Here is a 114,030-nt window from a genome sequence, read left to right on the forward strand (position 1 = left end):
CCAATTTTTCACCTCTTATCCCCCACCCCCTCCCCCAGATGGCAGGATGACCAATAGATGTTAAATATATTAAAATATAAATTAGATACACAATAAGTATAATGACCAAACCGTTATTTTGCTGTACAAAAAGAATCAGACTCTCAAATATTGCACAATTAGCTTGTGAAGGAAATCAAAAATGCAGGTAGGCATAAATATAGGGATTGGGAATTCAATGTAATGGTTTTTAGTCATCACCCAGAGTTCTTTCTCTGGGCGTAGCTGGTTCAGTTCATTACTGCTCCATTGGAAATGATTTGGTTGATCTCATTGCTGAGGATGGCCAGGTCCATCAGAACTGGTCATCATATAGTATTATTGTTGAAGTATATATAATGATCTCCTGGTCCTGCTCATTTCACTCAGCATCAGTTCGTGTAAGTATGACTTCCATTCTAATATTTAGTGTTTATGTCCTTTATAACTATAGTGAGGTGTCAATGATGTCAGTGATGATGCTGTGGTTGCAGAGCTGGATTATTTTAAGGATAGAGGTGCACTCAATAGAATTAACAAAATTCAGAAGGGTGGTTGATTTAGAGAAGGAGAGGAAAGGTAATGAGATTTTGGTTTTTTTTAATGGCTGCATTTGAAATGTCTCTAAGATACCCAGCTGAAAATATTCAATAAGACACAGGAAAGGATCTTGAGAGAAAGAGGATTGAATACAGGGATATGGAAATCATTTGAACTGAGTTTATAATTAATCCCATTGAATCTGATTAGATCATCTAATAAGAGTGTACAGAGAAGAGATAAAGGCTAAAAGAAAAGCAATGTGATGTAATGGAATGGAACATTTCTGTATTCAAATTTCTACATTCAAATCCAGCTTCAGACCTTTATTAGCTACATGACCCTGAAAATTTCCCCTCTTCTTTTTTTAACTCCTTTCCCTCCTACTTTCCCTGTTGAATAAGATGAATTTCTGTATTCAACTGTGTTCATATGTTTATTTTCCCCTCCTTGAACCATTTCATATTAAAATTCAGGTTTTGCCTACTCTTTCATCTCACTTCCTCCTATATCGCATAAACTCTTCCTTGTGCACCCAATATATATGAGGTAATAGTTTCTTTCGTTTCCCTCTTCCAGTATATTTCTCTTCCCCACTCTTTCCATACTTCTTCTTTTGACAACATCCCAAGATAATAGAAGTATATCCAGTCTAATACATTTGGACTTTAAAACAGTAATGTGCAACACCTAATTTAATTAGGTTCCCTCTAGGAGCTCAATTAATGATAAAGTTCTTAGGGGTAATATATCCTCTTCCTATATAAAAATGTTATTGTTTGAAGTTTGTTTTAACTCTTATGATTGCTTACTAATGATTATATTTTTAAAAGAAATTATTTTTATAATAGCTTTTTATTTTTCCAAAAACATGCAAAGATAGTTTTCAATATTCACCTAAACAAAACCTTATATTCCAAATTTTTCTTCCTCCCTGTCTTTCTCCTCCTGTAGACAGCAAGCAATCCAATTTAGGTTAAACATGTGCAATTCTAAACATATTTCCATATTCATCATTCTGCACAAGAAAAAAACAAATCAAAAGAAAAAAATGAAAAAGAAAAAAAACAAGCAAACAAGCAACAAGCAACAACAACAACAACAACAACAAAGGTGAAAATGCTATACTTCGATCCACATTCAGGCTCCATAGTTCTCTCTCTGGATGCAGATGACTCTTTCCATTACAAGTCTGTTGCAATTGCCATTGTTGAAAAGATCCAAGTCTATCACACTTGATTATATGATTACCTTTTTATGCTTCTCTTGGGTCCTCTGTCTGAATGTCAAATATTCTATTTAGTTATTTTTTAAAATTAAGAACATTTGAAAGACTTTTATTGCATTGTGTCCATTTCTCCTCTCTATAACTATACTCAGTTTTGCTGACTAGGTTCTTCTTGGCTGTAGGTCTAGATCCTTTGACTCCTAGAATATCATATTCTAAGTCCTCTGTTCCTTTATAATGGTAGCTGCTAAATCTTGTGTAACTCCAACTATAGTTCCCTGGTACTTGAATTCTTTCTTTCTTTCTTTCTTTTTTTTTTTTTTTTTTTTTTTTTTTTTTTTTGTTCCTTGCAGTATTTTCTCTTTTTTGATTTTGGCTATATTATTCCAAGATTCCAACTTCATTTTGAAGTTTCTTTTTAAGAAGTGGATTCTTTTGATTTCTACTTTCTCTTCTGATTCTAAAATATCTGGGCAGTTTCCTTTATAATTTCTTGAATATGATGTTTAGCATCTTTTTTTGTTGTTGTTCATGGCTTTTAGGTAATCTACTAAATCTAAATCACACTCTCAAGAACTAAATTCAACTTTTTGATTTAGATAATTCTTAAATCGTCACTTCTCAATCTATTTTCTGAGTCACTTTATTTCTATGAGATAGTTTATACTTTCATTTTTTCAAACTTTTTACTTTAAAAAACATTATTTCTCGATGTCTCATGGAGTCAGTAACTTCCATTTGACCAATTCTAATTTTTAAGGACTTCTTTTCTTTAATAATGTTCTATATCTTTTTTGTCTATCTTTTAATTTAAAAAATAACTTTCTTGAATAGCTCTTATTTCCACCTTTCTTCTCTACTACTTTTATTTTGATTTTTAAGCCATTTCTTTACTTTTAAAAAATCTTCAACTTTTCTAAGAATTATTGTTGAGTTTATTTTTGATGCTTTGCTTGTAGATATTTTCAACTTACTCTTTTACGTATATGAATTGGGCTTCCTTGTTACCACAGAGGATCTTTAAGATTGTGTTTCTTTTTTGTTTGCTATTTTTTCTAGGCTACTTTTTGACTTTGGTTTTCATGCTAGTGTTGGGCTCTGCTCAATTGTGGAAGGGATGTCTGGTATGGGTTTCTATCTTTTTATGTCCTTCTGATATTTTCACAGCACATTCTGGTGGAGTTTCAAGTATTCATTGTTTCCAAAGTTGTATGAACTGGGGAGAAGCTTGTTCATTGCTCTCCTGGTCTGTGATCTACCAGTTCCTGACCTAGGTTTGGGAAAGAATTTTGAGTGACTCATTTACTATTAGTCCCCTAGGAAATTCTGCAGGTTCAAAGTGAGTGAACTATATGATTCCCATTTGGTTTTGGTTTTTTATACTAGTTATATAAGCTACTGCAAGCTTATGTGCAGATCAAAAAGCTAGAACTGAGTTTGGCCCTTTCCCCCCACTTTTTGTGCTCAGCACAGAGCTAAGTTTTTGGAATTTATTCCTTATTCTGCATACAGCTAAAGCCTTTCTTGCTCAAAATTGTTCCTTTCTGCCCTAGAACTGGGTCCTAGAACTAGATAATGGGTAACAGAGCTACCAATTCTATTTGTCCTGTTCCTAATATAGGTAACAGGATGCCCGGAATCTCTTTGCACAGGTGCTTCCAAGCATAGTGTTCAATCTTAATTCTCTTACTGTGTGACATAATGCTCTTCAAATGCCCCCGAGCACTGCTACTACTGTGGTGCTGCCTCCACATCTACTCTGTTGTGTTCCTAGTCAGTCCCAGCATCCAAAGATTTTCATCCTTTCCTAAGAGCTTTGGATTGTAAAATGACTCCTTTAACTTGACTTTTCCAATCAGAATTCAGTCTGGTTCATTTTCTAGGTTTCTGTGGAAGTTGTTGGGTGAGCTTGGCAAAAATTCTGGCTTTTATTCTGATGTCTTCATTCTGCCTCTAGTTGTTAGGTTTTTAAGAACACAAGTGGCCTTGTCATGTATTCGTATGAAATATTATTTATTTGTAGGAGCTTTAAAAAACACATCATTTGGAGGGGGAACCTAACTGAAGAAGAAAACCCTTTGGTTTATTGAGCAGTGACTTCATCAATCCAAGAATATATGGCAATGATTTTAAAAAATATAAATTAATATTGGAAATAAAGTTAGATGTAATTTCTTCAAGTGAGGTACCATTTTTGTTTTTGTTTTTGTGGCACCATAGTGCCTAACCCATAGGAAGCATATAAATGCTGTAGTGTATAAAAAGTTAGAGAAACATAATTTCTGGATAATTAATCATTTTGTTAATCATGCTAACAGACAGTTAATAAAAGGGATCAATGAAATTCTTTTTTTCAATAAAAGAATTTCATTTTATATTTTTCCTGTGAAAATAAATACATTTTTTTTTGCCTAGAAGCAACATATTTGTATTATAAAAAAAAAAAGTTATATGTAAAAGCACCAGGTAAATTTAAAGGCATAACACTTAAAAGTGAAAAACAGATAACAGAAATGTTTTATATAATTTGAGTATGTTGACTTGAATTATATCTATATTAACTAAACCTAATGCAAACAAAGCTCCACTCAAAAAGAGTTCAGTTCTTAGGAATTCTTGAGTTGATAGCAAAAGCTTGCAAAACAAGTTCTCTTTTAAAGAATTGCCCCCTCTCCCTTTTTTGGTTACTCACTTTCCCTTATTTTTCTTGTTCACATGGCCTAGCTAGTTCCTTTTTTTGTTTGTTAGTTTTAATATAGAGCTTTTTATTTTCAAAACATATGCATAGTTTTCAACATTCACCCTTGTAAAATCTTGTAGTTCCAAATTTTTTTTCTCTCTCCTTTCCCCTCACCCCCTCCTATAGATGGCAAATAATCCATTATATGTTAAACATGTGCAATTATTTTATACATATTCCCACAATTATCATGTTCCACAAGAAAATCAGATCAAATGTGGCTCTCTTTAACAATGAGATAATTAAGACCAGTTCAAATTGTTCAGTCATGAAGAGAGTCACCTACACCCAGAAAGAGGACTATGGGAACTGAGTATGGTTCACAACATAGCATTTTCACTCTTTTTGTTGTTGTATGGTTGCATTTTACTTTGCTTCTCTTTTTTTTTTTTTTTTTTTTTTACTGGTTTGATTTTTTTCTTGTGCAGCATGATAATTGTATAAATATGTATGCATATATTGGATTTAACATATTTCTACCATATTTAACATATATTGTAATGCAGGAGAAAGTGAGGCAAAACAGAGATTAGAGAGTTTTTAATATTTTATTTGAGAGGGAGAGATTGTCTGGGACCAAAACAGGATCCACATTGTTCTCAGCAGACTGAATGGAACTCGAGTCTCAAAGCATTCAGTATCAAATGTGAAATTCCCATGATTTTTTATAGGGTCCTAATGATCAGGGGAGACAAAGGCAGAGGGGGTGGAGTCCAAACACTGGTGAATGAGAATTATCAGGGATAGACCACAAATTTGGTTCTGACAGGTTGGGGGTGAGAGCTATAAATTCTTACAAATTGGGAGTGAAGGAGGTATTCAGCTAGAAACAAAAAGTCTGGAGAGAGAGAAGTACAGAATGTCAATTAGGTATCTGAGATAGGACATTTAGAGTTTTATGACTCTTTTGGAATGCTAGAGTGGCTAGATCTCCACAGCCCTAATTATCTCAGTCCTAATGATCAGGAAAGGGGAGGGTTGCAACCAGGGGATTGAGCCAGAACAATTTAGGGAAACTGAGACAGAACAATTTAGGGAAACTGAGGAACAACAATGAAAGGAAACTGAAGCAGAACAATAAAAGCAAACTGCGGCACAACAACATTAGACTACTTGTCATGTAGGGGAGGGCATGAGGGAAGGGGAGGGGAAATTGGAACAAGAAGTTTTGCAATGGCTGATGTTGAAGAATTGTCCACGCATATGTTTTGAAAAATAAAAACTTTAATTAAAAATAAAAGAAAAATCAGATCAAAAATGAAAAAAAAAATGAGAAAGAAAACAAAATGTAAGTAAACAACAACAAAAAAGTGAAAATACTATATCGTGATGCACACTCAGTTCCCACAGCCCTCTCTCTGAATGCAGATGGCTCTTTTCATCACAAGATCATTGGAACTGGCTTGAATTACCTCATTGTTGAAAAGAGATGGTCAATGGCTCTCTTGAAAGCCAAAGACCCCTTATGGAACTCTCTCAAAGTTTATATGCTCTTGGAAAAGTGGGTGTTTCTAATGGTGGTAATCAGCTCTATTTAGTTAACATTTAATAAGAAGAATGAATATTATAATGACAGGTGGACTATTCTAATGAAGGGTTTGGGGGATTTTACTTTTATCCTTCTTGTTTCCACATCACACACAGTCTTAGGCAATATAAACAAAAGATCTACCTCACTGCCCAAACCTGCCTGAGTATTAAATTAGATTAAAATTTTTGTAGGGTGAAGCAACAACTCCACCCAGATAAGATAGTCTAGGTAGGGTAAATTTTGGGGAAAGGTCAGAGATCTCCCCAATAATTTTTTATTTAATAATAATTTTTCTCAATACTTAGGATTCAATGGAATTATATACTTTTGCTAAACAGACTTTTAATTAATAGTCAGATTCTTTCTAAAACAGATGAAACCACGTTTTTAAAAATCTCATTTGTTTCAAATTTTAGCTGTTCATCCTGCACCTAAAACACACCAAACAAAAATGATGACCATTTCCAAGAATTTTCATCTACAGAACTAAAAGATCAAAGAGAATTGTACCCCAAATCACAAACATACACCATATATAACTTGCTTTCCTCCAAGTAAATAACAAACTTAATCTGTAGTTTTCAAAGTTTTCTTGCCTCCCTATGTTTCTTTCTGTCCTTCCTTTTTTTCTTTTGTACATTTTTGGGAAATGCTTCAATAACTCTTTTTCCCTTCTTTTATTTTTCTTCCTCTCATTTATTTTTGTTGTCTCCATTTCTCCTTTTCCCAGCTCTGCTCATCCCAAATTATTTATAACACAACGTGTGTGTCTTAATGGTTTATTAAGAGACATCAGACTCCAGTTATAATTGTGTACAGAATGTTTGTTTGGAGGAGGGAATATTGGTAGTTTGCTGTGAAATTAACACTCACAATTGTTGAAATTGGGATGTAGGAAAAAGTATGGTTAAATTGCATTATCCAAGAATCTTAAAACCTTGAGAAATATTACAAAGAGGTTATGTTGCACCATTTCCTCTCATAATTTGATGGAATGGTCACTTACTTATTCTGATATATTCACAAGTGGTTAAGGCAGTTTGCTTGAATACTTAGCCGATAGCCAAAGTCATTTGACTAAATTACTTGGGACAAGCAGATAATATCACATACTTTATGTATGGGATAAACTGAGTGAAGACTCCCTCATAAGGATGTGGCTTCCACCTGTGCCCTAATTATGACTTGAGATTTTGCAATAACAAGTTAAGATAAAGCTAAAAAGCTGCAGATGTTCCATTGTCTTGGATGAATATTCCCCTCCTGTTTCCTAACACCTCTCAATTAGCATTTAAGTATTTTTTTTAAAGGCAGTTTATTCTTTTGCTTCTGAGACAGATTTCTTCTTTTAGATTGTAAGCCTGGACTTCCCCAGACAAAAGGAGAAAAAGAAAAAGACAGGGGGTGGGAGCTTCTGTTCTGTTTAATTTTGTGTTCTGCAGTTTGTGCTTTGAACTTTTCTGGCAAACACCTTGTCAGATGGGAATTGCCCTTTTTTTGAGAGATGTAGTAAACTCCCTTTTTGACTTCCTTACTCTGAGAGTGTCTGATTATTTTTTATGGTGTCCCATACAATCTATTATATAAAATGTTCAATGTAAGTTAAAGGAAGAAATCCATTTCTGAAAAGTGTCATTAGAAAGCATGTGATTGAAGACTGAGATGTCAAACTTTCTATAACATGTATGGCACTGACAGCATAGTTATTGGATCTTTAAGAACAGGTGTTGGAAAGAAATACAATTCCTGCTTTAAAAACATGCAATCTATTGTAGAAAAGTAGATAAGTGCTAATTAAGGCAAGCTGTCCAATATTTTAAAACATGAACTTAACAATTCTCAACAAACCCAAAGATTACAATATAAAAAAGAATAGAAGAGAGAATTGTATAACACTGGACTTATATTCATTTGGTCTTTAAGTTATACATTAAATTTGACAGATTAGTAGTAAACTTGTCTTGGTTTTCTATTCTACATGAATTTCTTTCTATGATTTTTGTTGTATTTTTCATTTAATTACTAATTTCTTCTCTTCTTCTTGAATGGGACTGCTTGGATGAAGTTTTCTCAAGAAGTCTGAGATTAGACCTAAATCACATAATCTTTATTCCCAGAGTTGTAAAGTCAGAATCTCAGTCAGTGAAGTTAGAGGAAGTGATATAACCAAGAAGGCATGATATAAACAGAGACTAGAACATAGTAGGTGCTTAATTATAAAGATTTAAAAAGTTGTTTTGGTTACATTATTGCAGTTATTTTGTAAATTAGTTCTTCTGGATCTACTTGCTTTGGTCTTTATCAATTCATATAATTCTTTCCAAATTTCTCTGAGCCTATTGTATATTTCTTATATAGTATTCTGTAAATAGAAATGTGAGATATGGACTTTGAGAAGTTTGTTTTGACATGATACCTTTCCAGGAGCAGTGAGATGGCTTAGTGGATAGAGCACCAGCCCTGAAGTCAGAAGGACCCAAGTTCAAATCTGACCTCAGATACTTAACATGTTCTAGCTGTGTGACCCTGGGCAAGTCACTTAATCCCCAGTTGCCTCAGAAGGAAAAAAAAAAGAAATACCAAAGCTTATGATGAAATACCAAAGCTTACCATCAAGCTTATGATGAAGCCTGGAATATGAATAGCAGTTGTTAGTATATCAAGGGATGAATTTAACCCCAGGAGATATTTTAGCCAAGCCAACCAGTTACAGAATTCTGAATAAATTACCATTTATTAAACATCATTTAAATAGAAAGGAGCAACAGCTTCCTGGAATTCACTGGAAGGAAGAAACCATTCCCTTTGAGGTCTGTTCAGAATGTTTTATCTGGGACTTCCAGGAATTCTTATTTAGGGCATCTAGAATCTTTTATCAGCTGGAGTTTGAATAAAAGCCTTCTTTGAGAAGACAGATACCTAGTCTGAATTTGTTTAAACAGAAGAAATTGAAAGTTTAGAGATATTTAGACCCCAGCTTTTCTCATCTAAAAACTCCCCAAAACAATAGACTGAATGATGACTTTAAAGGCTTTGGCCAAGGACAACTTGGAGGCAGAAAGGTAATAAATCCCACTGATTCTGTGTATATCTGATGCTGAAGACAATTACTTTTACAATGCTGGCATTATGCCACCTGCTGGTCAGAGATTTTTAGAGAAAGTGTGATGTGTTCTCTACTAGCACCATTTCCCTTCTTTGCCAACCAAAGATCAAAAATTTTAAATGTTTTATAGAAATTATTGGTATTTCTTTTGGTTCATCTTATTTGAGGGAGAGTCTTAATGAAAATAGATTACCATTTATCAGTTAGACCTTGTAGAATGCCTGTATAAAGTGAAAATTAGCAGAGCAACCTGTCAATGACATTCACCTATATCCTAGCTACCAAATCCCCTTTCTAGAGTAATAACATTGCAGAGATTCAAATGGTATTATTTATTATAGGATGAAAATGGCTTTGACTAATATTTCATTAGTATTTGTTAATGATAAAATATTATTTCCCTCTAAGTAATGCATATAATAACCTATTGAATTAGGGAAATAGAGACTACAGCAGCTATGTATCTTTGACTTTCTAGTCTTCTGGTCAGACTTGATAAGAAAAGGAGGGTCAGGAGAGATGGGTCTGCTGAATCACATCAAAGTGAGGATGGTTACCAATTGTAGTGTCATTAGAATATGCTAAATAGAGATAGAATAGTATTGAACTCAAGTAGCAGACATGGAGATTCAGATAGGCAAATCAGGAGTGGCTGTGCTGAGATCTATATGAGAATTTTATTTATTCTCAAGATATTATAGGATACATATAGTAGCATTTGAAAATGATGTTGTATAGGCTTCTATGCAGAACAAATGAATTTGAAGGAGAGTATGTTTCATGTTCCAGCAAAATTTCAATTACCTATAATTCCTGATAAGGAGGAACTTCAGGAAATAGTTCAAAATGCTTGTGTAGTGCTTCTGCTTTCAGATGTTTCCTTAGTAGTGTTCTTAATATATAGACATGAAGATAATATCTCTTTTCTTCAAAATATTTTAGTCAAAAAGTCAAGGTATAGGATTTGATTATGATAGTAGTTAAAGTATATTTTCTGTTTTTCCTTGCCTTTGGCAAACAAAACTAATTATATTTTGAATCCTCTTAATCTGTGTATAGTCTAATATTCATATTGATTTATAAATATTGATTTATATTGATTGATTAATAAATCTAAATTTATAGATTAATTTGCATTTCAGTTATCCACTATTTTCAGTTATCAATTATCATTACCATTACTGTTAGTCATAGTTGTTATAGGGTAATTAGTCATGGAACATTATTGTTTCTAAAGAACTGAAAGAGATAATCTTAACAGGGAGAAGTTACATAGTAGATATGAACAGGTGAGTGTGACTGGGAGTCCTAGGCCAGTCTCTAAAATCATCTTTGACTCTCCTTTCTCCTCTTGTCATAATATCTTTAAATCTTTAAATGTTTAATCTACAGGCTAAACAGTTTAACCAAAATATATTGAGTCTCCAGTATAACCATTTGGCAAACAACTCAGATAAAATAAGACTGTTCTTTCCCTCAAAAACCTTATAATCGAAGAGATGACATGGTATCTGTTTGAACCATAATAAAGGCAAAATGAGGTTTAGATAAGATAGTAAGGGAAATGTACAAAAGCTTAGAGTTAGTAGGGACCCTAAGACCTCTACCCCAGTCTGTATTAGAACAAATTTCTTCTTTCCAATATGTCAAAGTGGTCATTCAGTCTTTGTTGTCCACCTCACCTAAAAAATAGGGAGTTAGCTCCACTTTTAGATATTCATAATTATTCACAAATTTTCTATTAAAACAAGTTTAAATTTGCCTTTTTGCCACTTCAACCCATTGCTTATAGTTCTGTCTGGTGTGACTAAGTAGAATAAATTTGCTCTCTTCCATATCCTTTCAAATACTTGGAAATACCTATCTTCACTTCTCTCTGCCTCTACCAACTATTCCTTTCCTTTAGCCTAAATATCCTCAGTTTCTTCAGTAAATCTTCCGAAAGGCAAAAACCTAGCACCCTACCATCTTAATCATTCTTTTTTGAATAGTGTGTGGGAGAATTTATTTCCTCTTCCTCACCAGCTTGTTGATATAATTATAGAAAATGTAAGGGACAGATCACAGAAGTGTTAATATGCTAATTAAGTGATTTAAAAAAAGTGTATTCCCTGATATCTTTAAGAAGGAGTTCTTTATTGAACAGGAAGAACTGCTTGTCACTGGCTGAGTGAAGTTTGCCAAATAGATGCTTTAAAAATCTAAGCCAATTAAGATCTGAAGATAATTGAACAAAACGTTTGAAGCAGGAAGCAGCTCTAGAATATGATTGTGTGAATTCACCAGAGGCCAGAAGGAGAAAGGGGAATTTTTATTCTTCTTTCTGTTGACTATGGTGCCAAGGAGTAGAGCTACTCTTTGGTTAGGACACAATTAATATAGGTGTCAAACAGTTCAGAGAGTTAGGTAATTCAGAGGAAGGAGCCAAGGAAGACACTCTCCAGATAAATACAATCAAGGCACAAAACAGCTTCAAGGAATAATAGCTCTGGCAGTCCAGAAGAAGACAGTTGGGTTGTGCAGTGGATAGTGTGCTGAGCCTGAACACAGGAAGACTCATCTTCATGATTTCATATTTGATCTTAGACACTGGGTATGTGACTCTGGGTAAGTCACTTAATTTTGTTTGTTTCAGGTTCCTCACCTATACGATGAGTTGGAGAAGGAAATAGCAAACTACTCCATAATTTTGCCAAGAATACTATAAATGGGGCCACAAGAAGACAAATACAATTGAAATGAGTGAACAGCAGCAGAGAAGAGAAGTGACTACAGATTCAAGAGAGAACTAGTCCTTGTAGAGCTGTGGGGAAGAGAAGAGCTGTGTAAGGGAGCTTATCTAAGTGAATCCCTCCCCTGGCAATGACTTATACCTATTGGGGAGCATAAGGGAGCTCTTTCATCAGAAGAGAAAAGGCAAACACACTTTCCGTTCCTATGTCTGTGAAGCTAATTTTTTTTTTTTTATCTTTAAAGGCAAGATATTACTTTTATCCCTATCTATCCCATTTATACCTACTTTTATTTTACTCAATCTTTTATATCCTGACTGATGTCCACTGTGTCAGTTATCCCTTCCATCTGCAAATTTGATGAGTATATTTTATACTTTCATCCAAGATATTGTTAAAAATATTAAGCATCACAGGGTCAAGAACAGAGCACAGTGAATAGATCCATTGTCATTTTCTGGTCTGTTGACACTGAACCATTAGTACTACTCTTTGAGTCTAGCCATCAAATTAGTCCTGGTTTCTTCTGATTGTTTTAGTCTAATCAGTATCTTTTTATGTCCTTCTCGACAATAGCATGAGATACTTTTATTAAAAGCTTTGATGAAATCTAGGGAAATTAAATCCATTTAATTTAGCAATCTATTTAAAAAAAATGAGGCTAATCTCTGATGACCTTGTTTAGATGAAGGAGTTGTACTAGCTTTTTATAATCATTGCTTCTCTTTCTAAATGTTTGCCAATCATTTCTTTAATGATCAACTTTAGAATTTCCCCAGAAATTGAGCTTATGATAAAACCTGAACCATATTTGCCTTTCTCCAATCTTCCATATTTCAAGATCTTTCAAATATCACTGATAATAGGATAGCAATCAAATCTGTCAGTTCTTTCAAGACCCAAAGATGTAATTCCTTTGGGTCAAATGACTAGAATTTATCAAGAGCAGCAAGATGTCCTCTTTAATCTTTTAATTATATTAGATATCAACTCCCTATTAGTAATTTTTGTTGTCATATCCAATGTCAAGGTCATTCTCCTTTGCAGAGAAAACAGAAGCAAAATTAAAATCAAACAATTGTATCTTATTTCACTTGTCAGTTATCATCCTATCCACTCCAAGTGAAGGTCTTATTTTTTTCTTTTATTATCATTTTTCTCCCAAAATAATTTTTAAAAACCCTTTTTGTTGTCTTTAGTTTCTTTTATCAACATCAACTTACTCCGGGTTTTCACATTTTTGACAATATCTTTATAAGACTGTGCCACACATATTCATCGGTTCTTGCTTTGATATTTTACACATTAAAAAAATAAGTTGTTTAGAGTTCCCTGTGCACCCATATTCATTTCACCACACAAATCCCATTTTTTCCTCTTTATTTGAATTGTTTGTTTTTATTCTCTCAAAATTTTATTCTTGAGTATCTCCCATTCCTTCTGGGGTGACTTTTCTTTGAACCATTTTAGTCCACAGGACTAACCCTATTCTTCTTTCCTCTGAATTCTGAATTCTGCTTTCCCAAAATCTAGTCATTTGTGCCCACATGAATCACCACAATGGTTATTTGTCATCTATTTTGAGAAGTCTTGAGAGGTTTTCCTTTAATATTTTGACTACAAGGCCCAAGAAAACAAGACTTCTTTTGCTTGTCATGACATCAATAACTAGCTGTCTCTGTAACTCTAACCAGGGAATTACTGATAATTATATACTACTTTTTCTTGGTCCCATACTATATGATCTTTTACCTGAATTTAATATAGGTTCTTCTGCTTTAGGAGGACAAACAGCCTCTTTTTCTTCCTTTCCCTATTTTCTATTTAGGAAGAACATCAAATCTATTTTTAAACTCAAATTATTTAGCTGTCCTTTTCCTTTGGTTTCTCTTCAGTGTAACCACTTCCATTCTTTATCATCCTAACAAGGATCAAGTGCCCCCTCTTCTACCTTAAAACTTTTTTTCTCTTATTGTTTCTGTTTCCTTTGGAAACTTTTTTTCCTTCTTAACAACCCAGAGTGTAGGCAGGTATTTTATTTACTTCATTGTAATGTTCTTCTCTAAATTATAATGTTCTCTGAGAGCAGGCTTCTTGGAGGGCTTCTGGGAGCAGCCTTCCTTTCAGTTCAGTAAAATCAGCTCAAATGCAGCCAAGAGTTAAAAGTCCAAATCCTTTATTGTTTCAGTCAAAATCTTATCTCCCTCACTTGGGGCTTGGCTAGTTTTCATAGAGGTCTTCTGTAGTCTTGACTCCAAGAGCTTAAGTTGCCTTCTCTGGCTTGTGAATCTGCTCAACTGAATCCTGGCTCGTGAATCTCCAGAAGTCAATGCTGGTTGAGACGTGCATTTATGCTCGCCTTATATATGCTCTCTTAAAGGTGTGAATCTTGTGGAATTGTAGTAAGTACTAAGTACATCTAGAGAACTGTCTTGTGGAATTGTAGTAAGTACTAAGTACATCTAGAGAATTGTTAAGCACCCTGCTAAACAACCATTGTCTCTATCAATTCCACTGACTTAGCACCTTGTAAGAATTCTAACATTTCATCTTCTCTTTCAGTTCAGCCTACACTTGGAACTTAACTGTAGCAGAAATACAAATACCATACAATCCTAGCAAGTAATTATATAATTTCTCTTATCCATAACATTTGAGGTTTTCACCTTTGTTTCTTAAAGCTACATATCAACCTTGAATACTTGCTAAAACTTTTTACAGCCAATTATTAATTTAAAAGTAAAAACTTTATTTATTTATTTTCATTTATTTATTTATTTATTTTATTTAATAGCCTTTTATTTACAGAATATATGCATGGGTAACTTTACAGCATTAACAATTGCCAAACCTCTTGTTCCAATTTTTCACCTCTTACTCCCCCACCCCCTCCCCTAGATGGCAGGATGACCAGTAGATGTTAAATATATTAAAATATAAATTAGATACACAATAAGTATACATGACCAAAACGTTATTTTGCTGTACAAAAAGAATCAGACTGAAATATTGTACAATTAGCTTGTGAAGGAAATCAAAAATGCAGGTGGGCATAAATAAAGGGATTGGGAATTCAATGTAATGGTTTTTAGTCATCTCCCAAAGTTCTTTTTCTGGGCATAGCTGGTTCAGTTCATTACTGCTCCATTGGAAATGATTTGGTTGATCTCGTTGCTGAGGATGGCCTGGTCCATCAGAACTGGTCATCATATAGTATTGTTGTTGAAATATATAATGATCTCCTGGTCCTGCTCATTTCACTCAGCATCAGTTCGTGTAAGTCTCTCCAAGTCTTTCTGAAATCATCCTGTTGGTCATTTCTTACAGAACAGTAATATTCCATAATATTCATATACCACAATTTATTCAGCCATTCTCCAACTGATGGACATCCATTCAGTTTCCAGTTTTTAGCCACTACAAAAAGGGCTGCCACAAACATTCGTGCACATACAGGTCCCTTTCCCTTCTTTATAATCTCTTTGGGATATAAGCCCAGTAGTAACACCGCTGGATCAAAGGGTATGCACAATTTGATACCTTTTTGAGCATAGTTCCAAACTAATCTCCAAAATGGTTGGATTCGTTCACAACTCCACCAACAATGCATCAATGTCCCAAAAACTTTTAAATAAACAATTGGCTCTACCCACAATTCACGATGTCAATTTAATCAACCTCCTGTTTGTTCTACTTGCCTTTTCTTATTTACCTTAATAAGGAAAATGACAGATCTGGAGAACAGATCTAGAAGAGAAAATATAAGGATAATTGAACTGTCAGAAAGATCTGACCAAAAAAGAAAACCTGACACAATAATGCAATAATCCAAGAAAATTGCCCTGGAGTGATAGAAGATGAAGAGAAAGTAGAAATAGAAAAAAAATCCACCTATCATCACCTCAAAGAGATCCTTTATGGAAATACTATTACTAAATTTTGAAACCCCCAAATTAATGAGAAAGTTTTGCCAGAAACAAGAAAAAAAAACCAATTCAAATATGCTGGAGCTACAATTAGAACTGTACAAGACTTAGCAGCTACAATAAAAGACCACAGGTTCTGGAATCATATCTACCAACAATCAAAAGAATTATAGCCTTGTGGCCAAAAATATCATATCCAGCAAAATTATTTATAATTTTAAATGAGAAAAAATGGATATTCAATGAGCTTGCAGATTTTCAGGACTTTCTATCAAATAAACCAAATGTAACAGAAAATTTAACATATAAGAGCCAATATGAAAGATCAGTTTTAAGGAATTTAATATGGTCAAACTGTTTAAACCTGGACTAATTTTTTATGTTTTTATATATGTATATACGTTTAAGATTCACATCAACAATAGGATAGCTCAAAAGAAAGATGGGAAGAATTAAGGTAAATAGTAATCCTGTTATACAAATGAGGTATAGAGGAAAAATAGACAAAGGCATTGAAGGGGGAGAAGGCTCATAGTTTTGAGGACCCTCTCACATCAGGAATGGATTCAATAGGAAATACTAAATATATGCCACGAAGAACCCTCCAAAATCTATAAAGAAGTATGGGACAGAAGAATGGGCAGATGGCAAGCAAAGGCTGAGGAAGAAGACAAATGAGGGTTCTTTGGGTGAGGGAAGATTAAGTAATAATAAGGCAATTTAGGGAGCAGAATTTAATTTAAAAAATCAGCAGGGATAAGAAAGACCTGTGTGTATTTAGGGTGTATGTGTGTGTATATGTGTATTCATATATGTATATATCTACATATGTATACATAAATATATCTTTTCTTAATTGTAGCTTATTTGGAGGTAGTGGGGATGAAAGGGGGGAAAAAAGAATAAAGTAAATCAAGTGTGCAGCAGAGAACCAAAGAACAATCTACAAGAAAGTAAAGAAAAAATGAATATAATTTCTTCTAATATGTATATACTTTCTTGATCTGGTAATTTGTTGTTATATATTTTGAATCCTCCCTGATGTTCTGCTGGGCACATGATAATGCTTTCTTTTGTTTTGCTTCATTTAGTTTTGTATTTCTTTTCTGTTTTTCTTTTTTTTTTTCTTACTGCATTTTTTCCAACTAAAATAAAAAAACTGAAAGAGACTGGTAACAAAGATATTAATATGATAACCAAGTACAAAGATTTACCTATACCCTGTTATCCTTTTGCTAAATATGAAAGAGTTCTCTGAATTATAAAGGGAACTGGCTTTTGGTTGGGTGACAGTCTTCAGTACTCTGGGTGATCCCAACTTGCTATTCTTTTGGGGCTTTGAGAAGACACCGCCCTAGTGAGACAATGTAACATGGAATTGGAGGAAGAGATACTATGATGGAACTAGAAAAATGGGAGTTATTTTAGAGGCAACTACCATGAGTATCAGATGCAGACATTTGGGAGGAAGACTGTGTGGGCCAGTGACACTAGGTACACATATAGATAGATGCTTTGTTGCTAAAAAGTCTTCCCTCCTTCCCCATGTAATTCTCTATTTTTCTTTTTCTTCTTAGATGCCCTCAGGGGAAACCTAAAGCCTTTCCTCTAGATAAGGGAAAGTATGTCTTGAAAATATATTTAGCTTTCTTTGTTTTAAAATTTTGCTTTGTGAAGAGAACTCAGCTAGTAATTTCCAGAGCTAATAATATTTGAACATTCTTCTAATTTTCAATCTAGTAATTTTTCCACTATTCCACATTGGTGCCATACAAATGAATGTTATGATCACGTAATTCTATATAAATAATAAACTTCTACCCAAAGTGGGGGTGTGAGTGGGTGGAGTGGATCACTGCTTTTTAAACTCATAAATATAACCAGTCAGTCATTAATGAACAAACATTTATTGAATAGTAACAATACTCTAGGAAACACATTATTAGATACGGTTATTGTCCCAAAAGAGTTTATAACTTATTTGGGGGAAAGATGAAGAAAACTTAGATGCATTAGAGACAACAACTGTATGTAATGTATGGTTTTGATCTGATGCAGTCTTTTTTCATCTTCAATTTACTGGGTATTTAGGTACTGTATAAGACACTGGTCAGAAAAATGAGCTTTGATTTATATAACTAATGTAAAAATCTTGGGGGAAAAATCTTTGAAGTATTTGGGTGAAAAGAACCTAAATTTAATTGCCTTAGTACATAATAGAAATTATTCTGTAAAGAACATCTTCCTGATAATATTCTTCCTGTTATCCTTTGAAATGTAAAAAAAAGTTAGTTGGAAAGTTTATTGTTGGTGGATAGATTTTGACTGTAGATAGAACATTCCTCTGGTAAGGGGTGGTCCAGAGTGCAAACATCAAGTACTATTCTGGGAATAATTAATTTTATTTAATTTAATAATTAATAATAACTATAACAATAGGCAGATTTAGAACTAATTTAATGAAATGTTCCTTAAAAAGCCAAATATGAAGAGGTATTGGGGATACAAAAACTAAAACAAAAAATAGTCCTTGTCCACAAGGAGCTTACATTTTGCTGGACGTACAACATGTATATAGTCAAGTGTATGAATTATATAACTCTCAGTTCATAGTTTCTCCAAACCAGATTGGCTTAGAAGCTTCAAGCAGACTCTATGGCAGAATTGACCAGTTTAATAATCTCTTTGAACTTCTAGAAGAAGCAGAAGAGTAAGAGCATCAGAATGCATTCTATATTACAAAGAAAATCAAAGAGCCACCACATCCTTTTTTGGTGTGATTATGGATGGTGGCTGGCATAGACTCAGGAAGAGGTTTGTTTTTTTTTAATATAGCTTTTTATTTTTAAAACAGATGTATAGATAGTGTTTAAACATTTTTTCTCCCTCTTTTCTCCCATACTCTCCCCTAGATGTTAAACATGTGCAATTTCTATGCAGATTTACACGATTATCATGCTGCACAAGAAAAATCAGATCAAACAGGAAAAAAATGAGAGAAAACAAAATACAAGCAAACAACAAAGTGAAAATATTATGTTGTGATCTACACTAAGCCCCCACTTGCTGAGAAAGGTAGCACCAACACCATTGGGATACTTCAAGTTTAAATGGAATCACATTACATGTTCCTGCTGTTGCTTCTCTTTGTGTTGTGTCTATTCCTTGGTGAAGGAATTTTGGAGCTGGAATGAACTAGCCTGTGACCTTATGAGCTTGAAAGCTTTGAGCCATTAAGAGAGTCCATGATAAAATTTTCAGATAGAGCCCATACCACTATAACCATTTAGTCCAGCAGTGGATTGACTCCCTAAACCAAGATGCTAGGTCCCATAAGCAAGGAATAGACTCTGTCTACCAAGTGAAGTTACATTTTAGAAATGAACCTGGTTGGGGTAAATACTTTGTAACAACTTCTTTAAGTTTGAACTTATTCTTTCCCCAAGTGGAGGTAGCATAAGGAAGAGTAGGTTCCTTAATATTAGGGGGAGGTGTTTGTACTTCTGTTCTTGTTATATCATCTTTAAATATCCCTTTGCTATGGTCAACATTTTGCTAATAGTTTTCCTAAATATTGAATCATCCCTATATCCCTGGGATAAATCCCTTTTGGTCATAGTGTATAAACCTTGTGATATATTGCTATAATCACCTTGTGAATATTTTGTTCAAACTTTTGTTCAAAAATTTTGTACTGAAAAAAAAATTGCACTGATATTCATTAGGGAAATTGCCTTTTTTCTGTGGCTATACTAAAGCATGTGGAAATCTAGCTTCTTCAGGTTGCTTATTTGTTCAGGCTTATACTGTAGTATGAGGAGACCTGGCCACTGGAGGTTGCTGAGGCACATGGAGTGTCCTGGTTTTGGTGTTTGCCTACTCCACTGAACTGGGGCCCAGGATCCAATGAGGGTTTGCTGATGTAGCACTTTCTGCTGGCTTGCTGGGATACTTTCTGTACTGGGCTGGTCTCCCCCTGAAGTAAAATGGACCTTTCCCACTATTTTGGGGGCTCAAATATTGTTTCACTCTGTCTTTTTGCAGGTTCTGCTCTTCTAGGATTTGGTTTGGATACTATTTGTCACTAGGTGAATATGGGAGAATTATAGTTCCTGTAAGTCTTGGCTCCATCTTGGCTCCTGTAAGTTAAGCCAAAAAACATCTATTTTATTTTATTTTATACACCAAATTAGAAATTTATTTTTAAAATTTATATATTTTTTAAATTAAAGCTTTTTATTTTCAAAACATATGCATGGAAAAATTTCACCATTCACCCTTGTAAAACCTTGTGTTCCAATTTTTTTTCCTTCCCTTCCTTTCTTCCCCAGCTGTAAGTAATCCAATATATGTTAAACATGTGCAATTCTTCCATACATATTTCCACAAATATCATGCTGCACAAGAAATATCACATCAAAAAGAAAAAAAATGAGAAAGAAAACAAAATGCAAGCAAACAACAACAAAAAAGTGAAAATACTATGATGTAGTCCACAGTCCTTACTCTGGGTAAAGCATTTATTTTAAAAAGTAATATTAGGCACTTTTATTTTATACTTGAGGAATTAGGGAACTGTTGAGGATTTTTGAATAGGATTGTAGATTTACAGCAAGAAGAGACTTTAGGGTCATTTGATCCAAGGCTTCATAAATTTTTTTCATGTATGATCCCTTTTCCCCTAAGAAATTTTTACATGGCTCAAGGCATAGCGTACAAATCAAACATTTACTGATAATAAATCATAATTTCATGATCCCCATATTCAATTACAAGACCAAATATGGCTGCTAGACCCACAGTTCAAGAAACTGATCTAATTAGGTGTGATGTGATCAGATCTGCATTTTAGGACAATTAATTTGGCAACCATTTGGAAGATGAATTTAATAGATTGGAAATGGAGAACCAATTAGGAAACTGTTAACTATAGTTTCAGATAGAATGGATGAGTACCTGAATAATGATAGACCTATGATTACTGTAAAAAGGGTGAATATAGAGTGTTGTAGATAAAACAATCTGTGGGATTTTTATCTTTCTAACAAAGGAAAATGAAGAGTTGAATGTGAGTCCAAGATTGCAAATGTGAGTTACTAGAACGACCCTGATATGCTTAATGAAAATTGAATTTTGGTAAAGCTGTCAACATCATCATCATCATCACTATTATCCCCCCCAATATCCTCACACAAATTGGCTTATTTTTATATCAAAAACAGCTCAGCTCACCTTTCTAAAGCAATCCTATCCTGAACCCTCACTTACTACTGTCCTTTCTAAGAAGATGATTTTCTTATGTATTGTGTATTTGATTTTCCTCATATATCCCAAGCTCTGGGAACTGTTTAATTTTTGTTATTGTGTTCCTCAATGTGTTCCTCAAGTTAGGCACTTAATATTTATCTAATGAATATCATTTTAATTTTTTGGTATTAATTTTATAAGCAAAGTATTATTAAAAAGAAACAGCCATAATTTACTTTTAAATTTTGAAAGACGAATATAAAAAACGGATTTGGAAACTCTCGAAAAAAATGAATATGGAAGCAGTGTCCGCATTACACTAAGGGGTGAAAGGGGTTTCTCTCTGATATTTCAGTTTCTTAGCAAATCACACTATGAGATTTACTAGGCGAGGCTCCACCCAAGCCAGTCAACACCCTCCTTCTCCTCCCCATATGACGTCACGACCACGCCCCCTTCTTCCGCTGGCCCTTGCAGAACACCTGCCCCTCCCCCTTCTGCACGCATTTCCGAGCTCGTTGGCGACCGCTCTGGCTTCCTGGAAAACCGCTCTAGGTGACTTGGAGGACCGGACTTCTCTATCGCCCCAGCCTGTGCCTTACGCTTCTCCAGAACCTCGGGTAAACGTGATCTTTTAGCCTTCCGGACTCAGTCCCGGTAACTGTCCTCAGCATGGGGCTTTCCGAGGTGCTCAGGCCTATGTCCAGGTGAGTGGCCGAGCCACCGACAGCTGAAATTTGCCTGAGGAAGGGCCGGACACTTGACTGCCTTCCGCCTGATTCCTGCACCGCTTTATTCCCCAAACTCCCGTCCTCTCCCTCCTTTCCTCCACCCCCTTCCCCCCCGGCTTGTTTTCCCCATCCCTTTCTCCCTTCCTCCTCCTCCTCCCCTTTTCTCCCTGTTTTCCTCCCCTCCTTCTCCCTTCCTTCATCCCCTTCTTCCTCCTCCCCCTTCCTCTTCTGCATCTCCTTCCTCCCGTCTCCTCTTCCCACCCCTGCCTTTCCTCCCTCTCTTATTTTTTCTTTTTCCTCTCCTGTCCCCCCTCCTCCTCAGCCCCTCCGCCTTTTCCAAGCCCCTTAATTTTCAGCGTTTTAATCACTATTATTCCTTAGCACCCAGACCTTCTCTCCCTTTCCTTCTAGAAAGTTAAGCATAATTTGAGAGCCAAGTGAAGACAAACAGACAAATCAAGAAAAACCAAAACGAACACTAACGTAAATGATTGAATTCAACAAGCATTTAAATACCCAAAGTCACCCCGCCAGGTGGGGAGATGGGGTCGTGGGAGGGGGGACGGGAGTGCAGAGTTTAGATAAGACATTGCCCCTGCAGTTTTAAATCGCTGCCTTTCTGAAGGAACTTTGGTAACTGGTTCCAGTTATATGCACTCCATATGCCATTGGAGATCCTCTCAAATGTTTGTAGTTATTTGCCAGACATTAACTAACTATGATGTATTCCTTTCTGGGGATGCAAAGATTAGAAGTTTACAATCTAAGCGGGGAGTTTAAAATTTTCATGGGAGAAGTTTAGAATCTAATGTGATTAAGTGGATTAGGTTAGGGAAGTCTAGACAAAGTAGAATGTCAGGATAATGATTTAATGTACATACAGTGGGGAAGCCCCGTAAGGTCTCTGACTTGGGGGATGGCATTATTATGCCGCTTTTGTATTGGGGGAGAGGGGAGGGAGCAAGCTGTGTGAAGGATGAATTGGAAAAGAGGAGACCAGTTAGGGGACTATTACAGAATTCTTGATTAAGGACGTTTAGAGCGGTGGCAATAAGAATGTAGAGGAAAGAGTGCATAAAGGTATGAGCAGACCTGGACGGACAAGTGATTAAGATGTTGGGGAAATTATATTTTTATATTTGCCGGCTTGAGAAATGGCATTACCCTTAATAAAATAGGGAAGATAGGAGGATGGACAGTTGGCAAGGAAAATGATCATTTTGGAACTTGTTGAATTTGAGAAGTTGTTTTGACACTCAGATGGAGATTTTTCCCAGGAAGTTGAAAATGCAGGACTGGAACTCACAGTTTGGTGGAGATGAAGGTTTGGAAGCTATTTGCTCAGAAGTAATAATTAAAGCCATGGGAATAAATGAAATTAACAAAGGAAAGTGATGGATGAAAGGGACATTTAGAGATCATTTCCAAACTGTTTAGATTGTAGAACTAGTTTGGCAAGATGATTGTATCAGTCAGTAAAATAAATTTATCTGTTGCTTGTTCTAGCAAGATTATAGATCTTGGATACAGACCTCCAAGAGACCTAATGGTATATCTAGACCAATTCCCTCCCTTTTTTATGGGGAGACTTGCAAAGGCTACTTCACTTGCTCAAGGTCACACAAGTAAGTGGCAGAGCTGGGGTTTGAATCAAGGTTATTATACTTGAAATCCAGCTTTCTCTTCACTGTTACAGTGAACTGCAGTTACTAGTTTGCTACCTTCAGGTGAATAGTGTGAAATTTAATGGGGATTAGTAAATAACAAAACAGCTTTGAGATGTAGAAGAAATGGGGAAGAATCTTAACACTATTTTGACTATTTAAAAATACTTTAAAAATGCCTTGCATTTTTTTTTTTTAATGAAAAAATTGTGAGTTCTTTAGAGGAAGGGATTTTTATAAAGATGTCTTCCTTCCGGCTCTAGTAGGCTGAACTGAATGTCTGGATTGTATTATTTTTCAGTCTTTTCTGGAAAATTTATACATTACAGCTATGTATGAACATTTAAAATGAGAAACAGTAGTCAGCAAGACTTTGAGAGGCTAATTGAGTCATAAGAAATGGTGAGATTCTATTTTTTATGGGTGGAGAGGTAGCATTTTTTTGGTTAGAGGGCCAGTTTGGAGGGTTAGTGTTGTATTTTTGACAGGACCTCTTTATTTTTCCAAGTTAATTGGGTTATCCCTTTATTTGAACTAACTCAAATTTAATGAATTATGAAAGTGAAATACTTGTTCTAATTGATGGGGTTCTAGTGGGAATCAGAGAGTTGTGAGAATCCCCTTTTAGTCGCACAGGTCTTTCATGAAAGAATTCACCAACCCAAAGAGGTTGGCAAAAAGGGAAGTTTATTGTTGGATGAGAAGCCATCTTTGTTAGAAAGACTGACTTCGTCATTGGCAAAGTCCTGGCAGAGAAATAACAAAAAATTTTTTGCTGGGAAGAAATGTCTTCTCAGCGGGCAGGGTCCTAGTGGCTATACCAAAGTGGCAAAGCATGCTACTTTGGACATTCTTTAAAGAAGTGAGTTTAGAAATATCTTTTATAGAAAATCTGAGACTCAGGTTTCAAGTTGAAAAGAAAGCCAAAGTCCCCAGGCCTAGATCTCCAATTGAATGGAAATCACTTTTTGAAGGCTTTTGGAATTTGGGATTTCATGAAAAGGGTCTGCACCAATGGAGTGATTTGCTTTAGAAAAGCCCAGCCAGGAGGATATGTTCTCATAGACTCTCTGGAGTCTGGGGGGTCAGGAATCAAAAGGGACATATTTCAGAGTGTTAATTTTACAGATCAAAAGGGAACACAGTTTCACACCCCTGTCATAATCATCTGCTGCGTCAAATGCTTTTTAAAATTGTGAGGAGATAATCCAACTAAGCAAGCAACATAATGTAAAAACTGATTATGAGTCAGTAGAGGTAGTTTGTGATTTGGAGAAGAATTAACTACTATATAGCCCAGATGCTTTGATGTCAATTCCATTGTCTAGAAGGAAATTCCCTGGTAAGGTGCAATTTGAGAGGCAGAAAGAGAGACCTGGCTTCAAGTTAAAGAAAACCTGGCTTAAGACCTGCAAGTAATTCATACTGACTTTGTGCCTCTGGGCAAATCACTTAATCTCTAGGTGTACTAGGAAACTTTTAAAACTCCAAGTTCAGAGAAGGTAGTCATCTGCATTGGTAAAGAATTTGGATTTGGAATCATAAATATCTTCCCATTCGTTGGGCCTTGGGAAGGATACTTTATATTTAATTCTGAACAGTAACCTGGGGTAGCAGAAGTATTAGGTCAAGGTTACCTCTTCAGTCATAGCCTAATCCTTAGAAATTGGGTTCAGCAAAATAAAAAAAAAATTACAAATATATTTTTCATCATTATGTTGTTACATAAGTATAGCTTATTAGAAACATTGCTAGTAATCTTTTTATTTAAAAAAAATTAAGGTAATGATCTAAATCAGGTCATAAGATAAAAGGTTTGTTCCTTCAGGACAGAATGGGTTTGTTTCCTCAACTAGAATGTAATTCGAGGGCAGGAGCTATGTCTTATATTTCATTATCTCTATAGTGTTGAACACATAGTAGTTGTGTTTTGTTTTAAGACAGAAAAAAAAATGCAGTGATATTTGTTATTTAAGTGTTTGTGGTTTCAGGACAAGCCCCAGAATGATCTTTAAACACTGCCCAAGTAGTTTGCTATCACTCTAGTGGTTGTTGCCAGGTGAACAATCTTTACTTGATCTTTCCAGTTCTGCCAGCTAGACATCCTTTATCTTTTTTATCTTCTGTTACTGAAGTCCTTCAGAAGACCCTTTGTAACTAGTTCCTATCTTCCTTTCCCTCCCACTTTCTTCTTAGTTCTCTGCACTTAAGCTTCTGACCTTATAGAGCTGAAACTTCTCTCTAAAGTTACTGTGATCTCTTAATTGACATATGTAATGGCCTTTTCCCAGTCCTCAATTTTTTTGATTTCTTTGTACTCTTTGATACTGTTAACAATTATCTTTTTGATACTCTCTTCTCTCTAGATTTCTGAGACACTACTTTATCCTTGTCTTCCCACCTGACTGACTCATTTTCATTCTCCTTTGCTAGAGATGACATCTGGTCATGGCAGGTGTCTCCCAAGGTTCAGTCATGCGTCCTCTTCTCCCTCTATACCATTTTGCTTGTTAATGACATCATCTCCTGTGGATTCAATTATGATCTTTAGGCTGAACATTCTCAGATCTTCTTCTCCAGCTCTAATTTTTTTTCTTGACTTCCAGACTCAAATTTCCAACTACTTTTTGGATGTGTTGAATTGGACGTCCCACAGACAATTTAAACTCAACATGCCAACAACTTAAATTTGAACTCATTATCATTTCCTCCAAACTGTCCCCTTTTTCTGAATTTCCTATTATTGCACAGAGCATCCCCTCCCCGTTTCTGTCATCCAGTCTCAAGATCCAGGGTTAAACTTGACTTCTTCACTCTTTCTCATTTCCTATATCCAATTAATTGTGATTTCTTCTTTTGTAACATCTTTTATATACAGCTTCTTCTCTTTTTTAGGCATGTGGTATAGGCCCTCATATTAAACTACTGCAGTAGACTTTTGTTTGGTCTTCCTTTCTCAAGGCTCTTCCCATTCCAGTTTATCCTCTACTTAACAGTCAAATTAATCTTCTTAAAGCAGAGGTTTATATTTTATAAATTCTAATGGTTCTGTATCACATCCAGAATCAAATATGAAATGCTCTGTTTGGCATTCAGAGCTTTCATAACCTGGACTCCTCTTACCTTTCTAATCTTCTTGAACATTAGCCCTCTCCATGTATTTTGTGATCCAGTGACACTAGCTTCCTGCTGTTCCTCACACAAGATACTCCATCTCCTTATTCTGTACATTTTCCTTAGCTTTTTCTAATACTTAGAATTAAGTATTAGAATTCTCTCCTTACTCATCTTTAACTTCTGATTCCTTTCTTAGCTAAAATCTTATCTTTTACAAAAAGCTTTTCCTGATTCCCTTTAATTCTAGCATCTTCCCTCTGTTGATCATAACTAATTTGTTTTGTTTATATCTTGTTTGTAAATGGTTATGTGTGCACTCCTTTAGATCAGAGAATGTGCCTGATACATAGTGGGTACTTTACAATAGACTTGAGTTCTTTAGTGCTACAACTTCAGTAGATGATTAAATGAGGAAACTACCTATATCTCATTTATTATAGTAATTTGTCCTTTTTCTTTTAATTAAAATCAAAATATAATTGTTGAACAGTAAAATTTAGGGCACTTCAATTCATTTTCTATTTACCAAGAAATATAAACCTAATGAACAAGAATTAGGAAACAATCTCTAGGTTTATTGTACCTGTGAACATGAAGGAATTTATTTCAACTTAAGAGAGTATCAGGAAAAGATTTTGGCTTTTTTCTGTTGCTTCAAGACAAGTTATTACTCCTTCCTCAAATAATTCCCAAACCTTTAAATTTTATTGGCATAAACTCTTCTCTAGTCTTTCTTTTCTAAATACCTTATATATATTGCTGCTTTTAGGCTCTAAGCTTGGCCAGCCTTGGCATGTTTCCTAAGGGTCTAATGTTGCTGAACTGCTTTTAAAATAGGAATTACATAACTTCTGGCAGTTTCCTATTCTGGACTATTGGTCCCATAAGCCATCAAAATGCCCAATAAATTTAATATTTTAGCAAAAAATAATGGAACAAGTCAAGTCAATAAATACATATGTTATAAAATATTTAGGGACCATTGAATGGAGAAGTGATTGAAGAAACAAGAAAATTACTCACAAAAACTCTTGCAGATATGCTTGGATTAGGTGTCTTTACTAGTATATGTCCATAAATACTGCTATATATGCCCTGATATGAAAGACTGAACAATTGTAGCCATGGGCTCAAATAATGAAATTATCTGTCAAAAATTTTTTTTTGGTTTGGAAAAATAGGCACTATTTTCTATGGCACTATCTATTCTAGTAATTCCATTTACCCCACTGAGATCTATCCCCCCACCCCAATCATGCTATGAATCAACTTTTATAGACTCATTTCAATACAGTTTGAAATAAAACATGGATTAAGATAGCTAAACAAGTTTCTTCAAAAAAGTGTTATATTGTTGATATTTAATATACTGGTAGGATAGCTAGTGGATAGGGTACTGGATGTGGAGTCAAAAAGACTCATCTTTCTGAGGTCACATGTGACTCAGACCATCAAAGAAGGTGCTGTGCTCTATAAGCAAAGCAGAAGTGAATTAGGCAAGAATAAACATGCGATGTACAAAGTTAGAGAAGCCACCCCCAAATGTCCATGGAGCCTATTTGTGTTCAACGCGAGACAGAGCATTCTGAGCTCATCCTGGTCTGACCAGCCATAGTTACACAATAACTACAATCCGACTTACTGATGTCATTTTGGTCCATTTCTAAGAATGAACCAACTAAATGCTTTACAAATATCTCATTTTAACTTTACAACACTCCTGTGAAATAGGTGCTATATTTGTTTCAATTTTACAGTTGAAAACATTGAAAGAGATAATGGATAAGTAGCTTGCTCAGAGTTACAAAGCTAATAGGCTTTGAGGCTACTTTTGTTTTTTTATTTTTTTTATTTATTTAATAGCCTTTTATTTACAAGTTATATGCATGGGTAACTTTACAGCGTTAACAATTGCCAAACCTCTTGTTCCAATTTTTCACCTCTTACCCCCCACCCCCTCCCCTAGATGGCAGGATGACCAGGGATGTTAAATACATTAAAATATAAATTAGATACACAATAAATATACATGACCAAAACATTATTTTGCTGTATAAAAAGAATCAGACTCTGAAATATTGTACAATTAGCTTGTGAAGGAAATCAAAAATGCAGGTAGGCATAAATATAGGGATTGGGAATTCAATGTAATGGTTTTTAGTCATCTCCCAGAGTTCTTTCTCTGGGCGTAGCTGGTTCAGTTCATTACTGCTCCATTGGAAATGATTTGGTTGATCTTGTTGCTGAGGATGGCCAGGTCCATCAGAACTGGTCATCATATAGTATTGTTGTTGAAGTATATAATGATCTCCTGGTCCTACTCATTTCACTCAGCATCAGTTCGTGTAAGTCATTGAGGCTACTTTTGAACTCAGATCTTCTTAACTCCAGTTTTAGCTCTCTATCCAATACACCGTCTAGTTGGAAGAGAAAGTGAGTCTGATGACTTTATGCAGCTCTGCTTCATTTAAATCCAATTTGTGCTTGTCAGAACATCACCCTGTGATGTCACTGATTCTCTTTGAAAATGGAGAACAAACAACAACAAATAGACATCTAGCGAAAAAGATACATAGACATCAATAGCTCTTGCATTAAGTTACGGTACGGATCAACATGGCTGGTTTATTTGTCTTAGTATCATAGATCTAATGCCAAAACGACTTTCAATGCCATCTTGTTGAGGCATTCCTCAATTGAGGAAACTGAGACTCTTGGAGGTTTTCTACTTTCCCAAGGTCAGACTAGTAATAAGCATCAGAAGTGATTTTGAACTCATATCTTCTGACTGTAAAGCCAGTGTTTTTTCTACTGTTCTGCATTGTACAAATAGTAAGGCTGTTAATTATTTCCCCATATAGTCCTCAGATCCAGGATTGTTTCATGAATGTAATTTTTTTTATTAAAGCTTTTTATTTAGAAAACATGCATGGGTAATTTTTTTTTTTTTTAACATTGACCCTTGAAAAACCTCCTGTTCCAAATTTTTCCCTCCTTCCCCCTCCCCCCCGCAGATGGCAGGTAGTCCAATACATGTTAAATATGCTAAAATATATATTAAATCTGATATAGGTATACATATTTATACAGTTATCTTGTTGCACAAGAAAAATCAGATCTAGAAAGGAAAAAAAACCTGAGAAGGAAAACAAATTGCAAGCAAACATCAACAGAAATCATGAAAATGCTATGTTGTGAACCACACATAGTTCCCACAGTCCTCTCTTTGAATGTAGATGGCTTTCTTCATGACTGAACAATTGGAACTGGTTTGAATCATCTCATTCCTGAAGAGAGCCATGTCCATCAGAATTGATCATCATATAGTCTTGTTGCTGTGTGTAATGATTTCCTGGTTCTGCTCATTTCACTTAGCATCAGTTGATGAAAGTCTCTCCAGGCATCTCTGAAATCATTCTGCTGGTCATTTCTTACAAAACAATAATATTCCATAACATTCATATACCAAAATTTATTCAGCCATTCTCCAATTTATGGGCATCCATTCAGTTTCCAGTTTCTAGACCCTACAAAAAGGGCCACAAACATTTTTGCACATGTGGGTCCCTTTCCCTTAAGATCTCTTTGGGATATAATCCCAGTAGAAACACTGCTAGGTCAAAGGAATATACAGTTTGATAACTTTTTGAGCATAGATGAACATAATTTTTTTATTACAGCTTTTTATTATTATATTTATATATATCATATATAAATATGTTATATTATTATTATTATTATTATTATAGCTTTTTATTATTTATTTTATTATAGCTATTTATTTTTGCATTGATTGCAAAACCTTTTGTTCCAGTTTTTTCCCTCCTTCCCCAGATGGCAGGTTGACCAATACAGAACATAATGTTTTAATAAATATTTTGTAAGGAAATTTTTATTACAAAGTTTAGTTTGAGAGCTAGATATATTTTTTCCAACCACAGCATTTTATTACTTTTTTTTGGACATTAAAATCCTTGAACACAAAATGGTTATCAAAATGATAGACATTCCATGTATACTTATTGTGTATCTAATTTATATTTTAATATATTTAACATCTATTGGTCATCCTGCCATCTAGGGGAGGGGGTGGGGGGGTAAGAGGTGAAAAATTGGAACAAGAGGTTTGGCAATTGTTAATGCTGTAAAGTTACCCATGTATATATCCTGTAAATAAAAGGCTATTAAAAAAAATGATAGACATTCTCCCCCCCTTCCTCCTAGCTTCCTCTTAATGCATCGTCCTCACCCCAACCCCCTCCATTAAAGCAGCCCAAGTCACAATTTAATAAAAATAACAATCTGAAACCTAATTGCAGAAAACCTTAGGAAAAAGTGCCAAGCCCCCAACTCAATGAGCATAGATGAAATGCTTGCCCTGGATGTGGAGTGCTGGGGATCCCTGGCCAAGAAAGCAGGTGTGTTCTGGCCGTTGTGAGGGTGTGCTGTATCATGGGGAAACTCAAGCACATGAGATGTGTCAATTTTCAACCAACACTGAAGCAAACACAGGATTATGCCGTACTAATTGGAGGCCCGAGTGCTGAGCTTATTGATTTTTATTTAACACAAGATGATGGAAGGAAACCTCCCAGACCATTCAGTCTAACCTATACCTGACCAAAAACCCCCTCTGTGATGTACCCAATATGTGGTCACAGTGGAGTGGATAGGGGCCTGGACTTGGAGTTAGATGTAAATTCTGATTGAAGCACTTAAAGGATGTATAAACCTAGGTAGGTCACTTAACTTTACTCTAAGATCCTCTTCGGCTTTAAATCTATGATCCTATGTCTTCAGGCAGCCCATTTCACCTTGGCGTAGTCATTGTTGGATATTCTTATTTAAACTGAGCTAAAATATGCCTTTCTGATGATATAACCAATCATTCTTGCTTCTGCCTTCAGAGTACAAGCAGAGAAAAATCTGATTTCTTTTTCCAAGGAAAAGCTCTTTAAAGTATTTCAAGAAAACCATGCTTTTCCCTGTAAGTTTTGCTTCTCTAGATTAAACATTCCCAATTTCAAAAATAGATTCTTCTGTGACATAGACTTGAGACTTCTTCCTATCCCCATTCATCTCGATGTATTTTTAAAACAAAGTTATATTCTGTGTTGGAGACAAGAAAAAGGGACTTGTAGGATAAAGTAACCATCGACTAAATGAAAGTAACGAATAGTATATATAATTAATGATATTTTGTGTTTCAGGTTCAATTCTTTCAAGAGGACACAGGTTATACTGCAACATTTAGTAAGTACTGACTTAAAAAAAATTTATCATAATATGTGCTGTTTTTAGGATTAGTCTATCTTAGAGAGGGAAAATAGAAGAATGGTGACCAGATAGATCCAGTTATCTTTTATCCTAGTTAAAGCTTGTGACCTCAATTTTTCCTTTATTTTCTGTCATGTGGTGTGTTTTGCATTAAAGCATATCTGTTGAAGTACTCTTATTAAGCAAAACCAACCAATTTGTAGGCAGCTTGATATAGTAACAAGTATTTTGATTGGTAGTTTTTGCTTGCCAACATAGTGGTTAATTCACAAAATTTAGAATTTTCAATGATTTCTTTAAGAAGTACATAAGTAACATTTATTGAATGTCTTGTGGTTGCTAAATGGTCTAATTATGCTATCAGAATTTTTGGTGAAGTGTTCACCTTTGGTGCTATTTATACTTTAGAATTTAAAAAAAAAATTTGATCTCAAATTCAGTCTCAGAATTACCCCCTTAGCAAGATGGTAAAGAATAGATATAGCAGAAAAGAAGGTATGTAAAGCACCTTGCATACTTTACTGCATTAAAGATTAGCTGTTGTGATTGTTATGATTTATAATTATATACTATATCTTATATCTTTAAAAAAAATCTAAAATTGGTTACTGTAGCTGCATTTATCTCATTCTCTTCAGATAAACGCCTTCTTTCCTTTCAGAATTGTTTGTGTTTATGTCATCCAAAATACTGTTCTTGGAAGACTTTTAAAACTCCTAGAAACCATCCTACCTATCTTTTTTATGAATTCTTTGTAATCTTGTCTTCTACCTATTATATTATGTGATAGCATGGCTACTTCCTCTTAACAGTCTTTCTTCTCTCTATCTACTTTTGTGATTCCTCTTATCAGTCCTCTCCCTAAATACTTTAGTGACCATTTGTCCTCAGTAGAATTAATTCAGAGAAGCAATTACCGTCATTATTCCATATTTTGAAGAATGAAATTATTATTGAGGCAAGTAAGAAATTTATTAGCTGAGGAGTTTTTAACAGGGCTTCAACAGATAGATTGTTGAAATTTCTAATCACTGCTATATCATGCTTCCATACAATGTTTATGATGTATTTTTTTGAAATAAACTCCATTGACTCCCCAATGTCTCCAAGATGAAATGTCAAATATTCTTTTAGACATTCATAGCCTTTTATAACTTACATCTTCAGTTTTCCAGTTTTTTTATATCTTTATTCCTCTCCACATAATCTTTGATCCAATAACACTGGCACTTTCTTCACACAAGACACTCTACCTCCTGATAGTGTATTGTTTTCCATGGCTGGAACTTTCTCTTCCTAGCTTCTTCAGGAATTAATTAAAATTCTGTCTTTTGCCAAAAGTCTTCTTTAGTTCCCCTTAATGCTAATGCCTTCCCTCCCACAATATATCCTGTATATTTCTTATTTGTATATAGCTGTTTGCTTGTTACCTCTCCATTAGAATGTGAGCTCCTTGAGAGGAAGAACTTATTTTGCCTTTCTTTGTATTTTCAGAGTTTATCATGATGCTTGGAACATAGTAGGTACTTAATAAATGTTTGGTGACTTGACTAAGCATCTTGGGATGATCAAGTATAAGATCAGCTTCCTTGGATTTTAGGAAAAGATTAGCCTAATTTATATGGTGGGTGAGGATGGAAGTGGGGAAAGAAATGATTAATCCTGACCTATCACAATATCCTAACTATTTTTAGGTTGCTTTTGTTTTCTCTTTTCTTTTTTTCTCATTTTGTCTCATCTTTTCTTATCTATTTTCTTCCTTCTCTCTCTTTTTTCTTTTCTCTTTCTTTTGAGAATAGCATCCAGAACACAGAGTCAGGAAGACCTGACATCAGAATCCATCTCTGACACTTAATGCCTTTGTGACCATTGGAAAGTCATTTAATTTGCCTGAACCTCAGTATTATCATCTGGAAAAAGAAGATAATAAAAGTTAGAATAATTAACTCAGATTGTTTGGTCAAGTGTTTTATTGTACATGTAAAGTACTTTGTGATATTTAAAGAGATAAATTCCAATTGTTATTTTTTTCCTTTCAGATTATAGTTCAGAGTTCCACAGAGGAATTTTCAATTGAGAACCTAAAAACAGATATGAGATAAATTCTTATTTTTCTTTCTCTCTGTATCATTGTCAATTGGCTTTGTCAGTTGACTTTGGGTTAGCAAGTTATGGTTTTAATTGTTATTCTGTTGTTGTCTAGATATGTATTAATTAACAACTTAGTTATCCAATGACAAGTGAATAGAAATGCTGCCTGCATTGCTTTACCCCCTCCCTATTAGTGATTCAACACCAGGAAAATGTCTAGTCCATACTATGAAGTGGTAAAGTGTCTGCTACTGTTCTAGAAATCTTTTTCAGAGTCTTGATGACACATAGAAGCTAAGAGATAAATGGCTATTTTGAGACGAGATTGTATAGTATTGCAGATACTATATACAGTGTTTTCTTTGTTTTTCTCACTTCAGTTTGCATCAATTCATATAGATCTTCCCAAGTTTTCTGAAACCATGCTCCTTATAATTTCTTATATGGTATAATATTATTCCATTACAATTTGTATATCACAACTTGTTCAACCATTTCCCAATTGATAGGCATCCCCTCAACTTCTAATTCTTTGCCACCACAAAAAGAACTGATATAAATATTTTTGTACAGGTAGTAGTTTTTCCTTTTGGGGGATCTTTTTGGGATACAAACCTAGTAGTGCTATTTTTGAGTCAAAAATTTTGCATGTTTGGGCATAGATACATATTACTTTCCATTAGGCAGAAACTCACTAGAGTATATCTTGATTGGAAAATCTAAGAAAAAAATCACAAAAATTGACTTATTTTTTCCAGCCCAAATCAGCTTCAGGTGAGAGAAATGTCTGTAGCCCCCAGGGATAACTATAGCCAGGAATTCTCACATGGAACATTCAGTTTGGAGTCTTAATGAAGACTTGCCCAAGGTTGTGCACCAGAACCAGGAGAAATCAGAGCCTTATAAGGGACTTGACCCAACAAGGAGAAGGAACAGATGTCATCCTCCAGCTCAGTAGCTCACAGCTTAGTGTTGAGGAAAGGACTTGTGCCTAAGAGTAATGGTCCAGTTTAGGAACTGGTCAGCCTTTTGGCTCTGAATCAGTGAGAAGCAAGTATAGAAGCAAAAATAGCTGTGTGCCTTTGAGTCTGGGAGTAGATCTGTATCTCAGGCCTGGAAGCAAAGTAGTCAGGGCAGGAAGCCCAGACTAGGAGTCCACTGTTCTACCACTTCATTCTGAACCTGCAGAAATTTCTGTCTGGCTGTTGATGTTCCCAGTTCCCAGTCAGTGGCAAGCCCACAATTGTATTGCTCAAATCTAACCAAACCTGCTTCAAGAACTTGCACAGACTCGGATCAAGAGGGCAATGCTCAGATTTCACCATGTGTCAGATCATTTTGTGCACACTGAAACCTTTCAAGTCTCTTGCCTAAACTGACACTGAGATCCTGGGATAATACCCAAGAAAACAGTAGCAGTATACAAGAAGCCACAAAATAGGACCAAATGTGACCCAACTATTCTTTCCAGAATTGTGTATCATCTGGTCCTTATGCAAAGTCCAACATCAGCAAGACAGACTGGAAGTTGAGCAAAAAAGGAAAGGAAAAAAAAAAGAATCCCATCATCAAAGTTATGGTGACAGAGACCCAAATCTGTATTAATTTTCTGTATCTTCTTGAATTATTAAATAAAAGACATATTGATCCCTTTAAGCTATTATTAGTTATATTTTCCCTGAATTTTTTTTTTGGGGGGGAAGAGGTAGTTTTTAAGATGAGTGTTTTTTGGCCTTGTGATTTAATCATCTACCTTCCATCTCCTCTTACAGTTCTCTTCATAAAATGGATTTAAACAGCTCTTCAATATTTAAAGTATCTCAGCCACATTTGAAAGAAATTATTAGTCCCTTTTTTAGTTTTATATAATTTTGGCCTTTTGTCTAGGTTTCTTAGTGGCTTTGTTATTCTCTCTGTAGTTCTCATTAGCATTCCAGTATTGAATTTTAAGAGCATATTTCAGTTATGTGCTGTAATTTTTTCCATGTAATATTGGTAATCCTTCAGTTACAAAAAGGCATGTGTTTAGTGTTGAAATTTCCCATGAATCCTATAATAGAGCATAACAAAGTTCTGGATTTATAGTTTCAGACATTGTAATCCTAACAAGTGCTGGTGTGTTTAATGTCATACTCTTGCTGAACAATGAATCAAATTATAAAACTTTAAGGCAGTAAACAATTGCATTAATATTTCCTTATGTATCTGAATCCAAGGAACAAATACTATCCTAATTGCATATAATACAGTAAATCAATGGACTCATTCTATTGAAATTTTAAAAATATTACACCATATATAGCTTATTTTAGAAAAGAAATTTATTTGTAGAATGTAAATATTCAGAAGATTTCAGGAAAGATTTATGAATATACTTAAGTCTATTTATTTATAAGTACCAGAAAAGTTATAAGAAAGAAAATATTATAATATATATCTAAACTAAAAATCAAAGCTAATTTTTTTCTTTTGTCTATAAAGGGAATGTCTAAGCACACAGACTCAGAACCAGAAGTGTTCTTGGAAAGAACAGGTTGTGCAGGAGTAATAACATTAAACAGACCAAAGGTTCTGAACTCATTGAATCTGTCCATGATACGACGGATTTATTCACAGTTAAAGGTTTGTGCCTCTTTTATTTAAAAAAAAGTATTAATTTTAAAAAATTTAAATATATCCCTCCTATAATACCTTTCCTTGTAATAAAGAAAATCAAATAGATTTTGCTTATAAAAATTTTATACTCTGCTCGGAAAATTAAACTTATACACAACAAAAAGAAACTTTAAAGTATTAAATGAATGTTAGTTGCTATTCTTAGCTTCTTCTTTTGTGTTTGAATAGAAGTGGGAACAAGAACCAGAAACTTCTTTGATTATCATAAAAGGAGCTGGAGGAAAGGCTTTCTGTGCTGGAGGTGATATCAAAGGTAAAAAATTTATTCTTTGCTTCAAAATATTTTTCAATGTAACTAAGACATTTTTACATATTAATGAATATGATTATATTTTATAGTTAAGTTTTAATCATATATTTAATATTTAAGCTGAAACACCTTTAAAAGTGTGTGCCTTTTTATTTTAAAGTCTCAGTTTTCTAGTTCAATGTTTTTATGTATTTAGTGCTATGAGAAGATAGGGAAGAGAATAATAGAAGCAGAGCTAATAGAAAAGATATTTTAGATATAATTCTTGACTCTGTGGACCTGACATTTAGGTAGTATTGTTAATTTTTTTTTGTCATTTTTTCAGATGATGGGAAAGAAATACTGTTACGAATATGTTGCTTTTTCTCAATAAATTAGATTTAAAATAATTTGGAAGCCAATTCAAAGTAATTTTGGTTATAATCTTGAATTAATATATGTTTATGTACTTCTGTATATTGAGTATATGTAAATTCCTCTAGTTAAAGTCTACAAAACTGAACTAATATCTTTTTTAAATTTATTATTAATTTTTATGAAAATGAAACTAATTGGTCATTTAAAAGCGTCTGAAATATTATATTATATAATTATAAATATGATTTTAGGATTTGAAAAATTAATAATAGCCAGAGATTCCTAAACTTTTCATGATGTCTTTTCATTTCAGTAATTTTTTCATAGTAACCCTAGGCTAAAAGAAATACCTAAAAATTCTACTTATTAAATAGTCAGAGCCTGATAATTTAATATGTCCAAAGAACTTACTGGCTGTTTGAAAAAATAATATATATAAGTTGAAAGAAAAAAAATGATATTTTTGTTTCACTCTTTAAATAATCACGATTGCTTATGAATGGGACATCATGTGCACCATTGAACATTGAACAAATTCTCAGACTTTCTAATCAGATGTAAGACTGCCTTCCTTATTTTCATAGAGATTTCCATGAGGTACATTTTTTTCCCTTAATGGCAACAGATGGAAATTCAGCTTTGCAGAACCTGAGAAGTTACTGTCATAGCTGAAAGTACAAGTAAACAGCAATGTATATTAAATATTTGAGAATGTCATCAAAAGCAATGTAGCTTGATCTAATGTTGGATCTGTGAACTACCTCACAGTATTAGTTCTTAAGGTATCTGACCAATGTTGAGTATCACTCTATATCCCTTGAAAATTTAAAATAACTTGTGCCACCCTTGGGCACATAGTTTGGGAACCATAGGGTAAAGATTTAATATTTGCTTATTGAAATTGAATCATGTGGTTTCTTTTTTGGTTAAATAAGGTAATATTTGGTATGGACAGGTATAGCTGAACATAAACTTGATCATAGAAAATAGATCACAAATGAAACTTATACATAACTTATACTGGAAAGTGAAATATTTAAAACCATCTATACCTTTTTGATTCAAGATATAATGCCATAAATTATTTTGAAATTACTAAAGTGATTGTACATATATAAGTATGTCCCTCCACTGTCATTAATTCCCATTGTTAAGAAATTTCAGATTTAGTTAACTTTTAAGATATTACAAAAATATGAAAAAAATAATTGCCCCTTACCTTTTATGGTCTTCAGAAAGGCCTATTTATTTATTTATTCATGCATTCATTCACTTATTTTTGTCTATTTATTTATATTATTTTTTGTCACAATTACATATAAAGACAATTTTTAGCATTCATTTAAAAAAAATTGAGTTCCAATGTATGTCCTTCCCTTCCTTACCACTTGTTCCTTAAGACTGGAAGAAATTTGATATAGATTATATGTTGCAAGTATATAAAACATATTTCCATATTTGCTGTGTTATGAAAAAAGAAACAGGCCAAAAGAAAAGGACCTCAAAAATTAAAGTGAAAGTAGTGTGCTCTAATCCATATTCTGACTCCATTAGTCCATTTTCTAGATGTGGATAGCATTTCCATTAAGTGTGCTTTGGAATTGTCTTGGATCATCGTATTGCTGAGAAGTTCTAAGTTGTTCATAGTTGATCAGCATACAATGTTTCTGATTCTGAGTATGATGTTTTCTGGATTCTGTTCATTTCACTTTCCATTAGTTTGTGTAAGCCCTTCCAGGTTTTTCTGAAATCTACGGGCTCAGCATTTCTTATAGCACCATAGAATTCGCACATAGAATTCCATTACATTCATATACCACAACTTGTTCAGCCATTCCCTGACAGTTTCTCAGTTTCCAATTCTTTACCACCACAAAAAGATCTACTATAAATATATTTTTACAAATAGATCCTTCTCTCTGTTTCTCTGACTCTGTCTCTGTCTGTCTCTCTTTATCTCTGTATCTCTTTCTCTCATTTCTTTGGAATATAGACTTAGTAGCAGCATTGTTGAATCACAGTTTTATAGTCCATTGGGCAATTGCTCTCCAGAGTGGTTGGATCAATTTACAATGCAGTATTATTCCAGTTATCCCAATTTCCCCACATCCTCTTGAACATTTATCATTTTCCTTTTCTGTGATATTAGCTAATCTGATAGATATGAAGTAGTACCTCAGGGTTGTTTTAATTTGGATTTCTCTAATCAGTAGGGATCTAGAAAATTTTATCATATGAATATAGATAGATTTTATCTGAAAACTGCCTAGTAATATCCTTTGACCATTTATCAACTGAGGAATGCCTTGTATTTTTATAAATTTGATTCTGTTTTCTTTATGTTAGAGCAATGAGGCCTTTATCATAAACATTTGTTGTAAAAAATATCTCCCAGCTTTCTGCTTGCCTTCTAATCTTGGTTGCGTTGGTTTTGTTTGTGCAAAATCTTTTAAATTTAATATAATCAAAGTAATCCATTTTACATTTCGTAATGCTCTCTGTTATTTGGTTATACATTCTTTGCTTCTCCATAGATCTGACAGTTAAAAAACTGTTCTTTACTCTCATGGTTTGCTTATGGTATCACTATTAATGTTTAAATTGTGTATCCATTTTGACCTTATTTTGGTATATGGTGTAAGGTGTTGGTCTTAGTTTCTGCCACATTTTCCATTTTTCCCAGAAGTTTTTGTCAAACTTGGGTTTGGGCAGGTATAGCTGAACATAAACTTGATCATAGAAAATAGAATCACAACTGAAACTTGTGGGATCGCTGGATTTATCAAACATTGATTATTATGGTCATTGACTACTGTGTCTTATGTGCCTAATCTCTTCTATGTGGGATCCCTGGGTTTATCAAACATTGATTATTATGGTCATTGACTACTGTGTCTTGTGTGCCTAATCTCTTCTACTGATTCACCACTCTGTTTCTTTGTACCAGATACTTTTATGGTTAACATTTTATAATATAGTTAGATATCTGATATTGCTAGGCCACATTCCTTTGATATTTCCTCCATTAATTCCTTTGATATTCTTGATCTTTTGTTCTTCCAGATGAATTTTGTTGTTGTTCTAACTCTATCAAATAATTTTTGGTAGTTTCATTGATATGGCACTGAATAAGGAAATGATTTTAGGCAGAATTGTCATATTAATTATATTATCTTGGCCTACCCATGAGTACTTGATATTTTTACCATCATTTAAATGTGACTTTATTTGAAAAGTGTTTTATAATAGTGTTTTAATTGTGTTTGTATAGTTCCTGAGTTTGTCTTGGCATGTAGATAACTCAAGTATTTTATATCATCTACAATTATTTTAAATGGAGTTTGTTTCCAAGTTTTCCTGCTGTTGATTTATGTGGATTTATTTTATATCCTGCAACTTTGCTAAAGTTGTTAATTATTTCAAGTAATTTTTATTTGATTCTCTAGGTTTTTATTAGGATGTCATCCTATTATGTTCAAAAAGTTTCTTCATTGCCTATCCAAATTCCTTCAATTTCTTTTTCTTCTCTTATTGCTGTAGCTAACATTCCTAGTACTGTATTGAATAATAGTGGTGATAATGGATGTCCTTGCTTCAGTCTTGGTTTTATTGGGAAGTCCTCTGGCTTATTCCCATTATAAATAATGATAGTTTTAGATGACTATTGGTGGTTTTAGATCGATACTCTTTATTTTAAGGAAAACTTCATATATTTCTTTGCTCTATAATATTTTCAAAAGGAATGGGGGTTGTGTTTTGTCAAAAGTTTTACATTTATTGGTTTTCTGTTTGGTTTTGTTATTGTTATGGTTAAACTTATGGTGATAGTTTTCCTGCATTCCTGGGATAAATCCCATCTGAATCGCAATGTATGATCCTTGTGATATATTGCTATAATCTCTAATATTTTATTTAACATTTTTGTATCAGCATTTGTAAAGAGCAGAACGCTGGAGAAGTATACTTGAAACAAGGTGTTAACTCAGAGGAACTGATAAGACAATGGTTATCTAGTTTAGCATGGTGATTAATAGTTCTCTAGTTCAGTATGATTGATTTAATCTTATATACTCTATTACAAGTACATCATCATAGGTGTCAATCTTGTAGAATAGATGTCAAACTTGTAGAACTATACTAAGTACTAAATACATGTAAACTAGAGAATCATTATATTAATTCCACTGAATTAACACCTTGTTGTAAGATTAAATCAACCACACTGAACTAGAGAACTATTAATCACCATGCTAAACTAGATAACCATTGTCTTATCAGTTCCTCTGAGTTAACACCTTGTTTCAAGTATACTTCTCCAGAGTCTTTTACAAGCATTCATTAGGGAAATTGCTCTATAATTTTCTATAGTTTTGGCTCTTCCTGGTTAGATATCACCACCATATTTATGCCATAAAATGAGTTTGGTAGGACTCATTCTTCACCTCTTCTTTATTGAATTAAATTTTTATTGCATTATTATTTGAAAATGATTCACTTAATATTTCTTTCTTTCTACATTTAATTTTGAAGTTTTTGTACCCTAATATATCATAAGTTTTTGGATAGGTGCCATGTATAACTGAGAAAAAGGAATGTTCTTTTCTGTTCTCAGTTTTTTCCAGAGGTCTGTCATTTCTAACTTTTCAAAATTTTTTTTCCTCCTTAACTTCTTTCTTACTTATTTTGTGGTTGAAATTTTCTGTTTATGAGAGGAGAAAGGTGAGATCTTCCATGAATACAGTTTTGCTCTGTATTTCTGCCTATTACTTATTTAACTTCTCCTTTAAGAATTTGTATGCTCTGTTATTTAGTACCCATATATTTAATATTGTATGCTATAGTATTTAGTACCCATATATTAGTATAGTATAGTACCATAGTATCTATGGTATTTTTTAGCAAGTGTTAGTTTCCTTCCTTGTCTTTTTTACTTAGATCTATTTTTGCTTTTGCTTTGTCTGAATTTTTTTATTGCTACTTCTCCCTTTTATTATTATTATTATTATTATTATTATTACTTCAGTTAAAGCATGATAGATTCTGTCTGCTCTAGTCCTTGCCTTTACTCTGTGTGTCTTTCTCTTTCAGGTGTGGTGTTTCTTGTAAATAATATATATAGGATTTTGGTTTTTAAACCACTTTGCTGTCTATTTTTATTGTATGGGAGAGTTCATCCCGTTCATGTTATAATTACTATGTATTTCTTTTCATCCCATTTTTCTTCCTGTTTATCCTCTCTCCTCTTTCATCCTTTCCCTTTTTTACCAGTGTTTTACTTCTGATCACCACTTCACCCAATCTGCCCTTACTTTTTGCCAGTCCTCTCATCCCTTTTTTTTGGAAATAATTTATGTTTATTTTAAAAATATTTTCAATAGTATTTTATTTTCCATATATATATATATATATTCAACATTAACTTTTTAGCTTTTAAAAAATATATATATATATGCATAGTTTTCAACATTTATCCCTACAAAACCTTGTATTCCAAATTTTTTCTCCCTTCCTTCACCCTACCCCCTCTCTAAGACAGCAAGTAATCCAATGTGTTAAACACGTGCAATTCTTCTATACACTTTTCCACAATTGTCATGTAGAAGAAAAATCAGATCAAAAAAGAAAGAAAATGAAAAAAAAAAAACCCAAAAAGCAAGCAAATAACAACAAAGATGAAAATACTGCGTGATGATCCACATTCAGTCTTCAAGGTTCTCTTTCTGGATGCAGATGGCTCTCTCCATCACAAGTCTATTGAAATTGGCAGAATCACCTCCTTGTGAAAAGAGCCACATCCATCAGAATTGATCATCATATAATTCTGTTGTTGCCAAGTTCAATGATTTCTTGATTCTAGCCACTTAGCATCAGGTCATATAAGTTTCTCCAGACCTTTCTGAAATCATCTTGTTGATCTTTTTTTTTTTTTTTTTTTTTAACAGAACAATAACATTTCATTTTATTCACACACAGTAACTTATCCAGCCATTCCCCAACTGATAAGCATCCACTTAGTTTTCAGTTCCTTGCCACTATAAAAAGGGCTGCTACAAACATTTTTTTGCACATGTGGGTCCTTTTTCCTTTTTTATGATCTCTTTGGGATACAGAACCAGTAAAGACACTGCTAGAACAAAGGGTATGCACAGTTTCACCATTAGTTTTTGTAAGACTTTTTATTCCAAATTTTCTCCCCTCCCTTCCTTACCTCCCTTCTCCCCAAGAACACATATAATCTGATATAGTCCACCCCCCCTTTTTATTTTACCCCTTCCCTTTCTACTTCACTGTAGGGTAAAATAGATTTCTATATCCAACTGATTGTGTGTGATACTTCCTCTTAGAGGTAGTTCTGATGAGAGTAAGATTTAAATGATATCCCATCACTCACCCTGTTACCTTCCCCTCCCCCTCCACTGTAATAGGTCTTTCAAGCCTCTTTATGTGATAATTTACCCCAATCTATCTCTCCCTTTCTTTTGCTTCCAGTATAATATTCTTTCTTACCCCTTGATTTTTCAAGTAATTTATGTTTATTTTTAAAAAAATTCAATAGTATTTCATTTTCCAAATATGTGTGTGTATTGGTTTGTACTCTAACTGTAATGATATTGATACAGGTTTTTTTTTTTTTTTTTCAATTCCAAGTATTATCTTCACATGTAGGGTTGTAAACATTTTAGCCAGAAAGAGTTATTTTGTTCAATGTAAGTTTTCTGAGATTAGAGAAGTTAATGTAGTGCAACATTGCCAGCTAGTGGTGATAGATTCTAATAATAATTGCTTGTAAGCTTTCTGGTTTGGACTTTGCAGGATCCTCCAGTAGAAAAGAATAATTGAATAATTTATATGTTGAAATATTCTCTATATAATACTATATGAAATCTATATTTATTAAACTGGATTTTGTTTTTCCTTTTAATGTTCTTGACATTATTACATCCTACCAGGAGAGGGCTTTGCTAATGATTAGGACAAACAACAGGCCTGTGGAGGAGTAAACTATTCCTGGGACAGAGTAGTAGAATCAGGACCCAAGTACTTCTTTTTTTTTTTTTTTTTTCATTTTACTTAATCATCCAAAATTGCTTATTTCTTCTCCTTTTCTTAGTCAAACTCTTAAGAAGAGGAGAACATTTAGAATAGTTACTTTTTATTTTTATTTTTTAAAATTTTATTTAATAGCCTTTTATTTACAAGTTATATATATGGGTAACTTTATAGCATTGACAATTGCCAAACCTCTTGTTCCAATTTTTCCCCTCTTACCCCCCATCCCCTCCCCCAGATGGCAGGATGATCACTAGATGTTAAATATATTAAAATATAAATTAGATACACAATAAGTATATATAACCAAACCGTTATTTTGCTGTACAAATAGAATCAGACTCTGAAATATTGTACAATTAGCTTGTAAAGGAAATCAAATGCAGGTGGGCAAAAATATAGGGATTGGGAATTCAATGTAATGGTTTTTAGTCATCTCCCAGAGTTCTTTTTCTGGGCATAGCTAGTTCAGTTCATTACTGCTCCATTGGAGATGATTTGGTTGATCTCATTGCTGAGGATGGCCAGGTCCATCAGAACTGGTCATCATCTAGTATTGTTGTTGAAGTATATAATGATCTCTTGGACCTGCTCGTTTCACTCAGCATCAGTTCGTGTAAGTCTCTCCAGGCCTTTCTGAAATCATCCTGTTAGTCATTTCTAACAGAATAATAATATTCCATAATATTCATATACCACAATTTATTCAGCCATTCTCCAACTGATGGGCATCCACTCAGTTTCCAGTTTCTGGCCACTACAAAAAGGGCTGCCACAAACATTCGTGCACATATAGGTCCCTTTCCCTTCTTTATGATCTATTTGGGATATAAGCCCAGTAGTAACACTGCTGGATCAAAGGGTATGCACACTTTGATAACTTTTTGAGCATAGTTCCAAACTGCTCTCCACAATGGTTGGATGTATTCACAGCTCCACCAACAATGTATCAGTGTCCCTGTTTTCCCACATCCCCTCCAACATTCCGCATTATCTTTCCCTGTCATTCTAGCCAATCTGACAGGTGTGTAGTGGTATCTCAGAGTTGTCTTAATTTGCATTTCTCTAATTAATAATGACTTGGAGCATCTTTTCATATGGTTGGAAATAGTTTCAATTTCTTCATCTGAGAATTGTCTGTTCATATCCTTTGACCATTTATCAATTGGAGAATGGCTTGATTTTTTATAAATTAGAGTTAATTCTCTATATATTTTGGCCCAAGTACTTCTAAATTAGGAGGCTAGGCTATCAATAAGTACTAGTTTTCTTTGGGAATTCAAAAATGCAAGAAATTGAACTGAGGCAAGAAACTAGTTGTTGTGATAGCAAGAAATTCAGGGTAAATGAATGAGTAACTGAATCAAATAGAAAATTAAGGCAGTGCCCTCTCTCAAAGAATTCAAACTTAAATGGGGAGAAAATACATATGCATATTTCAGCTTCAAATCAAGAAAACATCTCAAGGTTCTTAATTGTACTTTTGAGAAAGCAGATGGTATTTAGCTGCTTTCCACTGATAAAATCATATCTATTGGCTCAGCAATATATATTGACCTCTTTTCTGGGAGCCTTCATATATAATGTATAGTTCAAAAAACCATCAAATTTCAGAATAAGATTCCTTGTAAAACTTTTTATTATTATATGCAGATTAGTCAGGAAGTTTTTTAGGAGCTCAGAGTCTAGTAGAGAAGACAGCAAGAAACAAATGTATACAATTTCACATACACATATATAAACATACATATATTTGGGTGTGAATATATGTATAATATAAATGGTAAACTGGAAATAATCAACAGAGGGAAGGCAGTAACATTTAGGGGGATCAGGAAAAGCTTTTGGTAAAAGGTGAGATTTTAATTAGGACTCAAGGAAAGCCAGAAAAACAAGGAGTGAAGATGAAGAGGCAGAGAATTACAGGAATGGGGGACAATAGGAGAAAATGCAGAGTTGAGAGGTGGAACATCTTATAGAAAGAACTGCAAGGAGGGCATTGCTAGTAGATTATTTACAACATGGGATGAGAATAATGTGTAAGGAGACTGGAAGATAAGAGGGGGATAGTTATGAAGAGCTTAAAACACTAAACAGAGGTTTTTTTTTGTTTTTTTTTTTTGGAAGTGATGGTGCCATTTGAGTTTATTGAAGTCAGATTTAGGAAGATAAAATTTGACAGTTGAGTGAAGGATGGACTGGAGTGGGGAGAGACTCATGGCAGAGAGACCAGCTAGGAAGTTACTATGGTAGTGCCGACACAAAGGGTCTGGGCTATGTTGGTGGCAGTGCCAGAAGTCACTGCTCTTATTGAGAATTGGGAGATATATTGCAATAGCCCATTGAAGTCACAACTGGTCCCAGCACCGATGAGTGTGATATTTTCCAGTATTCTTTTCTTTAATGTTATTGTGCTTACCATATAAGTAGTCGTCCTGTTCTATTTTGTTAAGACTGTTCATCAGTCTTACCAAGTTTTTCTGAATTCTTACTATAGTTTCTTAAAACACAATGATACTGCTCATATAGGGTAATTTTTTCAGCCTTTCCTTAGTTGACACTTACCCATTTTGCTTCTAGTTCTTTGCTACTACAAAATACAAATAAATACTATGAATAAATTTGTATGTTTTGAATTTTGCCCTATGTTTTTGCCCTTGGATTATGTGCCTCATAATAAGATATTGATATATTTCAAGAACTTCTTCAAAGGAGAATGGATATATATACACACACATATGTGTCTGTGTGTATGTCTACATATATATATATATATATATATATATATAACATTAACATTGTTAATACATATATTTCTTAGAAATTCTGCTTTTTATCATATATGTATCCTAAATATATTCTGTTTTTTATTCTGGGTACATTGTTGTTTTCTTGTACTGTTTTTTAAAAAAAATTTAGAAGAATCCATTTTGTTACTAGTGATGTATTATTTGCTTGATAAAAATTGTTATTTATCTTCATTTGGTAGAAATAAGGAGTAATGGTGTCATCTCAGATTTTGTATGTTAAAAATATTGGATTATTAATCAGTTAGATTTATTTAAAAATAATATGTGGTTAGAGGAATGGATCTCAATTCATTTTTCATCTTACTGTTACTTAGTTTTCTTTAAAATTTTTAAAATTAAAATATGATTCTTTTCTCCAGAAGTTTATAAAGTGTCTTGGGGAAGCATTGTAATGTGATAAAATCAGGAGGACTGAAGTTCATGTCTTGAATGGGCAATGATTCTAGGAGTGTCGTTTAACTTTCTTCAGGTACAGAATGGTTACGATAAAAAATTTCATGTCCTTCACAGGACTTTTGTTGGAAAAGGACTTTGTAAACCCTGGCATATTTTATATATATATATATATATATATATATATATATATATATATATATATATATATATATATATGTCATTATCTTAGTCTTTGGTTTTTTATTCACAAACTATATCCTTTTGATTCTATTTCTGTATCTTCATATTTTAAAATCTGATAAGGAAAATTCCTTTTTTTCCCCCTTAATGTTTTTGACCCACTTATTCTTCCTAATTCATTGAAAAAAAAATCTATGTGTATGAACTTCCCTATTTGTGTTTTGATGTTACATTATGTTTATATATTAATTGGGGAAAGATGATGATGAGGCTCAAACCTTCCTTAGAGTACAAAAATGGCTTGTCTCAAAAGTACTTTTATTCAGGATCAGAATTATTTTTTAATATTAATAAGGAAAGCAGCAGTAAGGCTGATTCAAAAAGGATCAGATGGATAAAATGCTTTTAAATTGATCAAAGAAAGATAAGATGAAAAAAGTAGATGTCAAATTTCATTTTAAAGCTCAGAATGAATCAAGAGTTGGAATATTTTGAAAGAAGATAGGGATAAATTATAGAGGATTAACCAGAGACTGGCATAACCAATATTACTTTTCAAAATGATGAATTTTGTTCTCACAAAACAAATAAAATATAATCAAACAGTTAAAGACAGTGCATAAAACTGATTGTAAATTGTATTTGTGATGATTCATTTTCATTATTTTCTGATAAAAGAATGAAAAACGACATAATAATCCTAAAAGGAAGTACCATTTGTGTCCACTGCATTAAATAATAGTTTTATTGATGTTTTAATGCTTTAATTACCTATTTGTAAGGTGCTTTTTTGGCTTTTGCTTTCTTTACTCTGATTATTTTGTATGTCTTCCCAAAATTCTTTGAATTCTTCTTTCCTTATATACATTAATATTCTTATTATAGTTACATTCCATAACCTAGTTAAGCATTCTGCAATAATTGGGTACATAATGTTTCTATCTTTTTTCTATCATAGATAATGCTGCTAGATGAATATTTTTATATATATACTAGTTCTTATTTCTTGCCTATAGCCTTCTGAGGTTATAAACATAATACCAACAATTACACAGATAATTTTTCCTCATAGTTGAAATTTTGGAATTGTAAAATGTGTTTAGTTTCAGATATCTGTTAGGATTTAAAGAGGGGGTTGGCATGGTCAAAATCATGGATAAAGGTTGCATAGAGATAAGATCATGTAGGAAATAGGTGGTTTTTGGAGAAATAACAAATTTAAAAGAAAAACGACAGAATCTAAATAAGACAGTAGATTCAGGGGTGAAAACTGCATGATAACTGAAAGACCACTAGATAGGAGGCTCAGAGATCTGGGTTTAGGTCTGGCTTTACTACTCATTATGTTGTAACTTTGAGCAAGTGATTTACTCTAACTAGCCCTATATTTCTGGAAGTGGCTTGGTATGGTAGTCAGTAGTATTGAATTTTGTTTAAATCAGGCCTTTTATAACTTACTATCTGTGAACTTAGGAAATTCATTTTCAAAAATGTTCAGTTTTTTCATCTCTGAAATAAAATATGATTAAAGATACCATTTCCAAATTCTATTATCCTTTATATTTTCTTTATAAAATGATGAGGCACAACTAGATGACATCTAAGAGAGTATGTGGATAGCCGTCTTTTAGAATTTTTTTATTTGTGATTATACAAAATCATATATATTTGGTGTCAACTTTCACCTTGTTCTTTTTGAGATTTTATTGTTGTTATTTTCCAGCCATATCAGAAGCAGGGAAGGCAAAACAGAAATTGGCTCAAGACTTCTTTAAAGAAGAATATACTTTGAACTCTGCCATTGGTATGTATATGTACATTGTCATAAAGCAGAATTGAGAAATAAGATGCATATCTAACTTTAAAAATTAAATTATGATGCCATACTTTATAAATCCTAGAATTTTATTTAAAAAAGTAGCTTGTTCACTTGGAAGTATCTGGCTTAATATACTGCACTGAGAATTTTTAATAACTATGTGTTCAATTGGATAGTGGAAAGAACAAGTAAAATCTGAGGTCTCTTTTTATGGTACGTAGAGATAATTTTATATTCCTATAGTGCTTTAAGTTTTATTAAGTACAAGCATCATTATTCTTATTTTGACATAATGAGGAAGTTGTATACATGAATACATAGTTTCACTGACACACATATTCAGGTAAAATGTGTTTTAGAAATCAATTCAAAAAGCATAAATAGAACATTGTTAACCTACAGAAAAAGTGAATGGTAGTCATGATTCTCCAGTCCTTCCTTATAAAGTTTCTATTGTATGTTGATCTTACAGTGATTAGTAGATGTTAACAAAAAGAGTAATAAGTAGTATACTGCTAATTTTTTTTGTGAAATAATATGGATTGATTAATAATATCCATTTTAAAAAATCATTCTTGTTGACTGCTCCTTTAATTTTCTTCATTTATATTGTAAATATTTGTGCTTTGAATTTGTTTCCATGTGTTTTTGCCAAAAATCTGAAGCTTTTAAATATTGAAATTAATTATAACTATATTTCTTATAGGTACTTGTAAGAAGCCTTTTGTTTCACTTATTCATGGAGTTACAATGGGTGGAGTAAGTAAAATGTTTTATTGCATTAATTGAGTCATAGGTTTCTGTTATATACCAAAGCCAATACAAAAGTTCTTTTTTTTCTTTTTTAACTTAATATTTTATTTTTTTCTCAATTACATATAAAATAGTTTTAACATTCTTTTTTTCAAATTTTGAGTTTTCAAATTTATTTTGTTTTTTAATCTCTTTGGGATAAAGACCTAATAGTAATATTGCTTGTTCCAAGTGTATGCATGGTTTTATAGCTCAAGGCTTCTTAAATTCTTTCCTTTTTGCCAAAGAATTTTTTATATTACCCCAGGTATATAGGTATATAAGTTAGGTGTATAAATCAAACACTTAGTGGAAATAAATCATAATTTTACAACCTCCACATTCATTTCTAAGATCCTATATGGAGTCATGAATGACTATTTAAGAAGATAGGCTATAGTCTTTTGGGCATAGTTCCACATTGGTCTCTGGAATGATTCAATCAGTATATAATTTAATCAACAGTGCATTAATGTATTAATTTTCCCACATCTTCCCCAATATTTGTTGTTTTTCTTTTTTTTCTCATATTAGCTAATCAGAAAGATGTGTGGTTGTAGCTCATAGTTGCTTTAATTTGCATTTCTCTTTTTTAAAAAAAAATAATTATAACTTTTTATTGACAGAACCCATGCCTGGGTAATTTTTTACATTATCCCTTATACTCACTTCTGTTCCGACTTTTCCCCTCCCTCCCTCCACCCCCTCCCCCAGATGGCAAGCAGTCCTATACATGTTAAATATGTCACAGTATAGCCTAGATACAATATATGTGTGCAGAACCAAACAGTTCTCTTGTTGCACAGGAAGAATTGGATTCAGAAGGTAAAAATAACCCATGAAGAAAAACAAAAATGCAAACAGTTTACATTCATTTCCCAGTGTTCTTTCTTTGGGTGCAGCTGCTTCTGTCCATCATTGATCAATTGAAAATGAGTTAGATCTTCTCTTTGTCGAAGAAATCCACTTCCATCAGAATACATCCTCATACAGTGTTGTTGTTGAAGTATATAATGGTCTCCTAGTTCTGCTCATTTCACTTAGCATCAGTTCATGTAAGTCTCGCCAATCCTCTCTGCATTCATTCTGCTGGTCATTTCTTACAGAACAATAATGTTCCATAACATTTATATACAATAATTTACCCAACCATTCTCCAGTTGATGGGAATCCATTCATTTTCCAGTTTCTAGCCACTACAAACAGGGCTGCCACAAACATTTTGGCACATACAGGTCCCTTTCCCTTCTTTAGTATTTCTTTGGGATATAAGCCCAGTAGCAGCACTGTTGGATCAAAGGGATTGCACAGTTTGATAACTTTATTTCATCATTATTTTTTCCTGTCATCTTAGCCAATCTGATAGGTATGTAATGCTTCCAGAGCAAAGGGAGCACCATCCCAATGCTCAGGGTTTTTGTGCAGCTGTTTTCAGAGGTAATTCTGGGAACCTGTAAGTTTTTGCTTCTTCTAAGGTGGTATGATCTAGGAAGAGGTGTATTCACTACTCTCCTGGCCTGTGCTCTGGTCTCATTATAGAGCTGAGACTGGGGGGCCCACTCCCCTGCAGCCACAAGCTCTGCTGGTACTCCTTCTTGCCCTGGCATCTGAGCCCTGTCCTGCAATCCCAGTCCAAGTGTGGGCAATGTAATAGAGTCCTGTCCTTGGTACCGGCAAAGGGATCCTTGTAATATCCTTCTCACTTGCTCTCTGGCCCCCTATGGAATGGGAGGTCCAGAAACTAGTGCTGCCACTGATTCCATCACCCCAGGGACTCCTTCTGGTTTGCAAGAACTGGTTTATGCTGGTGTGACCTTGCTGAACTGTGCTTCATTCTCACCTGGTTCCTTCTGACCTTAGTTGTCTTGGGCTGGAAAATTGTTTCACTTTATCCTTTTGTGAATTCTGCCACTCTAGAATTTGTTTTGAGATATTATTATTTAGAGGGGTTTGGGGGAGAGCTCGGGCATGTCTCTGGAGAAAAGGCAAAGAATCTTTCTTGGTTCTGTCTTCCCAAAGATTCTTTTAAAAGAAAAATGTGATAATAATTCAAATACAATAGAGTATTGGATATTTATACTATATGAAGCCCAGCCAAAAAAGGTGACTTTTGGGTAGAATTTAGATACAGCAAATGGATCACAGACATAGCTTAGCAGACTGCTTTGTATATCAAATGTAGGCTCCTAGTTTCATATGTCTTCTACATTCTGAGACTTTAGCCATGGTCCTGTTATTCAGAAGTATTCATTGAATATTATATGTAGAACACTTGTTTTATTTGATTCCTAGGACTTTTCCCTCTCAATTCCCAGTCTCTGATTGTTGCACTTTCTTACTTTTTTGTCTTCCTATTGTTGGCCTTGTGTTGATCACTTTATATACTGTTTTCCTCTCTTACTATCTTATTTTCTTAGTTTATTCTTATTCATGTCTTGTCAAACTCCAAACTTGAGTTATACTCACCATACACCATTTCTAGTATGCTGAAGGAAGCCTTAATTGTATTTATGAAATCCACCTCTAAATTATGTTTTTTAATCTTAACCAGGCTGTTGCATAACAATCCTTTTTAATCTTGGCTAATTAGTACTACATCTCCACTATGGCTATCTAAAACCTCTTTTCCCTAACTCCCTACATCCTTTCCTTCCATTCATTTAGTTGAGGAACTCTCCTATTTATTGATAAAATAAAGGCTGTCTATTCCCTCTGCTGAACATAGTATATTCAGCACTACTTCCTTTATCTTCCCTTTCAGCCACTTATGATTGTGCAGTCAGTATCTGTCATTGCTTGAGGTGTGGGGGAGGGAGAGTATTCCAGCAGTCTCTGCAAAAATGTTATCTCCTGAGGGACCCTTGCATAAACCTTCAATATATCTTTGCTCATTGAGGGCAGAGGTTGGTAGGGGAGAGATACTGAGTGAGCATTTTTTTGATCAGCATTTTCTGATATTAATTTTATTAAGGATTTTTTAGCCCACACAAGTTTTTTTGTGGATCAAACTGTAAGTATTCTGCATCTCTTGTTTAATTCCCCTTTTTTTTGAGAGATGAAATGGTTTAGAGAAAATGACTAATTTGCCATCTTGCTTGTTATCCATGTTTCTATAGTTCTTAATGTCTGTATTTAAAACTTAGTCTTATATTATTTATACATCTACATATTTATACAAGCAAGCCCTTTTTAGGTTGAATATTTTTTAGAAAGAAATTTATAATAATACTGACATTTCAAATAATTCATGTTGATGGTCAATCAGTTGATTGATATGGGTATTTCTTCCTTTTGAATTGACCATCATTCCTCCCTGACTTCTTATTTTGGACAGTTCTTCTTTTTCCAGAAATCTCCCATAGAAGCTAAAGCAAACAAACTACATACCTTCTTTTAGGTATTTTAATATTTAATATGTAGCAACATATTTCTGAAGAACTGTTGTTATTTCATTATCTTTGATGTCTTTTATGCCATTTCATGAAAGCAAATCATTTTTACATTTATGTCCTTTGGATCACATGTACTTTTAATTCTTTTTTTTTTTTTTTTTAATTTAATAGCCTTTTATTTACAGGATATATACATGGGTAACTTTACCGCATTAACAATTGCCAAACCTCTTGTTCCAATTTTTCACCTCTTACCCCCCCACCCCCTCCCCTAAATGTCAGGATGACCAGTAGATGTTAAATATATTAAAATATAACTTAGATACACAATGTATACATGACCAAAACATTATTTTGCTGACATGTACTTTTAATTCTTCTGAAATTGAGGTAGTAATGCTTCAGTTCTTCAAGGATCTGTGATTTAGTCAAAGCAGGTACTCCTTTTACTGATGCAAATAGCAACCTCTCCATAACTTAGCAGTCAGTCTTTGAGACTGTCTACTCATTGTGTTAATAATAATAGTAAATAGCATGAATTAATGAAAAAAGAAAAGCAGTTATTGAGAATTTACTGTGTTTAAAGCACATACTGATGAGATAGATAAAAACAAAAGATCAGTCAGGATTGGAAATTTAGCTATAAGTTAGATGGGAGGCTTCCATGTTCCTTAGGATACAGGAGTAAAATAAATGGTAATGTAGCTTCTTTAATGTTATTTCCATTGATTAGATCATATTTTGATGAACTATTTGATATGGTGAACTATTTGAATACTTACTTTGGTGATTAATACTTAGGTGGCAAGAATTTTATTTTTTTTTGGTCTTTAGAAGCTGTAGCTGCAGTTACTAGGCTACATCTGCATCTGAGTTGAGTCCTGGCATGATGACTGTTGGGGCTAAGTTGGAAGCAGGACTGGTTGTCTGGGGCCAAGGTACCACTCCCAAGACTCATAGGTCTTAACCATGAAGTAATTGATCAGCTGGTAATGGTAGTGATGAGGAACTTGTTAAGCTCCTTCTCCACAATCATTGCATTCCTCATAATGATGGCTGTAAGGCCTGGGCTGGAAGCTGGATGAGTGGTCAGGGCAGTAGAGGTCAAGGTGGAAATGGTGGTTCAGCTTGCCCAGTACTTAGCCCATCCTGTCTCTTCCTTAGGTTGCCTTCCTGCTTACAAAGTACCTAAGAGTTAGTAACCTTATTAAAAATTTGGAATTATCTTTTTTACATGTAATTTAAATATGTATTTTGGGAGACTTTATCATATTTTACTTGAGAGTCTATTTCAAGGAGTTTTAGTGCTTTTAATCAACATTTAATGAGTCCATACTATAAGCCAGACACTGTGTGAGACATTGGAGATACAAAGATGAAAGAAAGCAGCCCTTGCTCCTGAAGAGTTAGGATGTAAAATATAGTTTTGACTTATGGATTAACATTCTGTTATTCAATGTCTGTGTGTTTTTTTTCCCCAGGTAGGATTTTTGAACTATAAATAATAGTTTTGTATAAATTTTTTATATATTTCCTCTGAAGAAGGAAGACTGGTGATATGAGTGAGGGCTAATCTTTCCAAAGAAAAAGCATTCTGGACCTAGGTCAGAATTTACTGGAGAAGTAATTCTTTTTTTATCTTAATCTGGCTTTGAATCAATAAGACAAAACAAAGGTCCTTTTAAAAACCTAATAAAAATTAGATATAGGTTTATTATTAGGAAAATGTGAATGAACCAGTAGATGGGGCCATAGAGCTTAATTTTGGCCGTGCATGATTTTATTTCATTTTCCAGAATTGAGATTGATTTGTAAAATTGATTTTGGTTTGTAATTTCTCATCCTGTTACGTTTTATGTAATATGTTGAGATGTCTGAAAGGCATCTGGAGATGGGAGATTGGAGAGCAGCAGAGAGATTGGGGCAGGATAAGTGGATTTGAGAATCATCAGCATCAAGAAAGGGTATGTGATATGCTCAGGGAGCACGAGTGCCTCTGGTTTAAGGGCCAGCTGAGCTCTTTTCAGGGCTGCTTATCTACCTTTGGAGTCTACTTAGCATTCAGGTCTCACTTGTGGCTCCAAGGAGCTGTAGCATGTAAACCATCTCTGCAGATGGGCCAGACCAGGTTGATTGTTACTGTTCCAGGAGGTGTTTGCTCCAAGTGTGGGGTAGATATGTGGTAGGGGTAGACTTCCCCTAGTGGAACAGGGGGATGGCTGAGAACAATTTGTTCCAGTGGCCATGAAGGTGGCCAAAGCAGGCTTTGTGGAGCTGCATCTTGGACTGTGTCTTGGCTTCTGCCTTGCCATTGGACTTTGATAACTTTGATAACTTGAAGATTTTGTGCAGCTCTATCTCACTTAACTCTAATTCACCGAGAAGTCAAGACATCACCTCTTGATATCATTGGCTCTCTTCAAAATCAAAAGACAAACATCAATAACATGAGAAATTAAATCCAAGGCAGCTCAGTGGTGCAGTGGATAGAGCATGAGCCTTGAAGTCAAGAGGATCTGAGTTCAAATGTGATCTCAGATACTTAACTACTTTTCTAGGTGTGTGACCCTGGGCAAGTCATTTAACCCCAATTGCCTCGGGGAGGAGGAGGGGGGAAGGAAATTAAATCCTTGGGAACTGATGAGATCACCAAGTAGTAGAGAAGGAGAAAAGGCATGGGACAAAACCTTGAATGACTTTTGCAGTTAGAAGCTATATTCTTTCGGTAAGAGGATCCCACATAAGAGACAGAGAGGAAGGGGTCTGATGGAGAAGCAGGAGAGAATAGTGTCCTGAAAACCTAGAGAGAATCAAGGAGAAGACTGACACCAATGTCAGAGGTTATAAAGAGGTTCCAGTTAATGTTCCATTATTTTCATGTACCCCATTTTGTTTATCCATTCCCCAACTGATGGGCATCTATTTTATTTCCAATTCTTTGCTATAACAAAAAGTGCAACTCTGAATATTTTGGAGTACATGAGGCCTTTCTTCTTATCAATGGCTTTCTTAGATTATAAGCCCAGTAAAGGAATGTTGGGTAATAAGGCCAGTAAGATGCTATAGCTGCTGCCCTTCCTTCCTGACTCCCTCCTTTTTCCAATGGCACCCCGAGATTCTTTTGCTTGTTTTTTTTTGTTTCATTTCTCTCTAGTCTCCTTGCTCTCTTTGCTACCTCTCGCCCTTTGCTCTTTTCCCTTTCTTTTTTTGGGAGCAAATGGTATGTACATTTTACTCCTTTTATTTACATAGTTAAATATTGTTTTCCAAAATGGATGTGCCAATTCATAGTTACACTAATAATAGTATCAATAACAATGGGAAAAGCAATAATAGTAGTATTTATATAGTCCAAAATGTGGCCGGTACTGTGCTAAACACTTTATAAATATTACTTCAGGGATAGCTGGTTGGTACAGGGAATAGAGCACCAGCTCTGAAATCAGGAGGATCTGAGTTCAAATGTGACGTCAGACACTTAACTTCCTAGCTGTGTGTCCCTGGGCAAGTCACTTAATCCCAGTTGCCTCAGAAAACAAACAAACAAACAAATAAATAAATATTACTTCATTTGATCCTCACAACAATCCAAGGGGGTGGGTGCTGTTAATTATTACCATTTTACAGATGAGAAAAGTGAGACCAGAATGGATAAGTAATTTGTCTAAGGCCATGCAGCTAGGAAATGTCTGAGGTTGAATTTGAATTCGGGTCGTCCTCACTTTAGACTCAGCGTTCTATCCAGGATGCCATCTTGATGTTTCTGATATGCTTATGTACATGTGTTTATCTTCCCAGAGCTATTGCTCTTTTTATTTTGCCAATTTGCAGGGGGTGAGGTGAAGCCTCGGGGTTGTTTTCATTTGCATTTCTTTTATTAATGATTTGGAGTATTCTTTCAAGTTAATATTTTTCAACTGCTTTTTAAAGGACTGTTTGTCCTTATCTTTTGATCTTTTATCTCGTGGGTAATAGTTATTGGTTATATATGTGTGCATATATATGTATTTGTGTATTTTATACACACACGTATACTTTTGTATGTACATATACATTCCTTTCTCTCAATTGTTTGTTATCTTGAATATCAAATCCTTGTCAGAGAAATTTGAAACAGATCTTTTACCATTCCTATTTATAGATGAGCAAACTGAAATAACAGGGACTAGGTGATTTGCCCAAGATCATGTAGATGATAAGTATCTGAGGCATAATTTGAATTCAGGGCTTCCTGATTCCAATATTCTGTGCATTGTACCACCTGGCTGCTTGTGTACCACTTAGGTAAATAATTAAAATAAAATTTATGTACATGGCAATGTTTTGGCTTAATTTAAAAGGTCCTCTAAAATTTAGTTCTGTGGAAACTGAATGGATGTCCATCAGTTGGAGAATGGCTGAATAAATTGTGGTATATGAAAATTATGGAATATTACTGTTCTGTAAGAAATGACCAACAGGATGATTTCAGAAAGGCCTGGAGAGACTTACACGAACTGATGCTGAGTGAAATGAGCAGGACCAGGAGATCATTATATACTTCAACAACAATACTATATGATGACCAGTTCTGATGGACCTGGCCATCCTCAGCAACGAGATCAACCAAATCATTTCTAATGGATCAGTAATGAACTGAACTAGCTATACCCAGAAAAAGAACTCTGGGAGATGACTAAAAACCATTACATTGAATTCCCAATCCCTATAGTTATGCACACCTGCATTTTTGATTTCCTTCACAAGCTAATTGTACAATAATTCAGAGTCTGATTCTTTTTGTACAGCAAAATAATGTTTTGGTCATGTATACTTATTGTGTATCTAAGTTATATTTTAATATATTTTAACATCTACTGGTCATCCTGACATTTAGGGGAGGGGGTGGGGGGGTAAGAGGTGAAAAATTGGAACAAGAGGTTTGGCAATTGTTAATGCTGTAAAGTTACCTATGTATATATCCTGTAAATAAAAGGCTATTAAATTAAAAAAAAAATAAAATAAAATTTAGTTCTGATTTAGTTTGTAGAATTGCTCCTTAACTTGTCAAGTTTCATTATCATCTGAGTCAATTAAAGGACAAACCGTATTTCATTATAGAAGAAAAAGAATTCTTAATATGCCATCTATTCATTTAACTCTAAAAGCTTTAAAAGGATACTTTAGAAAAACCATATAATAAAAAGGAGTATTTTGCAAAAAGCATTCAAATAATTGCATATAATGGGTGCACAATTTAAAGTTAATTATCTTATGGAAATATAATTGTATCACTTTGCTATTTTACCTATTTTTAAAATACAATATAGGAGTTCAATCATTACATTAGTATGTTGAATAGTATTAGGTATAGGAAGCATTTTAAAATTGTTTCTCAAAGCTACAAGGGATTATGCTACGACTATTTCAGTTTCTATAATTTTATATACAGAGACAATTAGAGCTTTTTAAAAATCAGATGGAGAATTCTTTCCTAAGTGATTTTTGTTTTCTAGTTTGTCAAATTAGGAGTCCCCTGTGAGGGCCACTGTTTCTAATTATCCTTTTTCTAGTTTGTTCCATTGTTTTCCATCTCTATTTTTGAACCAATACCAATTGGTTAAGTGATTTGGTGGCTAAGTGTCTTAGCCAGAGTCACACAGCTAGTGTGTATCAGAGGCTGGATTTTGAACTCAAGTCTTTTTGAGTATAGGCTCCATTTACTGCATCACCTGTAGTGTTCAAGTTATTCAAGTTGATGAAGTGGGGTTGGCAGAGAAAGCCTGAAGTACTGACAAGATTTTAATACTTCCTGCGGCAGACAGAGAAGGACACTGATGGGGATCAGCTCAGCCTTACAGTCCCACCCCTATGGAAGTCTTGAGAAAACCCATCTTACTGTATCCAATCAGAAAGCCAAGTTATGTCAACCTCCCAGTATTAAATTTTCCCCATAAATCTGCCCATGGCCTGTGCCATCTTTGCTGAATTCTTTTTGGGTTAGCCGGCCAGGGTGTTCTGCCCTTAGTGTCTTTCCTCTACCTCCCTCTTCAGTGTCTCATGGTGTCTTTATAGCTAACTAACATCCTCTAATGGAATCAGTTTGCCAGTTAATGGCATATTCCCATCTTATGCTGTATTCCTTTTCTTCTGGTTAATTATGAGTTCCACTAGAGAACTTGTCTTTTCCTTTGTTAATTGTTAAAAAAACCTTTTTTTGTTTGTTTGCTAACTGTATGTTCTTCCAAATCTATTTTGAATTTACCACTCCTTGTGTCTATTTTTAACTCTTCATTTTGTTTGTAACCTTTTCTCAAAAACAAGGGTACCTTTTGGCGCAAAGAAAGCTATTATGAATTCTTCCCATGTGCCTTGAACCTTGCACTTTCAGTTTTGAATTAAGAATTGCTACTGAACCCCATCATTCAGTGCCAACTTCATCATTTGGTGTCCAGCCTCAACAAAGTCCCCTCTCAGTTTTTTTCCCTTTAATTTTCAGTCAAATAAATGATTGTCTCTGGGAACAACTGCAGAAGTTAGATTTTCCCCCCTATATATCTGAGTGAAACAAGCAGAACCAGGAATACATTGTACACAATAACAGCAAGAAAGAGAATGAAATTATTCATTCAATTCAATTCAAGCAATTATGAAAGGCTTGGTTCTTCTCAGCGGTTCAGTGATTCAAAACAATCCCAATAGACTTGGGACAGAAAATGCCATCTGCATCTAACACATACTGTGTTCACTTCTTTTTTCTGTGTTTTCTTTTAAATCTCTCCCATGATTTTTCCCTTTTGCTCTGATTTTTCTCTCCAAAGATGATTCATAAAGTAATGTGTATTAGCTCCCTGAGGATAGGAATTAATTTTTTCCTTCCTTCCTTCCTTCCTTCTTTCCTTCCTTCCTTCCTTCCTTCCTTCCTTCCTTCCTTCCTTCCTTCCTTCCTTCCTTCCTTCCTTCTTCTCTCCCTCCCCCCTCTGTCCCCTCTCCCCGCCTCCGTCCCCTCCCTCCCCGCCTCCGTCCCCTCCCTCCCACCCTCGCCCAGGGTAACAAAGCTAGGAAGTATTAAGTTTTTTAGGTCAGATTTTGAACTCAGGTCCTCCCAATTTCAGGGCTGGTGCTCTATCAATTACACCAATGAGCTGCCCCCTTTTTCTTATACTTTATTGTATTCTTACAGTTTCACACAGTGCCTACCTCTAGTAAAGGCTCTATCTATCTGCATCAGGGGTCCTCAAACTTTTTAAATAGGGGGCCAGTTCACTGTCCTCAGACTGTTAGAGGGCTGGACTATAGTAAAAACAAAAACTTTGTTTTGTGGGCCTTTAAAGGGCCTTCATAGCCCTGGGTGAGGGGGATAAATGTCCTCAGCTGCTGCATCTGGCCTGCAGGCCTTAGTTTGAGGACCCCTGATCTAGATAATTGCCTCATGCCCAATGGAGGCCTTAATTGACTTGTCTTATAGAGCAAATATGAATCAGAGGCAGGATTTGAACTAAAGTGTCCATGACTTCAAGGCAGCTTTTCATCTATGTCATCTTGCCTTTCTTATCTCCCTTTATACTCATTCTTTCCACTGAAAATGTACAGGCTTTTTTAGACTTTGAGAAGTAAGCAGAAGTACCTTGATGTACCCTACATAAAGCTGTTGGGTAATATAATAATAACACATTTATGTGTAGATTTCAGATTAATAGTTTTTTTCCTCCAAATCTTGTGATGTAGAAGTACATTATCTGATGACTCTTAAACAGATGTAAGAATTCCTGTGTCTCTAGTTTTCAGGAGTCTGATCTTAGAAGAGCTTTATCTCCCCTTTATCCTTCTCCATTAATTAGAACTTCCTTCTTTATTGGCCTAGATCCAGGGATCAGGAACCCCACTTCTTTTTAAAAATTATTTTAAAAGATTTTTATTTTCAAAACATATGTATAGTTTTCAACATTCACCCTTGCAAAACCTTCTGTTCCAAATTTTTTTCTTCCCCCTTTCTTCCACTCTCTCTCCTGAATGGCAAGTAATCCAATATATGTTAAACATGTGCAATTCTTCTATAAATATTTCCACAATTATCATGCTGCACAAGAAAAATCAGATCAAAAAGGAAAGAAAATGAGAAGGAAAACAAAATGCAAGCAAACAACCACAAAAAAGTGAAAATACTATGTTTTGTCCTGCCTCAGTCTCCACAGTCCTTCTGTTGGGTGCAGATGACTCTCTCCATTATAAGACCACTGGAACTGACGTAAATCATCTCAATGTTAAAAAGAGCCATGTGTCCATCAGAATTGATTATTGTATAATTTTAATTGTTGCTGTTCATAATGCTATCTTAGTTCTACTCACTTCACTTAGCATCAGTTCATGTAAATCTCTCCAGGCCTCTCTAAAATCATCCTGTTGTTCGTTTCTTATAGAACAAAAATATTCCATAACATTCATATATTATAACTTATTTAGCCACTCTCTAATTGATGGGCATTCACTGAAAAAGGGCTGCCACAAACTGTTTTGCACATGTAGGTCCTTTTGCCTTTTTTATGATCTCTTTGGAATACAGACCCAATAGAGACACTGCTGGATCAAAGGGTATGTATAGTTTGATAGCCTTTTGGTCATGGTTCTATATGAAGAGCCCTTCTAATGTCTTCAACTGATCATCTCTATCAACTCCTCAATTAGAAACCTCAGCTTGTTTGGCACTTACTTTCTGTTGTCTTTTCTCTCTCAGATTGCCAGCTAAGAGTAAATTGTGCAAGTACAATTTTTAAAATATTTGTATAACTCTGTTGCTCTTAACTATAGTGGGGGGGACATCCGGCAGATAATACATTTTATAAAACTTGGCAGAAATCATATGAAATCAAGTTAAATACTGTATCTGGTTTGTGGGTGAGAACTTTTCCACTCCAGCTTTAATAAACTGAGAAATCTAAATTATTTTATGTAGTCATTTGAATCGCTCATTCTAATACAATGTAGAAATATGTGACCTTTTTTGTTTTAACAAATCCCGAAAAATGAATTATGATTTTATAAGAATTTGAGAAAAGACCTGGTATAGACAAAAGTTCTACTCTATCATTAAGTAGATGTGTGAATGCAGATAAGTCACTTCCATTGGGCCTCAATTTTCTTCTCTCAAATAAAACATACTTTGCAAATCTTAACGTGCTACATTATTATTTTTCTCTGTGAAATAAGCAAATAGAATTTGGTGATTTTAGAGGTCCTTTCTAAAACTATATTTGATTTTCTAAGATTATTTTTTTAAAGAAAGCTGTTATCACTTAACACTTTTCAGCCAAAGTGACTAATCTTGACATCATATGTCCAAAAATGGTAAATGTTGTCTCTTTAAAGGAGGAGAAATTAAAATACATGAGGCTTATTAATTATTAAGCATGATCAATTAAAATCTTAGCTTTCCTGGGGGGGGAGGTGCCCAGGTGATTTGTATTCAACTAGCACCTTTGGATACTTCTGTTGACTTAAGACATTCTTTAATTCTCTTTAGCAAGGATGTATTGATCCTAAAACTTATACCATACACTTCTCTACCATGGCAACAGAAAGGGAGCAGTGAAACTTTTCAATTATGGAAACAAAACCTTACAATTTTACTTCTCATTGGGAAATGGTTGTTGAGGATGATGTGATTTGAAGGAGATAAATTAGGGTGGGGAATGGGGGAAGTGATACATGACTAGAGATTTCCTTGAGGGTAAGGTTCCAAGAGAGGCAGTCACTATTCAGAGGCTCAGGACCTTTGAGCTGAAGTTCTTTCAAGGCATGATTTTTGGTGTAGGCAGCAAGCTGAGATGGTCAAAATACTCCAGTAACCAGAAGATCTGTAATTTCATCATTGTGGGTTATAAGTAGCAACCCCTCTTAAAACAGAGAGAAGCAAAGAAGGTTAAAACCAATTTAAAGAAAGCTTGGCAAGAGAACCAAATAAAGCAAAGTCATCCTGAAATCATTTAAAGATAAAAAATGGACAACAGAAGAAGAATGAAAAAGAGCCATCAAGTTTTGTTTTGTTTTAAATAATAAGTTGTTTTCATCATCAAGGATGATAGAGCTGCCACATTTAAGACTATAACACAGGAATTATGTTATAGAGGTGGTATCTGTGGCAATAAGGAATACATAGATAAAAAAAGTAGCCACATTAAACCAAACATCTTGTGCTAGAAGATTACAATTGAGATGGTGTTGAAGGATCAATTCACAATATATATGAACGAACAGATACCAAATGGATAGAAAAATAAGTCCCATTTCTTTTTAATACTGAAAAAAGATCTCTGTAAGAGCATCTACAACCAACGCCTTAAAGGCTTGCTTCTCCATCTCCATATTTTTTTTTTTTCTGAGAATCGTCTCCATATGTATCAAGAGTATCTTCTGTGAATGTGTAAGTAGGAAGCAGACAAGCTTTCAGAAATGGCATAACACCACTTAAGTGTATCTCTACTATCACACAACTTAAAGATGGAGGGAATACAAGATGTTTATTATTTAAAAACCAAAACAGACGTTCAATAGAATAAAACTACCTTTGAAGACTTTGTTCCAATAAAAATCCCTCAAGATTCCTTGAAAGATATAACGACGCAGTGAGACTTGTTCTTTGACTCCCTAAACATAAATATCAAATGAGGCACATAATGAACTGTGTATAAATGTGATAAAAAGGATCTGGCACAAAGTTTAAATGGAAGAGCAAGTCCTTGTAGATGGTGAGATCTAGATATTCTTAGTTTTGAATGACATTGTGGTGATTGCATCAAGTACTAGAGCATGGAAATTCTTTTCCTGTAAGAGATATATAATCATTCAAAAAAGTTTAGCCGGGCTATTTACAGAGGAAAAATCATTTAGATGAAGACTATTAGACTCATTATGACTTACTATTGGATGAACAACCTATAAAGCTTATTTGGGAGTCAATGTATCAGTTAATCAATAAACATTTATTAAGTGCCTATTATGTGTCAGGCACTGTGCTAACTAAGCACTGGGGATACAAAGAATCGTAAAAGGGGATACAGAGAGTGGTAAAAGGCAAACAACCATATATAATCAAGTTAAATAAAGGGTGAATTAGAAAAAAATCAAAAGAAGGACACCAGAATTAAGGAGGACTGGGAATTAGGAAAGAATTAAAAAATAATTCTGTAGAATCTGGAATTTTAACTAGGACTTGAAGGTAGAAGAAAATTGGAAAGGTTGGGAGAAGTTATATTTAATCTTGAAGGTAATAAGGAGCCAGTGAAATTTATTGAGTAGGGAGGATGACACAATTAGACCTATGCTGTATGAAAATAATTTTGACAGCTAAAGAGAGAATAGACTGAAGAGGGACTTTGACCAGAAAAAGCATGAAGGAAGAAAAGCATTTATTAAGTACCTATGTGCCTGCTTCTTGTTAAGTACTTGACAAATATCTCATTTAATTCTCACAAAAATCTTAGGATGTACGTGTTATTATCATCCTCATTTTATAGTTGAAGAAATTGAGGTAGGCAGAGGTTAAATGACTTGCTCAAGATCACACAGCTAGTACATATCTGAAGCTGAATTTGAACTCACTCCTTACTGATTCCAGGCCTAGTGTTCTCTCTTATCAGCTGAATTGTCCAACTGGCAGGGAGACTATTTCATTAGTCCAGATGTGAAGCAAAGAGGGCTAGCAACAGGGTGCTAGCATTGTGGAAGGAGAGATGCTTTGTTTCCCAGAACCTATGTAGGTGTAAAGGCCAGCAATTCCAAAGGTAGGCTTGTTTTTTTGTTTTCTTTTTTTAACTAATTTTAAGCATTAAAACCTAAGAATTAATACTGGTGCTTTTATTTACATGGACTAATTAATGTTTGTGTTTTAGACTGAACACACAAGCTTAATTTCTAGGTACTTTTTGTACTGACACTGAATGAATATTGTTGAGTACTCTCTGATACTGTAACAGAGCTGTGTAGGAGCTCAGCCAATGCAAGTGATTTTGCTTTCAGTGAACATATGTGACTTAAATTTAGGCATTTGACCTTTTGAGAAGTGAATATTAATTTTGTGCAGTTCACACACTGCATGTTTTATTGACAACTATCTTTTCACTCTTAAAAAAAAAAACAAGTAGCCTCAAATTGTGTGTGTGTGTGTGTGTGTGTGTGTGTGTGTGTGTGTGTGTGAGTGAATCGCATAACAATAACAATTTAGGGGTATAGAAGTTAACAGTTCAGTAATCGTATCCCTGGAAACCCTGTTGCAAGAGATTGCCATACATTGCTACCCACTCCAATCATTCTAAAGAGAGAATAGCTCTAGGTTCCACTTAACAGATAAAGTGTAGAACAGAGCATTCTGTAGAACAAGGACTCTCTGTCCATCTTAGCTGAATCAAGGCTCTAATTCCTGTATTACTTCCATCTAGCTTCTGGGTAGATTATTCATTATTATAATTAGTCTCCATTTGGCATTTAAATTCTAAACAACCTTCCCTTTCCTAGCTTTCCAGTCTTACCTATTACTCTCCTCTGTGCGCCCAAATTCCAACCTTATTGCCCTCCCTATTGCATTTCCCTGTGTTTCCCTGAGTCTGGTATGTTCTTTCTTCTTGCTTTTTTTACCTTTTGGAATCTTTAGTTTCATTGTGTGCTCAGCTTATCTTTTACATGAAGCTTTTCCTAATCTCCTCAGCTGCTAATGCTGATCTGCCCTGCATTCATTTTATATATGTTCTGCATGTACTTCTGTATGTCCATGCTGATTTCTCTATTAGGATATAAGCTCCCTTAAAGCAGGGACTATTTTTTTTTTGTTCTTAATATTCCTAAATGCTTAGTGTAGTGCTTGGTACATAGTAGTGCTTAGTAAATATTTGTTTGATTGAGTCATGTGCCAATATGCTCCTTGGCATATTTGATTGAAAATCTTAAGTTTAAGGTTATTGGGACCTGTGAACTTTTAAAAAGATATTTTAAACTATTTTATCACATATATAATATACTGTGGGATTCCTTCATCCATATTCCTTTCCTATGTATTTTATCTTATGGATGTAAAAATATTATTCTTCCCTTGGTTGTAGAGATATTAAAAACAATTAGCAACCAAAGCTGTGGTCCTCTTTTTTTTTTTTTTTTTTTTTTTTTTTTTTGCAGAACACTCTTGATTTGATTACTTTGCTAATGAACATCTAATGAGAGACAGTGCAATAGTGGGAGAGACCTTGGGTCTTCTCCAACATGAGGCTACATGTACCTCTGTGAAAACGGGCTTTGGTCCTGGTGGCTTGCCTTTTGTTATTTTCTAATTTTGGAATGGTTTATAGATTATAATCCTTGTGAGTTTCAAGCATTCAGGAGAACGGGCTTTTAGATTTGCTGGCATCCCAGCATCCTGGCCTTGCAGACAATTCAGCACCAGTACCCAGAGGAGTAAAGAGTGACCTTAGATGAAAGGAGGAGTCATCCAGAAGTAAAGCCAGATTTGGATTTAATGGTATAATGTTATATAGAAGCTGAGCATTCCCTGTACATTCCAGTGATTCTGAAATGCTGTACAGGTTATTATCCAAACCTCATTCCCTGTCCTATGCTATCATTTCCTTATTTCCATTTCCTAACCTTTTCACTCCAAATCAAATGCTAACCTCCCTTCCCCTATACCCTTGGAATTTCTATTCCAGAAGCAGCAAATTTCCTTTATTCTATATAATTTCTTCTCTTCCTCCTTAACTTGCAACATTAATTTTGTTTATGCAAAAAACTGTGCAGGTTCATGTAATCAAAACTGTTTATTTTATCTTTATTAAATCCTCTACCTATTGTTGGATTAAGAATTTTCTTCCTAGTCATAATTATGTTACCTTTTTCCATTACTTTTTAATTTTTTATGATATAAACTTTTATTTTTATGGTGAATGATAATTGAAATTTATTTTTATGAATCATATAAGATGGCTTGCCTAACTCTATATTTTGGTGAACTACTTTCCAGTTTTTCTGTTAGTTCTTCTTAAATGGGGAATCCTAAGTAGTTTGTTCTTGGTTTTACTGACTTGACTACATTTTAAAATAATTTATCTAGTTTGTTCTATTCAATTACTTTAATGTTATTTAATTTGTAACAAATAGTTTTCATAATTATTGTTTTATAATACAATATGAAGGCTAGAAGTTCTATGCCCATTTACTTCCCATTTTAAAAAAGTGTTTCCCTTGGGAACCTAAATCTTTTTTTTTTTCTTCTATGTAAATTTTATTATTGTTTAATCCAATTCTATAAAATAACCCTTTTGTAGTTTTGTTTGGCATAACACTAAATCTATATGTTAATTTAGGTATTACCATTTTTATTATATTGGAGTAACTTAGCCATCAACAGTGAATATTCCTAAAATTATATGCTTTCCTTTAGTTCTGCAAAGAATGTTTTTTATAGTTTTTAAATGTCTTAGTACATTGATTTTCAGATTTTTATGTACTTTATACCTCTTTGGAATCTTATTTTTCTTAACATAATTTTCTCTTGGCTTTTTATTCTTGCTTTCTAGAAATGTTAATGATTTTATAGATATATTTCATTTCTTGCTAATTTCGTGGTGCTTTTAGTTTCTTTGCTGATTCTCTAGAATTTTCTAATTAAACCCTCTTTTTCTTCAAGTAGCTATGGCTTTGTTGCATCTTGCCAATACTTATGCCTTTAATTTCTTTTTCTTGCCCTATTATTATAACTAACATTTCTAAGAAGTCAAGTAATTTTTTATTTTATAAATGGCAAAATAAAGGCATTATTGGCTATTCCTGTATTAATGCAGCAAGTTTCTACTCTTTTTCCATTGCCAAATAATTCTAGTCTTAATGTTTAGTTAAATATTTTAAAATCTTAAGGCCTTTCTATGCTTTGCTTTTTTGGGAAGTTGTATAATAGAATACTTATGATAATAGTTTTAGCATAAGTTATAATATTTTTCAAAGATTTTTCTGAACTTATTGATATTGTCATATAGTCTTAGTTTTTTGTTTTAAATATTCTTAATTTTAAATAATATTTTAATTAAATTATTAAATTTTAAAATATTAAAAATAATATTTTGTTCCTTTTTTTTTTTAGGGTGTTGGTCTCTCAGTTCATGGGCATTTCCGAGTAGCTACAGAGAAAACGCTTTTTGCTATGCCAGAAACAGCAATAGGTAAAAGTTATTCTTAGTTTTATCCTCTGGTATTATCTTCTTTTAATATATTTCAAATTACATGAAAATTGTTGAAATAATTGTGAGGAATCTTATGTAGAATAAAAGAAATAAAAGAAAAGTTGAAAATGATAGAAAATAAACTCAATTAGAAAATTTGTAGATGATTTTCTATTACTTAAATACATAATTTGTGCAAAGTAAATCTTAATACTAATCTGATATAAATATATTGCTAAAGATCTAAGATAAAAGATTATTAGTAATAATTATAGTTATGAATGAAAAAGAGAACATCTTTTCATTGTCGGGTACAGAAGTCAGGTAGGTAAAAAGCTTGGTCCTTGAATTATACAGGATATTTGAACTTTGGTTCAAATGTGGTATTCAAATATGTAGGGTAGTAAAGAGTTGCCATATAAACTGACACGTTGTCAGCATTCAAAGATTTAGAAAACAATAGAGTGAGCATAAAATTATTTACTACCCACTCTTGTATATATTAATAAAAATAATGCTAGACTTGAAGTTAGGAGATTTGGGTTTGAATTGCATCTAATACTAACCTCAGTTTCTAAATCTGTAAAATGTTATACTAATACTTGTGTTATCTATGTTATGGTATTATTGTGAGGAAATCATCTTGTAAACATTTTATGTTAGTCTGAGTCAGCTTTGCAATGTCTGAGAAGTATTGTTTTGAACATATAATAATTGCAGTTATGTGAAAGAACTGATTAATAATTAATTAAATAGTTATTTAAATGTTGCATATCCTAGACTTACTGTAGTTGAATATCAATTATGATGTGCTGGATATTATAAGAATTATTTATCCAAGTTGACAGAAGACTTAAGGTTGTTGGTTCAAATAATGCTCATTCCTTTTGGACTAGATGTCTTCAAAAACCTTCTATTTTTTGAGATTTTCATATTTGATCTCTACTGTTTAACCAATGTGATAATGTCATTTGTCAATAAGTACTATTTGATGTAAAATAAGAAAACTTATCTTTAGTTTGCTGTATTAAAAAAAATTAATGAATGTAAATCTCAGATTTTTGTAATTGTTGGAGCAATCAACCCGATGGAGACAAAAGATTTTTAAGTCAGTTTGTATTTATTCATTTACATTTAAAACTATTATCCAGAGGAAGCCAAAAATCTTTTGACTACTTACAGATATGCTTACCACGAGTCCCCTGAATGAGGACCTGATGATAGTTCTATAAAGCTAATGAGCCCTGTTTTATTCAGTGTATAACTAAGCACTATAAAACAAGTGCTTATAATGATCACTAGCATAATTTGCAAGTGGATTGTCATCATTTATTACTAGGTAATGGCCAGGAGATTGTTTTTTAGATTGTAATTGAGTTATAGAAAATGTATAGTATAAACACTTGGTTAAATGTTAATAAGGGAGGAAATATGGTTATTAACTGTAAATACTATATAAAAATTAATAATAGAATTCAGAATTCTTTTATAATACTCTATAGTTATATAAAGCTAGTATATAAAACTAGAGTTTTACATACATTATCTCATTTTATCCCTATATTATATTTGAGGAGTAGATGCTATATCGTGCCCATTTTACTGAGTCAGAGATTAAATTAATTTCCTTGGATTTGAAATCAGGTCTTTCTCCATGTACTCTATCCACTGTTGATATATAAGTTAATTTTTAGATTTTCAATTCATTCATTCATTGAACATGTATGTATTCAGTAAGCACCTACTGGGTGTCAAGCATTATATTAGGTGTTGGTATACAAATACGAAAGCGGAATCCTTGCCATCAAGTAATTTATATTCTGTTGGTAATAAACAACATGAATAATAATAATAAATAATAAACAATGTTTACATTGGTAAGCCAATAAAAATATACACAAATACAATATATGCGAAGTTATTTTAGTAGGCAGTCTTAAGAGGCAGAACTGAGAAAAGAATGCTTAGTGGAGGACAGTTTGGGCTAAGGCACAAGGATGAAAAGCTAAATGAAAAGGGACTAGCAAGTGAGCTCATTTGATTAGATGTGAAAGGTTAGGTGGAACCAGATTAAGGGCTTTAAATTCTAAACAAAGGAGTTGGAAGTCTTATTTGAGAGGCAGTTGGGAGCCACTGGAGTTTCTTGAGCAAGAGAATGACATGGTCAATCAAATCTGTGGTTTGGTAATAGACCTCAGTTATCAAATTTAGACTTTGGAATTTGTGTGCTTTTTTTACTTATCTCATGAAAAACCCTGTATATGAGTTTGCATGAACTCATAGTTAAATTTAATTTCATATGTTGCATTTAGTCAATCTAATGGGATTTAATGAATATTTTAATCATTTCTAATTTAACTCTATTGTAACTTATAATACTAATTAAAATATAATATGTAATTATGTGGGTAATTGCTCCTCATCTGATTCATTTGAACCAGTCCTACCACTTTTCATTTTTAAAAAATTTTCTTAAATTGCAGGACTTTTCCCTGATGTGGGTGGAGGTTATTTTCTACCACGCCTTTCAGGAAAACTTGGTTACTTCCTGGCACTCACAGGATTCAGATTGAAAGGTAGAGATGTGCAAAAAGGAGGAATTGCTACGCACTTTGTAGACTCTGACAAGGTTAGGAATTTTGTATTATTCCATTTTTCATTCATGAGATGACTTGATATTAGAGGTGTGACTAACCTTACAAAAGTCCATTGTGTAAAACTCCAGTAGAAGGAAATAAATATAACAAAGCATAAAATATGGAAAGTTTATTACAGGAAAAATTATTACAGGGTTCTCTAAGAGATATGTTCTCTCAGTGCTTTCAAAACCAGTCAGTAAACAAATATTTGTTCAATGCCTCCTATGGGACAGATGCTGGTAATCCTTACTCTCAAGGAGTTTAAAATCTAATGGGGGGGAGACAAAAAGAGAGGACTGAGAAGGTGTCCAGCAGGGGTGCAGGGTGGAATTTAGTCCCCAGAGAGCAGCTGGTAAGAAATGAAGAGATGGCTGCCCTGGACACCTGATTTAAAGGGAGGTTTGGGGCCACCTTGTAGGCCTAGAATCCGAGGGACACTGAGGGTTCTGACCAGGTGGGAGTACCAAGGTTGCAGTTTCACAGTGATGTGTTCAGAATAGCAAATAAGTTCAAAATAAACATGTGACAAATTCACGATGGCCATTCCCTCTGACAGAAGGTAGATTTATTTAGGGGAAAGGGGATACAGACAAAATGAAGGGATACAATAAGTACCCGATATGAAATAGAGTTGGGAGAGCAGATAATAGGAAAAGGAAAAAGACATGTTCCCTCAGAGGAACTCACATTTAACCAGGAGAAAGGGAATATTCCACAAGGTGGGAAGAAGCCATTGTATGGCAGGTTAGACTGAGCACAGTTAGCTAGTTAGGAGAGAAAGGTGCCATTAGAAGGAAGACACTATGAGGAAGACAGAGTGTCTCACAGTGGGCTTAGTCCTGAAGAGAATTTAGCAAAGATTTTCATCTTAAGCAGATCTTTTATAGGGGAAAATAGCCCTGCGGGCTTCTGAGAAGCAAAGGGCAGGGGGGGGGGGGGTGTTCAAAGGGAGGAGTCGGGAGCCAGGTGACAGAACAGGTCTGAGACCTGTCTAAAGATAGGCTAATCTGTATCCTTAAAGGTGGTTAGAAAATACCCCACAGGTTGGTGGATGGACTAGGGGGGTTGCTAAAAAGTTCTTCCTGGATAGTCTGGAAATTATCTGATAATAGTTTCTTCCTGACAGGGGAAGAAAGTAAATCATATTAACAGGATGATGAGTTTCCTAGCAATAAGGTTTGCTAGGGGTATGGTCATAACAAATTCCAGTTTGAGTACAGCTGGTCAGGGGGGAAATAATGTTTTTGAAAAATTTGACTCCTTCATAATTTATTTGAAATATATCTTTTGCACAGAATCTGGTCCATCCATAATACTCTCACTTTTCTTTAAGTAATTGGGCTATTCTTTTCAAGACAGAAGATGTTTCCTCATGATTCTTGCTTTCCTAACAGCAGACTAATTATATTTATTGCTTTTGGTAGCAATGTGTTTCCCATTTAAGCTACTTTCATATATGCAAGTGAGGCCAGTCATTTATAAATATGACTCCTTGACAGAGTAAATAGGTTTTTTTGTTTGTTTTAATGCTGGAGCCAGATGTTATAGTACTTACAGAATAGTTAATTACAATCACTAACTTTCAGTGATCCATCCCCATGCTCTCCCCATGTTTCCAGTGTACTGTGTTTGTTGCTAAACAGGAGAGAACACTCCTATGCATGATTACTGATGGACTTTCTTTGTATACCTTCTACAGGAATAAGAAAGTTAGCCCTTCCAGTGGTCCAATAAGATTGATTCCTCATTTCATACAGATGCAAATTACAGGTTAAATCCCATTATTATGGGCTATGCAGGACCTTCAAATAGCATTATTTAAAGGTAATTGTGCGTGGTTACACACATCATCAGAAATTACTATTCTCAGTTTAAATAATTCACAAATAAAACAGAACTAGGATCCAAGCTTTCTGTAGCAAATTGGGAGAAAGTTGTCAGAATATAAGAAAAGAGGGAGATATTTTTCTTGTCAGGTTTCTGAATTGTTGGTGTTTTGGGTTGAGATTTTTTATTGTATTTTCTTGGTGTCTTGAGATAAATATTAAATAAATATTTGAGAAAAAAATGAGAGAATTGAAGGGTAATTGCTATATTTTTAAATTTTCCTGCAAAGAGAAGAAAGGACTATGAGCTCTCAGCTATCCTGATGCCCATTATGCATACATTGTACAATTCACTACTGAATCAGCAATTAAAAAAAACAAAATCATTTGTCCTCTAGTGTTTTGCCTTTTTAAACAAGACACTCAACATTCAGAGCTATTTTTGTTTTGCATCTCTTCTCTTTGGAATAGGTTTTGTCTTTTTATCTGCAGTTAATACTTTCCAAGAATTTAAGAATTTTCACAGGTTTTTCTTTTGTTAGTAATTGCATTGATCATTTTTCTCTGTTAGTAATTGGTAAGTTTCTTTAAGTTAGATGTAGAGTACTAAGTGGATTCATATCCCATTTTAAAACCATTTAGATTTCTCTAATGAAGTATTTTTTTGGTTTTCTGATTTAAAAAAATCATATTTTTGTTGAATATATATATTTAAAAGCCATTTATTGAGACTTTTAAAATGCCTGATCTAGAGACACTTTAATTTGGGATGTCTATAGTTTTTTCAAGAAAGTTTCTTTTAAATAATTATAGATTTTTAATTGTTTCCTCCCAGTTGATAATTGTTGTAGTTTAAATTAACTGGCAGCTATGTTATACCCATTATCTGTGAAAAGTAACTTATTTGGGATTCCTGATTCTGGTCTATCAGATTAGAAAGTCATATCTACAGAATCATGGAATGTTAGGGTAGAAAGGATTTTTTATTAGACAACCAGAGCAGTCCTCTCCTATACTTGAGTAGACTGAGGCCCATGATGATAAAAGGACTTATTCAAGGCATATAATATCACAACTGAGATTACAAAAATTCTACTAAGGAAAAGAAAAAAAGCTAAGGGTTATTTTGATATTATTACATAAAGGCTCTGAGCTTTCTTCTTACTTTATTATCAGTTATGATAGTCAATTAAAAGAATTTTTAAATGTCAGCCAAGGGTTATTGTAAAGATAGTATAAAGCCATAAAGAGCCATTTCAAATGATTTTTCAAAATATTTATTATATATCCACTTGGATACACACATATAGACACACTGTATCTTACTTTATACTGTAAATATGTATGTAAAATTATATGACTACATATTTTTCACATATTACATTTTATTCTTGGTTTTTAAATGATATTAACATTTTAGAGATAGTTAATGTTAATTTCTGATTTACTGTTGTTTACCCATTATTCTTATTACTTTTAATCATGTTTTTTAGGCAGCTCTCCCACTGTTATCACATTATAAAGTATAGTTGAGCCCTTCTTTATAAAGATGTGCCTTGGAAATTTAAACCTATAAATAGGAGAATATATCTTTGTAATGAACTTTCTCTGCCAGAATAGCTTGATTTAGAAATGTTTGGAATAACTGGAAGGTGGTTATAGAACAGATTAATTCTGTGCATATCATCAGACTTTTCCCTCTTTATGTGATGGATAGCAAGTCTTTTTACTTCTCAATGGATATTGTAAAGTAGTGACTTAAGTCTCTGAAAGCCCTTCTAGGCTTAGGTATCCAACCAGAAATATTCCAAACAACTCCTTAGAGATGTCAGTAAATTTTGATGTTAGTATTTTGAGTGATCCTTACATTTGAAATCAAAGTTACCATCTTTAACTAAAAGCATCAAAGGAGAGGATTGAACTTAGAATGCCCGCTTCTCATTTACATACCATTCCAGGAAGAATGAATGTTTATTTGTGTTGTTTATTGTACTTTCTCAAAATGATGATAAACATCAGTGAGAAAGTGGAATTCATTTTATAAAAATAAATTATAAAAATAACTTTTTAAGAGCATGTATGTAAAGGAAACCTGGATCAAAGCCTTTTATAAATTGAATAATCATTCCCTAAATTGGTAGGTTTTATAAGGTAAGCCTCATGTATTAGATCTTCTTTTTTTGTTTATAGTTTTAAATATATATATTATTTATTTTTCACATTGTTTTCTTTTTAAATTTTGAGTTTCAATTTTTTCCCTTCCTCCTACCTCTCTCCCACTCACTGAGAAGGCAACCAAAATAATATCAATCAAAAATACATGTAAAATGATGCAAAATGTGTTTCTATATTGGCCATATCACTAAAAATTTTAAAAAATGAAGTGAGAAAATTATGCTTCAGTTTGCATACAGAATTCATCAATTATCTTTTTGGAGGTAAGATAGCATTTTTTTCATTATGAGTTATTTAGACTTGACTTAGATCATTTGATCAGAGTAGCCAAATTTTTCACAATTGATCATCATTACAACATTGCTGTTAGAATGTATAATGTATATATATTATATGTGTATCTCTTAGTTCTTCTCACTTAACCTTGCATCAGTTCACATAGTCTTGCCATGAGACTACCCTCCCCATAATTTCCCCATAATTTCTCATAACACAATAGAATTCCAATGTAATTTTATGCCACAACTTGTTCAGTCGTTACCCAGTTGATGGGCATTCCCTCACTTTCTAATTCTTTACCACCAGAAAAGAGCCTACTATAAATATTTTTGTTCATAGGTGTTCATTTCCTTTTTCTTTCTTCTCTTTGGGATTCAGATCTAGTAGTGGTATTGTTGGGTGAAAGGGTATGCACAGTTATATAGCCTTGTAGGTATAGTTCCACATTGTACTCCAGAATGGTTGGACCAGTTCACAGTCCTGTTAATAGTTTATTAGTATACTCATTTTTCCCCATCCCTCTAGCATATGTCATTTCTGAAGGTGGCACCTCATATTGGTTTCATTTTGCATTTCTCTAATCAATATTAATTTAAAACATTTTTTCATATGACTACAGATACTACTAGGAGAGATGGATGTCACATAAATAGAGTGCCAGGCCTGAAGTCAGGAAAACTCAAATTCTTGAATTCAAATCTGGCTTAAAGAGTTACAAAGAGTTGGACATAACTGAAAGGACTGAACAATAGATAGCTTTAATTCTTCTTTTGAAAACTGCCTGTTCATATCCTATGACCATTTAACAATTGGAGAATGGATCTTATTTTTATAAATTTGACTCACTTCTACATGTATTTAAGAAATGAGGACTTTCAGAGAAACTTAATATAAAGTTTTTTGATATTATATTGTAAATTTTTTGATATTACTTTATTGTACTTTTAGCACAATGTAGTTTCCCTAATTTCCTATTTTAGGTCTATTGCTTTGCTTGATTTGCCTTTTTTTATTTCAACTGAAGCATAATAGATTTTTTTGCAGCCCTTTATTTTAGCTGTCTGCATATCTTTCTGTTTCATATATGTCTCCTATAAACACATATTTTTGGATTCTGGTTTCTAATCAGTTATGCTATTTGTGTTTTATGGGTGAGCTCATCCCATTCATAATTAACAATTATTATGGTTAACTGTGTATTTCCCTACATCTGATTTTCTTTTGTTTATCTTCCTCTCTCTTTCAGTGCTCTCTCCTCAAAAGTTTTCTGATCACTGCATCCTTTAACACATCCTACCTTTACCATCCCCTACACTTTATTTTTTTATCCCCTTCTTCACTTATTTTCCTTTTGGGAGAGAGAGATTTCTATACATACCTGAGTGTGTATTATATTCTTCCCTCTGAACTTATTCCAAAGAGAATGAGGTTCAAGCATTTTTTCTCTCCACTATAAAAGCTCTTCCTTGCAAACTTATTGAGAAAAATTCCCTTATTCTATTTTTTCTTCTTTCTCCCTCTTTGATTTTTTTTTGGAAATTACCCCCACCATAATCATCTTATAGTCATACTTTCTAGTAGACTCCTTCTAACTGCCATCTGATGATGATAGGAGTTGCATATATTCCCATATAGGAATATACGCATTTCAACTTTCTTGAGTCCCTTTTTTATGCTTTTCTTTGAGTCTTGTGTTTGAATGTCAAATTTTTCTGGTTAGGTTATTCTTGGTTGTCCCAACTTTTTACCTTCTGGAACATCATATTCTAAGCCCTCTGCTCATTTAAGCTGCTAAATCTTGTGTAATCTTGACTCCATGAATTTGAATTGTTTCTTTCTGGTTGTTTGCAATATTTTCTCCTAAACTTGGGAGCTTTGGAATTTGACTATAATATTCCTGGGAGTTTTCATTTTGGGACTTCTTATAGGAGGTCAGCATTGAATTTTTTTCAATTTCTATTTTATTCTCTGAATCTAAAATATGAGGATAATTTTCCTCTACAATTTTTTTGAAATAAGATGTTTACATTCTTTTTTTATTGTGGTTTCTGACACTCTAATAAATCTTAAATTATTTCTCCTTGGTCTGTTTTCTAAGTTGTTTTTCTCATGAGATATGTCACGTTTCCTTCGTTATTTTTTCTTCTTTTGCTTTTGTTTTATTCCCTGCCAGTTACATTTAAAATCTTTTTTTCATTAAAAAAACTTTTGAGTTCCAGATTGTCTCCCTTATCATCTACTACATGTGAAATTTTGCAAAACATTTCCATAAAACTCAAGTTGTGAAAGAAAACATAGATCTCCCACCCTAATGAAAATAAAAACCCTCAAGAAAAATTAAGTTAGAGAGCGAGAGAAAAAGAGAATGAGAGTGCTTCAATCTGTATTTTTCTGAGTATGGATAGGATTTTTCATCAGAAGTCCTTCAGAGTAGTCATGGATCATTATACTGCTGAAAATATGAAAGTCATTTACAGCTGGCCATCCCAGAACTATTATATTACTTTGTATACAGTACATTTCACTGTGCTTCAGGTTGTGGTGTTTTCTTGTTTAAAATATAATGGTTCTCTCTGGGAACAGGTTTCTTGGGGAGGTTTTCTGGAGGCAGCCTTAGTTTCAATTAAAAATAATAATCACTCCAAATACAGCCAGCTGATAAAAGTTCAAATCTTTTATTGTGTCCTTCAGTATAGCCCGGTTAGTTTTTCTTAGAGGCCTATCTTTTTGCGTGGTTCCAAGAGCTCTTGCAGTTGTCCTTTGTCTCTGCTTTCTTCAGCCTCCAGCCAGCACAAAGGTGGAAGATGGAATGAATCTCTCTTGCCTCCGAAAGAGGCTTCTGGCTGAACTCACTTGACGCTCCCCTCTCAATCTTTTCAGCTGAACTCTTGACTGAGCCTCTGTCTGCTTCTTATATATGATCTCCCAAAGTTTACCTTCTCCTCTGAGAGAGTGGGATTATGAGATCTGAGAGTGGGATTATGGGTTTCCTCCCAGAGTGCTCTCTGGTCCTAAGAGCTTCAAGGGAGGTGTGAATTCACAAAGTTACAAAGTTAACTTTGTGAATCTCCCATACTTGTGAACTCCAATGAGTACTTAAATACTTCTTGCTTATATGAGCTCTCTAAAGGTGTGAACACAAGCATTGTTTCTCAGTTCCACTTAGTACCTTGTTTCTTCTGGCTCATAACATCTCCTTGTAGGATCAGATCAATCATACTGAACCATGCTATATTAGATAATTATTGTCTCTATCAACTCTAATGACTCAACACTTTGTAAGGATTCCAACATCAGGTCATGGAGGACTTTTCCAGATTTTTTTCTTAGATCATCCTGCTCATCATTTCCCATAGATAATCACATATCATAATTTATTCAGCCATTTCCCAATGGATGATGCTTGCAATATTTTTTCCTTGACCTGGGAATTCTGGAATTTGGCTGCAATATTCCTGGATGTTTTCATTTTGGGATCTCTTTTAGAAGGTGATTAATGGATTCTTTCAATTTCTATTTTACCCTCTGATTCTAGAATATCAGAATAGTTTTCCTTGATAATTTCTTGAAAGGTGATGTCTAGGCTCCTTTCTTTGATCATGGTTTTCAGATAGACCAATAATTTTTAAATTATGTTTTTTCGTTTTTATTGTATCTTGATTTCTCATAAAGTCATTAGTTTCCGTTTGTTCAATTCTAGCTTTTAAGGAATTATTTTTCACAGTGAGTTTTTGTGCCTCTTTTCCCATTTGGCCAATTTTGCTTTTTTAAAGCATTCTTCTCCTTTAATGCTTTTTGTATTTCCTTTTGTACCACTCTCAATTCTTTCCCTAATTTTTCCTCTACCTCTCTTACTTGATTTTCTAAATCCCTTTTGAGGACTTACATAGCCTGAGACTAACTCCTATTTTTCTTGGAGCCCTTAGATATAGAAGTTTTGTTATCTTCTTTTGAGTTTTGATCTTCCTTGTTATCTTACTAACTTATTATGGTCAGAAACTTTTTTTGGTGATCTGCTTATTTTCTTAGCGTATTAGTCAACTTTTTGCTAAAGTAGGGCTCTGTTTTCCGGGTGGAATATCCACTCTTCCAAGCTTCAGGGATTTTGTGTAGCTATTTTCTGAGCTCCTTGTAGGACAACCACAAGCACTCTTTTCTACCCTGGAACTGTTAGAAGTATCCCTACCCCACTGTAGCTGTAAGATCTAGTGTGCTGAATCAGGAGAGTCCTGGGCTTGGTTTGGGACTGGGGTTGGGGCTGTACTAGTGCAGCCTGTGCTGGGATTGTGTGCTGGGCTCCCACCCTGGTTCCACAGACCTATTCTGCTTACCTTCCCAATCTTCTTCTGGGCTGAGAGGTCTAGAAACTGCCAGTATTGCTGCTCACTGGCATGGAGCCAGGGCTAGGGCCCAGACCAGGCCTGGAACTACACAACCTGCACTAGAACTGCACACTGAACTCCCATCCTGGTATTGTAGACCTTTTCTACTGGCCTTCTTGAGTTGTTTTTGGCTGGAAAATGTTCTTCTCTGTCTTTTGGGGTGTTCTGAAGTCCTAAAATTTGTTTAGAATACTTATTTAAAGAAATTTGGAGTGTTCTAAGGAAGAGGTTGGGTGAATTCCTCCTTTTATTTCACAATTTTGGCTCTGCCTATTATTATTTCTCTATGTCTTTTTCATTAGTTTTCACTTGCTCAATTCTAATTTTTAAGGAATTATTTTCTTCAATGAGCTTTTGTACCTCCTTTTCCATTTGGTCTGTTCTACTTTTTAAGGAGTTCTTTTTTTTTTTCTTTCTGTGAATCTTTGTGCCTATTTTGCCATTTTGCCAATTCTGTCTTTTTAAGTGTTCCCCCCACCTTTTTAAAGTACTTTTTTATGCCTCTTTTAACAAACTGCTAATTCTCTTTTCATGATTTTCTTGTATCAATCACATTTCTTTCCCCAATTTTTATGATACTACTCTTATCTTTTTCTCTGTCTCTTCCAGGTATTCTGATTAGGCTTGTGTCCAGTGGGCATTTTTCTTTGAGGCTTTGCTTGTAACCCTTTTGCACTATTGTCTTCTTTTTAGTGTATATCTTGAGTTTTTTTTTTTTTTTTTGCCACCATACTAGCTTTTTATGGTCAAGTTTTTCTTTTTCTTTTTCTTTTTTTGTTGTTTGCTCATTTCCCCAGCCTATTTTTTGATTTTGAACATTATGCTAAAATTTGGCTCATGTGGTGACGGGAAGTCAGTATCCCAAGCTTCAGACTTTTTTTGTGTTGCTGTTTTCAGAGCTAGTTCTGGGGGACCTTCTAATTTTTGGTGCTTTCAAAGTGGTGTGATTTGGGAAGAAGTATGATCACTGCTCTTCTGGTCTGTACTCTGGTCTTTATCCAGAATGGGCCCTTGTTTCCTTGCAGTTGCAAGTGTTGGTGCTTCTTTCTGCCTTATGATGCAACGCAAATGCTCCTCTCTATCTTGTAATTTTAACCCAGAACTGCTTAAGGGTAATAGAGTTGCCAGTGTGTATCAGCTGTACCCAGGACCAGCAATAAATTATCCCTTGCAACCTTTCTGACCAGTTGTCTGACTCCTTCCTGACTGGTTGAGAACTTCTTAAACTGCTGCTGCTGTTGTCATGACCATCAATGATGGTGCTCCAGGCTGGCTCCAATACCAGAGTCACAGACCTCTACTGCTGACCTTCTGTGTTGTCTTAGGCTGGAAAAATCTCACTTTGATTTCTTGTTTGCTCTACTGCTCCAAAATTTGATTTGAAGAATTCTTTTAAACTTGTTTGTTGGGTAATGTTGGGAATGTTCAGCTTAGTGACTGCCTGTATTCTTGTCCTCTTGGCTCCATATCCTTAAAGTTATGTAAATACCTTATTTGTCCATTGACATTGTATAAGATGTGACATGTTACATAAGACTTGACCATATAGTTGTGATTTAAAGAATGAAGAATTTTTGTAGATTGGTGAGCTTGCTGTAAATGGGACATGTATAGAAATCAATCTGAGACAAATGTGAATGTACCCTTAAATTAAAATAAAGAAAAAGTTACCCTTTCAAACTAGTATCAGTTTTCTCATATAGTTTTTGAGCACAAAGGAAATTTGTTTGCTTCAACTCCTTAAAACAAGACCCCTATGAAATGTTTCTTAGAAAGCTATATATATTATTAATAATTAATAATTATTATTTATTATTAATAATAATAGCTATGAAGACTGATTGCTGTTTTCCTTTTGTATCTTGATAAAAAGTAAAAAGAAATGGTTTATTAGGATGGGACTCTCTAGGGGACTAGAGTAAATAGATAAAGGTAGATGATATAATTTCTCCTTGTTTAGTTTCTCTTTCCCCCCACCTTGAGTTCCCGAAAGTACTATTTAATGTATGGGAATATGCCTTCCTACATGAAGGAATAATTAAGTCATTGTTTCAGTTAAGAATATGTAGTATCATGTCTAACTCAGATCATTTTGTTTTTTTAAAGTGTTTTTTAGATTTTAAATATTTAAATTTTTTTTTTTCTGTGAGATTCCAGTTATTCTTTAATTCTTCTCTTTAGTTGCCTATGCTGGAGAAAGATTTGTTGGCCCTGAAATCTCCTTCAAAAGAAAACGTGGCAGAAGTCTTGGATACTTACCACAAAAAGGTACTCCAACTGATAGTTTAACCTCTGATTTTAATGAAAAGAACTCTATTAAGCTATTATGATATATATTACATAATATATATATATATTTATATGGTATATACATATATTTACATGGGATGTATATATATATATATATATGTACATGTAATAGTCTTTCATATAAATGAGTTATAAGATCAGAGAGAGAGAGAGAGAGAGAGAGAGAACTCATGCAGAGTTCTAAGTTGTTTAAGAGCTGAGATTACTTCCAGTCTCCTCTTACAGAAGAGATACCTAGTGATAGACCTGGGAAACATTACAGAGTAGTATGAAAGAGGAGATAAGATTTTGAGTTTTTGGCTCAGTACAAAGAAGAGCTTAATAAACATAGTCCAAGACTATATATGCTGTCTTTAGAAGTAGTGAGTTTCTCATCATAGAAGTCTTAATAAGGAGGTTGGATTGCCACTTATTATTGGATGATACATAAAGAATTCATCCTTGAGTGTGGATTATATGTTTTTGAAGGGCCTTTCCACCTTTGATAGTCTACAGAATATACACATTATTTTAAGAATGTTTGTCACAATTTCACTTCTTTAGTGCCTCTTCCACAAGCGAACAGTTTGTCATGCAAAACCTATGTTGTGGGTTGAAATGTGTAGCACAATGGTTTAGAGGTTCCACTCCAGAAACTTGAATCTTTTATGATTACTGACAAAAACACTAAAAATGTCTAAAGTAATTTTCCGTCTATAACAAAGCATATTTGATATTCTGAAATGTATGTAAAGGGCTTTGTAAACCTTAAAGTGCTAAATAAATTATTATCTTTATAATGCTATCTGGATTTTGAACATAAACTGAACATGTATAAATTATGTAAATTTATGTGCCATTGTAGATATAATTTTAAACATGATAATTTATTATCTCTTAATGTATCTATATTTTATTAACTATAATTAATATACATAACATATTAATAATAAGTATTAAATCCATCATTGTCAAAGTAATTTTAAAGTTTCCACATTATTTTAATTCCTTAAATTAACTGAGACAAAATTTTTGTCATCTCTTTTTATGCAGTGTAAAGTTGATCAAGATAAACCTTTCATACTTGAGGAACATATGGACAGAATTAACAGGTATTTTTTCCCCAGGTCTTCAATACTTTTCTCATTTATTTAATCATTTATCTATTCATTTTCTTATTTATTTCTAGCATCTATTTGTAGAATTTGTTTGCTAAAAGCACAGAAGTTTTTCTTTATTGATTTTCTTTTTAGTTACCAAATTCTTTCCCTCCCCATTTCTCTTCTCCTATCCATGAAGGCAAGAAAAAACAAGACCTATTACAAATATGCATAATCATGCAAAACGAATTTTTCTTATTAGTTTTGTCTTTTGCCTCCTCCCCCAAAAAACAAGTAAAAGAAAGAAAAAAATATACTTCAATGTGCAGGCTATGTCATCAATTCTCTTTCTAGATATAGATAGCATATTTTATAATAAATTCTTTGAAATTATAGTAGGTCATTGTTTTGATCAGGGTACTAAGTCTTTTATAGTTTATTATCTTTACAATATATCTGTTATTATGTAGAGAAAAAGGAGTTCTATATTGTCTAAGAGCTGTCTTTTCTGTCTTTTCTTCCTATTCACTTTGTATAGATCTTCCCAGATTTTTTGAAACCCTCCCTTTCACCACTATTAATTTATTTAGCAGCAATCCTTGTATATCCGTTCCCATGGGAAGAATATCTTAAGCTGAATTTGCTAACAGTGCAGTGATATGAAGTCTAGAAGCTGCATAGTAACTATACAATGCATATACTTCTATTTGATAAAACATTGCTTTATTTTCACTTATTTTTGAAAGTGATTACTCTGTTTTTCCAGGACAGCAGCAATGATTGGGATAGAAAAACAGGAATACTCATCATTATATTTTAGAACAAATACTTTTTTTTTTTATTATAGTAACTTTTTATTGACAGAATCCATGCCAGGGTAATTTTTTTACAACATTATCCCTTGCACTCACTTCTGTTCCGATTTTTCCCTCCCACCCTCCGCCCCCTCCCCTAGATGGCAAGCAGTCCTATATATGTTGAATATGTCCTAGTATATCCTAGATACAATGTATGTGTGCAGATCCAAACAGTTTTCTTGTTGCACAGGGAGAATTGGATTCAGAAGGTAGAAATAACCTGGGAAGAAAAACAAAAATGCAAACAGTTTACATTCATTTCCCAGTATTTTTTCTTTGGGTGTAGCTGCTTCTGTCCATCATTGATCAATTGAAATTGAATTAGGTCTCTTTGTCAAATAAATCCACTTCCATCAGAATACATCCTCATACAGTATCGTTGTTGAGGTATATAATGATCTCTTGGTTCTGCTCATTTCACTTAGCATCAGTTCATGTAATTCTCTCCAAGCTTCTCTGTATTCATCTTGCTAGTCATTTCTTACAGAATAGAACAAATACTTTGACAAGGTAGAAGGCATAATAGACTGACCAAAAGGAAAATCTCTATGAACTAATAATTCTTAAGAGTCATTTGTCCAAGTCATCAAGTAAAATATTATAGGTAATTAAATCATGAAAAAAAAACATTGTATAGTACTGAGAAGAAGCTAAATAATAGTAGAGTATGTAAACCATCTGTAGACTTTTGAAAAGTGTTCATTTTTACATCTAAGAATATCTATTGATTTTGATAAATGTATTAACAAGACAATATGATATTCATGGCCTGTCAAGATCACAGGCTAGCTTTGTAATTCTGAGTAAGACATTTAATTTTGATGTGTCTTTGGTTTGATTTGAGTTGTTTCCTGGAAGGTGGAAGGAATAGTATCTTTACTATTGAATCTAGATCTAGCCCCACTCCCCAACAAAACAACTCAGAAATAATCATTATAAATAGAATGAAAGGATAAAATAAAGCAAAGGAAGTTAGGCTTCATTTCCCATTAGTAAAGAAAGGTTGATTGCAAATAGTTTCCTAGAAAATGTAGTCTATTTCTTGCTAGAAAAACTATTATTTTTTACTGTAGAGAAAAGGAAAAACATGCTTTTCCTAGTTCTAAATTAAAATTCACTGGTGGTTCAGAAATGGAAAATAGATCATTAATTGGTTAATTAGTTAAAATTTCTTTCTATAGTTGTTTTTCAGCAAGTACTGTGGAACAGATTATTCAGAATTTACAAGAAGATGGTTCACCTTTTGCACTTGAACAATTGAAGGTAATGTATGCATATTACCAATAAACTTATCTTAGTCTTAAGTGATAAGATAGGTCTTATCACAACAAGACTTTTTATGACATTAAAAACCTCTTGAATTTGTTCTGTTATCTTCATCTCACTTTCCTTTGTGGATCCTGGGTTAGAGAGCCTCTGACATTATCTTTGCAAAACTCTTGGGAAGATGGATTCCTTACTTAATTGCTGGATGACAAGGACAAATTTGATAGGAGACTTAGAAGAGGAGAACTCATCCTTACTATTTTCCATGTCCTATAGGGACAAATATGAACTAGGAGAGGAATTATTAAGGAGAAAATGAATATGTGGCAATTGTAACATTTAGTTGTAGAGTCTGTTGCTATGGAATGGACTAATCAATGACCTTTAACCAAGGATAAAAGTTTGAGAGGGAAGTTTAACTAATAAAAATAAAGCAGGCCAAATTTAAGCAAATTTCAGTATAGAAATTATAAACAATTTTACAAAAAATGTATTGTTAAATGATTACAATTCTTGCTTTTAATGGCAGTGAAGAACATGGGATTTCTTGTGAAGATTAATGACCTTAAATGTGAAGAATAATTATCTTAATATGTTCATTAAGCAAGCTCTGAACGCATTCATTTTTAAAGTATGTCTTGGTCTCCTAAATTGTTGATACTGATTTATTTTGTGGCTAATAACTTCGTAGGTCCAACTTGTACTTCATTTTTAACTCTGAGTGATTTTAGCATTTTACCTAAGTATCAAAAAACTCCTTTTCTAGGTTAGCAGTTTTGGACAAATACTTGTATATATGTTAATGTTGGGTACACTTTAATCTTTCCTTTAGTATAATCCTCAATTAACGATAGCTTTACAGTCTATTTAAGTGGAGAAAAAAACCTGCTTTTCTATAATTGACCACATATTGTGTACTTATCCTACTCAAATATGCCTAAAGTATGATGGAATGTCACAATATTTCTGGCATTTCAACAGAAGAGAATGGTACTATCCTTCCCTTGTACTGTAGCAGAAATATTTGAATTTGAGTTTCATATTTTCCATTTTATAGCCAATATTTGTATTTGTATTAACTAATAAAAATAAAGCAGGCCAAATTTAAGCAAATTTCAGTATAGAAATTATAAACAATTTTACAAAAAAATGTATTGATAAATGATTACAGTTCTTGCTTTTAATGGCAGTGAAGAACATGGGATTTATATTCCAATATTTCACCTCCCCAGAATTTCTATATATAAATACAAAAACACCTAGGAAGATGCAAAAAAAGTTCATTGTTGCTTGTACATTTTTGAGAGGCAAGCCTCATGTTAAAGCTGTTGCTCTAAATGTGGATGATTATTTTTAGTTAAAACTGTCTCTTAGTCATTCTGTGAGACTAAGATTTGTTGAGTGCCTCCTCTCTTTCCTGAGTACTTTACTAGCTAATGTAATCATTGCTTATCAAGAAAGAGTGAAAATTTAAGTAATACAACTAGTAATTTCATTTAAAAGCAATTAAGCCTGATAAGAATACATGAAGTCACTTAAAAATAGAATAGATAATAATGACCTATTTTTTAAATTGGGCTTTAAACTTTACAAAGTAATTTCTTCAAAATCACCCCTTTAGGAAGATAGTACAAATATTATTATCCCCATTTTGCAGATGAAAAAATTAAGGTTTAGAGAAGTTAAATAGCTTATTAAATTTCACTCAGCTGATCAATGGCTTGATGAACCAGTTCTGGCACTTGATTATCATTGTTTCCCTTCTTAAAAGTCCATGAATGACTTCTTTAATAACATAGTTCAGAATTTTTCCAAGTCAAACTCATCTACAGATACTACAGGTTCCCTCTTCTTTTTATGAAAAATGAGGCCATTTGCTTTTCTATAATACTATCGTACATTTTCAATTCTCTACAGTGTTTTAGAGACGTTTAGTGATGTTTCAGCATTCACATTTAACTGTTCTTTTAGTACCTTAAGATATGGTTCATGTGTGTCTTCTTACTTGAACTCATTGAAGGCAGCTAAGTGCAGAGCTGTAATCAGGGCTCTAGGAACGTGTCTTAGACTTGCATGGGTTACACTTGCTCCTGCAAGCATTTGTATCCTCCCTATTACGGTCCAGACATCATGGTCCCCATTCTGCATGGCGTGAGATTATTCCCTTGTTTGGCCTTTTGCTGGGCCCTTTTGTTTCATCTACTTTGCCATTTCCTCCCTACCCCCAAATGCGGGTGCAGGTGAATCTCTCTAGGGAAAGCAGGTCACCTATCCTTCCAGAACAATAACACTTCTTGATGGAGTGTTCTTTGAGATGTTATTCCTCTTCTCCTTCATGGGACTTTGCGCTCTTCCTAACGTAGTTCTTTGTGTCAGTATTGTGCCCTCCAATTTTCCTTTGTATCACTTTTGGCCCTGTTCCAGGTGAAATAATTTTTAGAAGTGACTTTATGTAAGTGGTCTTTACTAATGCCTCACATGTCTTGGATTTTAATTCTTTATTCACCCTTTATGTCCTATCCTAGTCCAAAATTCATTATCTTGGGAGAGAAAATAGAAGGAAAAATGATAATTGAGTAGCCCTACCTTTCCTCTGTTGTCTATTATTAGTGTTTCATCCATCCTATGTCATGATCTTGACCTTCTTTGAGCTTTCTCATGCCTCCAAAATAGTAATTACTACCAACCTTAATTCTTCCTTAACTTTGGGGTTCCTGACAAACCTACAACCTGTTACTCTATATTCATCTTTTGTTAGTTGTTGCTTCTATATTCTAGATATGCCTTCTAAAAATCTGAGTTTATTTTTTTTTCTACTTTGATCTCCTTAGACATCTTACCATTTTATTTTGTCAGTTTTTTTTGTTGTGGTTTTTAAGAATTTCAGGCCTGATAGGTTACCATCCTTCAGGATTAAACTTCCTCTGACGAACATTAGGCCTTTGGTTCCTTTTTTTCCTTTCTGTGAAGTTTCAAAATCTGTTCTCTCAAAATATAGATTGTCAGATTATGCTTTTCAGTCTCTGTTAGAAATTCTAAAATAGAGTGGCCACTTGTCCCTAATGTTCCTGTCATTTCTGCTTCAGCAATCAATTCCTTCTTGTAAGATTCATGTCCAGAATAGCAGTTGCCCTCTTTGCTTCATCTAACTCTTTGAAGGATAAATTGTTATCAGTGTATTTCAAAGCTAGAGCTACTTATGCTGTTTTTAACCGAAAGGGAATCCAATCAAGATGTCTATGTGGTTGAAATCACCCCTGTCAATTTTATTATTTCATCTCTCTGTGCAAGGTTTGTGATCATTTCCCAAATCTCTTATCTATTTCCTCCTACTCAGTTGCCCTGTAATCTCCCCATTTTACTGTTTTTTTTTCACATTTGATTGATGTATTTAAATGATCTCTACTGTGCTTCTCTCCCTGAAGGAGCTCTAGCTTTTTTTTTTTTTTCTTAAAAAAATTATTGATATCTTTTATTTTTATATTACCTATCTTTCCTAAAAAATCAGTTCAACAAAATTAACCAACATATTAAAAAAACTCTGACATTTTTATATTCTGTGAAAATATCCCCTACTTCTGCAAAAAATCTGGCTTTCTTAATATTAATGCCATACTATTGCCATCTTTAGCCCTTCTTTTCATTTTTAATAAGACACTTTTTCATAGCCTTATACTAGTCAAGCATGCCATCCCATCCAGTCTCAGTGTCTCACCAGGTTTTAGTCCTATGAGATCAAATTTTCTACTTTGAAACTAAGGTTGCAGGAAGTCTTTTAGGGGTGGACACCTAAAGACCTGAATAAATTCTGCACAGGGCTTAAATAAATGGGGAAAACTGGAGGGTTGAGTTCAAGATCATAATATATATCTCTCAGAGAGAAAAATGTAGCCAGAAAATGGAAAGAGACTGCATTGATCGAGGCCTGATGTCATTACAAAATGAGGATTGTAATAATTCTACTATCCCTCTTAACTGGTCAGGCAACATTTGGAATACTGGTTTAGAAATTTGGTTATGGATGGCAAGTTTGGGAAAAACCATTATTTATATATTAGGGTATAGGTTATAGGTATAGGGTAAGGTTATCAGGATAGCTAGAAAAACTTAAGAGACTGTGAATTAGGAGTATCAGGCATGTGAGATTCAGTTAAAAGAAAGGATTGGGGTTGTTTAGTTTGAGGAAGAGAATATTTGTTGAGATATAATAACTGTCTTCCAAATGAAAGATTTTTCACACAAAATAGGGATCAGATTTGTTCTCTTTGAGCCTTGGACACAGATTGAGGAGGAATAAAAAGAAGTTGCAGAAAGGGCTGATTTTATTTCCATATAAGGAGACACTTATTAATAATTAATTGGCCCAAAGTGTAATGGGTTGCCTTGAAAAACAATAGATTACTAGAGATTCTGGTTGACTAGATGACTCCTTGTCTAGGATGTTGGGGATAAAATGCTTATGCTTGTATGGGTTAGACTAGATGACCTGTGAGGACTGAATACTTTGATTTTGTGGAATGAAACTTGTGAACATTAGCTCATCTTCCTATAAGACAACTTCATATAATGTGTCTTTTAAAGGGAAAGTGAAAAATATCAAAAAGAAAGAAAAGAAGGAAGGAAAAAAAGGAAGGAAAGAAGAAAGTAATTTTATATTCATAAGTATGCTATGATTTTGCTAAATATATCCTTTAATTTTTGTTGATTATTACTATAAAAACAATTTCATTTAATAGCAATTCCAGGGGACATAATGTTTCTAGGAAAAGGGTAATTATGATGCAAATTTAAGCTAAAATGCAGCAATTAATTCAGTTCAGCATAGAATGTAATTGCAGGCTGCTGATAGTTGCTTGAAATTTTTAACAGAAAGTAGTAGAAATTTTTCTAGTTATCTGATTTGAAAATTTTAAACTATTCAATGAATATATATCAATTACTTTATTTATACCTTACAGGACCTTTTGAATATCATTAAATAGTAGCCCTTATAGCCTTAGCATATAATCTTTGCATTTTATTTAAATTATAACACTTTTAAAAAGTATTATTAGAAAAGTACATTTAACACGAGATAGCAATTCAATACAAATTTATTAAGTGCTTTCTTTTTGCAGTGAATAATCTTGAGAGCAAAGACTGGGGTTTTTAGTCTTTGATTTTTTTTATTCCCAATATCTGGCACATAGTAGGTCCTTAATAAGTGCTTAGTGAAGTGAAATGAAAGCTTTATAGTAGATTTTGAACTATTATTACAAATTAAATAATGACATGCTATCTGCTCTGAAGTTCCTTGGATAAGATAGGAGAAAGAATATTATTTGCTTAAATGAAGAGTATTTTTGTCAACTCTAATGAGAAAATAACTTTTTTGTATGACTTCTATTCTTCCTTTAAAAGAGTAAAAGCAAAATTTTGTTTCCATAAAGCAGTATTTTTCAATAGATGGGTTATAATTTTTACTTACGCTATGTCTGAACATTTGCATGACAGAATTATGTATTTATGTGTGTGTATATATACATATATTTAGTTATGTTAGATCTTTATGTAATTATAGCTATTCATTTACATGTGTATGTATATATGTGTGTACAATGTGTAAGATTGATTATTTTTATTTGATACTTTGTGACTGTTATGAATTCATGCCCAAACCATACATCTTTTGTTGAATCTGCTGAAAAAAATTTGTAAACTGACAGGCTATTGCAGCAACTTATGATATCTGGGCTAAATTAAACCTCTGGCTCTATGTAGTAATAATTGGAATCCTAACTTATAGGTTTCTCCTCAAGATCTTTCAGAATTCATCAAAAACTAAATTGCCTATATATATTTATGCATACACAGAGGTATATTCCAAAGATAAAAGAACATCATCCTTGGAGAGCAAGATAGGCAGATTATTATTTCATTAAGCCTCGATGAATTAGAAAAGGTTCAAGTCATGATTAATTTTTAGTTTTTTTTTCCAAATTAGTTTGTTGATTTCATTAAGATTTAATGGTTTTCAGAAGGATTTTATGAATTAACCTAAGCAGTTCTAATTTGGTTATTTTAACAATTTTTTAAAATAATGAATAGGCTATCTTCCTCTAAAGTAGGGATGGTGATCCCTACTCTGCTGATAATTCTTTCTTTACTTTCATCTGACTCACAAGGACATAACTTGTTATAAAAGTTTTTAGTGACGATATAGTGGACTTTTAGAAAGATGGAGGAGTGAGAAGTCTGGAAAGAAACCAGATCCTTAAGTATGCCTCTTTTTTCATAGATTAAAATGACCCAAAATATAAGGGGGAAATTTAAATTAACCAAAGAAACATAAATTAGTCAAGTACCATGATTTTTTTAAGTTTAAGTTTCTTCAATTAGTGAAAATCTACTTTCTCTCCAACCTCCCTCCCTCTCCCACACTGAAAAATAAAGAAAAATAATACTCTTGTAATAAATTTGTAATCGGGCAAAATAAATTCTTGCTTTGTTCATGTTTTAAAAAAAAACAACATGTTTTTGTATGAGCTCTAGGTCCATTGCCTCTCTGTCTGTAGAGGAAATCATATTAGAGATTGCTGCAGTTAAAAATATATATAGATAAAGGACAAAAAAAGGAGCAAACAGAGGTATTATCCCTCTAATATGAGGAACATATATTTTATTATCAAAAGATCACTAAGAGAATTTACCACCAGCAAAGTAATTTTGATCAGCAACTAAAGTTCCATTCAAATGGACTTTGTGTAATGTTGGATATAAAGTTCAAAAAATATCATTGAGACTATATTAGAAAAACTGGGACCTGAGCTCTGGTAGCTTTTAAATAACATACTGTCCTCTACCCATTTTGTATTTTTATGGATAGAGTATTTCTTTATGTAGTTGAACTTGAGAATGCAGCAGAGACCTGCAATCTCTAATTAGAACTTTCCATTTTTGTACTTAGTGAAATTTCTTAATTCAAGTAAACTAAAAATCCTTACCAAAAGTTCTTGTGGTGGTCATTCAGCAACCGGCTATCAAACTTCTATACATACATATATACATATTGTGGCTATAATTCAAAGGACAATTTTTAAAACATATATTAAGTTTGTTGTATAAGTTGTTAACATATATTAATTAACATATTAAATAATTGTTCACTCCCAATTACATTTTTTTAAAAATAGCAATAGCAGTAATAGCAGACATTTATGTAGCACTTTAAGGTTCACAATTTTTTTTTAAAAAATCTGTATTATCTCATTTGATTCTCACTTGACCCCATGAAGTAGGTGCTATTATTATTTCCTTTATCCAAATGAGAAAAATGAGGCTGTCAGGCCATGCAGTATATGTCACAGCTACACACATGGAGTAATACCATCAACAACCTGTACTGCAATATGAAAGAAGATAGAACTATTACAATTATTTATTCATGTCCATAATTTTTATTGTATTGAATATTTGAAGATATAGCTAGTACTTATAACAGTGCTTTAAGCTTTATAAAATACTTTCCATGTTATTTCATTTTATTCTCACAACTATGTAAGGTGGTTGCTATTATTATCCCCGTTGCACAGATGAGGAAACTGAGTCAGAGAGGAATTAAGTGACTTACCTAGGTCCATGCAGCTAAAAAATAAATAGAATTTAAATTGTCTTCCTGACTCCAAATCTAGCACCTTCTATTTACTGCAAATAAAGGATATGTACAGACAAAGATTATGTTGGTTTAATAGAGGTGGTAGAGAGTCTATAAATATTTATTTGACCTTTTATCTCAACAGGTGTTTGAAAAAATGTCTCCAACCTCCTTAAAGATCACATTAAGACAGATAATGGAAGGTTCTTCAAAGAGCTTACAAGAAGTGTTAATTATGGAATATAGGCTGAGTCAAGCATGCTTGGTAAGAATTTCTTAGTGCTTGGGAACTTGAAAACTTATCATGATCAACAGTTAGTAGACATTTATTAAGTGCCTACTGTGTGTTTGCTCATAGAGTAATTGGCTTTAGTTATAGGAAGAGACTTCATTTATGACTTTATATGAAGCAGTTATATTCTTATGCAATAGCAGGTCTGTTATATTGTCTGATAAGAAAATATTTTCTTAATATCATTTATTTTATTATTTAAAATGCTATTAAGAGTATTTTAAGAGTAAGTAGTATAATCGTGTTCTTCTTGACTTTTTTTTAAGACCCACATTTACATATTTATCTTGTCACATGCATTCCACCAGGGTAAGATTCTGACAGGCAGGATCCTATCTCTGTTTCTGTGTTGTGTACACTGAATGAAGATTTTGATGCGAAAGGAATGAATCAATCATTTTGGGGGATTTGTGATTACCACCAAATTTACTATTTAATGTACATTCCCTGCCCCATATTTCAAAATAAGCAAACAAAATAAACCACTGCAGGGGGATCAATAATTTAATTGACAACAAAAATTAATCTGTTTGTTTTCCTCTTCTCTGCCAACAATTTAGTCCAATTTGTGGCTAAAAAAAGTTTACTTCTGTCCCTCATTAATTAGAAACAATTAACTGTCTTGGAAATTTTGTGTTTCAAAAATTTTGTGTGTTACAAAATGTCCATGATTTTACCTAAGTTCGTCTCTATTTCTTTAACTTTCAGAGAGGCCATGACTTTTATGAAGGTGTTCGAGCAGGTGAGGAAACAAACAATTATTTTTCCTTCTTGGCGGTTATATAAAACTAAGATTGGGGGTAGACAGGTAACACATGTTTTGTGCAGAGATGTGTCAGAGACACTTTATCTTTTCTCAGGCTCACAAAGTACTTCATCAGTACTACCCATTAGATAGCATAAAGAAGGACTCCAGTATTGATGGTATCAATTTAAAAAATACAGCTCATCTGGCAACTATTGTGGTCGATGTTTAAAAAAAAAAATAACTAAACTTGTTCCTAGAGCCTAGTGCCCTGACTTTGTTGGGTGTAACTGGAGCTCATTAGACTGACTTAGTTTACTCATAGCCACATCCTAGCTGCTACAGAAAGTAACTATGTAGGTATGTAGGCACAGGCTTAAAAGTGGAATCCTTACTTTTTATTCTTTTACATATGTACAGCCAGGTGGCACAGTGGATAGAGTGCCAGGTCTGGAGTCAGGAACATTCATCTTTCTGAGTTCAAATCTGGCTCAGACATTAGATGTGTGATCCTGGGCAAACCATTTAACTGTTTGCCTCAGTTTCCTCACTTATAAAATGAGCTAGAGAAGGAAAGATAATCCACTACAATATCTTTGCCAAGAAAATCTCAAATAGGGTAATGAAAAGTCAGGTATGACTTATATGACTAAACAACAACAATAATGAAAGAAAAATGTAATTTTTTTTTTCTTATCCAACTTCTCGGGCCCCCAAGCCATTAGGTAAGAATATCTATTCTAGGATAAACTACGGACTCCTCTGCTTGTCTTTTAAAAGCCTATACAATGTAGCCTGTTTTTTTAGTCTTATATATTCCATGTTACAAACTGGTTTACTTTTTCCCATGACTTTATATTCCCATTTTTGTATATGATCATTGCAGTCCCTCCCCATCTTCACCTCATAGAATCTTCCCACTTCCTTCAAAACTCAGTTTAAATACCATTTCTTATAGGAATCATACCTTGATGCCTCCAAGTTGTTATTGTCCCCCCCACCTAGAAATTACATTAAATATTTTCTATTTGATTTTTTTATATATACTTTGCTCCTGAGAGAAAATAAGCACCTTGAAAAAGAAGTATTTCATTTTTGTCTTTATATCTCCAGGGCCTAGTATATAGTTGGTGTTTAATAAATGCTTACATTAGCAAAATGGATAAAAGGGAAAAAAATCACAGATGGTAGTGAAATTATTGATTAAAAATTGGGGGGGACACACCAAAAAAGGAGAAAATGAAAATGAAAAGAGGAAAAAGAATAGAAGAAAACAGAATAGTGAAGAGACATGTAGGAAGAAAAAAAGGAACTAGAATATGAGCAGATGAGGGAATAAAAGAAGAGAGAGGAAAGGAAGGAAGAGAAGAGTGCATTCTTTACTTTCCAGAGAAAGATAAGGAGATGGGGAGTGTATTTGGTAAATACAGATATATTTTGAACCCAACTTTAAAACATTGAGGTTATGTTGAATATGCCCTAGACTATTGAAATAAGCAATATTGATTTTATTTCTCTCTTCCATCCAGAAAAAGAAATTCAAAAACAGAAAGTTTAAATACTTTTAAAACCTAAATAAAGAGAGCAAATGGCTTTGACCTTTATCCTAAAAAATTAAAGCATTTGCCAATGTTTTGGAAAATGAGAACTCTTTTAGAAAATAGGGATATATAATAACATATGTTTTATAAGACCAATTATTTAATAAATAAACTACTTAGATTCCAGACCAGGCCTAGAAATACTTGTTTTGACCTAAAAGGAATTTAAAGAATCTACATTCCTGAAACACCAGGCTTTGGCATGTAAATGGTAAACAGTGATTCATTACTGCTTTAGAGTTCTCTCATATTTCTGGTGTAGAGCAGAAAGATAATGGCATGAAGTTAAAATATAGGGCTAGATGAACAGATGTACTATACCAGCTGTCCTTGTGAACCTCCCCTTATTAAAAATCTAGCTTCATTATAATTCATTTTAGAGCATAAGCAAAAAATACTAATTTCTTTTCAAAGAAAGAGAAAACAAAGCATCTCCTTATAAAGCAAACTGGTTAAAACAGGACTTTTCTTATAGCTTTTCTTACCTTGAACATCTACTACATTTATTAAAATCAATCAAAGTCATCATTCTTTTATTTTGATACTTTGAAAGAGCCGTAATTTTGTTGGTGTGAGGATTATTTCCTTTGAATCAACCTTACTCCCTCCACACATTAGTCAAGAGACTTCATAAATTGCCCTGGCTAAAACTCCTGCTAAGTGGAGATCATAAGCAGAATGCCTTCAGTGAGCTAGGACAGGACGCAGGTGACAAGCACACTTTAGTTTGTAAGATCCACTGGCACTCATGTTTCCATGACATAATCTTTAAAAACCCAGGACTACCTTCAGGCCTTGATTGGGCATTACAGTGAAACATTAAAGGCAGAGCTAGAACAAATTCTGGCCTACTGGAGCTTTGTCTCAGGTAGGAAGTTTAGAGGGCTTAAAAATTTAGCATATGTTGTTCTTTAGTAGAACAGAATTAAATTCTTAGTGGCCTCAAAGTTTTTCTTTTTTTGGGTTGCTTTTAATAATAGCTTTTTTATTTTCAAAATACATGCAAAGATAGTTTTCAACATTCACCCTTGCAAAACTTTGTGTTCCAAATTTTTCTTCCTCCCTTCCCTTCACCTCCCGCCCTAGATAGCAAGTAATCCAATATAGGTTAAATATGTGTAGTTCTTTTAAAGATGTTTCCACATTTATCATGTTGCACAAGAAAATTCAGATGAAAAAGGGAAAAAAAAGCAAGCAAACAACAACAAAAGCGGTGAAAATGTTACTCAGTCCCCATGGTTCTCTCTCTGGGTGCAGATAGAACTTTCCATCACAAGTCTATTGAAATTGGGTTGCATCACCTCATTGTTGAAGAGTCTATCACAGTTGATTATCACATAATCTTGTCATTGCTGTATACAATGTTCTTTTGGCTCTACTTATTTCATAGCATCAGTTCAGATAAGTCTCTCCAGGCTTTTCTGAAATCATTTTGTTGATCATTTCTTTTAGAATAATAATATTCCATTACATTCACATTTCCAGTTTCTTTGCCAATACAAAAAGGACTGCTACAAATATTTTTGTACATGTGGGTCCTTTTCCCTTTTTTATGATCTCTTTAGGATATAAACATAGAAATGGCATTGCTGGATCAGAGGGCATGCACAGTTTTTTTAGCCCTTTGAACATGATTCCCTGTTGCTCTCCAGAATGGCTAGATCAATTCACAACTCATCAACAATGTATTAATGTTCCAATTTTCCCACATCCCCTCCATCATTCATCATTTTTTTCTTGCCATCTTAACCAATCTGAGAGGGGAATGAGTGGTACCTTAGAGTTGTCTTAACTTCTCTAATCAATAGTGATTTAGAGCATTTTTTCATATGACTAGAAATAGGCCTCAAGAATTCTGATGCTGAATGAGTAGTGGTGGGTTTTAGAAGCATAAGGCAGCAGTCTGGAGCCTTTTATAATCCCTCTCTTCTCCTTCTTTTCAATAAAGAAACCTCCATTTACCATGTTCCCTTACTCCGGTTTTTCCTTCCCTATTTTTCTTCTTTCCTGCACTTTCTCCACAAGCAGAGCAGCAGTACTTCCCCCAAATGAGCATAATCATCTTATTGTTATTTTTCTCTCCTAATGGAAAAAGCCTAATTCAAATCCTAAAGCTAGATTATATTTTCTAAGGTCTCTTACAACTTTGTGATACTATTCTCTGAGTCACTATAATAATTACTCCATCTCAATTGCTTCTTGTATTATTTTCACCTTCTGAGCTACTAAGTGAGTTTGAGGATACCTATCATATCACTTGGTCAATTTGGTGCCAGTTGTTCCAAGTGCTGAAATTGCTGGTATAGTTATGTTTACCCCTTCTTTTCTAGAAGTTTTGTCATCATTATAAGATGTACTAAGTGGAACCTCAGTTGTACTAAGTGGAACATTCACCATTTACATTCCACAGAAGCTCCCTCCTTAAAACAACTTTATAAAGCCACTTTGTGGCAATGCTGTCCAGAATAACTCTTCTATCCCTGGTTGCTGAAAAGAAATAAAAGCAGGTCATGTCAGCAGAACTGGTGAGCCAGCACATGTTTCATAATGAAATAGGACCTGATAGGAATGCTCTCCAAAAGCTAAGTCAATAGGTAGAGAATTAAACACAAGGAATATAGATGTTATTTAAACCAAAGAAAGGTGATAGCAAAAAATCTGGTGAATTCTGCCCTTTTGGTTTTATACTTTGGAAAACATGAAAATAAATCAATTTGTAATACCATATTAGTCTAATAGTTTAATAGTTTTGAAATTCAGCATCACCTTAGGGAATTAATAAGATTATTTCAGCTCTCTTACAGGGAAAGAAATGTTGAAATATAAAAGAAGATATTCAGGATTTTCCTGTTTTACTATTATTCCTTCTTTCTGCCTTTCCTTTCCTTCATTTTCTAAGAAGTAGCTACTCTTTGTGTGTTTATTTAAGTTTTTTTGGGGGGATATACCCTTATAATGATGACAGACTTTTAGAAAAGAAGTAAATTCAGCCATAATTAGCAATTTCAGCATTTGGGGCAATGGCACAAACTGATCAATTAGTATGACAGATATCCTCAAACTGACTTGGTAGCTCAGAAGATGAAAATAATACAAGAAGCAATTGAGATGGAATAATTATTATGGTGGCTTAGGGAGTAGAATCACAGAGCTGTAAGAGGTCTTGGAAAGTCTAATCTAGCTATAGGATTTGAGGTGCTAACAAAGAGACAAAAAGAAATAGAAGCTTTTTCCCTTAGGAGAGAAATATAACAATAAGATGATTATGCTCATTTGGCGGGTGGAAGTATTGCTGCTCTGCTTGTAGAAGAAATGCAGGCAAGAGGAAAAAGAGGGAAACAAAAACCCCTATAAGGGAACATGGTAGATGGAGGTTTCTTTATGGGACAGACTGGAAAGAGAGTAAAAAGGGTCTGGCCCACTGCCTTATGCTTCTAAATCCACCACTGCTCAATCAGTATCAGAACTTGGAAGCCTATTTCTAATCATATGAAAAAATGCTCTAAATCACTGCTGATTAGAGAAATGCAAATTAAGACAACACTTGAGGTACTACACTACATGGGGGAATTCATGTTATATACACATGTAGTAATATATACATAGACACATCTTATATGTGTATATATAATCTATATCTTTATATGTTTTAATAAAGAAGAATGCCATACTGTTCTATTGTAACATGAGACTCTTAAGAGTACAGTTGTGAACTGCGACATTTGCCTTTTTCAGTATTGTTAAAGTTTCTCACAATATTACTTAACTGCTGCTCCTATTCTGCTTCTCCTTGCAGAAATAACCAAGGAGCTGCCTCAGTTTTACAATCCCTTGAGGGGATAGTGTGTAGCTCAGCTCAGTGGTGACTGCAGTGAAATAGGAGAAGTGGTAGTGACACAGAAAAAACTGAGAGTGAGGTGCTGGGCTCACTTTGTAGGGAAGGCATTCACCCTATTTGATTATGCATAAGGTAGCCAGGATACAATTTCCTGATGACACTTAGGGTGGCAGTTGTTTTTCTGCAAGTGCATAATAGGAAACTCAGTGTATTGTACTTTAACATCTCTCTTCCTGAATATTTTTATGAACTAATGGAAGCTCTGGTTTCAGTATAGCCTGACACAGGCACAGTAACTTTCAGCATCCAAAAAGGGGCTAATCTAAAGGAAGCCCTGATTCTGTTGTCCTTTATTTTAAAGATAATGCATACTCACCTTTAACTTGAGTTTATTCCTTTGCATTCTAAATTCAAAATGAACTTAGATAAAGCATTATATATATTTTTAGGGACTCCCCATAAACAACAATTTTGTTCTATTTTATCATTGGAAATCTTTTGCTATATAATAGTTTTAAAAGTCTTGAAAAAGCCCTAGTTACTTTTGAAGTTCATTCTTAGGAACTTAACTAATTCTACCATAATAAGCTATTTTTTAAAAAGTTCTTCCCCTCTAATAGAACTTCCATTATAACAAAGAAAAAATGATTGAGATTGTAACTGTGACAGCATAAGCAATCAACTTTGGTAATAAATTCTCTTCATCCCATTACCTAGAGAAATGAGGTATATTTTATCTTCTTTTGGAATCTCTTTTGGTCTTTGCATTTAATCTAGAGTCTTTTGCCTCTTGGTACCTCTTAGTGTTGTTTTTATTTACATCATTGTCATTATGTACATTGTTCTGTTCCATTGCTTGTTTTCCAGAGAATGGAAGGAGGTACATTTTCTCATCTTTTGGGAACCAAAATCGTAGTTAGAGAGGGAGGAAAAGGAAAGGGAACAAGCATTTATTAAGTGCTTACTATTTGTCTGACATTATACTAAGTGCTTTACAGATATCACAGCAACCCTGAAAGTTATGTACTATTATTATCCTCATCATACAGTTGAGGAAAATGGGGCAGGACTTAACATGCCTATATTTCTACATCATCCCTCCCTACATTTTTTCTCTCTTTTAATTAATCAACCAGTCAGTAAGCCAGTTTGTCAATAACCATTTATTAAGCACCTACAATGTGCTAAATGCTGGGGTTACAAAGAAAGTAACAAAAAAATAATTATTGTACCTAAGAAACTCATAGTCTAATGGGAGAGATAAAATGAAAAAAATTATGTATAAGCAAGTTATATACAGAATAAGTTGGAAAAAATCAACAGAGAAAAGGTACTAGTATTAAAGAGGAATCAAAAAAGGCTTTTTGTTGAAGATGAGATTTTAGCTGGGACTTGAAGAAAGCTAGAGAATGCAGTAGGCTGAGATGAGGAGGAATAACCTTCCAAGCATAGAGAAAATATCTGGAGTTAGGAGATGGAATCTCTTCTGTGAGGAACAGCAAGGACATCTGTGTCATTGGGTCTGGGGAATGTCTGTTATGTGCAGATTTTTGTTATTTTTCACTTGTTTCAGTCATGTCCAACTCTTTATGATTCCATCTAGGGTTTTTGTTAAATCCAGACTAGCCCCCTGGAGGCCTCAGGATCAGCCAGAGTCAGGATAAGTAAAAGTCCTTGGTCTTTAGGGGGAGAAGCAGGCAAACTGCCAGGAGTTTAGCCAAAGATCTCTTCTGGATTCTGGAGTCCAGAATCTCTACAGTTCTCCTCCTGATCCTGCCCCAAGTGAAATCTCACCTCTCTCACCTCACCCTCTAATCCTTGCCTATGATTATCTTAACATCAAACACTGAGCCAGCACCAATGGTGAGAAGAGCCATTTATCCAAACATATGCTAATAGAATCATTGTTTCATATGAATAGGTGATAAGCCTTAAGTGCTGGGTTGTCTGATTCAAGTACACCTTTTCATAGCTTCAGCCCTTTACAGATTTTCTTGGGAAAGATGCTGGAATGGTTTGCCTCTTTTTCTCCAGCTCATTTTACAGATGAGGAAACTGAGGTAAAGAGTTAAGTGACTTGTCCAATCACATAACTAGTTCTGAGGCCAGATTTGAACTCGGGATCTTCCTAATTTCAGATCTGGCACTCTAACCGCTGTACCACCCAGCTGCAAATACAAATAATAACAACAACAATAATCTCTACTCTTGAGCTTATATTCTGGAAACATAGATCAGTGTATTCGGAATAAATATAGAGAATAAAGAGAGATTAGTTGAACTGAGAGCATATTGGAAAGAAGAAACAAATTAAGCAACCAATAAAAATTTATAAAATGTCCATTCTTGTCATGAGTGTCAGCCAGTGAAAAGATTGATAAGAGATAGTTGGTTTCCTGATCAGTCTGTGTGTTCATATACACATACACAAATATCTATATCTTCCTATCTTCCTACATAAGACACTCCACCTCTCAGCTCTAGCAATCTCCCATGCCTGAAATGGTTCTCTTCCTCCCCTCATCTCTACTTACTGGCTTATGAATGAAGTAGAGGTTAGGAGAAAATGTATTCTGAATGTAGGGAATAGCCAGTGCAAAGTCATAGAGATGGGAGACAGAGAAAAACATGAAAAACAGAGAAGGCAAGTATAGCTGGATCACAGACTACAGGAAAGGATGTCATATGTTCAATAATGTTAGGAAAAGAGCTTGGGGTCAAGTTGTGAAGGGTTTTAAAAGCTAAAGTTTTGAAGGGTTTTAAAAGCTAAACAGAAACATTTTGTCTTAGAAGCATTAGAAAGCCACTGAGATTTATTGAGTGGTATATCTGAAGTCAGAGATACCTGGATAGCTAGATCAGTACTTGGATAGATAGCTCTGTACTTAAAGAAACATTATTTTTTTTGGCAGCGGTTGTGGGAGGTGGTCTGAAGTATAAGAAGCCTGGGGCAGGGAAATCAATTGGGAGTGTGTTGTAATTATCTAAATGAGAGGTGCCAAGTCCTGAATGAAGGTGTTAGTGGTATGAATGGAGAGAAAGGGTCTTGATAGGATCTCTGTTGTGGAGGTAGTAGTTACAACAACTGATTTTGAAAGTATAGGAAGAGAGAGGATATGGAATTTGCTAAGGGTATGAATCTGGGAGAGTGGAAGGATGGTGGCAATTTGGATGGAAATAGGAAAGTTTGGAAGAAGATTTTTGGAGAAAGAGACTGAGTTCAGTTTTGGACATGTAGAGTTTAAGATATTTCCAGGATATCCAGTTTGAAATGTCTAGTAGGCCACTGGTAGTATGGGACTGAAGCTCAGAAGAGAGGATTGGTTGTGGATATATAGATATGAGTTATCCATATATAGATGTTAATTAAACCTTGGAAAGCTGATGAGGAGAGACACAGATGGACAGACACACAAAGAAGAGAAAGAGAAAGAGAGAAACAGAGAAACACAGAGAGAAACAGACAGTAAAGAGAGAATCAGAGAGAGACAGGAGAGAGAAATAGAGACAGTGACATAGTGACAGTGACAGAAAAGGAGGGAGGGAGAGGCAGAGAGAGAAGGGAGAAGCGGACAGAGGGAGGGAGAGAGAAGAGAAGAACGAAGAATGAAAAGGTTTGGAGAACACCCACAATTAGGGGCTTGATGAGAAGAATGATAAGTAAAGGAAGGAGATAGAAAGAGTGGTCCAGTAGGAAGAAAACCAGGAGTAGAAGTATAGTGTCATGAACATACAGAGAGGAGAAAATATCCAGGAGGAGAATTTGGGCAAGTGTCAAATATAAGATATAAATTAAGAATGTTGAGAACTGAGAAAGGACCATGAGACTAGGCAATTACGTTTTTGGTGGTAACTTTGGAGAGAGCTGTGTAAGTCAAATGATAAGGCTGAAAGCCAGATTGCAAAAGGTGCAAAAAGGATGAAAGGAGAGAAAGTAAAGGCAGGAAGTTTAGAAAGCTTTTTTTTAGTATAATAGAAAAAAAGGGATAAGAGAAATAACAGCTTGAGGGGATGATAGGATCAGGTTAAAGTATTATAAAGATGGGGGAAACTTGGGCATTTAAAAAATGGTATTGAGTTGATCTAGTCACTAACAAATTGAGGCTATTGGATTTACCAGTACAGGTGAGATGATTCCTAGTGGCAGAAGTTACCAGGTGGCCATCAATGCTCTAAGCAAAATTGCAAAACCAATCTGTTAGGATTTATTGAGACATTAAATTGCTGTATGTCATCCATTGTGATAGGTACTAGGGATATGGATATGAAAGTCAGTCTCTGCTGTCAGGGAAGTTACCATTCTTCCAAACTATAGTTTTTGGCACTGAAATTCTGTTATTCTGTGTGAATTTAGCATATAGAATGTTAGTGCTAGACAGGTCCTTAGAGACCCTATTTCAATCCCTTAGATTGAGGGGAAATTGAATCTCAGAAGAGAGAAGGGGGCTTGCTGAGTCACAAAGCAAATTGGGGACACATTTGCAATAAATAATAAAAACTGCTGACCTTTCATAGAATTCTTTAATGTTGGAGCTGGTAGGATCTTGAGTATAAAAACTATTAGAAATAGATGGAATTTTATAAAACCATTAAATTCAACCTTTTCATTTCTCATATGGGAAATCTGAGGTCCATAGGGGCAGCAGAGTAATTACTTACAAGAGAAAGTTACTGAGTGAAGCTAATGTCTAGGAACAAAACTCTGGGGAAGCTAGTGCATTAGGAAAGTTAGGTAAGGCAGAGAGAGTCAAGTGATAGACACACTCATGTATCACTAGGTCAAAAGAACATTATTAAGCACTTTCTGTGTTCTAGGCACCTTGCTAAATGCTAGTGATACACAGAAAGACAAAACCCAGTAGTCTTTATTCTCAAGGAACTTCTATTCTAATAGGATAGGCAAAAAGCAAACTATTTTCATATAAAGTATATATAGGATAAATAGGTAGTAAGCTTAAAAGGAAAGCGTTATCCAGAAGTAGGGGGGGAAAGGATAGGAAAAGGAGGATATAACCAGAAGAGGAAGGGCGTCACATAACAAGGTTGATTTGAGTTGAGTCATGAAGAAAACCAGGGAAACCAGGAAGAAGCTAGAAATAAGAAGAGGAGAGGGTTTTCTAGGAGTGAGGGTCAGCCAGTAAAAAGGTTAGTAAGTCAAAAGATAGTTGTCTATATACATATACAAAGACATATACATCTGTCTATATTTCTTTCTATTTTTTCTTCTTCTTAAAATTGTTCCCCAAGTACCCAGCACCATCTTGCTGTCTTCTGGCTTCCCGAAGTTGCTATATCCACCCTCAAAACTTGCTTGCTCTGAAATTTTTCCTCTCAGATTCCTAGACATTAAGGTCTTAAAGAACATATACTCAACTCCTTATATTATAGTTGAGGAAACTGGGCAAGGTCTTTTATCCAAAACATTATATAAATTTGTAAGTTCTTTTTTTTCTGAGACAATTGGGTTTGAGTGACTTGCCCAGGGTCACATAGCTAGGAAGTTAAGTGTCTGAGGCCATATTTGAACTCAGATCATCCTGACTTCAGGGCTGATGCTCTATCCATCACATCAACTAGCTGCCCCTAATCTGTAAATTCTTAACTTAATTACTTAGAAGTAAGCCAAGAAGAAAAAAAAATGTTTAAGGCAATATGGGAAAATTGAAATAAATGCTAAGAGATTGGAGAGTATAAAAATATGAAAGAGCAAAGAGGAAGGAGATAATGCCTAGAAGTCTGTGATGAATATAAGGCTCTTCACACAAAGGGTACAATTGGACAGACTTAGAAAGAGCAGCCACTGCCACATAGAATTAAGGAGAATCCACAAGCACCTGTGGTGAGAGGAAATCCATTGTTGGCCTTAGGAGAAAGATGGAAGTTGTGGTTGGTAACTTGTTAAGAGTACATAGAACTGCTGTGGTCATTTAGTATCTCTGGGGACTAGGAAATGAATCTATTGGGGACCACACGTGTTTTTAACAATTCTTCTAGAATTAAGAACTTTGGAGGACAAGGAGGAAATAGAAATAAACAGCTGATTGCCTAGAGGGCATCAAAAATATGGGGTTTTCTAGAATGACCTGCCTTATAGTTTGGTTTCTTTTAAATTAGAGGAACTGATGATGTGCCTAACTGCTACCATCTTACACCTAATTCTGATGAATAAACTTTAAGAGAGCAGATTTCAAAGAGTTCAGTGAAATGAACCCATTATTTGGGGTCCCATTGTTGGGGCTACAGATACAAACAAGCAAGACAACTTTTGTCCTCAAGGAGTTTATAATCAACATATAAAGAAGTGAAGGTGGAAAGTTAGTGGAAGGGCAAGGCTCAGATCATGCAAAGTAGCCTAGTTTGGAAATGGTGACTAGGAATTGACGTGGAGACCTGGTTCTGGGTGAGATAAGGTGAAAGATCACCTATCAGAGCCCAGCATCTGAGGGGCATAAGGTTAAGGTACCAGTTGTAGGTTTAAGGGAATAACAAAGTATAGACAGCATAGTATGGATAATTATATCCATAAAGATTCTTAGAATATATACGTAAATCTCTAGAGAAGAAAATAAATTATATGAATGTTTATCGTATTTAACATGTTGTTTGTTTCCTTCTGTCTCTTCAGTGCTAACATTCTATATTATTTCTAAAACAAATTGTAACTAATGGTTCTTGCTTTTATTAACCAATTTAAAATGCAGTAATTACTCTCCAAAAACAAAGACTTAATTCTGTTACATTCTCTTTTTACCCAACAAGAAAACTAATTTTGATGTCATTTAGTTGACTTGAGTAATTATTGGAAAGTGCACAACTTTTGTGTAATGTCCAGACTAGCTTTCTGGAGGTCCTCTGGATGGGCCTTGATCTCAATAGGATAGTCAGTCACACCACAAGGATAGTGAGGAATAGAGTCTAAAGTCTTTATTGTCTCCTTCACAGTCTATGTCGTTCACAGTCGGTTCACTCTGACTGACTGACTCTGTCCTTAGTTCTCTCAGTCTTTAAATACCTATTACAATTATATCAGCATACTGAGTATATGCCAACTAGAGTAATTATATCATTATATCATACTAGATATATGTGAACTAGAGAACCATTATATCATCAATTCCACTGAGTAAACACCTTGTTGTAAGTATCCTTGCTTCAAGTATACTTTTCTCAGAATTCAGGCCTTCTACATCTCCCACTTACTTTTGTTTTAGAACACAGGTGGTCACACCCTCCTTGACTTCTCAGGGAAGTGAGAACACTAAGCAAGATATTGTTAGCAAGTTTCTTCTGGACTGAAGGGTTTTACTTGAAACAGGTATACATAAATCCATCATCATGGGAGGCATTACACAAGCAAATAGCAATAAAGCACAGGCTATTAGTGATGTAACAAACAACATGAGGAATTATATATATTCATAAGTCCTAGAAATAGTCCAAAACCAATCTATTGTCCATTACTTCATGTGTCAGGGAATCCAATGATTCTTGCAAGTTTTTTAAAGTTCTGCAGTAGTCTTATTGACAATTTTTGATATTCATGAGTCAGTTGCCATACACATAGGATTAACAGCCATGCTTTTTCAGTTGCACGTGTAGTCAGAGATGGAACCATCTGATGTTTCTTGAGTCTTTTCCTTTGTTTCAAGGGTCTGCTCCGTCTCTCTCTGATGGACAAGGTGAATACGACTCATTGGCACCCATCTGATTCCTTCTCCACCTGTAGAGATACAAGCAAACCCTCTCCCCCAAGCAATTAACCTATCTGGTCCCTTCCATTTACCACTTTCTGAATCTCTCCACATCACCTGGCAATTATCTAAAGATAGTGGAGCTGCTCGCACTGGACACTGACCTTCCGGTAGGTTATAAAACCTGTCTGCCAGAGCCAGTGCGTCTTTGTCAAAAATCAAGAAGCTAATTGTATAAAGAACTAAATTTAGAAGTTCTCTAGGGTTACCTGTGGCTCCCCCTTTCTTTTGTTTTTGGAGGAACATCTTAATGTCTGTTTCTCCTCTCTACTATTGCCTGGGCTTGAGGATTAAAACTTGCCAGTGGTGTATTATGCTGTGCACAAAAGTATGCAAAATGTTTAGAAGTATATGCATGTCCATTATCTGTTTTTATTACTTGTGGAACACCCATAATTACAAAAGCTTATATAAGGAATTCAGTGACTACTTGAGCAGTCTCTTTTGCTGCTGGTATTGCAAAAGTGAATCCTGAAAAAGTGTCCACCACAACATGGATAAAAGATAGGCAACCAAAAGATTAATGATGAGTCAACATTCATTTGCCAAATTTCATTGGGTCTCAAACCATGAGGGTTCTTCCCTGGAGAGAGGATAGGAGCATAGAAAAGAAGGCAAGCTGCACAGGCTTTTACTATACTCCTAGCTTCCTCTTTTGACTCGTAAGCTACAAATGTAAAGCTCGAGCAGCCTGATGATATTTAGAATGAGATTCTTGGGTTTCCTGAATAAAGGAGTATTGGTTAACATGGTTAGAAGGCTATCTGCCTTTGAATTTCCATCAAAAATAGGACCTGGCAGTCCATTATGAGAGTGGACATGCAAGATATAAATCTAACCTAGATGCTTTCTCACGTGCTCTTGAAGTTCCTTAAAGAGCTGATATATATTAGAGGCTACACCATTTTATTTGGGCTGTGGCAATTCTTTGTACCACACCTCCTGAATAGGCTGAATCAGATATTATATTTACATCTCTTGGATAATAAGTAAAAGCTAGCATAATTGCATATAATCCATTCTGCTAAGTGGACTAAAAAGGAATTCTGACTATTCTCCTTATAGTTAAGTCATGAGAGTACACAGCACAAATGTTATGTTTGGATGCATCTGTAAAGATAGTTGGTCCTTTGAGAGGAACCCTAGAAACCTTTTTTTTTTCAAGAATCCATTGCCGATTATGTAATAGCCAGGTTATCTTTAGGGGAGACCAGTGGGTAAAATTTGGAGCTATGGCAATACAATTTGCCACTCTGGGATGGTTTCACAGCATACATTAATTTGTGCATTGGTATAAAAGATGTATATCATCAGGTCTTATCCCAAATAATTTCACTGCTCTCTTAATGGCCTTTAATAAAATTCTAGCCACAAGCACTGGGTAAGGAGTAAGGCTTTGCTCTGGTTGTGTTCACCCACTCTATCACACTGTCTCTTTGATGAAGGACTGCTGTGGGTGCCTCTTTTGTAGCAAAAACTGATATTTCCAAGGGTTTCTGACTGACTCTTTCAACCACATTGGATAAAACCAGTTTAACTTCTCCCAAAGCCTCTGAGCTTCTTTTGTAAGCTGACGTGGTGAGTTTAAAGGAATGTCTCCCCTTAAAATGTCATATAATGGCTGTAATTGATAAGTAGTTAAGCCTACTGGATAGCATCCATTAGATATCTATCAATTTCTGAAAGTCATTTAAGGTGTTCAACTTCTCTGTTCTTAAAGTTTTTGTGCTGTAAGCACCTTAGGGTATACTTCATATCCTAAATATTGAAAAGGAGCATGTCCAGAATTTTTTCTGGAGCCATATGCAATTTGTAGTTCCATAGTGTTTCTATGGTTTTTTGTAGACATGCTTCTAACATTTACTCTTCAGGTTCACATCCCAAGATATCATCCATATAAAGTAACATAACTTTTGAAAATGCTTTTCTTACTGGAGTAAGAGCAGCAGCCACATACATTTGACACATAGTAGGGCTGCTTTTCATTCCCTATGGCAAAACTGTCCATTCATATATTTTATAAGGCTCAGCTAAGTTAATGCTGGGCACTGAAAAGGCAATCTTTTCATATCCCCCTTATCTAGAGGGATAGAATAGAAACAATCCTTAATGTCTATAACCCAAAGAGGCCATTCTCTAGGCAATTGAGTAGGAGATGGAAGTCCAGGCTGAAGTTTCCATAGTTTCCATTGTTCATTTACTTTTCTCAAATCAGTTAACATCCTCCATTTTCCAGATTTCTTTTTTTACAACAAATATAGGGGAATTCCAAGGACTTAGAGAAAGTTGTAAGTATCCTTGGTCAAGTTGCTCCTGTACTATATCTAATAAGGCCTGAATTTTATCACTTGCTAAGGGCCACTGTTCTATCCACACTGGTGTCAGTTTTCCCGTAAATGGTAACAGGTGAAATGTTCAACAGGGCCTTCAACATCAGCCCTGCCTAAAAAATCGAAGTACTCATTTGTAATCTTAATTGTTCTAAAATGTCTCTTCCCCACAGATTGATGGGGATTTTTTTCAACTACAAAAGGAGTAAAAACTCCTGTTTTGCCTTCAAAAGTCCATCTCAAAGGGCTAGCACTAACTTCAGCTGCTATTGATCCTTCTACACCAGGCATGTAGGTGTCTGCCTTAATCTTTGGCCAGTGATTGGGCCAGTTGGCACCTCTAATGACTATGATCTGCACCCGTGTCTACCAATCCTTCTGATGATATGCCATTTATATAGATAACGAGCATAGGTTGCTCAGCTGTCACAGCTGCTGTCCAGTATATTCCTGGATTTTGTTGCTTGGAGTCAGAATCTGGGTGACTATCACCAGATTGCCTATTAAGAGTCTGTGTCAGTAAACCTACTACTACTATTTCTCCTGGTTGATAAGTGATGCATTGTTTACCTGTATTATTGACTGGGATATTATCTACAGATTCCTCAGTTTCCCACATCAGTGTATGGATGGACATTGTTTTGTAAGCACTCTCAGGAGGTGAAATGGTCAAGATTTCTGTGCCTGGAGGCAAGGGATCCATAGGCTGGACAGGGACAGATTTCACCCCTCCAGGGGACATCTCAGCTGTCCCAGCTGCATACCACTCTGTTCTCTCCAATTGTAATCTGTTTTTCTCATCATGTTGCTTTTTGGGTGATTGGTCATATCTGAGTACTGAACTTCTAAAGACTCTTGAGTGTAACACTGGCTACCATGATGCCCAAGTATTTTTTGCCTGGGGCCCTGAAGCTGAGCCCTGCTTCTTGTTTCCCTGAGCCATTCTACATTCTGATGCCCAATGGAAGCTTCTGTTGCATTTTGAACATGGGGTTTTGGGTCTTGTTTTCCCACCCTGTTTTCTCACTCTATCTCTATGCCAACATTGAGCTTTCAGATGCCCTACTTTGCCACATTGAAAGCATTGACGAGTCTCTCTGGGAAGTCCCTTGCCAAAAAGGACCCTGTCTTCCCATGTTCTGCATCATAGCCTGGGTATAAAAGGTATTTGTGTCCACTGTGGCACAGCATCTTATGATATAGAGGAGCATCCTTGTGTAGTCCTAGTATAATTCTTCTACAAACCTCATTCGCATTTTCTTGAGCAAGTTGTCTTATAATTTCTGTTGCTGCATTTTCACCAATACTTCATATCACAACTGTATGCAAATGTCCCATGAAATCATCAAAGGGTTCATTTGGACCTTGCTCTATTTTCGTGAAGGCTTCCCCTTGATCTTTTCCTGGGAGGGAGCCCCCCATGTTTTGATAGCACAGAAGCAATTTATTCATATGCTGCTATAGATAATTAATCTGCACTAAAGTGTCTGCATAAAGACCTAAACTTGCTAGTTGATCAAAGGTGACTGGTATTAACTCTAGGTTGCCTATTTTGTTGGGTTTGTATTCTACAGAAGTTCATTATACTCAGAAAGCCACAACACATTTGTCCAGGTTCTAAATATGTCCTTGCTATAGATTTCCAGTCACTAGGGGTTAAAATTTCATAAGCCCAATTCTCTAATACCATCTTAACATAAGATGATGTAGACCCATAAAGAGTGCAAACCTTTTTCAGATCTTTGATAATTTCCAGATTAAAAGGAGTGTATCTTCTTTTTTCTTGACCTGAAGAGTCAAACTCTTCAATCACAGGATATGCTTATATTCTCAAATCCTGTCCTTCCTCTTTAGCTTCAACTAATGCCATTTGTAATTGTGTCATAGGGAGTGGGCAGAGCTTCTGTATGGGCGGTGGTGATGATGTCACTGCCCCTCCCACTCCTTCTCCTCCTTCCATTCACTAAGGTGAAATTGAGGGGAGAAGATCAAGAGATGGGGAATGACCTAAGGGCTCCTGCTGAGAAGCACCGCACTCCTTAATTTCATCAGCACTCTACTTAACTCCTTTCTTGTCTAATTCTTCATACTTTTCAGCTGCTTTGTCAGTACCATTCCCCCTCCTGCTCTTAATTCTTTTTCCTTATTTTAAAACTTGTGGGATTTCTTAAAGCCAAATGTATTATGTTGTATATATAGAATGTTTCTTCAGGAATTGCATCAGGACCATTATTGTTGTAATATTCAAATAGTTGCTCTCCCACTAGTTTCCACTGATTTGGCTCTAATTTTTTTTTCCTTAGAGAAACAAAGAAACATGCGCTCTAATATTTGTAAGAGTCCAATGATCTGTTCCCAAGTTACCAACAAACCTTGATTCTTTATTAACCTAATTATGCATGTTACATACTTCCCTTGTAGTGAGGAAGGCTCTTTTCTTAGTATTTGCCCAATTTTAGCTGAAAAACAAAAGTGACTAGTTTAGCCCTAATCAAAGTTTCCTGCTTGTCTATTTTTGTACTCACCTATTTCCGGGTCACAAGGACTTCTCCACTGAGCTTATGATCGTATCAGTTGAACTGCTGAGTGTAAGTCCATACGTCCAGAGCCTCAAAATGTAGTGTGCTTCTTTCAGGGTCCCATGTTGGGTGCCAAAATGTAATGTCCAGGCTAGCTTTCTGGAGGTCCTCCAGATGGGCCTTGGTCTCAGCAAGATAGTCACCATTAGGATGGTCAGGAATAGAATCTAAAGTCTTTATTGTCCCCTTCACAGTCTGTGACCTTCACAATCTGTTCACTCTGATTCTATCTCCAGTTCTCTCAGCCCTTAAATACCCTATTACAGTTACATCATTACAGCATACTGAGTATATGCCAACTAGAGTGATTATATTATTATATAAAACTAGAATGATTATATCATTATATCATCCTAGATATGTGTGAACTAGAGAACCATTATCTCATTAGTTCCACTGAGTAAACACCTTGTTTTAAGTATCCTTGTTTCAAGTATACTTCTCTAGAGTTCCGGCCCTCTACATTTTTGCTTTAAAATTAGTAAAAATATGTTCCAAATGTTCTATTACCAGCACTCAGAAATCAAGAATGACAAGGCCTTTCAGAGTTTAACCTAGAAAACAAATTATATAAATACACTAAGTATAAACTTTTTAGGAAAACAGGTAATCTATGGTTTCTGTATCTTTGGTAATTAAAGTCTGGTATGAATATGTAAAAATGTGCTTATATCTTCCTTTTTTCTTGGCAGTTTTGATTGAAAAAGACCAGAACCCTAAGTGGAAGCCAGCCAAATTAGAAGAAATAACTGATGAATTTCTGAATGACTGCTTTAAGTCATTGGGAAGTGATGATCTCAAATTTTAATTGCAATGACTGACCTTTCTCAGAACTTATTATGAGCACACAAGAAAAAACAGAAAGTAGACTCTCTTTGGATTGGAAAAATCAGCTCAATTTTATGTGACCAGTGTCTTATTCTATGATAGTGTGGTGATTTCTATTCATTGATTATTTTGTATAGTATTATATATAAACTGTGTTGAATAAAGTTTTTTGAAAAGACTTGTGTTTTGATGGCAATTCTCCAAAAGATATCTCTTTTTGCTTCAAGAAAGGGTAAATTATTGCATCTTGTCATGCTTTAAAAATATTTAAGGGGGGCATCTAAGTGGCGTAGTGGATAGAACATCAGCCTGAAATCAGGAGGACCTGAGTTCAAATGTGGCTTCAGACACTTAACACTTCCTAGCTGTGTGACTCTGAGCAAGTCACTTAACCTCAATTGCCTCAACAACAAAAAAAATATTAAGGGATAAAACTTTTAACATGATCATGATACTCTTGGTACTTCTTGATCTCTGTGTAGCAGTGACACTCTTGCAATTCTGTTTTACACAACACTTTCTCCAATTCAGGTTCTTGTGACACTTATCCCTCTCTTAGATGTCTGTCTCAGTTTCTTTTACCTAGATCATCATCAGTGTCCTCCTACCTGTGGATATACCTCAAGTCTCTGTCCTAGGTCTCCTTTTCTTTCCCTCTGTACCATATCTCAATGATTATATCAGTTCCTTACATGTTTTTTGCAGAGGACTTTCAGTTCTCTTTATCCAACCTTACATCATGAACTTTTGAGTAACAGTCCCACATCAATAACT

General features: G+C 34.3%; 1 protein-coding gene across 1 annotated transcript; it reads left to right on the plus strand.

Annotated features, from left to right (window-relative positions):
• The first annotated feature begins 21,549 nt into the window (after positions 1-21,549).
• HIBCH (3-hydroxyisobutyryl-CoA hydrolase) lies at positions 21,550-113,434 on the plus strand. The gene is made up of 14 exons (XM_003764047.4): positions 21,550-21,775; positions 31,791-31,833; positions 36,430-36,570; positions 36,793-36,877; positions 49,391-49,471; positions 50,193-50,245; positions 68,768-68,846; positions 71,330-71,475; positions 82,329-82,415; positions 83,490-83,548; positions 85,575-85,656; positions 93,438-93,557; positions 94,293-94,326; positions 113,121-113,434. The coding sequence occupies exons 1-14, from the start codon at positions 21,741-21,743 to the stop codon at positions 113,234-113,236; spliced, it is 1,161 nt and encodes a 386-aa protein (XP_003764095.2). The 5' UTR covers positions 21,550-21,740; the 3' UTR covers positions 113,237-113,434.
• The last annotated feature ends 596 nt before the right edge of the window (positions 113,435-114,030 follow it).

This window comes from Sarcophilus harrisii, chromosome 3, assembly GCF_902635505.1.
Source record: "Sarcophilus harrisii chromosome 3, mSarHar1.11, whole genome shotgun sequence".
Classification (NCBI taxonomy): Eukaryota; Metazoa; Chordata; class Mammalia; order Dasyuromorphia; family Dasyuridae; genus Sarcophilus; species Sarcophilus harrisii.

What these genes read in the sequence shown, in the direction of transcription:
- HIBCH (XM_003764047.4), top strand. Translation starts at nt 21,741, where the DNA reads ATGGGGCTTTCCGAGGTGCTCAGGCCTATGTCCAG. An exon ending in AGGTTATACTGCAACATTTA is followed by an intron (nt 31,834 to 36,429) that starts GTAAGTACTGAC and finishes TTGTCTATAAAG; the next exon opens with GGAATGTCTAAGCACACAGA. An exon ending in GGATTTATTCACAGTTAAAG is followed by an intron (nt 36,571 to 36,792) that starts GTTTGTGCCTCT and finishes GTGTTTGAATAG; the next exon opens with AAGTGGGAACAAGAACCAGA.